General features: G+C 46.7%; 5 protein-coding genes and 2 long non-coding RNA genes across 17 annotated transcripts; 3 read left to right on the top strand and 4 right to left on the bottom strand.

Annotated features, from left to right (window-relative positions):
* Positions 1–18467: 18467 nt before the first annotated feature.
* Positions 18468–29966, bottom strand: c1qtnf1 (C1q and TNF related 1). 2 transcript variants are annotated; one of them, XM_049015451.1, is made up of 4 exons: positions 29637–29966; positions 22834–22974; positions 22576–22685; positions 18468–20559 (listed from the first exon to the last, which is right to left on the bottom strand). In XM_049015451.1, the coding sequence occupies exons 2-4, from the start codon at positions 22971–22973 to the stop codon at positions 20009–20011; spliced, it is 801 nt and encodes a 266-aa protein (XP_048871408.1). In that variant the 5' UTR covers position 22974; positions 29637–29966; the 3' UTR covers positions 18468–20008. The 2 variants fall into 2 exon arrangements, with proteins under 2 accessions (XP_048871408.1, XP_048871409.1); XM_049015452.1 differs by having other exon boundaries at positions 22576–22682; positions 29637–29959.
* A 5428-nt stretch (positions 29967–35394) lies between these two features.
* Positions 35395–38916, bottom strand: LOC125742958 (uncharacterized). Its single transcript, XR_007398240.1, has 4 exons — positions 38755–38916; positions 36931–37015; positions 36759–36825; positions 35395–36570 (listed from the first exon to the last, which is right to left on the bottom strand). It is a non-coding gene; the product is annotated as an uncharacterized LOC125742958 (long non-coding RNA).
* On the top strand, positions 37804–59028 carry LOC125742940 (casein kinase I). Of its 2 annotated transcripts, XM_049015429.1 has the most exons (10): positions 37804–38316; positions 48262–48372; positions 51214–51362; positions 52287–52515; positions 52748–52918; positions 53006–53154; positions 53440–53608; positions 54225–54337; positions 55316–55383; positions 56952–59028. In XM_049015429.1, exons 1-9 carry the CDS (start codon positions 38241–38243, stop codon positions 55346–55348), a joined length of 1200 nt encoding a protein of 399 aa, XP_048871386.1. In that variant the 5' UTR covers positions 37804–38240; the 3' UTR covers positions 55349–55383; positions 56952–59028. The 2 variants fall into 2 exon arrangements, with proteins under 2 accessions (XP_048871386.1, XP_048871385.1); XM_049015428.1 differs by lacking the exon at positions 55316–55383.
* Positions 59029–65025: 5997 nt separating this feature from the next.
* Positions 65026–75235, bottom strand: slc16a3b (solute carrier family 16 member 3b). The gene is made up of 5 exons (XM_049015422.1): positions 75026–75235; positions 70266–70508; positions 69353–69496; positions 68193–68972; positions 65026–68014 (listed from the first exon to the last, which is right to left on the bottom strand). Exons 2-5 carry the CDS (start codon positions 70486–70488, stop codon positions 67638–67640), a joined length of 1524 nt encoding a protein of 507 aa, XP_048871379.1. The 5' UTR covers positions 70489–70508; positions 75026–75235; the 3' UTR covers positions 65026–67637.
* Positions 72982–97925, top strand: ccdc57 (coiled-coil domain containing 57). Of its 4 annotated transcripts, none has more exons than XM_049015398.1 (20): positions 72982–73200; positions 79568–79964; positions 80126–80234; positions 81395–81496; positions 81576–81733; positions 82264–82338; positions 82638–82838; positions 83993–84151; positions 84224–84386; positions 84676–84810; positions 87100–87244; positions 90237–90449; positions 90834–90934; positions 91236–91436; positions 92090–92146; positions 92374–92608; positions 93154–93272; positions 93472–93585; positions 93667–93841; positions 97229–97925. In XM_049015398.1, exons 2-20 carry the CDS (start codon positions 79570–79572, stop codon positions 97408–97410), a joined length of 3039 nt encoding a protein of 1012 aa, XP_048871355.1. In that variant the 5' UTR covers positions 72982–73200; positions 79568–79569; the 3' UTR covers positions 97411–97925. The 4 variants fall into 4 exon arrangements, with proteins under 4 accessions (XP_048871355.1, XP_048871352.1, XP_048871354.1 ...); XM_049015395.1 differs by having other exon boundaries at positions 97184–97925; XM_049015397.1 differs by lacking the exon at positions 72982–73200 and adding an exon at positions 77983–78045 and having other exon boundaries at positions 97184–97925.
* Positions 96463–99161, bottom strand: LOC125742956 (uncharacterized). Of its 2 annotated transcripts, none has more exons than XR_007398238.1 (2): positions 98763–99161; positions 96463–97336 (listed from the first exon to the last, which is right to left on the bottom strand). It is a non-coding gene; the product is annotated as an uncharacterized LOC125742956 (long non-coding RNA). The 2 variants fall into 2 exon arrangements; XR_007398237.1 differs by having other exon boundaries at positions 96463–97303; positions 98763–99138.
* Positions 99162–99238: 77 nt separating this feature from the next.
* On the top strand, positions 99239–123539 carry fasn (fatty acid synthase). Of its 5 annotated transcripts, XM_049015371.1 has the most exons (43): positions 100108–100361; positions 103701–103840; positions 104242–104394; positions 104615–104788; positions 104995–105195; positions 105319–105441; positions 106332–106447; positions 106782–106916; positions 107007–107475; positions 107762–107949; positions 108379–108568; positions 109982–110076; positions 110232–110366; positions 110605–110808; positions 110907–111022; positions 111120–111295; positions 111449–111640; positions 111727–111807; positions 111909–112097; positions 112194–112373; positions 112706–112909; positions 113602–113909; positions 114670–115050; positions 115134–115298; positions 115389–115504; positions 115690–115844; positions 115964–116167; positions 116248–116398; positions 116486–116664; positions 117068–117187; positions 117295–117417; positions 117504–117727; positions 117807–118005; positions 118102–118253; positions 118355–118446; positions 118521–118918; positions 119562–119756; positions 119840–120067; positions 120384–120595; positions 121240–121338; positions 121429–121680; positions 121757–121873; positions 123314–123539. In XM_049015371.1, exons 1-43 carry the CDS (start codon positions 100333–100335, stop codon positions 123314–123316), a joined length of 7563 nt encoding a protein of 2520 aa, XP_048871328.1. In that variant the 5' UTR covers positions 100108–100332; the 3' UTR covers positions 123317–123539. The 5 variants fall into 5 exon arrangements, with proteins under 5 accessions (XP_048871330.1, XP_048871329.1, XP_048871328.1 ...); XM_049015373.1 differs by lacking the exons at positions 100108–100361; positions 123314–123539 and adding an exon at positions 99239–99359 and having other exon boundaries at positions 121757–123112; XM_049015372.1 differs by lacking the exons at positions 100108–100361; positions 123314–123539 and adding an exon at positions 99242–99453 and having other exon boundaries at positions 121757–123112.
* The last annotated feature ends 445 nt before the right edge of the window (positions 123540–123984 follow it).

Genomic DNA, 123984 nt, shown 5'->3' with positions numbered 1-123984 from the left:
ATATTCCAGTACAGTCTGAAGGTTTTCTAGAGGTAACAGTGGACTGCAGCTGTCTTGGGCTGAAACTGTGACTGGTGGGTGACACACTGGATGTAAGACAGTCTATAACAGAAGCCTGAGCCCTCTGGGGGGGGGGTGTGCTGTAAAGGCAGCAAGGAGCCCCTGCATGTGCTGTTAGCCTCGTGTTAATTACACACGGATATCACATGTTACTGGGGACTATCACTTCATCGGCGCTCCACGTAAAAAGAAAAATTGGCAAAAGCATTAATACTAATCACTGGTGCGGTAAATTAATTTTGGATTGCCTTTCTGGGTTAGTACAAAATTGTTTTGTTGAGGGGAAAAAGGAGATTAAGGTTTTAATTATACTTGGTAATTCACGCCACAAAATAAATCCCGTTTAAAAAGTGTCACTTTTGAGGCGGCGGTGTGCGGTTATTAAGAGAGAGCTCAGACAGACTCCACATATTTCATTTTAAAAGCCCCTCTGCCGCTTCCTCGCGGGCAGTTTCATGGCTAATTGTGGTTCCTTTGTATCAAAACGGCACATTCATCAGGGCACCATCGTATCGTCAGGCGAAAAGTTGGGCTCGTCGCCGTGCGTCCTCTTCTCTCTCCACCTGTCTAGCTTTTTTTATTATAGTCGATCTTTTCATCCGCGGCGCCCGTGGAGAATCCGAAGCAGGTCAAAGTACGTCGACATCGCGCCACGTCTCCAGGTTACCCTTCTTTTTTCCTTCGCTCATTTTTTTCTTTCTTTTTTTTTTTACTTTCCTTTGATGTGAGAGCAAATGCAAGTTTTTTCTAAGAAGCGAACGACTGGCTCAATGTCATGACCGCTGGAAAAAGGAGGGATCTCATCCAAGTTAAAACCACAAGTTATGTTCTTTGTTTGCCTGGGGGGGGTGAATGTCATCTGGCACAAAATCAAATTTGGGTCACACTTAAAGCTCAGTGTTTGTTCAATAATTAATTTCTGCTGATTAAGGGTTTAATGGTAATAACTGCAGGACGTGTCTCGAATCATTATGGAGGAATTACACACAATTATTACTGACACCTTCAAACGTTTTACGAGTTCTCTCCCCCCCCCCCCCCCCCAACAATCAAGTCGATATGAAAAAATGGCTCCAGAAAGTACCTCCCCTCTAGTCCCTCCCGTCTCCGCCCTCTTGCTGGGTTGTTTGAATAATTAAAATCAATGGGAAACTCATTTGGGAGCAGGGGGCTGGAGTAGGGAATGAACAATAAAAAGGAAAACAAGCAAGAAGGGGGGGCCGGAAGAGGTAGTGATTGCTTGGAGAGCCTGGCAGGATTACTTCCTCAAATGAGTGTAAATATTTGCTTTGGACTCTAAAGGCTTTGTGAGACCGACGGAGTGTATCTGCCTGCCAAGCAAGATGTGAGAGATGCCCTCTCCCAGCCCTCGCCGGCCTGTATCAGCGCTACAGGTCTCATGTACACATGATCTTGCTCTCTGTAGGTCAGCTGATATGGACACGTAGCTCGCTAATCCACCCCCGTCTCAGCCGGCCTACATCAGGAAGGGGGGGGGGTGGGGGCTGTTTGTGCACGCTGAACTGGACACCCATGCCAAACAGCCGGCAGTGTTCCACCGCCTAACATATGTCTGTCATAAGGGGCTTGGTCCTGTTCCCGTGATGCAGCACTGCATTCCTCTTGAAGAGCCGTTGGATCCAGGCTTGTGTCCCAAGGCTCCAGCGGAATGTCAGCCCGAGCCAGTGAAGGAGACTGCAGCTCATTCTGCGCCTCTCCTGTCTGACCGCGGTCTCCGCGTGTGTGTGTGTCGTCCGCCGGCTCGTGTGCCTGTGACATCACTTCCCCTGGTGTCCCCTCATCCTTTTTCACAAAGCTCCCCTTAAAGTTTCTCCTGGGAGGTGCAGATATACTCACACTTTTTTCATTGGTCTGCCTCTCCTGTGTGATCTCTGTTTGAAATTGAAATAAATCCTGTAACTTTTTACCTTGTGGGGACGTTTTTTCAGTCCTCCACAAGGGGAAATTCAATTTTATAAAAGTCTGTGACTGCAATCAAAAAACTAAAAATGCTGAGAGTCCTTTATTTTATTTGATTACTTATGGTTAAGGTTAGGGCTGGGTAGGGGTTAAGGTTGTTATTGTTGGGATTTGGGCTTTTCCCCTTAGAAATGAATGAAGAGTCCCCACATAGAATACAAACGTGTATGTGTGTGGATTATGGGGGGAGCCCTGGTGGGGGGGGGGGCATTGCTGGGGCCCACCGGCCCACCATTGACTCCCAGGGATGAGGAACACTTCTATTAAAAGCAGCCCATCTGTCTGCGTCGGGTTCGATGAGAGCGAGGCGTGCTTATGGGAGACGCTGCCCGGCCACAGGTAGTGAAGACGCAGGGTGGGGGCGCAGCGGGCCGGTCGATAGCGGCAGCCTCTCGCTACAGCTTTATGCCCCCCCCTTCCTCTGCGGCGCTCTATCTGTGTGAGCAAAGGGAAGCTGTAAGGAGGCTGCATTCAACCCGCGGAGCTCCACTCACAGCTAGGAAACCAAGTGCCTGTTTGCTTGGCTGGGCCTAACGCACAACCGATTAACTGCGACAAATTGCAGGAGGTTTCGGGTAGTGGGAGGGGGGGGTGTTGGGGACCTTTTACATCTGTCTGAGAAGGTGGAGACAAGCAGAGTTTTTGTTTTATCCCTCAACCCAGCACAAAAGGAACAGCTGATTTAGCTGCAGTAACCAGCTATAGTCAGGGACCCAAGGCGTTAATGGCAGTAATGCGAGTAATGCCACCTCCGTCCAGGGAGGGAAGGGTACCCTTGGCATGTGCCTGACGAGAAAGATATCTATAACGTGATAAAGTAGCAGGTTCATGGCCATAGTGACGCGGGGCGTTCCCTTGGATGGGGCCCCCACAGCCCCAATTTTACCCCCTACATGGTAAGTGCCGCTCTCCGGTTATAGATAAAGCCCTCCCACACATCCTGGAGGAGCCCTTTCCATGGCTATGAAACCAGACCCTGAGCTATTCATCCTCGGCAAAATGCGATGGGTAGATGAACATGCATCACGGTACGAGACATGGGAGCATTTACCGCTTTGGTGAGGCCTCTCCGAAACAGCGATAATAACGGCGAGATGCCCATCTAAGATGGCAGCACTGTGCCGCGTGGGGCTGGGAGGGGCCTCCCGGCACGGCCGAGGCACTGACAGAACCAACCGTCTGTGGGATCTGGGGGGCCTTGACGATTTTTCATTCTTCAGCATCGTGGAGTCATTTGTATCTGTGCGATTAGGGCCCCCAGAGGCAGCTGAGTTCAGGAGCAGATACATTCATTTTCGCAAAATGAGCCTTTATTGTTCGGCGCACTGGTGTCGCAGCGAAAGGGGGGGGGGGGGGGGGGGGCTGCCATGAGCTGGGAGATCAGGTCTGTGCTTTGCATGTCCCGCTGAACCTTTGCAAGAAGACCCCACCACATCCTCACACTCACCGTGTCCAGCTTCACAAAAGCACTCTGCTTGCCTGAGCTGCATCCTGAGACCTGTCAGCCAGGGGGTGCTGGGGGGGGGGGTGGGGGTATCTGTGTTCCCTCTACCTCCATCAGCAATCCGGCCGGTCCTCCAAAGGGATGTCTGATGCGCCCCCTGCACCATTCGTATCTCTCGCCGCTTTGGGTCGGACTTCTAACCGGTTCAGGCCTGTCCTGGCATCAGTGGCTGTCAGACGGAGCACGGCAGCAGCTGCCATAAATCATACCGGGAGCCCGAAGTCCCCGAGCCGCACCAAGCCCGGCCCACCGTCTTTAAAGGGGCCGGCAAACGGATGCTAACGGTTCAGGCGGCTAAAAGCCGAATGTGACCGCGCCTCGCTCGACTGCGAATCCCCCGCATCATTGTCCCGTTTCCTGCTGCCAAAACACAACACGCCCCACCCCGCGAACGGCGAGTCTGCCAGCTCTGCTCGGGCACGTTTATTCGCTTAATCATTTCACGTTAATTAAGTTGGAAGCCGTTGCCGTTAAAGTGATGGTCGGGTGTCCGTTTTGGCGGGGAGAAGAGGCACGGGACCGGGGGCTGGGGGAGCGGGGGGCCCGAGCTCGCTGATGGGGCAGCGTCCTGTACCGTGTAATTACCAAAGGAGAGGGGAGGGGGAGGAAAATAATACTAATAAATCCTGAACATCCCAATTAATGAAGTATATTAAAAAGCCCAGTGAAAGGACAAAGCCCCATTGACAGTGGCAGCTGCTGCAGCGGCACATTAAAAGCCCACTCCGCTGTTTTAACACCCATAAAAGGAGCGTCATAAAACGGACACGCTCACAGGGCGCCCCCCCCCATACGCCGGAGCGCCCCCCGGCTGCGCGTGTCACCGAGGCATGCCGGCCAATAAACGCTTTATGGTGCTGCAGCACCCCTCCCCCCCCAGACACACACACACACACCCTGCAGTCTTAATCGGCCACAATTAAAAACGAGAGCATGATGGGCGGTGGGCTGTAGGTGATGGGGGGGGGGGGGGGGGGGGGGGCAGTGCTAAATGCACTTCTGAGAGCCCTCAGCAGGAGGGGGTGAAGAAATGGCTTTATAATGTAAACATTTGTTACAAATAATGCGGCTGCATCAAATACACCTGTGGATTATTAAAAATGGAGGTGGGGGGGCGATCCCCATGACGCCCTTTTATGTAATTTAATCATCCTGGCACAAATAGAAACTTTTAATCGTCGTACTCCCCCCCCCCCCACCGTGCCTTTGAAGGCAGTGCCGGCCTCCCTGGAGATGGTGCAGGGAATTAAGAACGTGCGTTAATGCTTCATACCCCCAGCAGGGCGGCGCCTCGCTCACCGGGTCTTTTGCCTCACGGTTACTGGCTAAGTGTTCAGTGACTGTGGGGTCAGACTGGCCCCCAGGGGCCCCTGCCCTTTTCTTGCATGTTCTGGGTTTCTTACTGTGATGCATGTGAATGTTTCAGATGCTGGTTCTGATAAGTCCATCTGTGAGCCCCCCCTCCGATTCCCAGATCCTTCAGGATTCACAAAGGGCCACTGTCTTCCAGGGAATCCAACCCCGTCTGTGCATTAGCCCCCCCCCCCCCCCATATTTATGAGGCTTGACGCTATAAAACTTGCAGTCCTGCTGAGCCCCCCCAGACCCCCCCAGTCCCGTCATCCCGCTCGCACCCTGGCCAGGCTGCATCGATGCGGGCCCTGCTGCTGACGCAGCCCTCGCTCGCTCGTTCTCTCTCTCTCTCTCGCCGCACATTGATTGTTTGGAGGCAGCTCCACTGCTTTTTAATCTCGGGGGGGGGGGGGGGGGGGCATGGGTGGGGGGCCCTATCGATTCCACATTAATATGACTAAAAAGCCTGCACTGCACACTGATATTCAAATTATTTACGGCGTCACAGTGTGTCTGACCGCTGCTCCCCATAAGCCCCCCCCCCAATCTGGGAAGCGGGGGGGGGGGGGGGGGGGTGCCAATGGGAGAGCACCATTCCTGGCCCGGCCTGCTCTGGCGTGGTGAACGGCATCATCAGCACCGAGTGCATGTGTGTGACACAGCGGCACCTCCCTGCTTGAGGGCAGGCAGCTGGAGGTCAACTTTTGGTGCATAAAAGATCGCAATGAAAATGAAATCCATGGGAAGACATGTGAAAATGCAGAGAGACGTTTATGCCGCCGATGAAAGATTTATGCGGCAGTCCACTTCACACGTCGATTATTTATTATGTATTGGCATATGCTAATAAATATACTCTGATGTGTTTAAAGTACGATCTGAATTAAAAATGAATACAGCTTGTGCTCTTCAGATATACACTGTGTTTCCCCAGCGGTACGACTCTGCTTCTCCAGGAGCCGCCGCTGACTCCGCCCCTCCACTCGCGGTGTAAATTCTCCATCGCTTCATGGCGTGAAGCTGTACGTCGCCACGCAGGTCACATCTCACCTGCCTTCTGCTTTTTCTCAGTCCAGCACAAGGTTACCAAACTTTAGGTACTAAAAAAAATTGTACTTTCCTTTTTCCATTGATTGCCGGTGCAGTAGATGAAGAGATCCGAGCTTTAATTGTCGTCTGGTCAGAATAACAGATTCAACTAGATCTGGGTGACGCAACAAGAAATAAAAAAAGGATTCTAAAGGATTGTAGGATGCTATCGTAGGGCTACACAATGTTGGAAAATGTTCAGATATCACAATGTGAATATTTCTGATAAATACTGCTAAATTTGTAAGTTTTATTTATGAATGTTGTAAATGGTTATGACTGGCATGGAGAACTGATTTTTTTAAGATATAGTAGATAAACTTGAAAAGGAACAATCATTAAAATTGCAAAGCTTAAAATTGCTAATTTTTGTTTCCTAAGACGGAGTAAAAATGTTTTTAGCAAAACTTAAACTCCCTGTATTCAGTAAATTTTATCAGCATGATTTCAAAATACCGGAACTGTATTGCAAAATAACATTTTTTTAAAAAACCATGTATTATGATTTAATGTCTGGACGGTATGAAAGTATGACAAAGCCTGATCTCAATCCGTCTGACTACTGCGGTTCCTGTGATGTGAGACTTGCATGTGCACAGCATGTGATGTCAATATTAATATCGCACATCTCTGAGCCCCTAGAATTCAGTACAAAACACTTTGTTATGCGGCACCAGTCCCAGGTAATCACAGCAGTGGAAAGCGAACATGAGAAGAGCCGTTCACTTTGGTACTGATTTGACGTGCCAATAATTGGGTACTTGGTGCAGTGGAAAAGTGCCCTTAGTCCTGTTCTGGGCTGGACACTAAGAGCTTAATTAATTAGACTTCATCAGGCTGCTCGTTAAGACCATCGGACATATTTCACCGTTTTTGCCATATTTCTACCATGTTTCTTCAGTTGTGCTGGTGCAGGTAAGAACATTAACTGGACAAGTAGACATTCTTTTTGATTCTTATTAGTGCTGCTTCTAAAATTAATAACAGTGCAAAACAACGAATTATTGACAGTACAGATGGTGAAGATGAAGATGAAGATGAGGGCTGGGTGGATGTGCCCGGGGCCCTCCTAGCTGCTGTGCTTTCCCTTACGCCTGCCTATTTAAGGTCCCTGGGGGCCCCGGTCCCTGAGGTGGGCGGTTCCTCGCCCCGGTGATGCTCGCTCTTTAACTGCTCCGCATGTGCGCTCCTCACACTCGGGCCCGTATTTATGGCTTTCTTACAGTATATGGTTCCGGCTTCTGCATTTTTAATGTGCCTCGGTCACTCCGCAGGGGGCGGGGCTAAAGGGAGGCGCACAGCTTATGAACTGGGATGGTATTTGCTCTGAGGGTTTCTGCCCTGATGGCGAACAGGCGACAAAATGACCTGTCTTTGCTGAAGGTGGCGCCGTAACACACCGCCATTGGCCGACCCACTTTGCGTCCAGCCTAAGAGGCCCTACGATGCCCTGATATCCTTTGGGTTTTTTCGTTTTTGTGAGATTTGCGCCGTGTCAAGGCAGCCCAGTGACACACGGGCAGGAGTGCATAGCTTTACTGAGTGGAGGCTAAGCAGGGCAGCTCAGCTGGTAAACACCACGTGCAAGCCTGCCATCATGTGGACATTATGGGGTAGTGCAGCAGAGAGGAATAGACCCTGTGAGGTTTTGTCCGACGCTCTGATTCCTCCCGCAGTGGCAGAGCGGGATGTAATTTCTTGGTCCTTGTATAATAAGCTGCAAAGGTCTCTCACTTTTGCCATGTCATTGGTATGATCAAGATAACGCGTTTCTACCATTTCAGTTTGAAGCGTTTGCGCTGAAATCGGCGCTATACCTTTTTATGCCCCAAATGAGAGAGATGTAACAAGGCACATTTGTAAAGATTAAAAGTTGCTATTTTAAAAACTTGCTATTTAAGGCTCCTGACTCAGCTAAATGAGCAGGTAAAAATACCTGCTAAGTTAGCGTTTTAGTCCAAGGAGTCGTTGGGGATAAATTTACTGTCTGGCATTTGGAGAATTCAATACCTGCATGTCGGTCCAGGGGTTGGGATTTGACCAATCAGACTGCGGGTAATGAGTCTGAAAGGGATGTTGGATCGTATACATGCCAAGTGGGGGTGGGGGGGGGGGGGCTTGTCAGAGACGCCGCCTGGCCGGTGGAGCGCTCAAGCCTGGGCTGCCAGAAGCTGATCCACGCCTCACCAGCTGGAAGAAGCTCCCAGCTTAGGATCTTATGCCTTACAGACACCATCATCCAAAGTGACTCTTGTCCATTTCATTGTCATTTCTGCAGCATTACCAAAATACTTCAGGATGGTTCATATCTGCTCAGTGCTACTACAGCAAAGTCCTACTGGGATTTAAACTAGCAACATACAGGTTACCAATCCAAGTCTTTGGCTACCTGCCAGCCCACCGGCTTTAGGTGTGTGGACTTCTCAGATTTGCGGCATCGACCGGCTTTTCCCCTTTGGGATCTGGCCCCGTGCCCTACAGAAGATCCTGGTCTCAGCTTTATAGAGCACGGAGGCTGCATCACACTTTGTCTGTAGCAGAGAGGGGACGTGGGAGGGGCAAACACGTGGGTGAGCGGCATCCTTGGAATCTGCAGCACCAAAGGTGGCCCTCCCGCCTGCCATGCGGCTTGGCACATCACGGTGACCATGTCATATGAAGCCAAAGATGCACACCTAGGAATAAAACGTAGCCAAATCTCATTTACCCAATTCCATATGGCACCTTATTACGAACATTAGTTCTAACAGTGAGTTATATGCACCTGGAGACAGGTTAATTAAACTTTGTAAGGCACGGGGACGTATTTTCACACTCCCGCTGAGTTGAACTTCAGTTTCAAGAGGAATCACCTAAAGAGTACAGAGAACCCAATTAAGCGGGAGGTAAATTAGCAGGCGGTAAGCCGTCATTGGCCCCATCGCACGTCACGTGACTCGGCCAGGGCCCTGCAGCCAATAGAAAGCACTGACCCCCAAGGGGCCGTGTAACCGGCCCGTGATTTATACACTTTACCTGTGGAGGCTCCGGTGTCCCCCGCAGCGAGGGCTGGATTTATGATTGTGTGCAGCGCTCAGCCCAGCGGGGATTGATGACACTTGACACGCTCTCGAAACAGATGTGAACAAACAGTGAGGACTTCAAGGACTGCGTGCGGCTGGTAAGATACTTGACTGAGCACAAATTGTCTCCATTCCCCTGAAAAAGTGCCCGTCCGATGGAAAGCATCCAGACTCTTCTGGCGAGAGTGATGGAGTCAGATGGGATGCCCTTTCCTTGAAGAGTTTCCCATATCCTTTCATCAGCTTTTGTGATGCACATATTTTTCAGCTGTACAGCGCTGCGCTCCGAGAGAGCCTCACTGCCCAGTGCCCCACAGTGCTGTCACGACCGATTTGGACTCGTGCAGAAGGGACTCCGGGGTCACATCCCCAGGGTGGCCTGCAGTTGTACCCTTCGACAAGGTACTTAACCTGAGTCGCTTTGGCAAAACGTTCCGCTGTACAAACAGGGAAGGCGTGATATTCGAAGCCGCTTCTTTGGATGTCGCTTTGAGGAAACGCTTCAGTTGAGCAGATAAATAATTAAAAAGCGTGAAATATAGAGAGAGGCAAGGCTGAAGTCTCTTTGGACATTAGCTGGGACAGGTGGTAAAGCCAGATGTGCAGGGATGCGTGGTAGTGGGGGGGGGGGGGGGGGCAGGTTTGAAGTGCTGTAGGAGGCCCTTGCACAGGCAAAAGCAGAGGGTGTGTGTGTGTGAAGGTGTATACAGTGCCCTGTGCTTTCTGTGGGGGGGTGGGGGTGGGGGTGGGCGGGTCAGGTTTCCATGGCCACGGCACCCATCAGTGGGAGGAGACCTGGGGAAGTCCCAAGTAAGGAAAGACACAGGGAAAAGCAGGGAACAGGAAGCACTGGAGCGTCCCTCAGACACTGCTGTGCGGGGCAGAGTCACGCTTGGAACTCATGTTACGTTGTGTAGCCACTGCATTGTCCGCTTGTCCAGTGGAACATAGAAAACCTCAAACAATCACATGTGCTCATCTAGACCCATGAACCCGATGCAAGTGAAGCATCTGCGATGCAGTTCCTGGGCTGTAAGTACCAGCGCCAATAAATATAGAGTTATTAGTGTTGCTCTGCATACATTTCCTTATGTCTTTATCCTTCTTGAAAATATTCTGGACAACCCAGTGTAAACAACATTCTTTTTATTTTAAGGTAGAATTTATTTGATTATTATATACCTGTTTTTATTATTATTATTATTACCAATTGCAGTAGTAGTAATATTGTTGGAGATGCTCACAATGTAATTTGAGCTGGTTGACTGCGTCCTATTCTACCTGAAACAGCTTAGGAGATGAGAGTCTTAACTGGGATGTGTGGATGCAGAGGGCAGCTGGTACAGAAAATGGGCCTGCGAGGTAAATGGGCCGGTCTCAGGAGGAAGGTCTGCAGCTTCATCTGCTGTATAAATACCATACAATAATAGTCATGTGATACAGCAAATAGAACCACATGACACAGAGGCGGCCAGGCAATGGGATCTTTGTTTGGAGAACCAGTGTCCTTTACAGAGGAAGCAGGGTCGCTGGGCACAGGGCGAAGAGCACACATTAAATAAACACAAAAAGAGGGCTGCCCTTTTGGTGGGGAATGAAAATAAAACTAAATGGTTAGGAGCGGAACCGGGGAAGCTCAGGCGAGTACGAGAGGACAGGCTTGTGGGGAAGGGCGTTTTGTGGCTTACTTTCGTTTGCTGGGCCTGCAAAAACAGAACTCGCCACTCTATAGAGATCAGAGAGAACGAGAGACATATGGACGTAATCAGCACACCAGCTCTGGTCACCTGACTCTTCCTCCCAACACTGCCCCCCTCCTCACAGTCCCTTTGAGCACAAGCTTCTGCCATTATGGATAAATAAGCTAAGGCACTGCAGCCGCCAAACGTGGGGTTAATGTGAGCCAAGCACTGCTCCCGCTCTGATGAAGATCCGCGCAGACCTCCTATGATAGCGCGCATTCGAAACATATGGTGCGAATCAATAATTCAACAGTGCGGTAAAATAATCTCTGTGTTCCGGAACAAGGCAGGACAGCTGACTTTGGGCAAAACATCGAGTCGAGAGTTTTATAAAGAAAAATGTGATTTAATAGGAGTGCAAGTTAAGAACACTTAGTTTTTTTCACTATCTGTAAAATGTGTTTGTGCTGTGTCTTAAAGAATAGCCCCGAAGTCCTTAATATTGGCTCAAAATTTATTTCTGAGGAGCGTAGGGATGCACACTGCGCGGCATTAAAGCAGTAAAGTTTAAACGCTCGCGGAGATCTTCAAAATTTAATTCTCTTTGCCTTAAGCAGCTGTAGCCCTGTGGAATTTTTTTCCTTTTGGGTAAAAAAAAAGGAAATGTGGGGGTCTATATATAACCTTGTTCTTATTCAGATTGACTTAATTTGAGCTAATTATACTTGTTATGGATTTTTTAAAGTCACAGTATAGAGGGAAGGAGCCAGGATCTAATTGGATTCATTAACTGGACTGTTTACAACATAATTGCAGAATTTAAATCTCAGGAGGATGTTAAGTTTTGTAATTAAAATCAAAAATGTAATCGGCTTATGTAAGGGTCGGTGCCCATCTGGCCCTGTCCCACGTGCCTCTTCTCCGTTTGCCCAGCAGTTCCCGCTGGCCATCCCGTTTGATGTTCCCCTAGTGTGTTTCCTAGTTCCCTGGGCCACTGCGTAGCTCATTGGGTTGAGCATATGGCTCGGAGGATGCTGCCCCAACTGGTATGCGTTTGAAGCTGGCCTGAGCCTCACCTTTGTGTTACATTTCGGTTTTATTTTATCCCCTGGTGTCTGTATCGTACATTTGAACCTTGAATTCTCCTAGTGCTGATATCCCTCCGTGTTTGTTCCTGTTTCCTAGTCACTAGTGTTTGTTAGTTGTAAATTGCCCCATCTGTTCCTTGTTGCTCCATGCCCTTAATGATTGGTTGATATTGTTATGGTTCTCACCTGTCCTGTATCATGTCTTGTTAGCATTATATTTTAGTGTTGGTTATTGTTCTGTTCCTCGGTGGTTTACTGTGGCTAATTCCCTGTATTGCTCTGTGATTATTAGTTACTCTGTGTTAGTTCTTGCAGCTTCCGGTGTTCCTCCCTTCCTTTGGCATTGCTGTTCCTGGTGGTGCTCCTGCCTTAGTTTAGTTTGGGTCCCTCGTGGTCCCTGTGTGTTCTGTTTCTCCCTTTATGTTCTGTTTTGCTAATAAAGCCCCGTCTTGTCAGAGCCGCTGCCTCCGTCATGCCCACCACAGCAGGCTAACAGTCACAATTAACATGATCCTCCAGTTTCACTTTGGTTGTCTGTCTTATCTGCTTTTCGCGCTGTTCATGTTTCCCTGTGTTTGTGGTATGATATTATAGAAGCAACAGATCTGGATATATACAAAAATTAGTAAAATCAAAATTAGTAAAAACAACACAAACTTAGGTGACCAGGAAAACAAGTTTGGAAGAGTTACAGTGGGTCAGGGACTATGAAAGTGCTGGACTTTCAGTACAGGACTGAATTCATAACCATACAGAGCATTTACATGAGTAACAGAGTATTTATCTCATTAAATACCTAGAACACTTCAGATATGTAAAATGCAAGTCACAAAGTATACTTCAAAGGTAAGTAATATTTCCTGTTTTGCTATTCCTACATCACAAAATATAAAACACTTAAGATACTCCCAGTGTAGTTAATCACTGGTGGCAAAAAGTTATGATTTAATTATTGTTATTATCACAGAGGGGATCCATCGGTCCGAACCCTGAACTAATCCTGCATATAGAAGCAACCGGTACCTTTTCCAGTGATACAACTTAATCATTTTAAAACAGCACATTCAAAATATCTCCTCCAAATATATTGACCATTGGAGGGAACATTAAATTCTTAACAACCTTCCCATATAGTGTTGTGCCATTTGGCAAAATACCGTGCTTGCTGCGGGGCCTTGTCAGGACATAAGTCGCTCGGAGTCGTACAGCATCCCATCTCGAATTTATCACCCTGTTCAGCTTTGGTTAGCGGCTATATTAGTATTCGGTGTTTCAACACTAAATTTAACGATGCAGGGTTGTAGGGACTCACACACGGGCCTTATGAAAGGCGGATGGGATCAGTCCTCCATCAGTACTTGAAGGTAGTGCTCCCTCACCAAGACGCGAAAGTCAAAATTGCGGACAATGTCTCTGGATTCTTGGCGGGGTTCTCCCTGAACCGCACAACAGTCCCTCTACCCTTGGAGATATATGGACTGGAAACACATCACTGCAAAGCGCTCAGCTTCTTGGTACACCTACCAGATACAAGATGGAAGAGCATGAATGTATAATCGGGGACACAACGAAGGCAGAAGCTGACCTCTATGGGGATCTTGACCATCCACCCCAAGTTTACCTCCTCACTGGTGGGACCCCAATCAAGTTGCATATTTCTAAAAAGCCCCGGATTCCTGTTTGTAGCCCCCGTGGTTCTTGAATTGCACCTGTGTGTCCTTCTGTTGTTTGCCTGTTTGTTTTGTTGAGCTCTGTATTTTATTGGAGCCCCTGGCTGTGTGCCTATGTAACAACACCTCATCCGTAATTCCATTGCATAGGGACAGGAATATCGACTGTTTTTGGGTTGGGGCGGGGAGGTGTACAGGTTTCTCCAGGGCAGCTGTATTCTCCCAGGGTGCACCTCTCTGAAAATATGCTGATGACTTTGTAGTAGGGGTCAGTTTGATTTAATGCCAGACAGCGGCGATGTTACTCGAACTGAAATAAAACAATTTTCAAAAAAAGAAAAAGTACTTCAGGTAATAAAGGGGAGGGAGGTGAGGGGGGGGGGGGGGGGCATGTGAAACAATGATATCTGGCTGAGTGATTTAGTCAATAGGAACTCAATTCAGGGAGGCTGCTGATGCCGATTTCAGGCATTTTACAGAACTATTCTGCTTCGCTCTGGGGTTTCCCTGAAACCCGCGTTGATTACTTTGAGAGCCTAATCCATTTTCATGTCTTATTTATAACAATGTTCAAACTTTGCATGCTGGTAAAAGCTTTTTAAATCATATTACATATATTTGTCAACAACAAAAAGATGGGGGGTAAAAGCAGCCTGTGTCATTCAGCCATTTTTTATTTTATGTAATATTTGCAGCTCATTCGTCCTAGTGGCTAAGTGGCAGATATCCAGCGCCAGGACTGTGGAGTAAGATTTGAAACATTGAGGGGGGGGGGGGGGGCGCCACTGAGGCCGCCTGTACATAAATCTGCCCACAATACAGCTCACAGCAGCCTCCGTTCCTCCTGCCTCCGACCACCGAAACTCGCCCGCTGTAAATTCCAGCCCAGTTCTCGTCGATCTTGATATGCTATGCTAACATTGTCTCAACACACAAATCAATTTGATGCATAGAGCCATACACCAATAAGGCAGCGGGGGCTGGGGGAGCTGCGGAGAACGCTGCCGCCGTGGGCTGTGTCTCCTCCCGCGCTCCGGCACAAAGGGAACTGGCGGATGAGATTAAAGACGCAGAGCGTGGCCCCCCCTCAACATGGAGCCGCGCGGTGCACAGAAACAACCCGCCACACGCTGTGCCGAGAGCATGGCCCTCCTTAAGAAAGAACCTCCCGCACCCAGCTTAAATGGCAGCATGGGGGTGTGTGTGTGTGGGGGGGGGGGGGTGTATCAAGCCAGGCAGGGAGTTCTACAGTTCTACCTACGCCAAAGAACCAGCCAACAAGATGTTCCTGTCATGGACACACCAAAGGAGATGCATTTGCGATCTGTTACTGCTCCTGGGCATTTCTAAGGCGCTTCTGTTGGCCGGCACAGCGGCCACATGTGGAGGAAGGGTGGGGAGTGATGAGCATCGCTGACCTTTACTCATACGGTGGACCAGTGTATCATCTGGGGCAAACAGGAGAGGGTTGGGCAGGACAGAAGCTTGGTAGTGAGGCTTACTCGCTCCCTCATCCCCACAGAAACAGATGGGATTGGGGCAGATTGTTTCCAGTGCAAATGCCATATATATTATTACACAGCACTACAAATTATGGGGGTTAAAATAATGAGAATATATTGTCATTGGCGTTCGTATGTGGAGTTTGCATGTCATCCCCCGGTTCCGCGGGTTTCCTTTGTGCATCCAACTTTCCTCCCATAGTTCAAAGACAAGTAATTAGGCAAACAGGCATTGCTCAGTTGCTCATTCAGGGTGTTTCCCAGACTTGTGCCTGGTGCTGTTTGGGATAGGCTCCAGGCCACCCTGCAACCCTGACCAGGATAAGCAGTTGGAGGATGGATGGATGGATGGATGGATGGACAGACAATATATGGACAAAAGTATTTGGACACCTGGCCATTATACAGTACCTACAGGAACTTCTATGACATCCCATTCTAAATCCACAGGCATCAATATGGAGTTGGTCACCCCACTGCAGCTATAACAGCTGCCCCTCTTCTGGAAAGGCTTTCCACGAGATTTCATCCCAAAGGTGTTTGAGGTCAGGGCTCTGTGTGGGCCAGTCAAGTTCTTCCACACCAAATGCACCCAACCATGTCTTTATGGACCTTCATTTGTGCACTGGGGGACAGTCATGCTGGGACAGAAACAGGCCTTCCTTCCCCAAACTGGTCCCGCAAAGTTGGAAGCATAAAAATGTCTTGATATACTGAAGCAAGGGACCTGGCCCAACCCTGGAAAAACAACCCCATACCATTATTGTCATGCCCGGCTCGTCTGCTCCTCGTGTGTGCCACGCCCCCTGCTTACCCAGGTTGCTTCCTCGATTGTACCCAGCTGTGTCTGCTTATTTTGATTAATCACGTCCTATTTAAGTCCTGGTCTTACCTGTTCCCCTGGTCCACCATTGTGGTCTTTCTGCGTCTGATGTTCCCTGCTCCCAGTTCCCAAATTAAAACCCCTAGTTTGCCCTGATTCCGACCTGTTTGCCTGTTCCTTACCCGCCTACCCGCACAATTGCTGCTGTGCCTGCCCGCGATCGTGACAATTATCACTCCTCCACCACCACAGTTGGCACAGTGCAGTCAGGTAGGTAACGTTCTACTGGCATATGCCAAACCCAGACTTGTCCATCAAAATTCCAGACAGAGAAATGTGATTAAAGCCAAATGTGTACTTTACACCACTCCATCCAACACTGGGCACTGTGCTTGGTGATGTGAGGCTTGCATGCAGCTGCTCGGCCATGGAAGCCCATTCCATGAAGCTCCCGAGTTAATGCCAGACGAAGTTTGGAACTCTGCAGTTACTGAGTCATTAGACTTATTGTAAAGGTGCGATCCTATGACAGTACCACGCTTGAATTTACTGAGCTCTTCCGAATAACTCATTCTTTCATAAATGTTTGTAAACCTGACTGCATGGCTAGGTGCTTGATTTGACATACCTGTGTCAATGGGTCTGAATGAAAGACCTGAAATCCAGTGAATAAGCGGAGTGTCCCAATACTTTTTTCCTTACAATGTATTACATGTATTTATTGTTCATGTGTATATTGCAGTGGGAAATGCTTATAGTCAGTAGGTGGCACAACGTGCTGCTTTTTTCTCTTGAATGGGACTCTCAGTAAACAGCTGCTGGCAATCAAGGATGGTTAACGCAGGGCAAACAAAACAACAATGTTTTATTCCGTCCTTTTATTACCTTCATCACCTTGTTCACTTCTCAGGATAAACAAGAATTACAGCTCCACCTAAATTCTGTTAGTCCCCATTAAACTTCCACGGCCTTTCAAATGATGACAGAAACACCAAATCAAAGACTGAATTTTATAGTTTTCATATATGTTAGGGAACATATGTCTCATTATGGATTTATAATTGAGGATTCGAATGCGGACAGAAACAGCTGCTGTACTGTTAGGCAGCTGCACCACATCAGCCGGCCTGTTTTGGTTATAGGTGACTAAGCGAGTCTGGATCTGATCTTTCCGTGGGAGCTGCACGTTCATCAGGGCACCATCCATTAAAATTCTTATAAAAATTCTTGACTCAGTGTTTTCCAAGCCCCTTATCAGAATATGGGGATAGCTTCACTCTACCAATAAACGATTTAATGATTTAGAATGAGAACAAGCATAAGAGACCCATAATGAACTGGCCCGAAATGTCCCCACAATGTGGTAAAGTTACTTTTTAGCTTGTGGTGTGGAAATTGTTTAGGTCCCAACAATATAAACCTCAATGTTTTGCAATCAAAAAACTAAAAAAGTCTTGTATTTCGTTTGGGTACTTATGGTTGTCATTGTTGAGAATAGGCTTTTTCCAATAGAAATGAATGGAGAGTCCCCACAAAGATATAATTGTGTGCGTGCGTGCGTGCGTGCGTGTGTGTGTGTGTGTGTGTGCCCTTTGTTGCACTGGCATTCCCCCTGATATTTATTGCAATGGACTGGAACTGGAAGCCTGTTCGGGGGTAAGTGCTTTCTTACATATGCTGCTATGCTGGTAAACACTCCAACAGCCCCCCGTATGCCCACCACACTCCACCCCCAGAGACTATCCTAGATTAGCAGGTGGAAAGTGGATGGATGGATGGATGGATGGACTCAAGACCAGCATTTTCTCGAATGTAAAATATGGAAATGTATTTAGCTGATGATTCACTAAGTAACATTTCAGCTGACTCCAGATTTTTTCCCAGTAAATTTTATGAATGCTACTTTTAAGTGCTGTGTACACACTTGAAATGTTGTGACTACTACTTTCTGTTCATTTAACAGGACAAATTGTAGCATGGGCAGGTTCTAGCACTAAGTACCTTCATTACAGTACAGTGAAGCCAAGGGCCAAGATATCTGTAGTTACCATGTATTTGGGTCACATTGCGTTGTGGTGTCATAAATGTGTTCATTAAAAAATACAATCCAATATTCACATCTGTAGATACTGTTGGCTTATATACTATATTTGCCTTTAATTGTTTATCCTTTATTCCGTAATTCAGCTGCAAAACATTTAGCACCAGTTACATTCATATATTACCGATAATTACCTTCTAAAATATTTTAGAAGCTGCATTTAAAATCAGGCTATTAAGTGATAACTTCGAGAATGGGTTGGCAAACGTAGCAAAATTTTGCGGATGTGAAAAGCACCACCAAACCTGTGTTTTCTTCAGATATCTTATTTACTCCCAAGTGTCAAGCCTTTGCGATAAAACAAACAGCTAATGTTTGGTCCGTCTCTAACAGCGGTAATAGGCTCACCCACGAAACTGGTCTAAACATCTTTTCCTGAGAAAGCCTGCCTTTGTTTTCTGAACATTGCCTGTGTGTTAGGAGACATAATATTTGTCCTTTCAGTCCGACAGGGCTTGGGAGTAAGCATGAACTATCTCCCCAGAGCGTCTCCAGTTATTCTGGCAGATACAGCCACTCATAATGAGCCAAGAGCAACAGAGACACACCCAAATAACATCAAACGATTTATTATTTTGGGCTTACGCAAAATCAATATAATACGATCCTCTAACATATATGATGTCCTTTCAAAATATCTTTTTTATCTTTCGAAAATGACTGACCAGCAGAAAGGAATAGATGTTCTGTATAACAAACAGTAAAAAAAAATCATTTACAGCTGTGTTTCACGTTTTGGGGCTCAGGGGTCCCTGTGCGCCATTTCTGTAGTACTTCTGACACAATCAGCTGATAGTCTTGGATATTAGTCTTTGGTAAGTGCTTAAGAATGGAACCAAGAGAAACCCCATTCAGACATCATTTTACAATGGGATACATACTGAGAAACATATCAGTTTACAGTGCAATAGCAGAACCGAAACTATCTCTGCATTCCTTTGTTTACTTTTACTGGCACATTTGTATTTCTACTTTCCATCACATTCCTTATATTTTTACAATACATGATATTGTATTGATAATTGAAAGCTGGTTAATCACCAGTGTTACACTAATTGAGGAACCCGTTACAACAGAATGTTGGAATTTAATATGCAAAAACAACGTGACCTGATTTTGTGACCTAACAGATTATTTTTGCTTCTTTTAGCACCACAGCAGTTGTTGCCACGTTTAAAAAAGCATTGATTACTTTCAGACAATACAAGATCAGGATTTGAAGAGCTCGCAAACGAAACTGCACCTTGTCAGCAGTTCCATAAATCCTAGTGAATCCTGGAGCGATCAGACACACGGAGCTCAGTCGGCAGGTCAGCATGAGACACGCCCCCTTAAATACAAGGATATTTCTCATCTAAACAAGTATTGATCAGACAGGGATAAACGCGATGGAAGTACTTTGAATTATTCTTCTTCAGTAACACTCATTGTCTACATCGCATTTAATGCCACAATGCAGAAATTTGCGTCACTTCTAAGCATCATCTCTGAGTCACTCAAATACCATTAAGTGTGCAGTTTAAGGTAAGACTGACACACTGTATAAAGTACAAGCCTTAATTCTCAAATCCAGCTTCAAATACTCTCTAGTAGTTGTAAAAATAATCTTCCACACATTTTTCATAGTGACGGGAAAATGCTCTGGCAGTAATCTTGATATCTAAATGCATAAGTGAAACAAATCTTCGGTAGTAGAAAAGTACACAAACAGATGTTGTTTGTGATTCTGCCAGGGGCTGTTGAGTTTGAACACTGTCATATCCATTCAGAATCACTGTAGGCAGAAAATGAATGCAGTGAGCCAAATGCACTGCGTGTTCAGGAGAAACAATACCAGAGAAAAACAATTATTTTCAAACCCTATATCTGAGTTTTTGTTGCATTTTGCACTAATTTATACTTTCTATAAGGTATATAATCACATCTAGTTGTATCATCTTTTTATTACATCTGCCTTGGTATAGATTCTTGTGTAACTGTATGGAAAACACTTTGGAAGAATCTACAACAATGCATGTCACTGAAGAAGCTTATAAAATATTAAATTGTTATTTTAAAAACAGCCGTAACAAAGATTCGTGGTGCCAGAGCAGACTACCCCTCTGAGTTGGCCTTGATGAGGTGGCCGCTGAAGGTGATGTATGTGTCAAAGTCATCGCTGAAGATGGCGTTCTCCCTCTCGCCCTTGAAGAGCCGCACCCACACCTCGTCGTTCTGCACCAGGTCCAGCATGAAACTCTGGCTCTGCATGATGCTGCGGTCGCTGGGCTGGGTGTACAGGATCACCATCTCCTGCTCATTCTTCATGATGTGCAGGTAGGTCTCCTTCTGGTTCCATGTGTGCACGTTCAGGCTGAAGAAGTAGATGCCGGGCACGTAGCAGTAGAACTTGCCGGTGAACATGTTGAAGTGGTTGTAGAGGTTGACGAACTCTGTGTCGAAGATGAGGGTCTGGTAGTACTCGTTGCTGTGCAGGGCCTTCTTGCGGCCCACAGAAAAGGCTGCATAATTTGCCTTGCAGGCGTCCCCAGGAGCCCCAATACTGCCCTTGGTCCCCTTCATCCCATTGGGGCCTCTTGGACCTTGGTTCCCACTTTTTCCAGATTTTCCATAGGGACCTCGCTCACCAGCATCTCCCTTCTCACCTGCATGGACATTAGCAGAGGTGGACATTTCCGGTCCCGAAAGTAAAAATCCAGACCAGGATTTTCTTTCAACCTACCAGTTGAGTATTATGTGACTATGACTCGTTATGCTCAACTGGTTGGTTGAAAGAAAATCCTGGTCTGGATTTTTACTTTCGGGACCTCTGATGCCAGATCTGTAGTCTCAGTGAGACTTTCGCTATAACACCATACTGTAAGTATTAAGTAACGCATGTTTTTCTGATCTTTGATTTTTACCTGAATCAGTGGGGAGGTACTATCACTGTATTACTTTCTGGTTTGTTTTCTTTTACGACTTTCAATAGACGAGCAAACAGAAACACTAAGAAAGGGTTATGCGGTCTGTGCGCTGCACTGCTCATTTACATAATTAAATATGTTTGAATGAAAAATGGCTTTGAATGAAAAAAATTATGATGGTATCTGCATTCAAGTTAATAAACCAAACTTCCTACCACAAATCCATCCTTTGTTTGACTGCTTAACCAGTACATGGTCACAGGCTGCATCCAGAATCCCACACTACGCACTATGTACATAAATGAGGAAAAAGTACACACTACAGCAACAGCCACTTAGTACGATTTCTTAGTGCGCAAGTGCAAAACATTGTACACTTTCCAGACCCACTACATTACCTTTTAACTGCTGGACTTTAACCGTTAATGATGATTTGATGCACTATTTAATGCGGAAGTGTGTGATCTCGGAGGCAGTCATAGTGTTAGCCCCGAAGCTAACCCAGAAATCCACCAGGCACAAGGCAGGGATCACTCTGCTAGGGCACCAGTCCACGTTTAAGGGCGGAAAAACGCTGCCAGGTACATTTTTAAAGCTCAGCACACCCTTCATAATAAAAAATAAATCCCCTTAGCCATATGCTATTTACTGTCTTTATTCACTGTCATAATGATAACCAGATAACCAGCCCTCCCCCACTTTAAGTTTAGTTACCCTGTATTCCAAATTAGGCCTCATTGGTTTTTCATTTGAATATTGTTAAAAATGCATGATTTGTCTTCACTTCAGCCTTTAAGTGAAAGGGGCTGTTGACCTCCAGTGTACGTACCTAGCATGCTACGTTACAAATCACCTCATACACAGTCAGATACCAGTGAAGTTCATGTTGTTGTACCAATTAAAGTAGCATTTGATGTCATGCTAAAATAGGTTCTTAGGCTTGCCAGGAGTTGTGTGGCTTTAGGAGATCATTTAGCTACGCAAAGCATTCGCTGTGTGGTTCTGGAAGGGCGTGGATTCTGACCACTGTCCTTCGGAAGAGAGCTGTCCACCCACCTCACATCCCACTAATCGCTTCATTCCAATCAAGCCAATTTCCTCTCTGACTTTGCGTTGGTCATTGTTTATGTGCTTCGAAAGACTGAAAGAAGGTTGAATACAATAAAGACTTAAGGACCAGTGAATACACAGATTTCTTAGAATGCAGACAGGGCGCAGCGGGTAAAGACCCAAATTTATGACCAGTAGGATGCAGGGTCAAAACAGAAGAGGAGGAGCCAGTGTGTAGCTCACTGGGTTAGGAATCCTTGCCAGTGGCCCGGTGGTTATGATTTCAAATCCCATGGCTGACAAAATCGGCCTAATTGTATCGTAATTGGGCTCTTGAATACCTTCTTCCGGGATGCAGGCTGACCCTGCTCTCGGACCCCAAAGATTTCCCCACTCGCATATGTGCCCTTGAGAGGTAAAGTGGGCTATCCCACAAAAACAAAGTTTTGAGAAAATGAGCTCCAAAGTTTAATTTTTTTCCAAAAATCAGTGTGCCTATACCCTACAATTATCATAAATCATAGGTAGCACAGAGGTATGACTTAGATAGCCCACTTTACCTCTCAAGGGCACATATCTCTTTGGATATAAGATGCTACTCTTCACAGTGCCTTGAGCTTCCAGCTCGTCAGGTCGGTTTTCCGTACTCCTCCGGTCCCTTCACGGAAATTGGGACCATGAGCAAACCCTTTGTAAGACCCCTACCTTTCAGGATGGTGATGTTTATTTGTGGTACGATGTGGAATTGCGGGTGGGGCTCTGCATGCTGTGGATAGTCCTCGATTGGGTCACAGCAGCGGTGGCACTCGGTTCTGCTTGGTGACAGCAGGGACACGGTGGTGTACTGAGTCAGTCACGGGGTTTCACAATGTGCTGGTACAAGGAGCCGCTGAAACATCTCATGAGGGAACCCAACACAGGCGGCTGACGTTCACACTCTTCAGAGGTGTATTTTTGTCTTACCTAGCATCTCTGTCCTGGTCCCTCTGGTGGGACCCAGCCCTGGGGTCCGTGGTCCTGTACGGCCCTGACACAGCGCCCATGCAGAGGAGCATCGGCAAGCCCAGGCTGAAGATAAGGCGGAGCCACCCGAGGGTCTGCATCCTGTGGTGGGGATGGGGAGGGCGGAAACCAGGTCAAATCGTGAACGTCACTTGGCAATTGCATCCTGAACGATGGTGAACAGTCCCCTCTGGCTCTCAGAAGTGTACCGCAATGCTTTGATTGCACAAGATTTCTAAGAGTAACTTCATTATGGCAGTAAATAATGATTCATTGTCCGTAGTAACATTCAATCCCCTCGCCTTGATTTTTTCTGATGCTCAGATATACATGCAGCTGGGATGGATTCAGAAGTTTGTTGTTTTGTGTTTGTTTCTCTACTGTTACAGATGGTTTACTGCTCCATAATTGAACTGCAATATGGAGTGCCTTCAACAGCAGCAGTGCCAGCCAAACCCCAACGCATTCAGCGGCCCAAAAAGAAATTTAACCTCTAAGCTCTTTTTAGATGCTTTTGGAAAGGGATAGACCATTGGCAGTGGGAGCCTGTCATCAGTCTGTTTTCGATTTGCAAGCGATTCCAACCCGTGAAACATCAACATGAAGCCAAGGAATATCGAGCCGGATGGGCAGTTGTGAAATGAGCATAGACGACAAGATTGGATAGGCCATTGCTCAGATCAGCGTGCCTCTCGGGACGCCTGCTCCGATCCTGACGCATAGGGTCCAGTCAACGCATTGAGGTTTCTTGGCATCAGATAAGGCAGCCAGCTATCAGAGTCTGCTAAGAGCACCTAGCCTAGGAAGGCTTACATTGGCTAAAAGTACAGACGCTCCTCTGCTTACAAACCTTCAACTTACGAACTTTCAGACATACGAACGAAGAGGACTGCAAGTCTAAATAAGGTTCGTTAGGCTCCCGTTTCCAGTTCGCAACATCAAAGTTTGTTCTGCGCACCTACTGCAAATTCTGGCGTCTTAACATCGTTTTCATGTTCCTGAGTGTGTTTCCCCAAAATAAACCCTGTGTTCACCTGATTTCGCTGGCTTCTGTGCTGCTCCCCCACGTCGAATGCATGACAGAATGACTGAACTCGGGAAAAATACTCTCACACGGACTTAAATACACAAGACTAATTAACACTAGAAACAGCTGATGACACAGGGATTCCACACGAGGTAGCAAGGGGAGCGTGGCACACAGGAGGATCGGCACGAGCAGGGCATGTCCCATACTTACTTATGCATGTAGATTTGAGTACCCTTTAAATGATGTTGAATAACGAGTTACGAACATTTCGAGTTACGAATGGCCATTCGGAACGTATCTCGTTCATAAGTAGAGGAGCGTCTGTATTACTGTAGCCTGGAAAACATTAGCTACCTAGAAATATGTAAGTGTGGTTTATTTTATAATATTAAGGTACCATAACTTTCACAGGTGTCATGAAGTTCCTGGGCAAACAAAAAACACATAGCTAATTTAGCTCAGTTTCCATTCTCAAGTAGTTCACTCTGGTATCTTTGAAGGGGCAGAATCTACCCTAAACTTTTCCACACCCTGTTCCAGTAAGGCATAAGCATACTGGACACAGAGTAAACATTTCCGGAGACAGCACTGCCGATGATCCATAGTACAAAAGCACATATTCTATGACACCGTGGCAGCCATAAATCGTAGAAATGGTGCAAGTCATTAACAGAGGCCAAGGAATTGTTTGTACTGGCTGGGGTGATTGTTAGGCTGACACAGTCTAATATGGTAAACGGCTGGAAACAAGAATGCAGAATATGAACAAACAGTGTAGTCACTGTCTACAGGATACAGGATAGTGGACACCCTCTGGCAGAAACCTACCACTCAATGAAGGCTTAGAGGACAAGGTCACTTTTGAAAGCAAGAAGATCCACACCTCAGAAGACTGATTCGTTAGAAGCATCCAGCACTACATATCATCCATTTATCTATTTTCCAACCATATGCCCAGGTGAGACATGTGGTGCACAAGCATCATTTTCTTGCTCAGCTCTGGAAAGAAACTCGTATGCCTTAGTGCTGTGTTACTTAGCCCGCCAAGGCCTCCAGGGTCGCATCACTTCCTGTTTGATAGCCTGTTTCAGAGGTCGCTTCCTTGTTCATTCCCAGTTCATCGGATGCTTTCTCTAACATTCCAAAGCATCATTGTTCTAGTGTTAAGCTTAAAAACGACGATACAATGTCCAATCCTGGGTTTATTGCATGATGCTCCTTTTTTTAAATAGACTTTGCTGAAATGATCTTCCGAACATCAGCTTCGTGTAAGATCTTCTTCTGTCTTTTGACACTTAGAAGCATAAAAATGGCAAATAAAACACTGGCTAGAAGGACCGTAACATTCATATTCATGAGAGGTCCAGTATATGACCTGGAGGAAAATCATTTTTATATTTTGCGATGTGCCTAGATACCGTTTCCAAGCCATAAAAGCATAGAGGTCCCATCTAATGGTACCCAGAAGAGAAGTAAGCTATTAAAGTGATACCTGGAGAGTCAAAAGCAAAGTTCAAGCCAGCTCATGAAATGTCGTCAGGCACCCCGGCACCACAGAGGAGCATCAGGACAGGGGCATCGGGACGGGACACACACCAAGCTAAATTTAAAGAGCTCTCTGGGGGTCCCTATTACATGTGCTAAATTTGGCATCACCTCATCTGTGTGCCAGCTGTTTGCGCTCCCCTTTAATGCCCATTGTTCCGGTTACCTTGTGCCCACCTGAATGTGCTGACACACATCATGACATCCGTTTTCTCGTCATGCGGGTCCGTTGAAATTCCCAGCTGCTGTTTCAAAAGCACGACTCCTGTTCTGCTAGAGAAGCTGCTTGCAATTCTCGAATTTGGGATGAATTTCTGGTCAATGAATGCCACTGCCACAATATACCACAATATGAAGTCAATCTCAACGTTTTAGTACCTCACTGATTATAAAGTCAGCAAAAAAGTCCCAAGTTCTATTTGTGTTGTTGCAAATAAATCTTTGTGCCTGTATCCCAGATGCATTGTTTTTATTGTTTTTTTTTTGCATCCTTTTTATATATAAATGTTAATTTGGCTTTTGAAACAAGAAAACAACTGTGCCCAAAAGAATTCCTTTTCCACGACATTTGTTTGCATAGCCATATAAGATTTCTTACGCGGATAAAGTCCATAAACAGCAAATTGAGATTTTCCTCTTTGCACCGCATCAAGTTACAGTCCTGTATTAATTGCAGTTTTATCAGATTTCTGCAGCTGAACGCTGTGCATTTCGCTGTAATTCTAGGGAGCTCAGAGCAGTGGCACTTTTACTAGACCTTCCAGGCTGAAGGTAAACAAAATGTACTGGAAGCACTTTTTGTAGGTGTCAGGGCATAGAAATCAACTGAGTCTTAACTTGGCTTGACGATATATATTAAGTACGCATTTAAATATTTATGTATTTATTCATTGAGTTATTGTAATAAAGATGCGATGAATTTTATCCAATGCAGAATTCATCTCAATATTAGTTTACCATAACCATATCCCCGGCTGATTTTGCTTAAATCTGCAGTGTTCTTGTAGAATTCCAGTTACACTCACACTGTTTCTGCCATACCACTGAGAGTTAGAGTGTATCTTCTTAAATTAAGTACTGAGAGCATTCCCAGGACATGTGAAGTCTTGAAAAGGTCAAAAGTCCATGGCTAACCCTGGTTTGTTTTTAAGGGTCAGCTGACTTCCTCCATATTTTACACATAAAAGATCTATTTCTAAATAATAATGAAGAAAATGTGAAAATTGTTTTCCAGTGGTGAAGCATCAACATACAAGGCCCCTTACTGTTAATAAAAAAACATAATTTTATAAATATCAAAATAGTTTGATGCTTTTGTGTGTGTGTGTGTGTGTGTGTGTGTGTGTGTGTGTGTGTGTGGATTAGGTTTATATTACATTGTAAGGGACCAAATGTCCCCCACAATATAATAAAAACCTTTTTTTGACGTTGTAGGGACCATTTTTCAGGCCCCCACAAAGACCTGTCAATGCAATCAAAATACTAAAAAGGCCAGAAGTCTCGTATTTTGTTTGGTTACTTATGGTTAAGGTTAGGGCTGGGTGGGGGTTAAGGTCATCATGTTGGGATTAGAGTTTTACCCATAGAAATTAATGGAGAGTCCCCGCAAAGATATAATTACAAACCTGTTGTTTGTGTATTTGGTTGTTAAATTGTTAAGCTGACACTATTCGTGTTGTGGAATGATACTCCTCTGTCATTAATATACAGCCATCTCCTGCTGTCCAGCTGTGTAACATGTGTACAACAGCCACTCCTGTTTCCACTGCCTCTTCTCCCCCTAAGTTCATAATATTTACAGTGTTTTTACTCAGTCTTTCACGAGGGTTGTTCACAGAGCATTTGTGGCCCCAAAACGGCTTTTAATGAAAGTTGGCAGGACTCCATGAATGGCTCTAATCTTAGTAACGGCCTATGTGAGATCCGCGTGTTATTGCTCCACTGGCCACCAGGGGTCTCAGCTTACAAAATTATAAACATAAATCGCCGATCGGAGCGACGTTTAAGACATCACGTTGAGTCTTAACATTTGCTTGTGTTATGTTAATTCACACGTCAATGCCCAAATTCACTGTTTTCAAAACTTTTTTTATACAGTAAAAGAACGGTAGCGCTACAGTGCGGTGAAACCATATCCTCATTTAAGGATTTGTTTACGTGGCCAATTTCTGTATGGGAAGCCTGTCAGGAGATTCTTCTGTGTACATATACAGGCAGGTGTGTGGACGGTTTTAAGTCCTCCGAGTTAAAGTCGTAGCGAGCATTGATAGCCTTATTAAAGCAGTGGATCTTTTGCTGTGGATCTGTGTATATAAAAGTCAGAAGTATTTTCAGCGTGCTGCGGGAAAATCCTTAGTTAAGTCTCCCTATAGCCCAGCCAGGTGCAGCTAAGTCGTAAATCTCTCACGGCTTTCTGTTGATTTCACTTCTCCCGCTAGCTCTGGGTTCACTCTTTTGTTTGCACTGTTGTTTCATTTTGTTCTGCCTTTTACCAACGAAACAATGGCAATCGCAGCACAATATGATGTTGAGATCGCCTCTTAGTGTAATCCCTCTTTATGGTCTTTGCTTTGCCAGGCAGCTATCCATCCAGCACTGTCAAGGTCTCTCTCACACAAACAAAAAAGCTTCCCAGAGACACTAGCTCACGTATGTAAATGCCAATGATGTTTACAGCCATAATAAATAAAAACGTGAGCATTAATAAATGAATTCTTATTTTATCCATTATCGTATTAAGCCTAATTCTGTACTCCTGTGTCGCAAGTTTAAACCCTGGGTTAATGATACCACTGATACCATTTAGGTTAATTTATTGCATTGCATGCTGTTTCAGAGGAATCGTCTCGGTGGGGTGCTTGTTCTAGGGGAATCCCCAGGCACCGAGGATTAGAGCCGGTCGGTCATTCATCAGCCGTGCACTTGGGGCTCATCGCTGGCGTGACTTCCCGTGGAAACAGGAGCCGCTGCGGGCGCATTGTGCAGACGGAGCGGTTCGGTGCTCGGGGCGGCGGGTACAGGCCACATCAAAGGCTACGTGCGCAGCATAAGCTGCAGGGTGCGATCGCGAAGCTCCTTTAAGGAGTCACACGGGACGCCGCTTCTCCCCCTGTCCCCTTCTTTCTGGGAGCATTAAACCGAATTGCGGAAATGAAGTAATTTCAGCGGGGCCCTGTGATGGCATGTCTAAGGAATTTGTGCCCTAGAATTTCCCCTCTGCTCTAGATTTGCGCAGAGCACATCCGAAATGAAAGGGGGACTTTCTGAACACAAGAAAACAAGACACTTGTCAAAAATGTCATCTTTTGATGTGTTGCCCAACTAAAATGATGCATCGCTGACTGTTAGAGCTGAAATTGTAAACAGGCAAATGCCCAGAAGGAGAAATTTCAGGGTCTGCCCTCTCATGATCCTCATCCTCTGATAATGATGATAATAATACCGTAAACACGGGATGTGGAAAGCCGGCATAATGCTCCGTGCAGGGCTCATCAGCACATACTGTACATGCCAAATGTGTGCTTTTTGACTTTGACTTTGAAATTGGGGTCATTTGCTGGGTGAATTGTGCTCCAGGATCAGATATCAAAACAACAGTGTCGACAGTATGGAATACAACTTAGTACAGTGAAATAGCCCTGAGCTACAGTAATAAACAGTGTGCTGAGTTTGGGGAGGGAAAAAAAAAGTCAATTAACCTTCTGTCCTGCAACGAATGAATCAGCGGCTGTGATTGCTTTGTTTTGCATTTTTCATTAAGCAAATACAGAATAATTAATTTGGCCTTAAAGTAATCCAGCCCCTGACAGCTGGAGACAAACATCTGGCTGCGGCGCTCTACTGTTTGGTTACATAAAGCAAAGCAAGGTCGGAAGGCTGAAAACAGACTGCCCTGCCACCGGGACGTGCCGCACACTCTACGGTAAAACAGCAGTAAGACTCACAAAGGCTTGCAGTTCATCATAGCTATTCGCATTAACGAAAAAAAAATGTCCTCTGGTGGTATCTGCTAAAGGTAGCGTATGAATCAGCCTGTACCAGGGAAAGGGAGGGCAGTCATTCTGCTGTATTTCAATGTGTAATATAAACAGCTGAGTCTCACTCTGGAGCAGAATGCATACTTTTTTTTCTGCTGACAGTCTAAAATCAGGCAGAAGCAGCCGATACGGAGCCAGGGTTGGAGGCCTACCTGTGTCAGAGTGCCACTGCTCGGGTCTGATTTACGCTGTGAAGGATGCTGCTGGAGCCTCTCCCCTGGATCCGCTGCTGCCTGTCCTGAGTCAGCCACGCCGAGGCATGTCCCTCTGACTTGCAGGAGCGCTGCCGAGCAGCCGGGGCCTCGGGATAAACGGGGAGCGGCGGGAGCTGGGGGGGGGGAGGAGCATGGAGCGGGCAGAGTGGAAAATAAAAACAGAGTCGGGGTGGAAGGAAATGGGGCAAGAGAAAGTGCAGGGGAGAAGAAGGAGGGCAGAGGAGGAGCGAGGGAGCAAGGAGGAGACCCGTCGCGTGGGAGGCCTTGCTTTCAATAGGCACACAGCATCAGGTACTCTCTGATGAGTTAAACGAGGAGTATCGTACTGACCGGGCTCACGTGTGAGAAGGAGAGAACCAACCGCAATTCATTAGCTGTGGGATGGGGGGGGGGAGCATATGTACTGTCCATTAAAACCACCATCAGCATCACAGAGGCGTGGGAAGTCACTGCATATTAGGGAGAAAAAAGGGGGTTTTAAAGGGACAACAAGTTGAAGGAAGCAAGAGCTGGCAGGGACGTAGGGTCCAGCAGCAGCCGTGTATGAGCTACTCTGCAGGTTGTTGCTCCTTCACTGAACACTGAACACACTACAGTAACGGAGGGGACGTATTCTCATAAGGAGAGCCGCATCTAGATCTCTCGTCTATACTACAGGGGAATATAGTGTCTGGAAGTAAAATTTCATAGCTTTCTCTAGAGTTGACAAATGCCTTTCCGGTTCCTATGTCCGCTTGATGTATTTCGTTATTGCTGTTGTCTGTCACCATTTGCTGTCTTGAGAAAACAGGGTCTAATCTCTTTTTACGTTTGATTCATTTCCCTGACACTTTTAGCGAACGCAGCTCAGCGCATTCATCCGGTATTTCTCGTCGGGGCATTTATTGACCTGCTGGTATTGCTGCCCCTCGAATCGTTGCGATGGCGGTTATAAACCACTGTCTAAAGCCTCGTGAAATACGCCCTTAAACATCTTGTGAAAAAGTGTGATGTCGCTTTGAGAAGAATGGTCTCTGTGTCGTGAGGGAGGTCAATAACCTTTGGCTCGATGCTAGCAAAATAATTGGCGACAGATAAGAACAGTGTACATATTATGTGAGTCCCATCCTACAAAACATGTTTTTCACTGACACCAGAGGCTTGTAAAAAAGATTCCCAGCTTTGTTTGAAGGGGAATAAAGCAAAACTCTCTCAACCATCTGGCCTGTGTGCTAATTTACTGCGCAGTCTTTATTTAGTTTGTTTGGCTAATTTGGATCTGTGTTTTGTCCTGGCGTCTCATTTCTCTTGGGAATTACAGGTATTTTCTGCCTCATTTGTTTATGTTATGATGTGTTACAGCCTGAAATTTCCTCTAAACTTTGCAAGCCACGCAACCCTTTGAAGAGGCAAAACGGTTAATGAAAAATGACGCCCGTAATTATGTACCTTATCACTCCCTCCGTTTTCCTGACCGTGCTAAATTCATGTTCCGGTACTTTTTGGAAGTCACACTGTAAATGAAATGGTGACCATCTGTCTGCCTTAAAATGGGACCACATGCTCCTGCTTTGAGTACGCCCTGTAAAATCCCACATTTAGGTTCAAAGAATTCCAAGCAATGATGTAACCATAATGGGCAAGAAGCTCGCAAAACAACTCCCGGATGATGTTGTGGTAGGACACAGATTAGGGGAGGAGTACAAACACCCCCCACCCAAGCAAAGTCAGTCAAACTGTCAGGTACAAATGCCAAATATGGTGTATTAATCTAAAAGCGTAGTGTCCCTGAATGGCGATGGGTCAGCGTCTCCTATAGGGACGTTTTTCATTGGCAGGAAGCCTGTCAGGATACAAAGTATAATAGCAGAACACTGACAGATTCTCACAGAAAACCTGCTTCAGTCTGCAAAAGACCCCAGATAGGGACAGAGATTCACCTTTCAGCAGAATGACGACCTGAGGCACAGTCAGTCACTCAAATGGCTTAATAGCAGAGGAGTGAATCTGCTAAGCCTGAGCTCTAACCAGAGTGACAGTCTGCAGTGAGACTCCCATCAAACTGGACAAAGCTCACATACTCCATCATCACACTATCACAGGCTGTCCTGCAAGGGCTGAATGTGTTTGTGCAAACACATCTGATGAACATATTCCAGCCGAAATACTTCAGCTTTATTTTTCATTAACCATGGTTTTAAAAAACATTTTGATGCTTATTGTGAGAGTTGTGAAGTTTGTCTGCATTAAAAGAAAACAGCACAGGCTGTAAATTCTTGTCTAAAAGTGGTTGGAATTACTTATTGCCAGTGCGCAGTTGTTGTCCTGTTGTCCTTACCTCTTTATGAATTATTTTTTTTTTATCAAACCCACAGTATACTTTCATCATTTTAGCATTACCGTGTTTCCGATGTGTGTTTCTATGGTTGTACTGTGGCTTCACACTTCCAAAAGTGACATGTTCAGTCTCACCATAGCTTGCCTACATGTGGAGAGTGCATGTTCTCCTTCAAGCTTCAAGCAGTGTCTCCCCACAATCGAAAGACGTTCATCCATCTTGAGATGGGAGGTTTATAGTGGTGTTATTCCAAACAGATCACACCAGGCAGCTCATTCCAAGGCCTCCGACTCCAAATCTTTATGTGGGATTCTCAGATGTTCCCAAGCTATCCAGGGCTATATAATCCCTCAAGATTGTCCAGAGCTCCCCCATGGGACATGTTCAGAGAAGATCCCTTGGGAGCCAACCAGATGGCATCCTCGTGAGATGCCCAAACCAGCTTAGCTCACTCAGCAGTGTTATTCCAACTCTACCTTGGATAGTGAGCCCAGTGACCTTACTGCAAACTCTTATGTCAGCTACCTGTACTTGCAGACTTGTTTTTTCAGTCTGTACCCACATCTCATGCCTATGGGACACAGACTGGCCGGTGAACTGCAAGCCTCGTTAGACAATCCAGCTCCCAGTTCCCCAAAGACTAACAGTTTTGTAAAATCTGTGACTATAAGAAGCCTGTTCGTGAGCAAATGCATGACAGCTTCCCCATCCAGGATGCACCCTGCTTAGATTCCTGTGCTGCGAGGTCCACATGACCCTGCATCCGACAGGTGATTATGGAAAAGGGACAGATAGGTGTCTCAGTTCCAGATCATTGAAGTGTTTTAACCTGGTTTTCAATGTCTAATGTGCATCACATGTTAAACCATGTTATTATTATTATTAATGAACGGAGGTGTCACTTGTGAGATGAAAGGAATGTTTAAAATATATTTTGATTATACAAACTCAACTTGGTGGTGCAGTGGTTAGCACTGTTGCCTCACACCTCTGGGACCCGGGTTCGAGTCTCCGCCTGGGTCACATGTGTGTGGAGTTTGCATGTTCCCCCCATGTCGTCGTGGGTTTCCCCCCACAGTCCAAAAACATGCTGAGGCTAATTAGACTTGCTAAATTGCACATAGGTGTGCATTTGTGTGTGAATGGTGTGCGAGTGTGCCCTGCGATGGGCTGGCCCCCCATCCTGGGTTGTTCCCTGCCTCGTGCCCATTGCTTCCGGGATAGGCTCCATACCCCCCGCGACCCAGTAGGATAAGCGATTAAGAAGATGGATGGATGGATGGAACCTGTAACTAAAAATTCAGTTTAGCAGCTAATTCCTCAGAAACCCTAAATGCACCCAACCTAGGAAAAGCAGATACAAATGCATCTTTGGAATAAAGTTTGTGAATTACACAGGTCTGCATATTTTTTTTTTAGGTGCCAAGGTCTTTTGAATGGATTTAGAGTATTTTTGAGGGTGGTAAACTGAAAAATCACATTAATTTTGCTTAATTGGCTCTAGTTTTTGAGATAATCCATGAAAATAATGCATTCCCCCAGTCCAACTTGCTACTTATGACTAAAATAAAAATATTCTTGCAGTTCTGAATGCTTTTCAAATGTGTTGCGTTAATTAATTAATTAACTAACTATTAAATATCTCAGAAACTCGAGCCAATCTAGCAAAACCTAAGTCATATTCTTAACCTGCACCATAAACTTAATATAAAACCGTTCAGACATCACTGGCAACAAAGTCACTGTATACCAGTGTTATCTATATGAAAGAAAAATAAAACTTCTGATATTTAGTTTACATTATTTGGCCCTGATTTTTATGTGCATTTTTCTTTGTCCTTAATGATGTTTTGTTTCCACTCCACAAAGAAATTTCTTTGTCCGAGTTTGTGGCCAGTCGGGTCATGGGAGTTTAAAAGAGGGCGGTCCTAAGTGTGAGTTAGGGTCCAAAGGGAGATTCTTTCAGAAGAAAAAACTGGTAGAGATGGAGACCTGCATGGGTCACCACTTCCGTAGAAGGAATTTCCCAGCAGTGGTAACACAGTTGTGCTTATCTCATGTGAATAAAGGCCTTTTTCCAGAAGCAGCTCAAAGTGAAGCAAAGTTATTTCAGCAGAATAATACTAGTATACTGTCATATTTCTTCATAAGTTTAAAATTCACGTGGTGGCACTTTTATTATTTACAAATTAGTTTTCTCTGGAGTTAATTGTGATTATAAAGAGTTTTCTTGGCAGTAGGTGAGATAAACGTAATTATTTGGGTTATGAGACCCCTGGATATAAAAACTTGGTGGATTTGTTAGTGTGGATCAGTGATCTAAGGTTAAGCTTACAGTCATTTTAATGGCATGGGTTCAGTTCCCAACACAGTTTTTGTGTTGTTCCCCAGGTTAGGATTCATGATTGGAAGGCATTATTTTTTCATGATTCGCGGTTATTACTAATCTTGACCACTAGATGTCCTCCTGGGCTTAATGTTCAGAACACAACCAATTTAAGCAAATAACACAACAACAACGTAAACAAGGTTAGAATCCATGTCATTATAAGCTGCAATGAAAAGAGGATTTGACTCAGCTCCTTAGAGCGTAACAGTCATAACATAAAACATTACTTCTTATCTGAATATTACGCCAGAAAAAAACGATTAATACTTCTGTCTACCATGTCTTTACTGTTAATTCAAGATCTATTTATGAACAGCCAGAGCTTAATAAATACTATATGCAACTTATGCAACTGTTGGTGAATTAGAGAACATGGCTGCGTATAAAGGCTTCTGCATCCCGGCAGAGGGAGACAACACTGCCAGTCGCTGCTGTTCAGTCGTCAGTTGGTAAAATAAATCATAGGCATTTACCTATGCAAGATACCTTTTATATACTATATAATATTTCGTTTTATGTACTTCATATTTTTCCATTTAAAGTGTAATTGCAGTTAACCATTTTTTTCCATGTCTTGTAAATGTTTTTATGATTATTGGGTAGGCGCAGTCCCTGATGTTAGTAATTTTTTAAACAAATTATTATTTTTCTTTTTTCATACGTGAACTTTAAGCATACTTTTGAAATTTCAAATTATAACAAAAAACTACCAAAAGAAAAATATACGGTGGTTTCGTACAAACAGGGTCACGTACAATGAACAGACCACGGAGGACTGATCCTCATAACACAGGATGTAACTTTCCGACAAGTCAAGCAAAAGCTTTACAGCCCGACTGTACAGAAGCTTCCCGTTCGGCGCATTGACTTGCACGTGAGGCCATGTTGCGTAATCCGACAGCAGCCGTGCCATGTGACTGCTTCCAGGGTAGGCGCACTCATTGGCTATTTATTGACCAATGACAGTCCGGCTCCCACACGTCAACACTGCGCCGCAGCAAGTTTGTAGACGATGCGAAGGTTGCTAAAGGAAGTCCGTAAACGTATCGTACACAAATTTTAAAGGACATTGAAAAGGCAGAGCCGGTGGGGGTAAAATCGTAACTTACTACCTTACATTTTGCTATTTTTTTTGACTGTCGAGCCTATATTTCGTACATGCTTTATTGTTATCTTTATTAAAATAAATAGTATGGTTTAGTTTGCTTTATTAAATAGCACGTTTTTTTACACTGAATTTATTTGTGGTATGGAATCCACCATGTGGCGTGTTAAAAAAAAAAAAAAAAAAACTTTTTCCCGAAAGTCTCCTCTATCTATCTTCTACCCACTTATCCTGGTCCTGTAACCAGTAATATAAAACATTCAGCACAAGGCAAGATTTCACTCTAGATAGGTTGTCAAGCCACATACATGTATACACACAGTCATATTCGTTGGGAAATTCAGAGATGCCAGTCAGCCTGATGCCATACAACACAGAGGTGGGATTCAGACCCCATCCCTGGTGGTGTAAGGCAACAGCAATACCGAGAGAGCTGCCATGCCATTCCATGTACTTTTCTGTATATAAATAATCAAAATGAGTTTTGATGAAGACGTCAGCGATGTCCAATGTGATTTAACTGCATGTGGCAGGGGTTTCGCTGAATAAGACTGCCTCTGTTTGCATCACATGGTCACGATAAACTCCCTCAAAGGGGATTTCAGCTTAGGGGAAACAAGGGAGGAAAAACAGACTCTCAGTAAGCAGAAGCACATGCTGCTTTTCAGTCCTGATTGCAAAGTAAGACAGTAGAGTGGTGGCATGGGGCCGTGCTCAAAGTTCAGCGTTGGCCATGCATATTCTTTAGGAATGTTAAGGTGATTTTTTTTGGACTTCTGGACATTGTGTCTTTGTTTCTGTTATGACCCATAATCCCTCTGAAATGCCTGTACCTGAGGTGTCTTCTCCAAGGAGCATAGGCTGTTAAATTCTGAATAATGGAGGATTTTCATGCAATATCTGCTAGTCCCTCATTGGCTCCTGCAGACACTAGTTCACCATGTTGCATCCATGCAGCCCCTTGATCCATGAAGAGTCACAAAATGACCTTCTGGTCATTTTTTGTCTGTTAGCTGTCCTTTGCAAAACATATTGGTTTCTGGTGTAAAAGTATTTCACACTAAAAAAAAACAAACACATAAAAAATCTATTATTCCATATTGCCCTGGTCCTTCTCCCAAAACCCATGATATGGCTCTCTGTGCTTATAAATCAAGAAATACAAAATCTGAGAAGTGTAATTATAATGAATGTGGCATAGGTGGAATGACAGGAAATATCTGACACAGAGAATCATACATGGCATACCAGTGTTAGCCATTTCCTTTGAAAATGATTTCATTCAGGTTTTTTGTTCTGGTCCCAGCTACAGTCACTATTCATCACAAAAAAGAGAAAGTAACATTAGTGTTTTCCTTTCTTATCATAAAACCAGGATTTGATTCCTCTGAAGACAGAAACTCTCAGTGACGTGACTCACCTTTGCGTATCTATCAGATAGACATCAGCTCAGTTGCAGTATGTATCTGTGTGGAGCTGCGGCATGCCTTCGCGGTCATAGAGAGCTGCCAGAATGTGGAACAACAAGCTGTACTGGAAATCAACCGAGTCAACCTTGCACTAAGGGAACAGTTGTTTTTTTTTTTTAGGAAGATCAGTAATCTTTGCTTGCGAAATATAATTCTTAATTTTTATTCATACATGCAAAATGATGCCTAACCTTTCAGTGTGAAGGGAATCCTGACCTTGTCAAACCAGTACAGTTCGTCTGTGGTCAACATTTCATAGTTATATTATAGAGTACTTGTTTTAGATCTACAGGTACTAAAGAGGTATGGGAAGCATGTCAGATATTTTTGTCTGAGTACCTACTAGGTTATGTATAATTAAGTTATAAATTATTCATTTTTAAGTATAAAGTCATTGGTATCTTAGCATTAAGTATGTCACCTTGAGATCAAGAACACAGGATGTAATTTAAAAATAACAAAAAATAAAATCTGATCTGACTGCCATCGCTTCCAGGGTGTAACCGTCTTTGTGCCTTATGCTGCTCGGGATAGGGTCCAGGCCCCCCCATGACCCTGACAGGTTATGATATCACCATGGATGATAAAATCTGATCTGTGCCCATTCCGTTAAACAAATACATAGAGAAATTAATACCGAATTCGCGGGTTTCCTTACGAATTATTTAATGTCCACAACAGAAACAAAGTTATACTTGTTCTACTACCTGAATAAACGCATTGCTTGCGTTAGGTTTATAGTTTTTCCCGACACCCCCTCACCGACTGGATCTGCCCAAATGCCTCCTTTTCTATGTGACCTCTCGTTACTAGAGGAAGTGACGTAACTCGAGCGTGCTATAGTAACCTTGCATGGGTAAGGGAGGAAATTCTCCCGAGAGCTAGGCTACGGTAGAAGAAGGAGAGGATCGTCATTAAAATCCATCTCCATCCTCTTCTAGTTTGACGGCGATGCCATCCAAAAGCACCAGAACATAATATATACACTTCAGGCTTTCGGTTGAGTGCAGTATTGGCGTGTTACGAAAATCGGGGCGAGAGAAAAGCAATGGTGAAAACTGGACTGTGAAAGAAGGGCGAATTTATCCGGGAGTTGGGGGAGGAGTGTATCGGAAAGGAGATAGCTGTATAGTGTAGTCGCTGGGGCTTCGGTGTTTGTAGGAAGTTAAACCAAGGTTCCACAGAAAGACACGGTTAACGTTTTTTTTTCTTCGGCAAGATACTCTGCTGACTAAGAAATTCGGTAAATAGTGCGAAAACCATGGAACTGAGAGTAGGGAATCGGTACAGACTCGGGAGGAAGATTGGAAGCGGATCCTTCGGCGATATATATCTGGGTGAGTAGTCACATCGAACGACGTTTCAGTAAGTTAACCTTTATAATTAACCTTAAACGACGATTACTACCCTTCACGGAAAAGGGTGGTGAGTTAGTATTTGTTCCGTTTCGTACAGTTAGCTGCCTCGTAGTGGTAATAGCCTTGTTGTAGGAGCTGGATAGCTTCACAGTGTCTCCTTTTCCCCGGATGTATCGAACATTTTTGTGAGAAGGTCCCAGGTTCCACAGCCTGTTCTCCGTCGTTTTAACGCCGTAAGCAGGCGGATGGCCACCTTTGCTATTCGGCCGCCCTCTGCAACCTCGCTGCTAGTGCCGTTTCCTTTGTAACCCGGCCCGGGTGCCGCAAACCGGGTGACCGTCGGCGGTAGGATGGACGCCGGCAGGTCCCGTGCCGTTTTTCGGTGTCTCTCCCTCCCCCCATCCCGCAGACACTTACCCCCGCATCCAGAGCCCCGATTGTCCGACGTGGATATCCAGTCTCTGAGGCCGATGCCGGCCGTCATGTGTCTCCTCGCTTTCAGCAGAAAATAAACTGCGAATAAGCGACTAAAACTAAACGTGAGTGCTATAGTAGTCATGCTTATCAAATTGGGAATAACTAACCATCAAACTGGGAATATCTAATGAAACCATGGCAGTGGGCTTCTGAGGATACTATGGAAATCGTTTGTGGGCCATACTCTCTAAATATGATTAAAGTGGTGCGTAAACGCATTTATTTTAACAATTCCTCATAATCCGAGAAACAAGCTGTACATTGATGTCTAACGCGATAATTAATCTAAGATTTTGATCGTTAAGGATTGATACATGATAACATGGACTTGAAAATGGGGGTAAAACGGTACGTATGTTTGGAAGTGACAGCTAAAGGAACATGTTGGGGCTTGTTAGTGAAGCGCCTTACTGCTGGAAGGTTTTTTTTGGGTGAACTATTATTTCACCCTGGTTTTAGAAGATATTTCTGTGCTGTTCTGCGGTACTATTGCTTTAAATGCAGTGGGTAGAATTACTTGGCAGGCCAGGTTTGTAAAGGCCAAAACCTGTGCTTTAATGCAGCTCTGTAGGTAAGTGTGTCAGCAACTGCCCATGTCAGGGTAGCTTCTCTGCCCAAAATTATTTTTGGGACACTGCATTCAGTAATTTACTGGCATCACTGGCTTTCACTGGGTGCTTGTCTGGCAGACAGGCCGCACAGATAGTGCTGTGACAGGACCAGTTGAATGCTGCCTGTTCTGTGTGTGTCCTGTGTATGTGGGTATTAGAAAATTTAAGCACGTATTTTTTATTGTAAGATTCAACCGTTTGCACTTCTGCTCAGCTATTTATTTTTAATCTCTGCTTAGTCATTTTATGGTTGTGAAGCAAGATCCTTTTAGTTTTAGTTTCTTCCAGTTTGAACACTTGAGTTTTCATTCAAAAGCCAGAACTGTTGTGTTGAGTGTGAAAGGTACCTTGCTTCTCTTTGCCTTGTTACCCACAGTGGTTACTTTGAGAATTTGTAATATCTCTCTAATTCCTGTGGAATGAGTTTATTTTTTAATTATGAAGATCCCCATTACCATGTAGTCACAGTTTTGTGTGTGTGTGACACATTCAGATGGTCCTGGTCTGTCAGTAGTGGCATGTTGGTACTGTATACAGCTTTGGTGTAACCCCCCCCCCCCCCCGTATAAGGCTGCAGCTGGTGAGTGTTGCAGAAACCCTGCAAATATCGCAGTCAGTCCTGTAAAACACAAGCAGCTGGATGCCTGTGGTTCCTTCAGCTTGTCTTTTTTTTCAATCTGATGCTCAGATGGACTTCATTGGAAAATAATTTATTGATGAGTTAAGTTGTAATTAAAGTACATTGTTAGTGGATCTTGGCATTAACAGATTGCATCCTGCCTGGCTTTCCATTGTGGTGTTTAAATCTGACTTTTATTCTTTTAAAATTGGCAGCAGAATTGTTCCTAAATGTTTAAAAACATGTTCAGACTTGTGTGCGTGTTCTGGATATGTGCATAATATGCATAGATTACATCGTTCAGTGGTAGTGCGATGTTTCATTTTTAGTCGAAATAAAAATGTTCTTGTGGACAAATGTAGTATCTAAGCTATTCAAGGGATGGGGACCTTTGTGGCCTATTTTCATGGGTGTGAGTGATATTGTCAGTGTATTTAAGGCATGAGAACCTTCCATGCTTTCCGACGGTTACAGGAGCCATAGCCCTGTGTGGTGGAGTCTTGTTGCCAAAGCAGCTGAGCCAGAATGCAAACGTTTTTCTGGCAGAGTAGGAAATGTTAACTCTTTAATGCTTCCTGGCCAAACAACCATGCAGATGGATAGATGAGGGGAGGAAATGTTGTGACTTGGATCTTGCTGTACGGTGGTAAGCTGCTGTATTTTAGGCGTGCATGTTTTAGTGCATCCCATTTTGATAAACAGAAGTGGTACATTCAGATGCTTATTTGGAATCTTAAAGCAGAAGTCTGATTTTACAAGACGGGTATGATGTCATGTCAGCTTTGGACACTGGCTTTGTCTGGAGACCTCGAGGCAGAGTGTAATGTTACAAGCAGCTGGATATTCTATTTAAGAGTCTGCTGCAGGCGAAGTATCACTGTTAGACAGCCTAAAAACCATGTTGGGGAAAATGCATACTTTATGGGGAGAAAATGAGAAAGTTGGATTTTGTGTGGCAACTAATTCACTTCATACGCAGCTGATCTGAAGGACACAAGGCTAGGAAATGTTAAGTGAAACGGCCTCATTCTGAAAAGACAGGCTTCTTAGGTGTTGCCCTTCTTGGTGTATTCAGGGTTTTTTCCTGTTGCTTTTTGTCCCACTTAGGTAAATTGCATTCTGTGTAATTATGCTGGTGATAAAGGTCTGCTCTGTTTTGTGATCTGCTGGGATGGCCAGCATGTTTGCGTGGTTTGTGTGGTTGAGGGTCGCAGTGGATGTCAAAATGCACACTTAGAATCTCTAGAATATGGAGTGCAGTATTATGTAAGGTGTGATTCTGGAGATTACTCCTTTAATGACTGTTTTAATGGGTTCTGCATTCTGTGCATTACTATTTACTCGGCATCTGAGGCAAGTCTTGCGCTCATATATTTATAATCTTAGCTCCTGCCCCCGACATACATCCTTTTGCTGGCTGTTAGCAGCTTGAATGAAGGCATGGCCAATGGTACTAAGACCTATTAATAGGTCTTAGAGATCTGTTTTAAAGAGAAACGTCAGGGGCTATGTTTGAGGACAAATGTGTATCGCCTGAATACACTGCCTTTGGGTTCTCGGTGTGCGAGTCACTGTGGGATTTGACTAGATTATGCAAATGAGCTGTCAGTTGCTGGGATCCCCTCCCTTATTTATGATGGAACAATGTGCCTTTGTGGGGGAGGTTCTGCACTCCCTGGGGCAGGTAGACGGGGTGGAGTGCAGTGGAGCTTTGTTAAAGGCACACAATATGGCAACCGCTTGTGCTTGTAGGGGTCTGGCACTAGAACATAGTGCACTCATTTCATATAGTAGATGAGAGCCATGCTGATTGACAGGAGTGCTGGCTGGCAGTAACAGTGCATAAATTGTGTTTGTGTCCCATTATCTGATAATGAGTTTGCATCTTTGCAGGGTGAGGAATCGGCATTTCTGCATAATGCTAGTTAATTTGTTGAGTTTTTTGTCATGAATTTTACTGGTGGTTTTTGTGTTAAACAACGGTCCTAAGATCATGTAGGATGAAATTATTGGAATCTCAAATCTCAAAATAAAACAATTAAATGTCCAAACATCAATAAAATGAGGCAGTTTAGTTTTAAATTGGTAATATAACCACTCAAACACAGTCTGATTAGTCCAGATTCGGTGTCCTTGTGAAGCGGTATATTGTTCCGGCCTGGCTGTGTATCATGTCTGAAGCATCTGTGACAGCTTGCTGAATGACGTTTTTCAGGCTGTCCTCTTATTCAAGCAGTGCTATTTAATATTTGGGAAACCTTCCAAAAGGTGTTTTCCTGATAAAGCAGTAATCCTCAGTACTCTTTCCGCTTAACGCTTGGCTTCATGTACAGTTTCATTCTTGCCCTCCATGACGCAAAAGTAACCTGATTTTGTTTTGAGCGAGGACATTTGTGTTGGTCATGGGCTGCATGCCTTTATTGATAGGCCAGAGTAATAGATGTGGCAGTTTTTTGTTTGTGGGGGGGGTGGTGGTGGTGAAACTAGAATTTTCAGGTGTCTTCTGTTGAAAACAAGGTGTGAAATAGAATTTAACTTGGCTGTGTAACTTTTCAGGCATGTCACTATTGTTTACCACACACTTGTTCTCCTGCAAGCGTGCCCAATCTGCCACCATTATGACAACATTGTTCACACTGCCTGACTTCAGTGCTCGGCAAATGCTTTGGATGAATTGACAGGGCTTGGGGGTTTTAAGGGCCAGTGATGGAAGCGGTTGTTTCTAGTGAGACGTAGCTCAGTCTTCCTTGCCATCGTAATGGTTTCCCAGGTGCAGGACTGTTTTGCATAAGTAGCCGGACGTGGTGGTTTTTCCGTACGACGGCTAAATCGCCATAGTTGCATAACAGCATTTAATAAGTCTTAGGCGGCTGCTCGGCTCTTGCCAGGAAGTGTTGCAACAAGATTTTGTCCTGTAAGCAAGAACATGTGTTAGTGGGAAGTCAGGTCTGAATGTTAACTCTGTTGGTGCTGTGTGCTGTCTGTTTCCTGTTGTGCCTCTCTATTATCACACTCCTGGTATAACCCCGTCCCATAGCGGCACGTCCTTACAGCAGGTCAGTCATGACTGCCCTCCGGTGGTGATCGCAGGTGTGGTGTGACTCACCCTCCCCAAAATACTTAAATAGTGCTGCAAACCTTGGCAACCAATAAAAAAAAAAAGTCTGACGGTGCATCGCTCTCATAGAATTACTGTTTTTTCATGTCTGCTTTGTTTGGGTGACAGCCAGTAGGGGCTGTGGTGACCTATGTATCAGTATTATAACAGGTATATTTTAGGTAGGACTGGTTTAGAGTTTTTTATCCCTGTGTTTAAACTGTACTCAGACCTGGCCAGTCTCTCTCTTTGAACTGCGGATGTGTGTTGATGCTGGCTGCTTCTGTCTGCCGGTTGTTACATATCTCATCTAATCAGGCTGTCCTCAGTTTCCTAGCAGAATTGAATTCTTGGAGACCCCAGAACCTGTATTTGTTGGTTTAATTTAATGGCTGGTTGATTTGGAATCCGGCATATGATTTGTGCATCAGCTGGAAGGAAATCCAATGTAGGCACAGAATATTTTGGGATATTATAAATGTCCTGTTATCACATTAGACTAGAATTGTCCTACGGAGAGCAAGTTGTTTGCCTCTCTAGGCTGCAAGGGCACAGTCGTTCACATGAGCAGATATCCAGCTTTGGCCTGAGATGGTGGCCAGAATAACCACAACTGCTTTTGAGTCATCAATAGGCATTGAAGCTTTGTTCCCCACCTCATACAAATTGCAAGAAGCAGAAGTGTTCTTGGTTCTACAATGTGAAACTGACGTGTGATTGTATGTGAAATTAGCAACGTACTGTAATGCGTATGTCATGTCTCTGGAGTTCGGGGTTGAAGAGAAGTTCCAGGTGGAGTTTTAGAACTGCTTGTGTGGCCGTGTGTATGTGTTCGCTCAGCATTTTCTAAGGAATGGAATACATTAAATGTTCCCTGTATTACCCAGTAAGGGAAATGGCTTGTGCACATACATTTTTTTCCCCCCCGGTTTTGTTTTCGGTGGCCCCAGAGGACAGACAATGGTTGAGCATGATTAACTCCAGCTGCTGTGAAATGTGTTGGGGGAGGAGCTTTTAATTTGTGCCCTATTTAAATCTCCAAGGTCAAGCTGTAGCCCTGCTTCAATAGTTTGAACACGACACGCTTGAGTTCCACGATTTTCACTCCTGCAGGCACTGAGCGTCCTGCGTAAGATTATTCAGTGTGGCCACAGAGAGACCATTTGCAGTGTACTTACTGAAATCACAGTAGAAGCTAGTAATCCAGAACGATGCTTCGCTCATCCTTTCAGTCCTAGTTATTCTGGTTATGAAGTGCTGCTCTAATGTGGGTTCGGAGGTGTCTGCAGCAGTTTTTGTGAGTGTAGCTTACCTTGCTGCAATTTAAAAATTAACTTGACTAATTGCACTTTCCTATGGGGGAAATGCTAGTTTTTTCATTTAAATACTTTTCCAAATAATTATATGGTAATCTGAAGTTCTAATTCAAGACATTTTAATGTTAAACTGTTACATGTGGATATTCTGTATTATTGAGTATATTGGGCAAAGAATATGGTTGCTAAAAACAGTTTAAATGGTTATTTAAGTAAATGTATTGGCATGGCATTGAGTTGACAATGCTGCCTTGAGTGTAAGGAGACCTTAATATCCAGTAGACAATTCCAAATTTGAAAGTTTGAATCGTTCTACTTGAAATATAGTCTACCATTCTTGCTTGATTTCGTAATGAATGTTTTCACTTAATGTAGAATATTAGCTTTTCACCCCCATTTAAAATATAGCTTTGCTGTATTTCAACTGGATGATGTTTCTTATGGTTTTTACTAACCCTCTGGTAAAGATTAGGGATGCACTAATATTCGGATCATTATCTGTGCTGATCTAGGCCTATTTGATGGATCGGGTATCAGCCATACATGACCAATCCACGTCCGATGCTTGCTTACTTTAGTTTTCGGCAGTCTCTAAAAAGATGTCTCCTATTTTGTATTAAATGTATTTGTCCATTTCAATCAATAGCATAAGAGCTTTTTCATATTTTAGATATTTTTTGCAGATGCAAGCAATTCAGTGGTTGTGAGTGCAGTGTCTTCCACATGCTGTGACATCCGCATACCCTTCGTAGTGCAAGGAGCGTAACCACATCAGGTTGGGGGGGGGGGGCAGGTTACAATCTAAAAGTGTTTTACACTTTTGACAGCAGTGACTAGCACAGCGATTTGCAATTGTTGTAAAAACAATGTTTTGAGAGGTGGAAGTAACAGTGGAAAATCCCGCTACACTCGCACAAATTGTCAAAGTCATTGCAAGGAATATGAAAAAAATCAGTGGATGTTTAGGAGTCACTAGCTTGGGTTGTTTTGCACACTTGCTACAGCTCGTGATACACGAGGGGCTGCTATCGCTTTGAAGTGATGCTGCAGCTAGTGGGAGAAAAATTGCGGGGCCTTTTAAGCATTCGCCACTCGCGTATCCTCGCTTGGAAGACGCTCAGATTCAACGGCAAATGCCTCAAACGCTTAAAAGAAGATGGAGAAACGAGGTGGCGTGTTTCTGGTAGCCTAATTAACAATGTTTTGTCTTGCATTTTTCTTCAGTATTTTAAAATATTAAAGTGTAAAGAGCTCTGGTATCGGAATCTGTATTGGTGTCCGCGGTTGTGTATCAGAATCAGATCATAACTGAAAAAATGTGGATTGGCCCATGCCTAATAAAGACACATGATATACAGATTAGCATCTGATATGCATCTGATCCTTATCCAAAGATATCAGCTTTATTATAATGTGTCAATCTTAACCAATAATTAAACTTCAAATCAGCATTCAAGGTTAGCAGCACCAGAGCTGAAGACGCAACTGCTAAAGTAACGGCGATTATCGCGTTGGATGATCCAGCCATTTTCCGTGGTGGACAGGGGATTTTGTTGGCCCACTCAGAACTTAGCCACAGTCTCCCAAGTCAGTGCTACTTTATCTCACTGCTCGCATTTTATGATGCGCTTGCCCGACAGGTTTATGAGATCTTAAGAAGTAACATCGCCAGCATCACTTTCACTACATATCCATGCAGCTCAGAAGTTAGCCAGTTATCAGGGTCGTTCCCCCTCCCATGTTGGAGGTTTTTCCTTGTTGTTCCTGCTTTTTGTAAGGAGATGGTTATGAAACTTGAAGGCTGGGTCCCCGTTTGTGTCCCCATGCATGTCATGTGGCCCTCATTAAATCTGCATATTGCCGTCCCCTCTGTCCTCCATATTTTGTATGGTGTCTCTTGTACAGAACATGAAAACTAAGCTTGAAGTCTTCACAAAAGGTTTCATAGGATCTGTAATGATGATGGACTGCAGGCCTGCAAGCTCATCCATTGGCTGATTTTGCTAGCCATATTACCCAGTCAGAATCAGCCGGTATAGCACTTTAATAGTAATTATTTAAATGGAATAATTCAGAGGGTGTTCAGAGGGCCTGTAGTTTTATTTATTTATTTTTTCCCTTTTGAACATACCACCATTGACACGGCTGCATCGTGAAGCTAGCCATGATGGATGACACTCACTCACACTTAAACGTCTATGCGAATGGAATCCCCTGTATGTCACTCAGACAATATTCAGTGACCCCTGTAATTTTATCATCTTGCCTTGTGTAATGTGATGGACCAGGTTGCAGTGTTTGAGGGCATTACTGTGAGAGATTTATCTGGACAGGTCCCTCTCATTGAATTAGCATGCCCTAGCACCTCCCACCTTATTGATACTTCTCAGGTCATTGTCTTTGCAGCATAGCATTCCCATACACATTTGAGATGCAGGAGTGAAGTATGACAGGAGGAAGATGAAAATGAAGTTGCCTTAGGAGTCTGTCTTGCTCTTATGTCATAGATGTTAAAGGCTCTGGCCTCTTCAGCTGGAGATTCCCAAGTATGCCTACAGTCCTTTTTCACAGTGGCTAGGGCCTCTTGTTAAAAATCCAGCCTTTCTCGGTTTTTTGAGCTTAATGTTAATGCAGCCAAATATTTGGCTCTTCTACTATCCGGAAGGATGCAAACCGTAGCTCTGCGGTCCCAGAAGCACAGTGGATCTGTGGTTTGAGGCCACCTCTCAATAAAGTCCAGGTTTTCCTTCCAAAGAAATGTTTTGGTATTTATAGTCATTCCCTCTTTACATCAGTCTATTAATAACCAGAGTGTTAATGTTGGCAGTCACTATAGTTTCTTAGCTGGCCTGATATACTGGGATCCATTGGGCATTTGCTTTAGTCAATGAGGTGACTCAGAGCAGTCTCTGTTAATGTGTGAGAACCCTATGAAATCCTTCATTTAAGATGCACCGCAACCCCCTCTTTTGCTGTGACTTCCTGTCAGCAAGAGGCCCCATTCCCCCCCCCATTTCCCATCTGCCATAAAATCGTTCCCAGAATTCACTGCCAAGTGACGAGTCTCTATATGGCAGTACGCATTAAATGTCGCTTTACCTTGATTTAAAATTGATAGGCTAATTACTGCTCATAATTACAATATTTCAGTTCCAGAATTGCTGTCATTTACATTGCGTCTTCAAGGTGTTAAGACATTGCGGTTTCAAGAGTGAATTTTGAAGGCAGTCGCCACCTGGCAGCATTTGGGGCTCCAAGTGAAGGATGCTGGAAGGAGAGCAGCTTCCTGTTGGTTGAAATTGGGAGCAAATCATACATTGACTTTGTTTTGAATGGTGAAAGTTCTGGATGGCGAGTTGCTTGAAGAAGCCACTCTCACACATGCTCTCATCTATGTGGCAGCTTGCTTACTGGTCAGCTGATGATTTTGGTCCAGTTCCTCTGCCTCTACACCCTTCTGACCTCACGTGCCAGTCCTTTATAAGGTTGAGTTCCTTGTCGTCGCAGGACGCGCTGATGTTGGTGGGTGTCGATCGCGTTTTCCCACTTTTTGCTGCCAGCAAAAGCCACAAAATTAGACAGTTGCTCGTTTATATAATTGATAAAATTGGCAGGGTGTGCAGGCCGCTTTGTCATGGCCGAGCTATCTGGAGGGTACGAGTGACTCACAAGCCTTGGTATGGGGTATGTGTATATGAGAGTGTATCCTTTGCTTGCTTTAGAATTTGAATGTAAATGTTATCTTTTTAGAAGCTCCTCCCGTTTCCCAGCTGTGCACTAACAGCCGTGTTCCTGCCTCTTCAGGCACAGACATTTCAGTCGGGGAAGAGGTGGCCATCAAGCTGGAATGCGTGAAGACGAAACACCCTCAGCTCCACATCGAGAGCAAGATCTACAAGATGATGCAGGGCGGTGGTAAGCAAGGCCTGCACCTCTGTCCTGTTACCACCATACTTTCATCGCTGCAACCTTCTGACCTCACATGCCAGTCCCGCAAAGCGGTATGAGGGCTCGATCTGATACATCACGCCATAAACATTTTTCTCCTTGTGGATCCAGTGTCACTGAAAAACTGGTTACACTAAGTGATCCAGTTTCTCCCATGTGGAGAAGCTTGATGTGAGTCACCCTAAAACCCATTCTCGATGTCAAAAGGTGAACCGGAGCTAACAGCACCTTCGTGCTTGTCTGCATGGATGCTTGACCTGTCATGGGGAGACGCTCGCATTCAGCGATTGGTGCTCTTTTCATCAGGCATCTATTGATGTTATGTAATGTCAGATGCATGTATAATGATTGTAGCGGCTACCTCATGCAAGAAAAACAGGCATCGTCTGCGCATCACCAGGGCAAACTCAAGTATTAACTGTTTGAAGCACACCCTCCCGGACCCAGCGGAGTGTGTACCTTGGCTTTCTGCGTGAAGGCCGTGCCTTTATTCACTGCTCACTGCATTAAGCCAACACCCTTCATTTTCGCTGGAAATGAAACTGGCTACAGGGTAAATGGGCTCTCCAGCTGCACGCTGTGAGAACTGCGAGGGTCCTGAATAATCTCGATCCGCCAGCGCGCCGATCCAAGCGAGACCTTGAAAAGTGGAATCCCATTTATAACGGATACTTTGCTATAGCTGAACTGGCGAGTGACATTTACAGAGTCCAGGCGGGCGGCAGCACCGGCATTGATACCCGAACAGGTGGTTAGCTTTTAAGATCCCGGAGTTAGCATAATCTGCCACGACACAAAGGAGCGAACAAAGCAGAAGGGTTGGTCGTTTGTGTAGCGCTCCTCCATTAATTAATCGCCAGACAGCATCTCGTGGAAACATGTGATACCTTGAGCCATGCTGCCGAATTCTCAAGTGCAAGCAATAAGTGAGACTGAAATGTGTGGAGCATCGCTGTAGTGATATCAGTAGAGATCCCTCCCTACTGGGGGTGGTGCTTCGGCGGTGAAGCCCTGCAGCTGTGCTGGTTTGGCTGGGAAGCTCATGTCTTCGCGGAGCACATGGCGCATGGCTATGGCAGAGAAACGCTCTTTGAAATTCCGTTAGGGCTTGGGCGTGTGCAGAATTACGTTGTTTGAGTTTCGAGTGCGCCCAGGCCTGGGTTGCCCATTTTACTGGCGCAGTCATTGAAGGATTTCTCTTGAAGTTCATGCTAAAAGCTTACTCCATGCTTTCCTGAAACGGCAATCTTGGTAACTCTTTGTAAACATCACTCTGACAGACCCCAGTGTGCTTAATTATTGAGGTAACTTTGGTCGATGTGAATCCTCTTAACCTTCTTGCCTTAGTTCTGCTTAATGGTTTGGAGTAGTCAGGTTTGATGTCATTAATAGTTAACTGTGTTGAAGGGGTAAAAAATATCCCCCCCAAGTTAAATTTTGGTCCTGGTTTTTATAAAATATAAATGTTACAATGTGGGCTTATTCATACTGCTCTTACTGTTTTGCCCCTCATTGTTCCTGGAGCTGAGAGCAGCTGCCAGCTGTGAACCATGTGACCGCTGCTTTGCTGTGCACTGAGCGTGCTCCTACCCAGCACGTCCTCCCCTCCCCCTTTTGTCTGCGCCCCAGCCAGTCCTGGCATGTCGGTGGGGGCAGGGTCTAGGCATTCTGCCTGTGGCACTCTAAAGAGCAAGCTTGGGTCCTGATGAATATTCAGGGGCCGCCCATCCTGCCGCGTGTGTCCTGCTTAGTGTCCGTCTGACCGTTGGGCTTTAAGTTCGCCTGCTGTGTGACTGCTCTTGTCCCTCCCCCCTTCCCTTGGGCGCTCGTACTGTGGAGCCCTCAAGCTGTTACCACAGTTTCATAATTTTCCCTAAATGGCCGTTCGACTGCAGCAGTGCTTTCAGCAAATTAGGAATGGATTCTCCCCTTAGGTCTCCGTTAGCTGTGTTAACTATATCTGGCTGTGTGTCTGCGCATGGGAAAAGTACACCCCAGTTGACCTGAGGCTGGGGGGCTGTGACAGGGATAAATTTGACCCCTGGGCACAGCCAAGAATAGCTGACCTAGAGGCAGCCTGCCGCAAAACGCTGAGCTGTGTGAAGCGTGCCTGTGGCCGGCACTGCCCAGGCCCCTCGGCCCGAGGGCCGCCGGGTGCGGGAGTCTGATTAACCCGCCACCTGCGGCCCACGCTTTCCCCTTCCCCTCCTCTTTTAGCCGCAGTCTCCCCTGTGGTCCCAAAGCTCAGGACCCGGCCTGAAGTTAGCTAGCGTGAAGCTACATACTGCGTCGAAGGTATTGTTACCCCCCCCCCCCCTTACTCAACCGCGGAGCTCCGTATCTGCCCGGGTGTCGATGAGATCGGTCTCTTAATAGTTATAAAGCCCTTTGTGTCCCTGTACCTGCATCCCCTGTGGCATCTCCAGGGTTCGGTCCATGCTTTGTAGCTGCTCATAAGTCACTTCTGTGTGGGAGTGTTTGTGCACTGTGTTGTTTCTGTGAATGTGAAACACATTTTAACCATCAGTCCATTTTTTGGGTGTAAACAAACACCCCCCCCACCCTGTAGTCATTGCGGTCTTAACACCCACGTTGTTAATTTAAAGCGCACTTCTGAAGTAGCTTCCTGAAATAGGTGCTAAGCCGAGAGCCTGTTCCGGCTGCAGATCTGCACAATGTCCACACTCGCGATGCATGCATATGAAGAATGACAAACTGTACGCTATGGTGTCTGTGGCGCACGTGTGGCGATGGTCACGAGTTAGCTGGCCACGTGTCTGACTGTGCATCTGCTTGTCGTCCCTGCAGTCGGCATTCCCACAATCAAATGGTGTGGCGCTGAAGGCGACTACAATGTCATGGTCATGGAGCTGCTGGGGCCCAGCCTGGAGGACCTGTTCAACTTCTGTTCCCGCAAGTTCAGCCTGAAGACCGTGCTTCTGCTGGCCGACCAGATGGTACGGCGGCTGGTGGGGGGGCCTGTTTAACCCGGAGGAAGGCTGGGTTCTATCTGCGGAGGGCAGGCAGGGAGCTGTGAAGCCATCCACGTGACACTTAGTCAAATATGTACCCGCCGAGTTTCCGTCTCTGGTTAGATCTAAGTATATCAGGCGTACCACTGAAACGTCACAGAGCAAAGATGTCTTAGAATTTGTTTGGACATCCAGTTTCACAAGACATAACTTATTGTCTTGGTTTTAAGTTTAATGGCTACAGGTCCTAGATGGATATAATAAATTTGGTTCTCATTCACTGGGGTCAGAGCTACTTGCGTAAACAATGGCTTTGGTTTTACTCAAGCATGTGTCTGGCAGCCAGTGGGTAGTTCTGACAGTGACACAGAAGTACCGCTTCGTTACTTCCATTGTGTTAGCAGAATGCGTGATGGGGTTTATCCAGTATCATGTCCCCAGTTAAGTGAACATGAATTCCTCACGCCCTGGTTTTTGCATAGTGAACCAGTGCTTGCTTCAACTGCATAGTGAGCATTAGATACCTTTGCTGCCCCCTGCTGGATGAGGTGTTACAGGACTACCAGTCTTAGACGCCATTGCCAAAAATGGTGAAATCTGTAGCTTTATTTTAGGAACTCCGCAATGAGCTTTTGTGGTAGCTCATTTTTGCAGAATTCATTAAGCATGTAGCAGAGTGAACCTTAACAGGTTTATGTATAACGTGAATTTCCATTGTGTTTAATGCAACACTTTTAAGGGCTCCTTTAAGGAATGCAGTGTGCCAGATTTCATTTTCTTCCCCAAGGGGAAACATGGCATCATTGTGCTGTGTCATGACCCTCCAGTTTAACTCTGTGGCAGGCGAATTTAAAGCAATGTGAAGCAAAGGGCAGCGGCTATATTAACCCGCTCTGCTGCTCGTTGCAGATCAGCCGCATCGAGTACATCCACTCCAAGAACTTCATTCACCGGGACGTCAAGCCCGACAACTTCCTAATGGGCCTGGGGAAGAAGGGCAACCTGGTCTACATCATCGACTTCGGCCTGGCCAAGAAGTACCGCGACGCCCGCACCCACCAGCACATCCCCTACCGCGAGAACAAGAACCTGACGGGCACGGCGCGCTACGCCTCCATCAACACGCACCTGGGGATAGGTAGGCGGGGGCGGGGGGGCGCTTGCATCAGTATTGGGATCTTCTGAAACGGTGTTTATTGGCTCATGGAAACTAGAGAAGGGCAGTCATTTTGAAGGGCTGCTGAAAACAAATTGCTATGAAATGTAAATATAGAGGAAAAACCTGAGAAGATGAGATTCTGAAGAGCAGTTGTGGTTGAGACTCTGGTTCTTAAAGCTCACGTCTGGACTCCCCTTCCTCCGCTGTGCAGAGCAGTCCCGCCGTGACGACCTGGAGTCCCTGGGCTATGTGCTCATGTACTTCAACCTGGGCTCGCTGCCCTGGCAGGGGCTCAAGGCCGCCACCAAGAGGCAGAAGTACGAAAGGATCAGCGAGAAGAAGATGTCCACCCCCATCGAGGTGCTATGCAAGGGCTACCCCTGTGAGTGAGCGATCCGGACGTGACCGACAGCCCCGCCACTGCTGCACCAGAAGCGTTTCTAAGCCATGTTTGGTTTTCTCCGCACAGCCGAGTTTGCCACATACCTCAACTTCTGCCGCTCCCTGCGTTTCGATGACAAGCCGGACTATTCGTACCTGAGGCAGCTTTTCCGCAACCTGTTCCACAGACAAGGCTTCTCCTACGACTACGTGTTTGACTGGAACATGCTGAAGTTTGTGAGTGCGGCAGCCATTTGGGGGGAAAGTGGGAGCCCTTCTCTCAAACATTGCCAGATTTTTGGTACATTCCACTAAGGTCAGCATAGATCACTCAGTGTCTCAGTGACCTTAACTGAGAAGCGCTTTATCTGCTGTTGAGGACCTGGCAACCCTCCAGTGTCCACCATGGAGGTCCTGCACGTTCAGCTGGTCCCTTGACACTGACCATGTGTATGCCCCCTCACCATCGAGTGCTCGCGTGGGGGTGCCGCCTGAGCTCACGTCTCCTGTCTCTCTCCTCAGGGGGCCAACAGAGCGGCGGAGGACGCTGAGCGTGAGCGCAGGGACCGGGAGGAGAGGCTGAGACACAGCAGGAACCCCGGGGCCAGGGGCGTCCCCTCCGCCTCCGGCCGGCCCAGGCCGACTCAGGAAGGAGCGCCCGCGACCCCGCTGACCCCGACCTCTCACACCGGTCAGCACTGCTCCCGCGTGACACAGCCAGAGAGCCCAACCCTGACAGTCTGTCTGGCTCCCCGAGTGGCTTAGTCAAATTCAGGCAGCTGTCTGGTTGCACGATCGATAACTCGTATTGAGCTGCGCGTTCTCAAGCCTGAACCAAGTATCATACCAGTGGCAGCCTCAGGTATAAATATCAGCCGGCCTTGTTCTGCTGCAAAGGGCTGAGCATTTTGGGCTGTGCGCCTCACGTGCTCCCCCTGCTGGCCTGTGAGGGGTCTGCAGCTGAGCCACTTACTGGCCTAGTCCATTGATTCGGGCCGTAGCTGGTGCCATCGCAGGGCTGAAGGGAGCCAATTACGGGAGATTGCCTGTTTTGAAGTTTAGGGCCTCAGCGAATGCGGCATTTCGATATACGGCTTTGACGTCATACCCCTCCCCCAAGACCCAGCAATAAAATCTGCCGTGGCTCGTAAAAAGTGACATTCATAGCTCAGTTCCGGCCTTTTTTAATATGGGGCCTGTGAGATGCTCTTCAATCATATCTCTGTGCGGCTGCTCCGCTTCACAGGCGGTGTGCAGTCGAACTACTGTCAACATGTTCTCCTCCGCCCCCCCCCCTGCCCCCCCAGGCGTCGAGCGAGAGAGGAAGGTGAGCATGCGGCTGCACCGTGGCGCCCCAGTCAACATGTCGTCGTCTGACCTGACCGGCCGGCAGGACACCTCCCGCATGTCCACCTCACAGGTACGCGACGCCCCCGCCATTCTCACGCACACCTTTCGGCGTCGCCCGTAGTCACTGAGCCGCACGCCGTACCCACTGATGTCATCTCCCACTCTGCAGAGCTGCAGAACTTCCTGTGCTCCATCCTGTTCACATGGGGGTGGGAGGGGGGGGGGTGCAGGCAATGTCTGCTGGCCCCGATCTCGCTCGCTAGTCTGTGATCTGATGGCGTCTACAGGTTCATCAAGGTAGCGTAGCTGGGGATTATGGGATTGCGTCTAGGTTAAATGAATAGGTAGTGTTGCATTTTGCCTGGTCTCTTCTAAGTTAAATACAGTATTAATATTACCCCTTTTATTGGGAAGAGGAGGCTGTCTGTGTGGGCCAGTTCTGACAAGGCCTCCCATCAAGCAGTACGAGCCCCCGCCTGCCTGGCCCAAGATCAGCGTAGCGCCCTATAGCGTGTCTGAGCCTGGCAATAACAGCGCAGGACATGCATGCGTCAGCCATGAGCGCAAGCGCCTTCGTCGCGGCTGCGTTTCTGGGCTTGGAACCGTGTATTGCAGGAGCGGCTGGCGGCATGCGACTCTGAATGGGCTGCATTTGGGTGCGGGCACTTCCCAGGCCAGCATGGACGGCTGGCCGGCGTGGGGAAGGTGGCCGGGCCGAGGGAGCCGCACATTAGCTGGCATGATTTGGTAATCCAACCCGTGCTGTGAGAGCGCCCCCTGCTGATCGCTGTGGAGCCAATCGCCCCATTTTTATTCCCTCTCCTCTTGCTTCTGCTTGAGGGTTTTAACGTACACCCCCTACTCCCACAGCGGTACCTCTGGTGCCTGCCGTCCTCTGTTCCTCCCTTTACGGTTGGATTATGAAGTCATGGAGATCACAGTGCTCACACACACACTGAAGCTGGGTGCAGGCGTCCATCTGATTGTTTGCCACACTGTGATGTGTCCTGTCTTCACAAATGGCTTCTTCTCCCCCCCCACACCTCAGAATAGCATTCCCTTCGATCACCACGGCAAGTAGCTGCTCGCCACGTTCTCGTGTGAAGGCAGCACTGGGTGAGTGTTGGTTGGGACCCGAGCGTGGCACCCTCTCCCCCCCCCTCCCCACAGGACGCCCACGTGTACATCTCCTATAAACGTGCGGCGTCTGCGAGCATAAAGCACTTAAGGGTTTCGCTTCTCCCACGTCACAGTTCGTTCTCTTTGCGATGCCCCCTGTAGCCCCAGGCTCGCGAAACCCTACATTATTTTGGAAGACGTCATGACAAAAGACTGAGCAGCTCATCTCAAGAATGTGTACATTTGCACTTGTGATGGAAGCTTGACAGTTGAAGGGTACGTGGAGGTGGACGATCCCCAATCCTCCTGCTGCTGAAGGGGAGTTTCTCATTGACCGATCCGCCTCCATGAGGCCCAAGCCGGGCATCACTCCATCCGCACTCATCCACGTAGTGCTTGGCCTCTGTCGTCACTGCAGGCGTAGCAGAGCGGCGCTGAGCATCTTAGCCAGTGGCTTGATGAGCGCCGTTAGCCACTGCAGACGCACGTGCATGATATCCCTACTGCTGGTAGCGCCGCCGGTCCCGGTCCGCTGGCACGTTTCTGCACGAGCCGCTGGCATGGCCACATAGCTGTAGGTGTGGCGTTGAGTGGTCTCCCCCCGCTAAGCTGCTGTGTGTGTTGCCCCAGTAGTGCCTAAACTCACCGCTTTTCTTTCACACCGCTTGGGCGCTGCCTGATGCCCGAGGGCCCTCCTGCATGCTGCCCGCTCAGACTGTCCTCCTCCTCCTTACCGGTGCATAGGCAAGGCACCAGTCCAAAGGGCACCGACCTGCCAGAACGGAGCGCTCGTCTTTTTTTGTGTGTGATATGAGGAAGTATTTCGCTAAATGGCTTCCTCGCGGTGCCTGTCCGATGCGGTCGTTCTCGAGGTGCGTGATAACAGGAAGAGGCTGAATGACCCTTTCTGGACGAGCACTGCAACATCAGCAGGTTGGACACCCAGTGGATTTTGTGAGCATTACCTTTCATGATGACATCAGTGCAGTGTCTGCTCGGGGTGAAAGTGACCCAGCGGCCTTCACAGCCCATGCTAATATCCAGAGCAGTCAGCTCATGGGCCTTTACACCTTTATGGTCCTACGCAGGGGGTCCTGGGACACGTAACCACACTGACTATGCGGTAGCTGGTCACCATATCGGAGCATTTAACTGGTGCTGAATGCTTTCATCTCTCGCTGCCTCTGGCCTGCCTTTGACCCACAGCATGATCCTTCATCTCAGTCTGCAACAGCTCTGCCTCATTCATACTGCCCTTTATGTACCTCAGTCCGTGGGTGTGGTCTCAGTTTAAAGGGTGACTGTCCTTTATTACACCTGGACGAAAACCTACAGAAGGACTGAGATGACGAGGACTATTAGAAGCAACTGTTCCATGTTGTGTGAAAGGGTTCCTCCAAAATACAGGGTGGAGAACAACACTGTAATAGATTTAGAATGAATGTCATGACCAGCGTGTGGAGTTCAGCAGAAAGGTGACCTGATGTGTTGTAGATGCTGATGTTCAATTCGACATGACGAGAGGCTGACGCCCGTCTCTCCTCTCCTCCCATCGCTATGTGTAGATCCTGTCTCGCGTGAACCCCAGCGCTCTCCACTCTGCTGTACCTCGATGAGACATCTCCACGCACAACAAAGGACGGGCAACGCATGGCTGATGGTCACTACTACTCCCCCTACAGCCTCAACTCTGCAACGACCACGGAACATCAGTCCTGTACAGAGCCAGTCTGTCTTCAAAGCCCGACTAAATGGAACCACCTAAAGGCCTTTCGTTTGGAACACACACGCTCGCTCGCCCGCCCGCCATCGCTGAGTGGGCTCCGAAGAAGGCCACAGTCTCAGCTCCCTCCACCTCTTCCTCCTCTTCTCCGCACTGGTGTCCTGACTAACTGCCCCCCCCATAATCTTCAAAGGAGGTTCACCGTGTTTCCCGTCACTGATGATCGGCGCCATTTCTGTCCCCAGCCATGCTAACCCTGCTGTGTCCTGATACGTTAAATGAAATCTCCTTCGGTTTCTTTTGCCCCCCACCCCCATGTTAAGTATTAAATTATACAAGCCATGTTCTATTTAGATCGGTAGCGTGTTGGTGTGTGACTTTTGTCTGAATGAAGAGAACTGAAAAGGGTTCATTAAAATTGTTGCTTCTGATTCAGTTCTCCAAAGACCCAGAAAGATTGTGTTTCAGGTTAAGTATTTTAACACTATTTATTGTTTTAAAGGTTTGTTTTTAGCCCCCCGTAATTCCATTGCTGTTAAGGATAGGGTGCCTCTTCTAGGCACTGGTGGTTACTACTGTGCAGCAAAGCCTGCAAACCATGGACATGGACTGATGGATGCTCATCTTGGAGACCCTTCAGTGGTGTGAGGAACTCAAATGTGAAACAGGTTCCCACACTGCACCCCCACCCCGCTTTTCCAGCACCCATTTTGGGTCACCCTGAGGGTTTTGGCCGCCATCGTACTGATGGCGTAGCGGATACAGTTCTTTCGACTGTTGCTGTACAAATATTCTGCATTCCTTTTTTATTTCGAAGCTGTGAAATATCTGTAATATACAAATGTAAATGCTTTCCACTGGCTCTGTGGTGAGCTGGCGTGCCGCCTTGGGCCCGCCGTGTGGAGCTGGGGTGCCCAGCGTGAGCGTACTGGCCCAGCCCCACCAGCACCTCAGTGCCCTCAGTGCCACTCTGATGGAGGGCGTCTCTCTACACAGCTGGCAAATGAAGACTCCTCGGCATTTGGGGGCCACCCTAGCAGAAGCGTGGAGCACACGTTCCTGTAGCATTAAACGCATCTTTTTTCGCCCCCCTTTTTTTAAAATATATTTTAATTTCCTTTTTTGGGTCAGATACATTCTCGCATGTCAGAGGCTTTCAGTTCCTGCAGATTTTTTTTTTTTTTCCCCATTGAACCACTGCTGGTTGCACGTGGAGGCTGGTAAGTGCGTTTGGGGAGAACTGAAAGCCAAGCTGACTGCAGGTGAGTGGCTGTCAAATCTCTGGTCGTGGTCGGGGAATGTGGGTGGGTGCATATAGGGCCTGTGACGGCTTGGTGCCATTTAGCGAGGGCATCGCCTAGTAAGGGTAAGTGTTAGTGTATAGTCTGAAGATATTAATCGCCAGTGTGGAGTCGACACTTGGAGTGGGACAGGAGCGGTGCTTTTGTTGGGTTAGGGGGATGATTCACTCCATACTCGTCTTGTTTAGTAGTTGGCCGGCCGGTGTTCTCAGTGAATGTTCCTGCACTGATTAAGAGGCACATGCACTAAGTCTTTGCGTTCTTCTTTTTTCTGGATTTTGTTCAATGGTGGCAGATTTCAGAGCTTTGGGCTTGGACCTCTGCCGTCTCCTGGTAGTACGCGATGGGTATTGCGACGAGCAGCTTGTTCAGGCGATGCAGTCCGTCTGGCCCCAGGGGCCTCCGCTGTGTTTTTCCTCCTCCTTGCCCCTCCTCCTCTGTTTATTCCTTAGTTTAGGCCCCATGGGACAGTCAGGCCCCACCTCCCGCCATCACACTGCTGTACCTTCTGTAATTATGGTAATCTCCCAGCTTTGTAATTTTGTTTTCCTCATTTGTATTGCCACTGTATTTGTGTACTTTTAAAATTGTGTAAATAAATTAAGAACTTGTACTTTTTCCTGGATCTCTTGTTTTTGGTTTGGGTACAAGGGCCCTGGGTGTGTGTTTTTTTTTTTTTTGCTAATTGTAATTTTATTTGTAACCAGTAGATGGCAGTGCCAATTTGGGAATATGGACTGTGCCTGTGACCCCCCCCACCCAGTCCTATGTAAATGAAAGCAGCTTGTGCCAACACAACTGCCACTGAAAAGGACAGAGCACGGTAGTCTCTACATTGCACAATGGGAATGGGTGTGTCTTCCAGTATGCATTCCTCTGTGTGTCTTGTGTGTTTAGGTCAAACTTTTCCTAAGAAGGTAAGTTACTGGCAGTTTTGCAAGCCTTTCTTGTTCGTGACTACATTCAGTTATTTGGGTACTCTTCATTCTAATGCAGGGAGCCGGTTAAAACACCAGTTGGGCTGTTTCAGTAGCTTATCAGGTATGTGCTAACAATGTTTTAGTGCCACTGCTCTGCCAAGTCAAACAATTCTTTGGATTTCCTAAGATCACGTGCTGTATCTGCTCTGCAGGGGTGCCCTCTGGTGGTTTTAAAAAAAATACTTCACCTCTGGTGGATTACTTCATGCTAGTGTGTGTACACAATTCCCTTGTTTCACTCAAGTAAACATTTTAATTGTTCCAGATTTTACAGTATGAATACAACTCTGGGAAATATTCTCAATCTATGGGTATGCTTTGTCATATTTTTCTGTTTTTCATTGACAAAGGGCTTCTTCCTTGTTTTATGAGACTTAAGTCCTGCTTCTAGGAGCCTGTTATGAACTTGTCCTACCAGTGCACTTCACACCACTTAATGTTTCCCATTCTTTTTCAAGGTCATTTGATGTCATCCTCTGATTCTTGAGACACTTGGATGAGTTGTTGGTGGTGACCTGACATTAGAAGGTCGCTTCTGTCCTCTACCTGGCTAGTTTATGGTCAATCCAGGTGTCTCTTTGTGTACTGCGTTCTTGGAAACAGTCTGATAGCAGCCTGCCTTGTAGCGTACCCTTCTACCAGCAGAACCTGGACTAAACTAGGATTTAAATATGCAGGTTCTTTAAAAAAAATTAAAATAACCAGTTTTACCAGAGTTGTTTAAGGAGAGTCATTTGCATGGCCAAGTTTTTAAAAGCACTAATGAGTAGGTCAACTGAGAATGAGATTTAACTTTAAGTACGTTTAGTACTTTGATTTGATGTGAGACACGGTTTGTTTCACTGGTCTGAGCAGAAGCCAATCCAGGCCAGCAAGCTCTGTTTCATGTCTGAACATGAAAATGAAATCTGGTTTTTCCTCTTGTAGTACGATTGGAATGCGTGAATCAAACTCATTTCCTTAAGCAGCATTTCAGTCGACGTATGACCCGCGCAACCTCATGCGACACAACAACAAGGGTTCTCCTTTACTATCCAACAACGGAGAAACTTTCCCCATTAAAATGCATCACGGTTGCTCTGTTTTTCTTCAAGGTGATGGTGGCATGAAATTCCAGCGTTGGTAACTAGTAGATACCATGTTTCTAGTGGTTTTCAGGATCATCAGCTACCTTGTTTTAGGAAGTATTGAAGGCTTGGGAATAGAAATTAGTGTTTCATTCTGTTAAGAAATTTACAATGGTAGGAATTTTTCTATGTCCTTAGACAAATAGGAGGCCATTCAGCCCATCAAACTTGTTTTTTTGAGAACTTAACTAATAGCTCAGAGTTGTTATAATCTTATCCAGCTCTGATTTAAAGGAACCCAGGGTTTTAACTTGCACTACACTAGCAGGAAGACTATTCCTTACTCTAAGTACACGCTGTGTAAAGAAGTGCTTTCTCAGATCCATTTTAAAATATTCTCCCACTAATTTCCACCTACTGTATAGCCACAAGTTCTAGTATTTAAACCAATATTAAAGCATTCAGACCTGTTAGAATCTTATATTAAACTCCACACACCTAGAGATGTAACCCAACATCCTATTGGCCTTTTTAATTTCTTCCCCACACTGGCAAGAGTGGGATATGGAAGCATCAACATACACACTGAACGTGTATAAGGACCACGGTTTGTTATAGAGGTATATACTACTGATGGCTTTAGCAGAACAGTCAGAGGAGGAGAGATGTCCAGAAGGCTCTGTAACCATGGTGACCATTCAGGATCCTCAATCACTTAGCAGTCGCTGGCATTGTGCCAGCAATCAATAGGGGGGGGATGAGCAATAAGGTCAGCCTAAAATGGCAAGAGAGAATGCTTGGGGGGGGGGGGGGTCATGGAGTACAGCAGAGGCTGTGAAATGGGTGAGTAGGTGGGATGAAAGCTAATCTTTACCAAGCTGTAATTCTCACACTCTGACTGGTGATGACCTCTTTCTGCTGACTGTAGCGGCCTGGGTTCATTTTGCGGCCTCACCATGTAATCACTGGTGCATTGTCCACCTTATTAAGTTAGGCAGAGGCGCCTGCTGGTGCTGCTCAACGCATTCTAATCTCATTCTGAGAGGATTCGGATGCGCTCTACAGCCGTCCCTGCATAGGTCTTACTGTCCTCCCTTGAGGCACATCTGTGGCTTTCAGAATGGCTGGACGAAGACGACTGACAGCACGTCGAGCTGCAGCACAGATGACTCCCACCGTGAAAAGATTCCAAAAACAATCCATAGAAAAGCCGCTTAACAGAACTGAATTGCACTGAATATTGTGCGAATGCTACCATGTTTTGTGCTGGTTGTCTAATTCAAAGTCTTAAGTGTGCAACAAATTTAAGGTAACATTTTCTAAGCAGGTAGTGGTGGCATGTATAACGTGGTACAGAAAGTAAAATGAAAAGAAAATCCCTAGTTTTAAATCAATGAAAAATGGCTTTTGCTAAGTATATAGCACACCTCTTTTCTTTTCCAGAAGGTTCTGCGTTTGAGGGTTTGCTTGCTGTGAGTCTGGTCTTTCTCCTCAGATGACCAGTCATTTAGTTTTATCAGCTAATTGAATGATTTCCTTTAGATACTTCCTTAATTTCCAATCTTTGTTCTTTGGACGGAGAGATTGTTACAGTGGGGGAATTCACGTACACCTGGGTTCAGCGGTCGGTCATTTGGGTTTTGGCACAGACCAAGTAAAGAAAACTCAGTCATATATAGTGACTGAGATTAAGGAACAGAAGAACTATATGAACTGGCATCCTGCGCTGGGTTGTCCCCTGCCTTGTGCCTGGTGCTGCCTCAAGTTGGTTCCAGCCTCCTGCCACCCTGTACTGGATAAATGTTTGGAAGACGGACGCCTGCTTGTTACATGACTTCACCCCGACCTCCATTTAGTCATCCATATGCCCTCCCCTTCCTTGGATAAAACATGTGGCTGATTCCTTTCATGCACACGACCTCCATGATCATGAAATGCCACGGTCTCCAAATGCCTCAACCTCACCCATCTGTCACCCCTCACCCCTCAGAGTGCTTCAGAGAGTGGAAGGTGACTATCAGGTGTTCGGTTCACTAGTCTACAGAACTCCGTCTCCCAGGAGATATTTTACTTGACAATTTCTTGGATCGTGTCCGTGCTTTTGAAGTATTGTTACTTTTCAGCCACACTCTTCTGTCCCCTGAGTATAATGAAGTCACTGCTGTAACCCTCAAAAAGGAACTGAAATACGATGCACGGGACTCCTGTGCTTAAAACACCACTATGAGATTAAATTACATTATGTCGGTTTCTAACGATTTTAATAGATGAATGTTTTGACCGATAAAACCGTGGCTGATTTTACCTACAGCCCACACTACAATTTGACAAGTCTGCCCATAATGGGAGAGAAAGGAGAAGACATTCAGTGGCACAGACTAAGGGCTGGGCAATGTAGACGATATATCAGCTTATCGTCATAATATATGACTCATAAAATTTATATAAGAGAATGTGTAACTTTAACTGTCAACAGGGAAACTCCCTCTTAGTAAACTTCAAGTGTCGGCCAAGAAAGTGACAGTCCAGCAGCTACAATATATTTTTAAAAATGAGATATTGTGGATTAACGTTGGTGGTGTGGCAATACTAGTTTAAAGGTGCGACTCATGACAGGCTGGTACTGCATACTGCAAACTCTGAAAATACTGTTTCACCACCTGCAGTTACTGCAATCCAGTAGAACATACAGAATGCAATTGTGTGCAGTCACAGACAGCTGCAGTTTTGGATTCCAGTTTCAATCTAAAGAAATACGGAACAAATCGCATTACGTTTTGGATGAAAACACAGCATTTTATTTTTCATTACGGGATGGGTGACAACTCAACCAGCAATGTCAAACCTGTCCCCTGGAACAAGCAGTAAGCCAGAAAAAGAAATAACAGCTATGGTACACTTTCCGCGGCATGGTGGTGCAGTGATTAGCACTGTTGCCTCACACCTCTGGGACCCGGGTTCAAGTCTCCGCCTGGGTTACATGTGTGTGGAGTTTGCATGTTCCCCCCATGTCGTCGTGGGGTTTCCTCCAGGTACTCCGGTTTCCCCCCACAGTCCAAAAACATGCTGAGGCTAATTTGACTTGCTAAATTGCCCGTAGGTGTGAATGCGTGAGTGAATGGTGTGTGAGTGTGCCCTGCGATGGGCTGGCCCCCCATCCTGGGTTGTTCCCTGCCTCGTGCCCATTGCTTCCGGGATAGGCTCCGGACCCCCCGCGACCCAGTAGGATAAGCGGTTTGGAAAATGGATGGATGGATGGATGCTTGACGTTGCAAATTAGCACAGTTACAGTGTATTAGAATTCCATACACCATGCAGAATCCAAGAACTGTAAAGGATACCGCAGCCAGTTATGTATTAAAATTAGATTTCAGTTTGCGGCATTTGTTGTATCTTTTATGTTCTTAGTTTGTTTAAAATCTGTCTCCTAGAATATTGAGACAAAATATTTTGCCAAATTGCCCAACCCTACCCAGGTGCTAAGTGAAAAAGGATTTCGCCAACCTGGAGGGGTGGCCCAAACATGTCTTTGGGGAGGCCTGGCACTGTGGTAAGGTAACTACAGCCTACCCCGGGGCAGATGTTAATGCCCCAAGTTTGACGTAATATTTGAAATTTGTATGTTTAGTATGTGAATCTATTGCGATTCCTTTCAACCTGTCCTGGGATGTGAAAACAGGATTTTTTTTACAATGGAATCATTCCCAGGTGGATTGAATAATTTAATGGTTTTAACTTGGTCTGTGACGTGTCGTCAAGAAGCCGACATTCTGATCACGGTGCTGTTTCATGTTTCTCAAAGGCCGATTCTAGCACTCTCTCTAAAGCACGGGAAACATAAAACCCGATATTTGGATGGTGCTCAGCGTGCAGCGATTTTCCATGTCGTCTCGCACAAAATTTGGCTCCAGTAAGGTTTCCATGAAGCAGAGCTTCAAAGGTGTCAAAATAAGGAGAATATTTCAGTTGGGGATCCTCTCCTTGAGCCTGTACCGGGTAAATGATAGCAAGACGGCGTTCATATTCGCATACGGAGCTCCATAGCTGCATCAACAGCCGTCAAAATCATCCTCTGCTGTAACCATGTGCTGGAGAGTGATGCGTGCACTTAGACATTATACCTTTATATTTTTCACAAATATAGAGATGTAGCACAAGATTTACTACACTTACAGGTAATCGTAGTCTTTGCCTGGTGACCTTTACTCTTGTTTTTTCGATACTATGCAAAGAACCAGGTTTAATGAAACAGAAGGAATTTGTACAGTCAAATTTTCATTCTTTTGTTCTCGTTCTTTCGTTCAGTTCTGTAGTGAGCAAATATTTGACTGTAAAATATTTAACAGCAGGTAAGGTTTTTTTGAGATACACTAAATTAATTTTTAACCTTTTTAGTGTTGTACTGCTTTGAATCCCTCCAATTTGCAAAATGAAAACCGGTAACGTTCGGCCAATGTCAAAATCCCAGTTACATCTGCTGGATGGGAGTGTGGGTCACCTATGTTCATACGGCAGACCTGTGTCTGTGATCTGTCTCATTTAAAAAAAAAAAAACACTGAAACATCCATCCCACAGAATAAATATTTATTGACTAAGTCAGCAACAGGTAAAGGCACGTAAAAAAAAATATATCTCTTCTCCCAGTGAAATATAAAGTACCTTCATAGAACAAATAACCAGAGAGGAAGAGCCTGGTCATCTGAGAACACTTGATACATCATTTGCCTGGTTTAAATATAATAAAATACATGGAGACGCAAAGGTGCATTTCACAATACTCAGCTTGAAGTATGTGGAGATCTGGGGGGGGGGGGGAATCTAAATACTGAGGACAGTCTGCAGCAATACGGACAGAGAAAGTAACAGCAACACAGTTCCCACTGAAATAAATCTGGTTAGTTGCTCAACAATTTACTATTTACCACAAGCACCTACTTGTGTCCGCCTTGGTAGCATTTCTTGTAACCATGTGGCAATTATCCTTATCATTCTGCTCTAAGCCTGGGTGGAGGCAAAACAGCAGAGTCTGTTTGAACTTGTGAAATGCAAGTGTTGTTTAAGTTCTCTTTTAGTCCCTAAGATCGTTTGCTTCCTGCGGTTAGACTCCCCTCCCCTCTGAGCACAAAACTCCGAGAGCGGCACAGCTCTACATGTGATGGTGCAGCACAGTCCTACGGGTGAAACACTATAAACATCCATACAAAGGTGCGCAAACGGACACATGAATGCAGGGTCACTGCGGGATGGAGGCCGCACCCGTGCGAGGAGACGGGGTCCTGTGCAGATTGCGAATTGCTGTTGCGTTACATTCAACAGGAGACCGGGCCAAAACTTCACACGTATGCAATTTCCGTAAAATAATTTCAGCAATCCTGCGCATGAAAGGCCTGTGCACAGACATTTACATCCGAAAAGAAGGAAAGCTCAAAAATTCATTTAGACTCTTTAATGGTCTTCAGTTACCAATGGGACACAGTGGATAACTGGGCTTTTGTTGTTTTTACGAAAAAAATATTACAAGCCAGCCTCGCCCTCTAGGTTTTTCTTTAAGGCTTTCCCCAACAAAGACCCATCTTCCTCTCCCAGAGCGCCCTCCAAGCAGTGATGTCACACTCAGCAATAACCAGCAGGCAAGGCGTCCAAGAATTGGTCCAAGAAACAGGATGAGCTAATGTGCACTTTAAACAAGCCTGTTGGTCTTGTTGCCGGACTTCTGACCGGGTTCCTATAAGTGGTCCAGCTCAAGCCCACTAAACAGGAGGCTGAAGATCAACCAGTCTATTGTTTTAATAGCCTAGAATTAATCACTAGCTAGCTGTGGATCTCGAAATAAAACTGTCAAACTGAGGCAGTAGTTTGTCTGTGAACTCAATACCAACATTTTCAAGCCCTCTTTTGCATAAAGGATATGAGGGGAAATGTATGTAGATGTAGGAACAAAATAAAAACAAAAAACTCAGTACTGTTTCTCAGTTCCTACAGACAGTGAAAACCAAACAGTGTGTCCCATGTACTAATGCCCATGTTAACCATTTTTTCGGCAAACCAGAAACATACTTAAAATCCTAAATGACATGCATCATGGAAATAACTTAAAGGTTCATTTAAAAATACATTTTTTTTAAAAAAAAAAAGCAAACAATGCAGGCGAGTAACAAGCATCTCATGTCTGCCTCTGACTGCACTTAAACCTTTTACTGTACTGCCTTATCGAGGTTCAGCAAAAGCTTTGTCTTTGTCAACCTTTGGATTTTTAAATAGTCAATAATCTAAGAGCCTGCGAATCTTCTTTTCTTGCATTTATGTCAGGAAAAAATGCATCCTTATGCTCACATTTATGAACTATGCTCACAATATCACGACAGAATGTAGGTATCAGGTGATTCTGTGCACTGCGTATAACCTTTACACTAGATGTTCTTATTCGCTACAGCCATAAAGCACAAAGTTGCTTGCGTGTGCAATATTCAGCATTTTGGTTTTCATATATAGTACCTTAAACTTTCTAGCTCCATTAAGTGTAAATATTGACATACTTTATTATTACTGAAAACAGTGATTCTGTACCGTGGATGACCAGTGTTGTGTTGTTGGTACGATAAATGACAAAAATCAATTCATCAAGGGGCTTCAGGATTTAAAACAGGTGTCTTGATCTTGCATTCTTGGCCACGGTCACACCAGTGGGGGTCCTGACGAACATACTGACAAGGTCCATGCAGCATAGAGTTTGCGTTCACTCCAGATGAAGGGTTAAAGGAAGCTGAAACAGTCAGATTCAGACTCAGCGTACAAGGTGAATTCAAGATTTTCAGGATCCCATTGAAGGAAAAGTGGAAATCTCTGGAACTTCTAACAATGCTTTGGAAGCATCTTAGCAGTGAGGGAAGAGGCTGGAGTGCCCCGACAGAGAGAAATCTCGCCTCCTTTTATGTGAGAGGCAGTAATAGTTTGTTCCATTTTGGGATGCTTCTTTAATTCATCATCAGCCCGTGTCTCTGCTAGGCATTCTGTCAGAACCCTCTATTACAACACACAAAGCACTATGTAACAATAATTATTAGCAAAGGAGACGGTAGAGTCCCCTTTGATGTAACACGTATATGGTTTTCTCATCGTTCCGTCAGCAGGTTGTGAAATTTCAGCTCGCTTTCACCTCCTTTTCGCTGTTCTTGCTTCTCACAGATAGGTTTCTGCGTTGGCGACGAGACGTCCGTTCCGCTCCTCGCTGTCCTTAGAGGTTTCCTCCGCTTCAGACTGCGCCTGGGGGCTGCTGGGGTGCTTGTCTTCCAGCTCCTTCTCCTTTTCTCTGTCATTCTCCTCCTGTTTGTCTTTCTCTGCCTCTTTGCTTCGCTGCTGCTCATCCTCCGCCGGTTTGTTGAGCTGCTCCATCTCCGTCTCGGCCGCGGCCATCTCCAGCTTTGCTTCTGAAATCTGTGGGCTCTTCTTGATGCAAAAGAAGTTGCACGTGGCGAGCACTATGGCAGACAGGACCACCTCAGTGCCAGCCAGCAAGAACACGAACATATAGTTATGGGTGTGATCAAGCAACCGGCCTGCAAGGAAAGAGAGAGCAATTATTCAAAACAAACCTCAGACAACCAAATGGAACCTGAAAATCCCAAATCATGATCGGCTGGTAGGTTTTGTGCTACGTTCTGTCAAATTTTCATTGGGTAAAGTCGTGGGTACAAAATAACCTAAGAAAAGAGAGTGTCTGAAATAAAAATTCACCTGCAGAGGGCGGTCCCACCAACACAGCAATGGCTTCCATCAGCAAGACCAAGCCGATGGCGCTGGAGAACTTCTCAGTGCCCACAATGGCCATCAGCACCTCAAACTGGAGTGCACCCACCATGCCGTAGGAGATGCCAAAGAAGATACAGAAGACGACCAACGCGGCATAGTCCATGGACATGGAGCCAATCAGGTCTGTGGTACCATTGAAGATCAAAGCAAAGCTAAACAGGTAGACACACCGTGGCCGTACCCATTTGAGGCCAGCGATGACGCCACAGGTGGGCCGAGCAAAGATATCAATGAAACCCAAAATGGTCAAGAGCAAGGCTGACTTGGTGTCCTCATTACCCAGCTCCTTCGCGTAGCTCACCACAAAGACTGGTGGCACGAACAGGCCCAGCACCATGATGGAGGCAGCCACCGTGTAAATGAGAAAGCCTCTGTCTCTGAACACAGTGAAATCCAGCAGCTTCGCCTTGGGCTTCTTCTCCGCCGCCGCGGCTTCCTGACTCTCGCCGCCTTTTGGCTTCTTCGGGCCCTCCAGGGGCCTCATGAGGGCTCCGCATACGCAGCAGTTCAGCAGAATGCCACCTAAGATGAGGAAACCTCCACGCCAGCCATAACTGTACTGTAATATCTGGCCCAGCGGAGACAGACAACAGAGGGCAACCGGGCTTCCTGCGGCCGCTAGCCCGTTAGCAAGAGGGCGCTTCTCACTGAAGTACCGGTTCAGCATGATGAGGGACGGCTGAAAGTTCAGAGCCAGGCCCAAACCTGAGGATAAACGACAGCCACAACAACTCTGAACATCCATTAAGGCGCAAGCATACAAGATCACAGCGGTCAGGAGCTGTGTTTGTAAACGAAAGTTTCCAGAAAAAGATTCCACACTAAAGCATGGTTTTGCTCCAGTAATGGAAAACACAAATAACTAATGATCTAGGATGTGTTGCTCTGAATAAATACTGCTGCTTAGCAAACATTAATCCAAAGGGTACATCAAAAGCTACAGGTACATTCATAAAGATTTCAGTGCTTCACAAAGGTTTCAACGCTCCATATCCAGACCGAGTGCAACCAGAAAAACAAGGCCCTTCAAGAGGACCTACAAGCCTGGTGTGTACTTTTCAGAAGATAGAGGGGGCAGCACTCACCTGTGATGACCCCCGTGCACAGGTAAATATGCATGATGCTTGTAGCAAGAGATGCCAGGACCATTCCTAAGGATGCGAACAGACCCCCCACCAACATCACTGGGCGACAGCCAAAGCGGTTCACCAGAATACTGCATAGGGGACCTGTCAGGAAACACACAGACAGGACACACACACGTCAGCAATTCCCCAGGACCAGACTAAGAGCATTAAGTGCCCCTGGGCAATAGCACACAAGAGGTGGCTCACGAAATTCAGATATGCATCTAACATAGAGGAAACAGGCTACGCCGCTTTGCTCTTAGACCATCATTACTACCTGTTTTTGCTAACAGAAGCGAGCCGTTATAGAGGCAGTGCCTGTCCGGAGCAGCGAGAGCGGCACCACCCAACTCCTACCCTGGGAATTACACTCTGCATCAAGCCACCATAACTTTCAACTGCGTCTGAGTATCAGTGCTTTATCTCAAAACTGATTTCTTTTGGCTAGAAAAACGATACTATACGCACATTAATTCTACTTGTATTTCTAAGGTCATTCCTGTTTTTACTAAATGTTGGGATTATTTTAGGTTTTGTGTGTTATTTGGAATGATTTAGTAGGTCATTTTTTGGTCTAGGAACACTCAATTTTTCCCATATAAATCAATTCATCATTTCAGCTAACAAACTTTTGGACAGTGGGGGAAAACCTGTATTAGATATTAAATTGCATTAACTTGTTTAAAAGACGTTTATGAATGTGCCTCGGAGGGCTTTTGGGGGGGTTGCCCTGCTTGGTGCCCCCCGAGGATATGTTGCCCCTGATCACGTGCCCAAATGTCCATATAAGTCAGTCAAGTAGTTGATGTACTACCTACATAAAGAATAGTGTAGAACTATTCATTAGTCACAGGATGGTTTGAGGACATACCGGTTCCATATAGCATGGCCAGCAAGATGGAGGAGATCCACGCTGTGTCACTGTAGCCAATGCCAAACTCACGGATCAGCTCCTTGAAGAACACACTCACAGCTTTGGGAAAGGCGTAGGAGAATCCGGTGATGACGAAGCAGCCAAATAGGACCGCCCAACCCCAACCCCCATCCGGAGCCTTCACCCCACTGGGGCCGTCGTCCACGACCACTCCCCCCATGATCCTCTTTGCTGTTTACCCTGCAGTGTTAGAAACAAGGTTAAAATGCTTGAGGAAATGAGTAACAAACATGTTCCAAAATTGCAGAATATCCATCCATCTTACAACCGCTTATCCCGTCCAAGGTCACAGGGTTTATCATAATATATTTCATTTAGTCTCTGAGTTAGTAAGAGGGCACCTCACAGTTTTTTTCCATGCCTGGTACAACTCTGCCAACACACAGTCGTTTGTATGATTAATGTCGCAATTGCTGCAGCGGTAGAATAGTTCCCTGTCACCAATGGTTTGCTGCTGACAAACCCCACCTAACAACCACCACATGAAAACAGATCACCCCCAATTATTACTGAAGGACTGTGAACAGCCATCCTTTCCTTTTGAAAATAAACAGGTTGTTGATTAATCTTCTTTGTGTCTTCATCAGCATTAGGTGTTGACTTCTGTTTGGTTTAAGCTGATTAAATCACACACTGGGAACTGCTATCCGCAAGCCTGACATTACCCCATGACCCTAAGATGAATGGATAAAATGTCTGACATGAAATTAAGAACTGGAGACACTACTGGCTGCACGATCCACGTTTTATTCACTCACTCAGGAACACAAAGGAAGCAACTTCATTCAGCACGTGTGACCTTAAAAAGAGCCACAGCATCTTGCTGCGAACTTTGCATTGATTCACAGCTTAGGCACCTGATAAAGTCGGTTATCCATAAAAATGAGATGCTCGGATGCTAAGTTATCCTGGGCCACATCCCTAAGACACCTTGACCTCTCATACCTCCTTTTTTCTACATTTGAGCAGCTTTCAGAGGCCCCGGTGTCACTGGAAGGAGACCCCAGGGAAATCACCCCACTGCGCTCCATAGGAAACGGCAGGCTATGAAATGGCTCACCAGTACCACACTGGAAGATAATACACTGCTGGCATACAGAGCAACAGTGACGCAGTGCAGGGCCGGCCAGCAGCTGCCTTTCCACTGCACAATATTCGCATGGATGTCAAAGTAAGGTTAGCATGGGCTGTCATCTCTTTAACTGCTTACACTACTGTACATAATTCTGCCCCAATCTGGCCCCTCATGCCTTGTGAGTCCTGCTCTGTACCTTATAACCAGCAGAATTCCCCTGTGAGTCAGAACAGTCCAGCCCCAAAAAAATGCAATGCTATTCAATGACCACAACGTGTTCATTGCTGACTTTTTTTTTTATTAGTAGTCTCTACCACTGAGTAAGTTTCCGGAAGAAACAGAAAACCAATTTCTAGGATTTTTTTTTTCCTCCATCTTCACCAAATGTTTAGGTGTGGGGACAGTTCAGCTCCATTTTATGGTTGTAAATTGCACATTTCCCAGATTAGTGTTTAACTCGAACACTGATCACAAGTTCAATCCATATACCAGTACATGCTGCTTATTCATGAGGAAGGAGAATGCTGAATAACATGGCTGATTCAGAAGGACAACCCGTCCTTGACTCAGCTTCGCCATGAATCTCTCTCACTCACTCCCACCCCCCCTCCCCCCCCCCACAGGCATGTCCCTGCTTCTCTCCGACCATCATGCATATTCCCCCGACTAATGACCCAACCCCAGCCCTCTTTGATCCCCAAGCCTCTTCCAGCATACATGTGCCCCTCCAAAAATACAACTGACATTTTCATATCCAAACCAGTGCAAGCCAGCTGTGTAAACGCAAATATGACCGTTTGTCAGCAATGAAATGTCACGCCTGACATGGAACACGGAGCAGCCTTGTGTCCTCATGAGGGAATTCCAGTCTAAATTTATAGGCATGTACCAGCACGTCTGTAACCAATACTATAACTTATATATGCTTCATATATATCACTATGTACAGCTCTGGAAAAATTTAGAGACCACTCCATATTTAAAAATTTGCATTCTTAAATCCTGGTTTAATCCTGGTTCTGCTGGCTGCGCTGAGCAGCAGGTTGCTTCCAGGTTCACACTTTTTGAGACAGAAGTACATAGGAATGAGGTGAAGCAGGAGACACTGGGAATGATCAGAAACCAGCCAGGTAAAGGGCAGAAGCGACTTTCTAATGCCAGAGATGACTGTCAACTCATCCGACAGTTTCTCGTGAATCGGAGGATGAACTCAAGTGACCTTCAAAAGGAATGGGAAACATCAAGGGCAGGTGTGAAGTGCACTGCTAGGACAGTTTGTATCAGGTTCCTCAAAGCAGGACTGAAGTCCCACAAAGCAAGGACCCTCATCAATGAGAAACCAGGCTGCAGTGTGCAATATATATATATATAAAATTCACAAACACACACCTATATACTGAGAAATCAGGGAAACACAAAATTGTGCTGTGTTCTCTTAATTTTTCCAGAGCTGTATATAAACACACATACATTTCACAAAAAAACTACATGGAACAGAACAAAGCATAATATTTTTTATTAATTACCTAAATATTACATGCGTATGTTAGCTCCATACCCTGTACACTGTCCCCAGCTTTTGCCATTCCCCCTGCGATTCCTCCTTTGGTAACTGCCTGCCATTAAGTCTCAAGCAGGGCACCTGTTAATCCGGATCTTTTTCAGCACGGTTACTAAAACTTGCTAACCCGGCTGGCAGACGTGCTTCTTATGAACAATGGACTTCCTCTGACAGACTCTCATAACCATCATGGAGAACACGGACTGGACACATCTTCAACCTCACGCTACTATGGAGTAAGATATATGCGAAGACAAAACGAGTTTCATAAGATCGCTAGCACAATCAAAAACAAATTTGTGATACACTTAAAATTACATTCACCTGTAGTGCTAAAACAAACACCTGCCACAACAGATGGCGTAAACCCTTCCACCTTGTTACGATTGTAAAATTAATTAATGTGCAGTCAAATCACATTAATAAATGTTCAGTCAAACCACATTAGCATGACAGGACAAACTATGAATAACTGTGTACTATACATACAGGAAGCTAACCATGAAGCCAAGAATGCACGAATGATAATTAAGCCAATTATGCCCTTTTAAGACCGTTTAATTGTATATGTAATCTATAAAATTGCTATACTTGCGAGTAAACGAATACGTATTGTGCTGTAATTTTCTTTTTTCATATCTAATGGTTAAATAATGTTTGGCGTACTGAGCTTCATAGTACACTATACAATTCAAAGCGGCACACCGGCACCCGCACGTTTCGGAAACGTGAGTGCGCACCGTGATGCTGCCTGAAATGTCATAAATTACCACGTATTAAAATTACCAGTTAAATTTTAGGAAAGCTGGGGATGTAGCCAAACAAATTTGTTAATACTACTAATAATACGTAAAGCACTTAAGCTTCCATATAAGCACGTTTTTAAAAATAGTAAAAATAACCACGGGGGGGAAAAATCAAGTCACCATGTGCGGATGCAGCCCAAGGCACGTAACATGAAATGCGCGCAATGCACGTTGGCGCTTGTAGTTTGGTTTACACGAGGATGGATTGAGGTACAGGAGTAGGCATGTATGAGATAAAATGTAGATATATATATTACGATATTATACAAAAAAAAACTATTCACAATAAACGACTATACTATGTACAAATTATATTAGCCTAGATATTTTTGAGATTACTTTTATTTGTGGAATTCAAATATACCAACTATGTCTACAACATAAGTGGATTATTTTTACGTGGAAAATGAGGCTGTACGTACCTACTAATTCTTATTTTAGCAGGTCTGTCTTGAGTGATATACAAACAGACAGCACTAAAAAAACAGCACGTGTATGAAGGTGCATCACCTAAGAAGCTACGTGACAAACGTGACGCGCTGTCGCTGACTGAATGCAAATCTACAATATTGTAATTAACATTTCTGTAGATGGCGATGCTTTAGGTGCGTTGGCAGACTATAGTGGTCTCTTCTCTTATTAAATGGACTATCCCGTGCTGCTGTGTGCATAGCATCATCTCCCGCTGGTGATCGCGATATGTAGCTGCCAGTTTTACTAGTGGCGTCGCATTGCTTATTGATTTACACTAAAGTCATATGCACAATATAACACCGCTCTTAATTGAATATACGAAATATACGAAAATAATGGCAGAAAAAAGGAAAATCGTGCTTTAGGGGTTTAGGAAATAATTCATCACGACACGAGATTCACTCTCCGACTAAATAACCTGTTGTAGGGCATTTCTGTTAAAGGAAAAATCACGTTATTGCGTTCATTTTAATTGCCTTAAATTGTAAGATCTAAACATACTTTGTTATTTTTTCCACAGTCGAGTGATTGCTTTCAGTCCTTAGTGCTAGATGTGTTCGTAAATATAATAACATATTGCCACGTTCTATTATCGCCATTCTACAAACGACCAACGACTGGCCTATAATAGAAAAAGGTAAAAACAAGTTTATTAAATCCCGTATATAACAACTACGCATAAATTCAGAAGCCAGGAAGTGTTCGTATCAATTATACAGAGTGATGTAGCGCACATTATTCCCCATCATAAGTTTCATTTCGGGAAATAAGAATCACCTACCTTGAGGATGCTTGTACACCGCGGGTCTTGCCCGGTCTCTCTGCCGAACTAACGGTTTAATACCATTGAATCACGTTTCTTCTCGCACGTCTGGAGGGTAAAGCACATTGTGTGTAGGAACTCCGCCCCTTGCGAAATAAAACAGGATCACTGGTGAGCAACCTGTGGCTGAGCTTGATGAGCTCATTTACGTAACGTTTCTAGTACAGCGCGGCTTTTTTTCAGTGACTGATATAGACACGTTTGTTCGATGTCTGTCAACGCTTATGACGTCGAACGATCAGGCGCAATAATAAATTAAATATAAAATACTGAATTAAAAATATAAAGGCTTATAATCTCATATTCTGCCAATTTCAATAGCATAGAACCATTTAATCATTCTTTCTCTTACTCAGGTAACCGGCATTATGTCGAATGATTTTGACACAAAAGAAATGCAAAATACTCTTGTGTTCTCTTGACTTCATCACGGTAACATCTATTTGCCAAGTGAAATGCTAATTGTTTTCTAAGATGTAGTTCATATATCCCCTCGAGACACCTCTTACTGAGCTATTTGAATAATAATGAAAGTTTCTATGCATTTTATGGAGCTTACATACGCTTTGGTGAAAAGAATAAGGTCGCACGCTTCTTTCAAAGGCACAGCACGACCTATCGACTCCCTACTGCGAAACACGCCCACTCTGTGATCACAGTGACACCGGAGCGGTATCTTACTTCCTCTCACCATTTCAAAGTTTTATTTAGGTCTAGTGGAGCATCCAGATCCTAGACCATTGTGAAAATGTAGCTTATTTATTTCTTCAAGCGCGTATGAAAATATGCGAGTTGTTCATTTATTTTCTCTCCCTGCCCCTGTGTATCACTTTATCTTACATTAAGTTGCTTGTGTTGTCTTTCTTTTGTTCTGTTTGGGTGAGGTTTTATTACGGTTTGAACAGGAAACAGGTAATCGCATTGTTAAATTCAACAATCAATATATCAAATGTCATGCACATCAAAATATTACTGAGTCACATTAGATTTTGAAATGAACTAAGTAACTAATTTACTAATTGCTGCCATATCAAGCAGTCATCTCATCCGCTCTGCCCTCGTAGCCAACTATAGAGTCCAGTGAAAATGGAAAAAGGGAAGCCATGGGTAGAAAATGTTACACTTCATAATCTGCTTATACTTAAGTTTATTAGAAATGACTAATTAAAGAGCTTCAGTTTTGATCAGAACCAAGGGTCAACACCGTGGCGAAATCTGACGGATATTGTGATCAAAATGATTTTTTATTTTTTTTTTTACCAAACGTAACCTACATAGTGTTTTTATTATTTTCTGAAAATGCTGGTTAAAACGTTGAAGAGCAGGATGTGCTAATAGCGATAGTGACAGTGCATAGCGATGGTTAGAAAGCTGTTGTGTGAACTTTTTTTTCTTTCCATTTGTGGTCTGGCATCAGAGCACTAAGGGTCATCTGGTAGCTTAGTTTGACTGAGCGTCACTGCTAAGCAGCCAAGGCTTGTTTGGTTCCAGTTTGTCTGAACGTAACCTGGTAACCTGGATTTATGCTCCTGGCACAGGAAATAACAACAATCTGTGGAATGTTGTTATACACATTTATCGTTTTTCAGATGTTAACACTGATGAATAATTTTAGAAGCTAAATGCAAAAGTGAAGATTTCAGGTCCAGAGAGTACAAATCCAGACCAGGATTTTGTTTCAACCAACCAGTTGAGCATAAAGAGTCACAGAGTACTCAACTGGTTGGTTGAAACAAAATCCTGGTCTGGATTAGTACTCTCTGGATCTGAAATCTCTACCTCTGGCTAAATATCTAAAAGGGATTCGATTAATTGGTAGCATAAGGACACGCAATTGATTTGGGGGCTTATTCCCTATTACAATTGTGTCTTTATTTTTAGTGTGGGACATTGCTGTCCTGAGCACAGAACTAACTTCGTCGCATAATATAATCATTCCATTAGCAACCCGACTAAAACAGAAAAGTCAGCATTTTCAAATGGGACATGTCAGTGTTCCTTTAATTCAGGGACATGCCCAGAATGTATAGCTATATGGCATGCCAACGTGGCACCAGATAAAGATAATTAAGCACTTTTTTGCCAACATCAACAGATTACTTCTAATGCCGAATATAATACGGATGCCATGCAGGACCGTCCTCTGTTTAATTAAGGGTGAGGTCACAGACCATCGGACTCCCCTGCCAGGACTCTTTGAATCTTCTGAGCTTAATATTATGCATTTCTGTCATTCCTGCCAGAAAGATGATCAGCTTGAAGTGTGAAGGCTTCTGTTAATCAATGGTGACAGGATCCAGTTGATTATATATAAGCAGATTATGCAAAATCATTCATTTTGACCGCAGTGGTGCAGAGAGTTTTTGAGGGGCCCTTGCTCAAATGTACTGAGCGGGGATGGGGGTGGTGGCTCTCAGGAACCTTCAAGGGGAGGCACTTTTAACAGTTCAGGTAAAAGGGTTACCCCAGCTCCCCCTCCTTCCTCATGTGCCTGTTTTTTACAAAGTTCATGGTTACCTGGAAAACTCCTGCAACTCATCATATAATCATACTATTTATACACATGCATGTATATTTGTGTGTGTGTGTGGGATGATATAATGCATATATTTAGGTGGACATGGGGACATGGGGGGGGGGGGGGAGAGAGACATTAGGATACATGGGAACCAGTGTTGGAGTTAGACTCCACCGAGTCCAGTCATGATGGAAGAGGAAAGTGGTTATTGTTGGATTGACAGTTGCTGTAATTAGTTTTCATGCTATGGCAGGTAGAAATGCAGGGTTCCTCATGCCCCTCATAAAGCGGGGGAGGGGCAGACAGAAGCGACATAGCCGCGGTTTCCCACCCTCGGTCCTGGCAAGTCCCAGCATGTACAGATTTCCAGCCTTCTCTTATGAGAATTGGGCACACAGCATTAATTAACGGAGCTAAGCTTTTGAGATTTTTTTTTATGGCATATAAAGTCAAAATCTAGGTTTGCTTTCTACATTCTATATCTTTTAATACCTAGTGACATGCTGTTTTTTTTTTAACTCTTGACTTCTCTATTTGACAGCACTGGAGTAGAGCCAAGATGAAGTTGCCTAATTTACAATGTAACTTGCGTTGTATTTTGTAACTATGCTGAGACAATGAACTAAAATTTGAATTAGATAATGTATTGGATATTTCAAATACTGTACAAAGAATTGACCTCCAACATTGTCAATGTGCCTATCGGAAACTTGATAAACCATTACCTCATATCTACGTAAAGAAGAACGAGATAATTACATTTCACTCATTTTATGAAGACCAAAAAAGATCAAGAGAAGAGAAAAATAAAATTTGTTTGCTTAGAATTAATAATAGGTTATTGTGTTTTTAAGGATCTATACATTAACCAGTACCGTATTTTGGTCCGCTTTAGGAAATTTTCTGCCCGGACAACTTTCAGTGTTACTCTTCTCAAGCCGCGGGTTGAGATTGTTGTTTCCATGTAAACCGTGTTTTGTATGTGCAGCGCGAGCTTATCAAGCACGGTCGTCGGATCAGCTAGAGACGGAAAAATATATATAATAAAGTAAACCTTTTCTTAGCTAGTAAGTTCTTTTTGCATAAGCTTTAATTTTTGCAACATCTGTTCCAAACGATAATTCCAAAGTAAACTGTTTAGTTTTAGTAGATCAGGTGTAATCTAGTAAATTAGGTCGCTAAACTTTATGTAGTGTATTGAGAAGTAGTTTGTGGAAAAAAAGTGCTTTTTGAATATATTGCGATTGTTTAGTTCAGTTAATTATAGTTAGATATATCAGTTACCTTGCAGTAAACAGCTCTTAAATGGTACTGCTGTTGTTTACCACCTGCTTTTATCACCCCGTTACAGTTGGTATACTTTGCAAAATGTAAACTATCTAGCCGTATACAACAGACACATGATTTGTAGCTGGATAAGGTAGCATTACTCCTCTAAACTAGCGTCCACTGCAGTATTAAGCATTCCCATAATAATGACAGAGAAACTAGTAAAAAGTGAAATTCTTCATGTGTGAGCAGGTGACATGGTTCCCCGAAGTGGACGCTTAGGATGGATCTGTGTTATCCAACTGATATGATTACACTGGCATACGTGTCCCTTTATACTGTACCTCAGCTTCCCCTGCCCAATTCTCATTTTGTAAATTTGCTGAATATTAATGTAGCTGGGATTTTTGATTATTAGAAATTTAGGAGGCTTGTCATTTTCTTGCTGTAGGGTAAATGGAGATTAATAAGAATTTACTTTTGTTTGTCAGTTTCTTGCGTTTTCTTGGCGCAGTTCAGGTTTTGCACTCTTCTCCTGGGGTGGATCACAGTGCGTTGTGCTGTCGCCCCTATAAATGTAAATGGCCCCCGATGGCCACCCCAATCAAAATTTTTTCCAGGCACCACTGTTGTGCTTAGTTGTACTAAAGCCAATCTCCTTCTGGTACCTGGTTATGCCACTTTCATAACTCGTATGTCATACATCTTCACAGCTATGCAGGATGAGGACCTCGAGGTTCAGCTGGCCCACAAGGAGAAGGAGTGCAAGGAGCTGCAGGGTCGGTGGATCCAGCAGCTGGAGGGGGCATTGCGGGACACCAGGGCGCAGCTCGCCGCTGAGAGGGCACGCTTCCTGCAGCTCAGGGAGGACTTCCTGTACAACCTACAGGTGTTGGAAGAGCGCGACCGCCAACTGGACCATTACGACGCCATGGCAGCCCGTATCGGTAGCTCTGAGAACGCCCGGAGGGCCGAAATCAGCGAGCTACGCATCCAGATCGACAAGCTGCAGGAGGCTGTGGCCACCGAGGCCCGGGTTCGAGAGGAGCTGCAGCTGCAGCACAAGCAGAAGCTGGCCGAGCACCAGCTCCGGCTGGAGAGAGTGCAGAGGTACGTAAGGCCCCTGCAGCTGGACATGGGGACCCAGCCTGTCAGTCAGGATAGGCCGGCTGTGTATGCCATCCTGACACTGTAGTACTGCTGGGATTCCGCATTACGGGTATGTGACCGATACATACAATATATACGTGTCCACCTGTCTCACATTTCAGCATGAAGGATCGTGAAATCGAGAGGCACAGGGAAGAGTACGAGGTACTGAAGCGTGAACTGGAACGAAGAATCCAGGAGGTCCAGGGGGAGCTAGCCCTGCAGAAACAGGTACTGCTGGCCAGAACGGCGCCCCCTACAGGAGGGCATGATGCATTCAAAACTCGGCATGACACCTTTCGTGACCAACATAGTGACTCTACAAGTTGGTCTGTATTAAGGTTTGTATTCGGTGTAACCCTGCTGTGATGTGCGCTGTAGAGTGGGCTGTCACCCCACTCATGAGACGTGGCCTTTAAAGACGCACTCTGCCCTCTGCCTGACAGGGGTTTGGCGGACAAGCGTGATGTGGTGGCTTTCAAAGGGTGTGACATGGTGTGATATTTAAAGGCTGCAGGAAAGGCCACCCTGCTGGCAGAGATCTGCAGGCAGCAGGGTCAGTGCACCAGTGCCAGGGGAGCATTTCAACACAGGTCCTTTTGTCAGTGGGGAATGTGCTGCTAACTGACTGAGCGAGGGCAGCTGTCGCTAATTATGGTTATCGGCAGAATGGCTCCGTCACTCCAGGAAAGGAATGTGGATTATTATTAGACCTTTTATTGAAGTACAATCAGTACATCTGATTATAGTTATTATATATATATATATATATACACACACACACACTCAGGTATATATACATATACATACACACATTTTATTGGTAGCAATGTAAAAATCCAGGGAAGACAGGTTGTAATTTTCTCACTAAGGTGTCGAGTTTTGTGTTGTAAGGGTCAGTTACCGAAGGTGCATGCTTATGTAACACAGCAATGCCTGTTCATGTTAGTCTTTTCTGATTTTGGTATTCACTGCTGTTTGACACATTGTGTAATTTGTTATATTGACAGTGAAATTCACTGAGGCGCAATTTACGTGATCTCCGTTTGTTGGAAAAGTAATGAAATGAAATTGTAGGCCAGTGGTCTCCAACCTTTTTTTTTTTTTTTTACTTTGAGAGAAAAAAAATCTGAATTGAGACAGTATATTTTCATGAAAATGTTTTGGAGGTCAACTGGTTGGGAACCACTGATATTGGCTGTACAAGTCATGCAAGTCATGTGGCTAAATGTAGTAATGGCATGTGTCTGAATGTGTATTGTTTTTATGGGGTGGGTGTGTAATGTACATCTACGTGCTTTTAGTCGATGGCTTAGGGTGTTGTACTGGAGCACACAGCTCCACATTCCTGTGGCAGAAATTATAGTTTGCTTGCTAACCCTCATTGACAGGAATTTATAATGGAATTTGACAACGAGCTGAAGCGCAGGGAGCGTGAGTTCAGCCTGAGGAGGGATGAGATGAGCAGTGCGGTATACTCCCACGAGCTCAAGGTGAGCAAGGGCATCCATCCCCGGAGGTCTGGCCCACCTCCCCATCCTGCTCATTGAGCCTTGCGCTCCTGTTGCCCAGGCTGGTCTGCTGAGCCGAGAGGTGGATGCGCATGCCCAGGCCCTAAAACAGACAGAAGAGGCCCTGAAGGAGTGTCAGGGGTCTCTCCAGGACGCCCGCCGGGACCTCCAGCGCAAGGAGCAAGAGATGGAGGATGTCTGTGTTGTCAAGGATGCACGGTAATAAATGTGCAGGTTCGTCAGTATGCAGGTTTCGGATTCGTTTTGTGGCAAGAGACATGAGCCCAGAGGCACCGCTGAAGATGATGGGCCCCAAGAAAACACACCTTATTGGGCCCCCAACCCAGACCAATCCAACTATGTTCCAAATTTTTTAGGGCCCCTGTCATTCAGGGGCCTTTGGAATCATTCTAATTTCTCCCCTCTTTACAGCACCCCTGACCTGAACCCAGATTGACCCTGACTTCTGACTAGAAATAACACTATAGAGAAACTGCAGGGCCACATTTGGCCCTGAAAACCAGTAGAATCCTTTAAAAAATCCTTTGAATTTGATTATTATGTGTGTTCCAAGTTTTGAGCGATTGACTCCGTTGGTGAACAGAATACCAGTTGAGCGCTTGCTGAATTTGAAGGAAAAGAAAACATGGGACAGACTCGGGGCTTTTGGAAGCAGGATTACTGGGGTTTGGTTCAGTGCACTTCGAATGTAGAGTGCAGGGGCGTGAAGGGACAACCTGTTTCTGCAGGATGAAGGATCTGGAGGACAGGCTGAGTGCCGTGGAGGTATGTCGCAAGAAGGAGGAGGAAGTATACAACAGGAAGTGAGTGTCACACAGTGCCGTCACAGTCAGGGGGTCCTTCAGTACGCTGTGTGTACTGAGCTTCCTCTGGTCATGCTTCTAAGCACACAATGGGTTTCTCAGAAGTGTTTGTGTTGTCATAGGTTACTGTAAGTCTGAATTGATTTTTTTTTTAAGTTTGCATCTAAAATTATTTATATACAGGGCCATTGCCAACATGGCGGCGGCTTCATAGGTATTAGAAAATAATCCCGGCAGATAAAACTGTCTGTGACAATGTCATCGCCTGGGGATGTGTGCGTGTGTGGCTCCGCCCACAGGCACGAGGAGCTGGACCGGCGCGTGCGGCAGCGCGAGGCCGCCGTGGCATCCCTGAGGGACGTGCACTGCGAGCAGCTCCACTGGGCAGAGGCACGGGCACGGGAGTCGCAGGCGGGGCTGGACGCAGCGCTGGAGGACAAGCGGCGGGCAGAGAGCGACCATGCCGAGCTCCTCAGGGACAGGGACGCGCAGCTGGCAGAGTGAGGCTTCGCAGGCAACCCCACGCGCCTTGCGGCCTGGGAGGGGCGCTCTACAGCTGGCCGTTCCTGGCTTGGGCGGTGTGAGGGTGCTGGGTACCTACTGTGCTGAATTTCATTATGAAGGATTAATAATGAATAATGGACATAGATACAGCACCGTGCAGAAGCATTAGGTAGTCAAAGAAAAGGATGTTTAAATGACCTTCATCTTGGTATAATCCTATGATATTATGCCTGTCAAAGTGCCAGTTTAACCATTTCAAAACCGCTTCTAAAGTCACGCCAGTATTTGCAGCAACCGTCCAATACACTCTAGCACACCTCATTTGGCTAAACCAATCCCCATTGAAGAGAGGTTTGGAAACTGAAATGATGATGTTCTAGGAATCCAAGAAGACTTTTTGGAGAACAGAAGAAATTCCTGTTAGTTTTCTTTGTGTTGCTATTAATTTGCATATGTTCTAATGCTTAATTACTTTTTTTCTTTGAGCAAATATGCACTTACCGCCCAGATGAAACACTTAAAAGGTTTTCTTTGACTGTCTAAGACTTCTGCTGTATTTGTTTAAATACACAATATTGAAAGTGAATAGTTATATAAATGTAATAGGAGGTTGGTCCTCAGTGTGGAATATGCAAGCCATAGCTGGTCTCCAGCAGATGTTTATTGCCCAGTCATGCTAGCTGGCATTCACGGCGTCTTCCTGCAGTCCCGCCTACCCAGAACCAGCCCCACCCGGCGAAATGACAACAGCCTTTCCCCCGGTCATATCCACGACTTTTTTTATCGCGATCCGCTCCATTACACAGTGGTGTCACGCAACTTTAATCGCGTCCCTGGTTTCTTACAGCCCCGTAATCTTAGGGACAGCGTTGCATCATCGGCGTTCCTGCGTGCTCAGCAGCGATCCGGCGATTACACTGTTCTCCGGCAAACAGACGTGCGGATTTAACTAGATGAAGGCTTTAAGCGGGGAAGGGATAACTCTAAATACACATAAAACCCCCTTTTCCGACGCTCGCGATTATCTCTCTGAGCATGTTGCGTGTGTATGTTGCGTGATCAGTGTGTAGTTAGTTAGAGGGCCGTGTCGGTATGATTAGCGAGATCCCGTTTATGTTCACGGTGTGACCTGTGCCGCCATTTTGATCAGTCTCCGGAAAGAGCTGGATGCCGGCCGAGCGGCCTGGGAAGCTCACGTCAAGCAGACGGCCAAGGAGAAGGTGTCCAGGGATCTGGAGCTGCAGTCGCTGGGCGAGCGGGAAGCCAAGCTGAGGGCTGAGCTGCAGAGGCGCACGGAGGATGTGGAAAGGTGCGGGCCGTGCGTGGACACCCTGGCTCCCCCAGTGCCCTGCCGGGCTCTCATCCGCTCACTGGGGTCTAGGTACCGGCTGCAGCTGTCCGAGGGGGTCCAGCGAGAGCAGGACCTGGAGCGCGCACGTCTGCAAGCCGAGCTGGACTGGCAGCAGCGCATGGAGGATGCTAAGACGCAGCAGTACCAACTGAATGAGGAGCTTGTGAAGGGCCTGATGCAGGCCCGTGACCAGGTGACGGACTGGGAGGGTGTGGCCAGCCGGGAGGGTGTGGGTGGCTGCGTCTCCTGTCTACAGGGTTGCCATCATTCAGGTAGAGAGTAACATCACCTCCCGCATGCCGAACTGAAAATTGGCACGTTGAACATGTTAGTCATATACTTAAAGGTCACATGTGTTTAGAAAAATGGGGAGTCCAATCAGAATCGGCAAATGTTCTGCTGTACTTTGCGGTATTGGACGCCCACTCCCTGGTCCCAAAGAGGCGACGCAGGCCTGGAGGAACTGACAGGCATCTCTCCAGGTCACGGCGGAGCTGCGCGAGAAGGAGCGGGAGTTACAGGAGATGGCGGCCCTCTTGCGCAGCGTCACCGCGGAGAAGGAGCAGGTCCTGCGTGGGGCGCCAGGGACGCAGGCCACTGCTGGCGTGGACGCTCACGTAAGGCTGCCACCCGGCTGCGCTTCCTCGTGCCAGACGGAGAACCGCAGTGTGAGGGGCATGTTTCGGATTCCACCTAGCCCCCGTCCGCCATACTGCGTGTGGGCTGTCCACTGACACAGGATCCCCTTGTCTGGCTGGTTGAACGGTCACTTATCCGGAGCCTTCCATTCCCCAGCTGCCTGGCACGCAGCCTGACCTTCTTCGGTTGCCTCCGCTTGATGAGTGACAAGGGAAGTGGCGTGTTGGATAAAAAGCTGTAACTCCAAACTCCAGACAGGCTCTACCCCCCCACCCCCCCAGCCCTTGCTCATGCTCTAACCGGTCACACAGCTCTTGAGGACCACCCCCCCTTTCTGCTCCCTGCTGTTTTTTCATCACTTTCTCGCACTGCTCTCCCTGGCACCAGGACACTGTAGTTTTTGCAACCAGTTTTTTTTTTTCTTCAAGTTTTGTACCTTTTCCCCCAGAAACTCTCGTCATGGTCCATTTCCTAGTTACATTTTACAAACTGGTAACTGAGACCATAATCATGCCACTTCCTTTAGTTCGAAATAAACTCCCCGCAGTGACAATCAGTTGACTCACAGAGTCAGCACGCCCCATGCATGCAGTGTCATTTCCTGCCTACTGTCTGCTGACGGCCATTGTATTCGGCACGTAGGCCTGATTTTTCCAGAAGTGACTAATAACTCTGTCACAGTCCCGTATCATTGACGGTAGCATTTTGCCATGGGGGACAAACAGCCCCCATTTGGATGTAGATGTTCAAATTTGGAGGGTGCCTTTTCTGCGGATGGGCGTCCTTTCGGGCCGACCCGTCAGCTATGTAATCGGACCCTGCTCGCACGCTCCGTCCCCCCTGGGGGCCCTTGGATGTGTGAGCAGATATGACACGACACGGGGTTTTCTGAGAAGAGCACACTTTGCCGAGATGCGTTCCAGCGGGAGCAGACCTGTGCCGAGGCTTATCTGAGGGATTCTCTCGGCCCAGACGGGCCAGCTGTCTATTCTTAGAGAGTGCTGGAAACAAAATGGCTGTCTGGACACCAGTGTGCTTTCTGAGACGTGACGAGGCTTCCTGGAGCTCGGTTATCTCACGCTGGCGCACAAACACCCACATGCAGGCAGGCGGCCAAAAGCACTCAGGCTCACGGCCTGTGTGAGGGCTTTCCAGATGGAGATTGTGCCCCTCCCTCACGTGTTGGCGTGATCTTTGTTTTGCTGTGCGGTTAAATCTGGCCACATTAATACCTGGAAAAACCGTAACATTATTACGAAATTAATATACAGAAACAGCTTATATTTATATTCAATTAACACAGTGTAGCGGAAAAGGGTAAAAGTATGTGCTCTTAAAAATAGTCTTTATTGCAGCTGATGAGACACACAAAGGGAAGTGAGAACCTGAGCCAGGTTCTGCCGTCTTGCACTGGTAGTTTCCATAACTGAAACATGCTGTGGAGGTATCTGCTACAGGCATTGTACAAATCAGGACCTGAATGTAGTTTCCATATAGTCTGAGTCATGGCAGATCTAATTTGTAATATTTTAAGTGATTAATTGTCATTGTTGAAACACCACAGTGCACAACAACGAAATGTGTCCTCTGCATTTAACCCACGTGTGACAGAGCAGGGGGCAGCTAATTCAGCACCCAGGGAGCAGCACCTTGCTCGGAGTAACTCAGTGGTAACTTGCTCGTCGGAGATGTGAACCAGCAACATTACACTCACACGCACGTTTCCCTAACCATTAGGCTACGTGATAGGGTTAGGGTTAGGATAAAACAATTTTATATGTTCTGACCCTGCTTGCTAACCTTTAACCGTGACCTGTCTCCATCTGGTGGTTTCGCATGAGTCCTGCATTTATATGCTGGGGTGGAGCTTGTAATCAGGAGGCCTGATGATCATGCAGCATGGAGCGATCGCTTAGGTCAGGACTATTCAAATCACGCTCCTCAAGGGCCAAGCACTGCTTATTTTCCAGCCTTCCTTTGCCAGTCAGCCAGGTGTGAAGCCTCTGGCCAATCAGCATCAGTAATTAATTAACTAACTACCTGGGAGAACTGAAAACAAAGCCTGGATTTGGAATCGAGGGCCAGATTTGAATAGGGGGAGGGGCTTAGGTCATTACAACAGCAAGGGCTTTTTCTTTCTCCAGAATGCCTGAAGTAAAGTCTTGGTCAAATTAGGCAAATCCGCTGGAAGGAAAGAGGCACATACGCTGCCCTTTGTGGAGCCCTGTCTCAGAGAACACGCCCCTCTGACCCCCCTGCTCACTCAGGGTCCTGCGGACGGTGCCGGCAGCTTCCCCTCCGAGGAGATCCAGCGTCTGCAGCAGCAGAATAGCAGTCTGCGTGGTGCCATCGCCCAGATGAGGAAGGACATGGAGAGCCTGAGCGAGAAGCTCCCCACAGTGCCCCCCACAGGTAGGTGCTGTCCCTGCCGACTTCTGCTTTTTGAGTGTGATGCAGGACACGCTGACAGGTTTAACTGCTGCCTGAGTGCCGTCTAGCTGGCCTGCCTGGCTGGTGCGTCTCGACTTCAGATGATGCAGTGAAGCTAGGATCTTCTAACAGGCCGCCTGCATTCATTTGGGTGGGAATAGAATCAGTGTAATATGACACTTCCTGGGGTTGTTGGTAGAGGCAATAAATTAAGCTTGATGAGAGCTTATGGAAACATGATGAAAATATAGCGATTGGCTCATGAGAAGTAAGCAATTTGCTTAAAAGCCTTTATATTTTCCTGGTGGAAAGCAAGGTCTCCCGCCATTTATAACTGATACTCAGCCGTAGAACAACATTGTACATGCATTCATCTTGCTTATCATCCAGTGCAGGATTACAGGGCAGTCTGAAGCCCATTCCTGATAGCAGGCCACTGGGGGGCAATGTGGAGGCTCTGTTTGAGCTAACTGGCAGTCTATGGACTGTGGGAGGAAACCTGTGGGACACGTGGAGAACATGCACACCAACACACTCACATGTCTGTATGCACGCACGCATGTATGCATCTTTGTGGGGACCATCCATTTATTTCTATGGGAAAAATTTATGACATAAGTAACCAAAAAAAAAAATAGAAGACTTTTGCCATTTAAATTTTTTTTTATGATAGTCACAAATCTTTATAAAATTGAGTTTCCCCTTATGGGAACTGAAAAAAATGATCTCCGCAATGTCAAAATAACAGGTTTTTATCACATTGTGAGGATAAAAGTATTGGGACACACCTCTTAATCATTGAATGCAGGTGTTACATTCAAACCCATTGCCACAGGTGGCATAGGCCATGCAGTCAGGTTTGCACAATCTGTGAGCATTTAGAATCTCACTGAGTGGCAGACCACGTAAAGTAACAGGGGTCACGGAGTGGCAGATCACGTAAAGGAACAGGGGTCACGGAGTGGCAGACCACGTAAAGGAACAGGGGTCACGGAGTGGCAGATCACGTAAAGGAACAGGGGTCACGGAGTGGCAGACCACGTAAAGGAACAGGGGTCACGGAGTGGCAGACCACGTGAAGGAACAGGGGTCACGGAGTGGCAGACCACGTAAAGGAACAGGGGTCACGGAGTGACAGACCACATAAAGGAACAGGGGTCACGGAGTGGCAGACCACGTAAAGGAACAGGGGTCACGGAGTGGCAGACCACGTACAGGAACAGGGGTCACGGAGTGGCAGACCACGTACAGGAACAGGGGTCACGGAGTGGCAGACCACGTAAAGGAACAGGGGTCACGGAGTGGCAGACCACGTACAGGAACAGGGGTCACGGAGTGGCAGACCACGTAAAGGAACAGGGGTCACGGAGTGGCAGACCACGTACAGGAACAGGGGTCACGGAGTGGCAGACCACGTAAAGGAACAGGGGTCACGGAGTGACAGACCACGTACAGGAACAGGGGTCACGGAGTGGCAGACCACGTAAAGGAACAGGGGTCACGGAGTGACAGACCACGTAAAGGAACAGGGGTCACGGAGTGGCAGACCACGTAAAGGAACAGGGGTCACGGAGTGGCAGACCACGTAAAGGAACAGGGGTCACGGAGTGGCAGACCACGTAAAGGAACAGGGGTCACGGAGTGGCAGACCACGTAAAGGAACAGGGGTCACGGAGTGGCAGACCACGTACAGGAACAGGGGTCACGGAGTGGCAGACCACGTACAGGAACAGGGGTCACGGAGTGGCAGACCACGTAAAGGAACAGGGGTCACGGAGTGGCAGACCAGGTACAGGAACAGGGGTCACGGAGTGGCAGACCACGTAAAGGAACAGGGGTCACGGAGTGGCAGACCACGTAAAGGAACAGGGGTCACGGAGTGGCAGACCACGTACAGGAACAGGGGTCACGGAGTGCTGAGACACATACTGTGTCATACTAAGTCACCAAAGCTCAATAACTGCAGAGTTCCAAACTTCCTCTGGCATTAACTCCAGCACAAAAACTGTGCACTGGGAGCTTCATGGAATGGGCTTCCTTGGCCGAGCAGCTAAGCGTCGTATGGAGTGATGTAAAGCATGCCGCCACTGGATTCCGGGCAGTGGAAACCTGTTCTGTGGAGTGATGAGTCACTCATCCCTTTGTGGGAAGAGTTCCAGCATGACTGTGCCACAGTGCACAAAGCAAGATCCATAAAGACATGGTTGGGTTGACTTTGGTGTGGAAGAACTTGACTGGCCTGCACAGAGCCCTGACCTCAACCCCATTGAACACCTATGGGATGAATTAGAACGGAGATTGCGAGCCAGACCTTCATGTCCAACACCAGTGCCTGACCTCTCACATCATCTTCTGGATGAATGGGCAAAAATAACCATAGACACACTCCGAAATCTTGTGGAAAACCTTCCCAGAAGAATGACCACTGTTATAGTTGCAAAGGTGGGATCAGCTCCATATTGATGCCTATGGACACACAGTAAACCTGGGAATCGACATCTGCATCAAGTATTTCTATAGTATGAAAGGTCACAGTCTGCATTTCAATGTGTTGTTAATATATAGTTATTAATAGTTACCATGTTCATTAGTTGCTATTTGTAGTAGCCTGTAGAGAATAATCTCATTACCATAGTTTTCTGCAGATATTCCTGACTTTTTGATATTTTACTGGCTCAAATTTGTAAATGTTGAATTTTCAGGTGACCTATAGCAGTATCTGAGACTCATTTGTAGATAATGTCTGGGGGTGGGCAGGGCATTGTGGATGACAGGGTGAAGCAGAACAGGCAATTATTTAAAAAACAGTTTGACACGAAAGCCAAAATGGATTGGTGCAGACCAGACCAGTCATGGGAAGAATATGTGAACACAGATCGCCCCTCTCATTTCATTACAGTGTAGGGGAGGGGTGGCTCACAGTGTATGGGGACAGACATCTTGGGTGTATTCACTTCTGCCCGTTCATGCACAGGCACTGACGAGGGCAGCCCAGAGTACAGTCAGGCTCTGGAGGAGGAGGTGCGGGAGCTGAAGGCCCGCTGCCGACACCTGGAGGAGCAGCTGGAGGAGGCCCTCAAAAGCTCCGGTCCCTCTGCCGCCAGCCATGCACCCATTCCAGCTCTCCCTGTCTCCGCTGACAATGCTTACCTCCAGAATCACATCTGCTGCCTCAACGAAACCATTGGTGAGGAGATTAGAGCTGACATCCTGCATGTAAACACATGTAACCTTGAATGCAGTAGACATGGCGGTCCTAAAATGCCAAAAAAACAGGTGTCTGTCTGGTCCGCTCTGAAAGAAATCTCAGTGCTGTGCTCTGAATGAAGAGTGTGCAGCAGCAGTTATGCCTTTGGTCCACAAGATGGCGCCATACCAGCCAGCGATTTTATTTAAAGCACTTTTTTTAGTGCTTTGAAAAAGCAGCATCCCACAACACACAAGCCTGACTTTCATTTAAAAAAAAAAAAGGACATTTAATTTCAGACAGCAGTTATTATGTTGGTAAATGTAGTACGACTTGACTTCTGAGCCCTGTCTGGCTGAGCACAATAAAAACGCATGATGGCAGGTGGGCTGCGAGTAGAAAAAGTATCCAGTGCTGCTGCCTTGAGAAAACTGGAAGTGAGGGTGGCGCACCTGGAGCCTTCCCTGTCCCGGGTCACACAGCAGGTACGGACGCTGTCTCCTCAGTCAGCCTCCTGCACTTAGCCGTCAGCAGCTAAGCTAATTAGCCGTAATATTTTTCCATAAAAGGGGGAATTCTGAAGAAATTAGCTGTTTCTCATATTTACTAGATTAGAAATGTATGATTTCATGGTTTTTTTTTTTTGTTTTGTCATGCAATAATTAGAATATTTGTGGTAAGATTAAACGGTCTTGTCTTTGAACATGTCTGACTCTTGCTAAAATGCTCGCATGGGTTTCGTGCAGATAGCAGTCAGAATGATGGATTGTGCCACTTTCTCCACAGCTCCATTCAAAGCAGGTGGAGTGTGATGAGTTGCGCTTCGATTTAGCCAATCAAAAGAAGCGAGTAGCTGCGGAAGAGGCGGGGCTGCGGCAGAGATTGGCTGCTGTGGAAATGGAGCTGGAAGAGGTTAAACGGGAGGCCGAGGAGTACCAGAGGGGCAGCCTGTTGCAGAACCTGGAGGCTGTAGCCCTGGGCAACCAGGTGAGCCAGCATCTGAACCGTGAACAAACCCTAGAGGTGATTCAGTGCAGTGGAGCCTTACCTGTGAACAAACCCTGCAAGCTTTAATTAGAGGTGATCCAGTCCAGTAATCCAGTGACCTGTAGCAAACCCATTTGCTCAATTCCATTTCCTTAAAAATATGTCGTAAGTGGCTTCTGATTTACAGCTGAAATGAAGCGCCAGCTAATTTTCTGAATGATGACGACAGTAACTTCATTAAAAGGTGTATTAGAAAAGTCTAGCCTGGCCCTCTGGCTCCTGAGCTCTGCTACCCACCGGCCTCTGATGTCATCAGATATCATGACTGGTTGTGAAGTAGAAGAGGCAAAGCTTGCTGTCTAGGGTCCCTGTTAACATAGCCGCCTTAGTATGGTGGATTACACTTACATTTGTCGAGTCTGAGATCTCAGGAGTAACAGCCTTATAACACTTACTAGCTCGTTTAGTACAGTTTATGCATTGACATCCATCCATCCATCCATCTTCCGACCCCTTCTCCAAGATAGGGCTGCTCTGAAACATGCTTGCATGGGGTGTATGTTGCACAAACAGCATGGTTGACATACGTAAAAGCTGTTTAACACTCTGCCATTACATCACCGGAAATCATCAACTCTGGATTTGATATTTAGGTTTCCGCCCTCAAGTTGGACATCGCAAGCCGACGAGAGCCCATTGTTGTTGAACAGGTAAAGGCAGAAGGAAGGTTTAATTTGGAAAAATGTGAATGTTCTGTAAGGGGACCTTGACTGTATTTTGTTACTCAGTTTTTACTAATTTTACTAATTTATACAGTTGATTATTTTATGAGTTCTGTTCAGGTTCAGCCCTGCCTCCCTCTGGGACAGCAAAGGACACAGGGGCTTTATTAAACCCCCTCTGTTCAGCAGGACGCCGCTCTCTGCTTTGTCCCTAGAGCACAGTGCTGCAGGAGCTCCAGAAGGAGAACCTGCACCTGAGGCAGCAGCTGTTGGGGCGGGGCCACGAGGCCATGGTTGCCATGGAGACCTGGGCTGGCGCCGGCCCCGCCCAGCTGCAGGCCAAGTTGAAGAAGGCCGTGCGGTGCATCTCCCAGCTGAGCCAGGACAAGCAGAGGCTCATTGAGATGGGGAACCGGCTGAGAGGGCAGCTCATCGCAGCCGGCCTCGACGGTTAGACTCGCAAGTTTAATGACAAGCGTAAACATGTGTACAGTCTAAAACACAGACATACAGACCTGTACTCATATCTTTGTGGGGACTTTCCATTCATTTCTATGGGCATAACCCTAATCTCAACTATGGCACCCTTAACCCCCACCCAGCCCCAACCTTACCCAACTTAATAAATAGCCAAACACAAAGACTTTCAGCACTTTTTTTGATTACATTCACAGATGTTTATAAAATTGATGTTCTTACAGATTACTAAATGTTGATTGTTGCTCCTGGTCATCCAGTCAGACAGGAGCCTCACCTGTTTAAGAGAGACTAGACATATAGGCATAGGAGAGCACTGACGGTGTTTTTGGGTCCCAAGAATGTTGCCCGAGGCTGTGTAGTTTTTTACTGTAAAATGCAAGCGACTGTCTGCTCTCCCAGAATTCTGTTCACCACTTGCAGTTAAAAATGGACAGGCACCAATACAGGTACGGCTCGTTCTGATTACTGAGGCAGTCCGCCTGAATAATGCTGCCACTCTTTATACTCCCTGACAGTCGCTCAGCCCCCTGGTCCCGCTAACAGACCCGACCGGGGTCCTAAGGTCCACACGCCGGAGCGGCAGCAGAATCCCCTGTCTGCCCTGGAGCAGCTACAGTATCAGCTCACCAAGCAGGTGAGCTGGCAGCTCTCTCGCTGTGTCGCTATGGCGGCCATGAGCCTGAAGGCTCCTTTCATCCACTAGAGGGAGCCCAAGGAGTAGGGAACTGTAGATCTGCCAGCAACCTGTGGATACTGAGTATGCTGCCCAAAAGAGGGTAGTCTAGGGTTCATGTCGTCCTTGTTAAGGGGATGCTCGTCTCCTTTCTTTTCAGGAACTGCAGTACGCACAGCGAGAGTATGGCATGAAGACCCCTGTAAGAGCAATGGTGCGCCCTTCTCAGTGCGAAAGCAGGGGCCAGGATGAGGGAGTCCGTGTCGGCCAGCAGGTATGGTGGCACTAATCTAATGACATTATAGCCAGGTTGCCTGCGGAAGGGTCTGACAGCTCCGCTTGCCTGACCAAACAGCGTTCCAGGGCAGAGAAGGAGAATGCACTCCCTGGGAGACCCATGCCCTCCCCCGGGGCGCCCTCAGCCCTCATGTCCTCCCTGGGCACAGACAGCTCCCTGCAGGACGTCTGGCACATGCTAGAGGTGGCCTCCAGCCTTTCGGGTCTCTCCCCCGGGGATGGGGCAGACGGAGGTGGGTGCACACGCTTACACCGTCACGGCCATCCCCTTTGCTCTGCCGTTTTTCCTCCAGATAAAATGATGACCCTCCACTGATTAAGTCACTTAAATGTAAATAAGAAAAAAGTCTATAGGAGTAAAGCATTAATCATTAGCTGGAATAATCTATATGTACCTAACATTGTCTGGTTTAATTACTTTAAGAATACTTTCCCCCTGTTCAGAAATGCACATGGCATTTCATATACGTTATACTCAGTAAATAAAATGACAAAACATTATATTTATTGGGGGCGGCATGGTGGTGCAGTGGTTAGCACTGTCGCCTCACACCTCTGGGACCCGGGTTTGAGTCTCCGCCTGGGTCACATGTGTGTGGAGTTTGCATGTTCTCCCCGTGTCGTCGTGGGGTTTCCTCCGGGTACTCCGGTTTCCCCCCACAGTCCAAAAACATGCTGAGGCTAATTGGAGTTGCTGAATTGCCCATAGGTGTGCATGTGTGAGTGAATGGTGTGTGAGTGTGCCCTGCGATGGGCTGGCCCCCCATCCTGGGTTGTTCCCTGCCTCGTGCCCATTGATTCCGGGATAGGCTCCGGACCCCCCGCGACCCAATAGGATAAGTGGTTTGGAAAATGGATGGATTATATTTATTTTATCCTTTTCCCCTGGATTCCTGAGTCCGTGTTGTCGTAGTGATTTAAATTTTTCTTAGTTTTTTTTTTGTGAACTCTGCAGTGAATTTGTTTTAGCTTTGCTTTAGCTTCCAAGTAATATTCTAAAGTCACTTCCCGACCTGAACTTACGGACAAAGAACTTCTCACAAATGAAATGAAGCAGCAGGAAATCCGAACAGCAACAAACAGTGTAGTATGTCGGTCATGTAATTCAGCATATGGGGATAAAAAGGCCACTGTGAAAGATGTACTAATCACAGCTTGGTTTAGAATTCTTAGCCTGCAAGGCATTATGGGAGAGAATGGTGGACGCAACATGACTCTGGAAAGGTCCTTTGGGGGAAGGACATCAGCAGGAGTGACTGTCTCCGAGGGACAGGAGTACACACGAAGTTATGAAAATGGGGTGAGATGTGTGTCCTGATCCCAGGCCAGGTTTCAGGGACAGAGGTCGCCTAGGGACCGGCCTGGTTTCACGCCTGTATCAGATAGCCAGGGTCCACTGTCTGCTGAAACGACATGGCGAAGGGTTTCTCAACCACCGTCCAGGCTGCCAGATTTGGAAGCACGCAGTGCATGTGGAGTCCATGAGATCAACCTCCCACGTGTTTGTGCTGCAGTTTTACTGTAAATTCCCAGACTTATTTAGGAAGATTTATACTTGTGCTGTGGTTTAAAGTCGCAGTGCTACAGGACAGGCTGTTTGAATGCTACAAATCCTGTGAAATCCCCTTTTTTACACAGTTTTTCACTCTACAGTCACGCGTCCCGTAACGACAGGAATATGTACTGAGAAATGCATCGTGGAGCAATTTCGTCGTTGTGTGAACATCATAAAGTGTACTTACACAGACCTAGGTGGCATAGCCTACTACAGTAAACTTTAATTTTTTATAAGTAGAAAGAGTGCACTGTAAAATAACTAAAAAGTACAGTATAGTAAATGCATAAACCAGTAATATGGTGGTTTATTATCATTATCAAATATTATATACTGTACATGCTATACTTTTACATGACTGGCAGTGCAGTAGGCTTGTTTGCATCAGCACGCATTAGTAATGCAGGACATTTTTCAGATCTATTATAATCTTTCGGGACCACCGTCATATATGCGGCCCTTCACTGACCGAAACTTCGTTACATGGCGCGTGACTGTAATGCATCTCATTCCATGCATGCTCAACAATTAGTTTTAACTGACATTTGCTGGTGAGTAACAGGTCTTCATCGTTAAAGGAGGCCACATTCATTTCCAGTGACACATTTAGTAGACTGGTTGTGCATTTTTCAAACAATCTTCTGCTTTAAGGTAACCGGTTTTGCTGGTTCCTCCAGTCCATCGCTAATTATCCCATTATTCCTCTTAATTGGCAGTCGCCCGTGATGATGTAATGTTTAAATGCGTAATTGACATACTCCATAGCTAAGTATGAATCCTCGGTAGGGAGCAGAAGCTGAGAACGGCAGTGACCTGATGCTCTCCGGTCAGGGCCGGTTTCCCTGGTGGCCAGTTGTGTCCCCCGTCAGTCAGCTTATTGACAGAAGGCTGGAATGGACATTTACTGGCGCTGCCTCTGTGTATCTGGGCCCAGCCCCAAGAAGTATGGCATCTGGTTCTGGGCACAGTGTTACTCAAGCAGAAGGCTCACCTCTAGGTTCAGGGGCTGTCTCCTGTTGCTGTTCCCATGGATATGTCCTCACGGTGAGCCCCCCCCCCCCTCCCTGTATTTCACTGGTGATGGGAGATAAAAGGCTTAGAACCGCACTCTGGGTGGGGCTGCAGGTGTCTTACATCACATCAATAATAATCATATCTGAAATCTGATAATTGATTTACAATATATTACATTGTAAATATAGGAAGCACGATTACTCCTTTCCGAGAAGCATGAAGTGCACCCCTTACAAGGCTAAAGTAAATAGTTGAAAATCTTCATTAAATGAAAAAAATCAAGACTTAATCACATCTACCCAACTTTTTAATTTCCAAAAATATAATATGCATTCAAGTTCCAGCATTCATCTCCCCTCTTAATTGGCTCCATCCTGCTTTGATTTTTTTGGCATCGTAAAAAGAATTTACAGACTGCACTCCCTAGACTTGGAAGCATTTTGGCTAACACGAGATGATGATTTGTGACTTGCATATTACTTTTGTGTGAAGGATATATAACTGAAAGAGTATAGAATTTGTATTGAGCTCAGGTTAATTGAATTTCAAATCTGCCCATGTTCCACCGTCCCTGTGTACTGGTGCTCTAGATGAGCTTACAGATAGCAGCACTGTGTTGTAGAGCGTTACAGGTCAGAGGTTATCCTGGATGGGTCCAACAATGTTTGCTTTGTGCTTAAATGCTCCGTTTCTCCCAGCCACAGACTTGCATCACTGGTTGCAAAAGAGCAAACGTGCTCTGGACAGCCCAACGTCGTCTCTCGCTGGTTTTGCCCATTGGCAGGTCATCCTCAGCAGAAAAACCTTGAACAGGAATCATTTCCATTTTACAATACTCTCCCGAATCCTGGGCAAAGCAGCGATTTCTTCACATAAGGGACACTTGTGATCCATAGTCCTTTTTCCTCCTTACTTTCTACTGTTCAGGGATTAACCGAAAAATGTTAACGGTTTTGGCAGCTTCTATCTGGCAAATAACCCTGGTGGGTAAATTATGTCTTAACAGGGAAGCCTGTTGTTTTCTGTCCTTTTTGGGTGTCATCTGGAGCAGGGGCAGACTCCAAGCGAGCAGGAGGCAGCGGACCAGGCCCAGCACACAGGGTGTCTCTCCAGGGTACGAAGATACCTGTTCAGGAGAGGAAGAAAATGACAAGGGCAGCTGGCAAGACCAGCATGAAGACCAAAAGTCATGGGAAGGGTTCTGGTATAAGAAACTACAATATCAAAGACTGAAAAGCATTTGTGTTTTTATATGCTGGGATATACTGTCTGGAGAAGTTAATTTTATGTAATATAACTCATGTTTTATGGTAAATTGGAAACCCGTACACACACACACATATATACACTAATTAAGCCAAAACATGTGCAGTTTAACTTTAAATAAAAGGAACCTTAGCTGACATGAACACAAAATGCGTGCTCATTCTGATTGTAAAACTGTAAAAAGCAAAAAATATATTTTCAAATTGTACTTGTTCTTTGCCGGACAATATTACCTCATTATGCACACCAAAAGAGAGAGAGTCAGTGATGAGGCCTGCAGCATGCATTACTGGCTTATTACGTGTTAACATGCATTACTGGCTGACATGCTTATTCTGACAGGACAGACAGCTTGTTTTGTCTGATTTCTCATTCACATAAATCCCGGGTGTTGGTGAAACGTTTACTGGACACGACGCTGTATGTTGGAAACTGATGCTCAGCATAATAAATAAATAATAAAATAGTTCAAACAAAAACTATGATGGATGTACCTCAAGTGATATAGTTTGGGAATATATTTTAAATGTGGTCATATTCATTTGCCCTAATTTTGCTCAAGCAGGCAATCTCCTGTGTTATGTATGTGTTTTATTTAACTTTTTTCATGAAGATTCAGTTGAACTACAGTAACCCTAGTGTCAGCTTTCTCAAATTACATCGGTGACATTGCTGTCCTGGTAACAAGCTCCTCCTATACTGTGATGTCATAACATCACCCTATCTCCTAGCAACTCCCTTGCATTCACTGCGATTGGATAAGCCTACACACCCCCAAGCTCTGATTGGTCAATCTGCGCACCTGATAGGAATATTGCAGCTTCTAGAGGGCGGCACAATGTGCTCCATGAAGAGTTTTCCAAGCTTTATTTCCCGAGTAAATTCACAATGAAACCTTTCCAAACCCAAAGTATCTTTGGAATACCTTCTCAAGTAGGACATAGCTTAAATATTGATCACAACAAAGAAAAACAAATGCTACGCTTGACACTAGTTATAATGTGTCGCTACTTAAAAGTTTAATATTCTGCCTAAAATGCGCAAACGAAATGGGTACACGCCACCAGGAATCATTTATAAAAGGTTTGATTTACCAAGCAGTACAATATTCTTAATTTTACTACATATTCCTCATACTCTATTTCGTAAAGTTACATTGCACCCTAATGTGTATGCTAAGATTTAGCAAAGTAAAGGCCTTCTGGGGTATGACAACTTACAGCTAAAAGCACTAATGTGCATGAGAATCTGCTAACCTTGTACACCACACTAGAGTTCCCTAAATATTCAATTTAAATAAATGAATTTCAAACCAGTACCTTTACTGTAGTCACGTTGAATGAATGTACCGGCGTCTCCTCCAGGTACGTACGCCTTTGCAATTAAAACGAAAAACACTGAATTAAAACTAAAAGTATTGTGACTGATACGCGTGTATTATTAACTCGCTGTTTGAGTGTCGACTGTTATACGTTAAATTTAATACAGAAACTCCTATTCAGTGTTTTCATAACCCCTATAACAATGTAATCGCAGTTTCGAAATACTGTCTGAATGATCTTTTTTGACCTCGCAACCGCGATCTGGAATGAATTTGGCGTCAACTGTTGAAATACTTGCGTGGCAGGGCAGAACCGCGTTTACTCAGCGTCGAACTTAAGTAACCTGTGTCAAATGGGGTTTTCTGAGTTTTTTAATGAATCTGCAGAGGCGGTTGCATATCACCCCATCACTGACTGTCTAGGAGCCCAGCCCTCTTTCTCATTGGACTGTTCCGCAGAGCCAAGCTGTCAGCCCATGTGGCGTGGCCATAGAGCATGTCAGACATTTAAATTAAACAGAGAAAGAGAATCAAGCCGGCGAGAGGAATCCAAGAGGAGGCAGCCAATTGTAACCCGTTTGTAGCAGGGATCCAGGTTAGTCTCAAGAAACAAGATTAAGGCTCCGATATTATCTCCTTTCACGGTTTTTGAAGAGTGTTTTTTGTGCTGGTTAAGGATATTACCGCAGGTAAGTGTATTCGCATCCTCATTCGTTTCTAAAAAAGTGGTAACATGTCGCGACCAAAATACCGGTTTCCTGACGCTTCGGCTAGATGGTGAGCGACATGGAAAGATCGATGCTCGATTTAACGAAAATGTGCATTTTGGTGATTGGTAACGTGAGATATATTTTCGCGAGGAAACCAGAGCTGAGACGACGCGTAAAGCTAAATAAGCGATGGATGTATTCGGTCGCTGTTAAATAAATAAGCACCTGCTAACACCGAGGTGGCCAGCTAGCCGGATAGCTTGCGGTTTGGCGCAGTTACGAATATGATATTCAGCTTTGGGTACCTCAAATGAATGAATGAATGAATTATGTAGGCCTAACTAGTGGTGAAAATTAACAACAATAATGGAGGGGGGGTAATTCGAGTATGTACAAGCAGGCTTCTGGCTACTCTGGTGCGACGAAATCCCTCAAATTTGCACATTCTGGAGATAAGGCCAGCTCTCATTTCTGGTCGATGAATCAGGTTGTACTGTTATAGTCACCTTATAATAAACATAAAAAATGCCGTGGCATAAGAAAAATAAGAAAAAATCCTCCCAGGTTAACAGATGTATGCAGTATTGTTATATATATATATATACACACACACACACACACATATATTGGGGGAAAAAGTGGCGCATCCCCACCAAATGGAACCGCAAGTCACACCTGAGCTGAGAATAGGTGCCAACTCCTAGTTTGCTAACTGCTTTTATAACGCAGCTGCTTCTCCGCAGCCCATCGCTCTTTATGCGCATCTGATGCCGAATGTTAAATTTCAACTATGTCGGAGTGAGCCGCTAAATAACAGTACCTGTCTCATGTTTGTAACACTGCAGTTTTAACTACAAAATGGCTGATTATTTGTTAGTGCATCGCTGGTAAGTTTTTAAATACTTTATTCTTGTTGTATGTATTTTAGCAATCGTTTAATACCGGATAGTAGAGAAACCAAAGTAAACTGTTCCAGCGCAAAGAGGAAGCGAGAACCGGCCGAATCCCTGACTAGGGATCAAACAAAATGGATTCCGTCTCATCGCAGTTTGCTTGCACCCGATTTTCCCTGTGGCGCAGTTTTTAGGGGGGATTTTGCTTATGGATCTCGTTGGTTGGTTGCAGTTGGTGTCTTTTTTTAAAAATTTTTTTGTAAAATTGTGAATCTTCTAATGTTGAGCATTTTCTTCACTGATACGGGGATTTTCAGATTTTTGTGACGTCGGGTCGGTCCTTAAATTAAAAAATATTTAACTATTAACTAGCAATAGTTTATCCCATCATTCTTATCTGCACTATTCTATAATCTAAGCCATTAAGTATCTAGACTTGCAGCACGTTTATCGAGGCATCGTGCCAGTTATCAATATTAATAATTAAGTGTCATCAACTGCTTTACAATGACGGATTTTTTTTCTCTTTAACCTGCAACACTTGGTGAAGTGACGTGTTGACGATCCTTTTGACACCACATGGAGTGGCGGTATAAGTAAACCGGACCAGAGGGTTGTCGGCATAGGAAAGATCATGCAAGGTGTCCCATATTTCTTTTCTTTTTTAAAATACACCCAACGCCTACGCAGGTTTAATATAGTGTTTATGATTATCTTATACCATGAGCTGTCTGCGCTTTACGTTTAATGTGCGTATCCCAGCTATTTCTGCAGAGCTGTGGTGCATGGCCCATTTTAAAAGTTGCGTGCCGATTTTCTCACGCCGTCCGTCTTCAATGTGCCCATTGAATCTACCTTAACGTGTTAGCGCACTTAAATATCCAGCCTTCATACATTTTATGGAATTGTAATTATTTTGACAATTTCTGCTTAATGGCATCTGGTCCGACAATTATCCTCATACACATTTAATCCATTCCACATTTTATATTGGAATTGCTTATTACACTGGTAATGTAACACACACATCTCTACTGACTGGTGTAGAGATTACCTACAAGGAGCAGCAGTAAGGCTCAGCCTTTTGAGATATGGCCTTTTCAAGGGCTCTAGGCACAGCTTTACTTGGGAGGCCCCCCTGTAAAGATAATTGATCATTTCACTTCCTCTGCAATGCAGGTAAATTGGGGGCCCAAGGCAGCTACCTATTCTGCCTGTAGCTAGAAGCAGCCCTGCCCAGGCTGACTGCATGCTGCACCCTAACATCCATTCATGTGCCAAATCTACAGATGTATCTGTCAAAACTTCTGTTAAAATTTACCCGTGCGGCGATCCTGTGACCATGAACATGTCAGTGAGCTTGTTACTACTCACCTGTTATAAAATATGACTAGTAAATTTGTACACACAGATGAGCAGTGTTGTTTACCTTGAGTATGTCACATAGAATTCATTGGGGGGGACAACTTTGTGTTAAAGTGCCGAGTTCGGCATCTCAGACGCGAACTACAGTGATGCTCAGTAATGGCACAAAATTCTCAAGATGTTACGTTTTTTAAAGTCCCTTCACATTTTTTTTTTTGTTTTATGCCCTTAATATTTAACGTCTTATTAAAATGAGCAGTTTGTCAAACTTTTAAGACCTCAGTTTTATGAAATTAATTTGATTTGCCTTGTCTTCATTGTAACTGGCCACACCAGTTATGGATTTTAAGAATATGGTGCCAGACTGGCCTTGAACTTAATTAAACCTGAATTGGTTGACTGTTTGCTACTTTTTGTGATTTGCCACCATCTTTTTAAATGTCTGGTTAAGACAAATGTTCCCTTTTTTTCTTTGGACACGCTATAGACGTATTCGATTAATAATTAACACTTAAGCCAAACGCTGCCATACTGCGTAATTGGGATGCTGGATCATTGCTCCCTCAGCATTGTGCTTCGTTAGAAATTGGGAGGCATTTATCCATCAGATTTTTACTGTCTGTATGTTTGAGTGCACAGTACATTTTTTTTCACCATTAAAGCAGATCCCAGGAAGGCCAGTTAAACTGGTTCGCTGAATGCATGCTGAAGGCGTGCGTCGTGCGTAATTACTATGTGATCACATGCTGGCAACTTAACTAATAGCCGCTGTCCCCGCTGGGTATCTGGGTTGTGTGGCTTCATGCATGTATGTACCTGTTTGGATCTCCTCCATTTCCCTGCCATTCTCTGGAGCCAACCAAAGGCAAGACAAGGAAGGGTGACTCATCCACATTGGGAGTCCTGTACTGGCACCCAGTACTGTATGAATACTGATTTGCAATTTTATTACCTTTAGTCTTATTGAACACATGACTGGTATTTCCCATGTGGGTCTCATGAGGGTGTGAGTATTGGGTATGGAAAATAGATTTTACTGGTTAGAGGTTGCTTAAGAGAATTTCCCTGCAGATCAGTCTGTATCTGGGCCATGTGAACTGGGGCCCATGTAAAAGGTGCATGCATGTCACAACTGGATCATTATGGAGCCGTAATCTGCTGTGGCAATATGTAGGGTTGCATTAAACTGGGCTATGAAGTAATCAAGATGTGCTGTGTGTTTCCTGCCATTTACTCTATATTCGTCCCCTTGACATTTGGTGTGATTTTTCTGGTTTTATGTTTGATTTCCTGTAATTTTTTTATTTTATTTTTACTTCATTAAAATCTTCCAAATAAATGCAAAAATACTTGTTTTATATTTTTAACTGACAGCGTTGATTTGGCTGAATGGCCAATTGGGTTCATGCTATCCTTCACTAGATAAGCACAATGGTAGTCATCCATGTTGTATGGCATCTCAGCGTTTTGAAGAGAAATAACCTAAAAACAGTCCTAAAAACCTTCTGCCGTTTGCATCTCCATATTTACCTGTACAATGAGTCGTGTTTTTAGACTTGGAAGTCCCAACGGCTCTGCTTTTGTCTGGGTTGCCGGATAACAAGAGTGAAGGGGGTTCGCCACTGTGTGGCAATGGCCTCTATCCCCGTGAGAGAGGGAATGCCATTTCTGTGCCCCCTTTGTCAGCTGAGGCTCTCTGGCGAGCCGCAGCTCACATTGTTTAGCGCTGAGAGGGGAACAAAGGTCAGTGAGACTCCCATGCCACTTCCACTGGCTGCTTGAACAGCTACTACAGACCCACAGTCTGGTCTCCCGGAGAAAGGGACGCTTTTTTAGTTCCCTCGTTTAGTTCCCTCCTCCCTGGCTTGACATGAGCGCGTTCTCGGTCGGCTCACGCGCAAACGGCATTTCTCACACCGCTCCGTCCTCCGGTGAACCGCTGCGATTCCCCTCTCCTGTCACCCGCAGGGAACTCGGCACCATGGAGGAAATTGTAATCGCTGGCATTTCGGGCAGACTCCCCGAGTCTGACAACCTGCAGGAGTTCTGGGAGAACCTCTTCAATGGGGTGGACATGGTGACTGAGGACGACAGGAGGTGGAAGCCAGGTGAGAGCCAGTGGTGGTTGTCATGCTTGATATCGTTCCCTTTAGTTAGCACTTGGTAATGTTATACACATGGACAATCTGTCATTCTTTGTGCAAGATCATTTTAAATGTGTTTGGAAGCATTTCAGTGGTAGAGGATATTGTTATGGGTTTTTATTCCTTCCTTTCCCCCTCCCCTGCTCTGCCCTTAGTGTTGGCAGTAGTTTCCTCTCTGAATAGAGCCTCACTTTGTTCGCTTTTCACTTCACTTTATTGAAGGGAGCCATTCTGCTCCTTTGAGACAAACCCTAAAAGGAAAGATGATCTGCATATTCTCAGTGTCCCTAGATGCCCCGAAAAGCTGAGGGACCTCTGAATGAAGCTCCTTAGCTGGGCTGTAACGTTCTTCCTGCCCCCTGTAGGTTTGTATGGCCTGCCCAGGAGAAACGGAAAACTGAAGGATATCAGTAAATTCGACGCCTCATTTTTCGGTGTGCATCCAAAGCAAGCTCACACAATGGACCCCCAGCTCAGACTCTTGCTAGAGATCTCGTATGAAGCCATTGTAGATGGAGGTGAGTGCTTTTGGCAGACTGAACAGTAGAGGTGTCGGATAGTTTCCTCTGAACCAGGGCCTGAAGCACCTGTTGCTGTTCCTGTCTCAGTGGTCTTAGGGTGAATTGCACGACATCTAACATCTGTAGCTGCTAGGATGGTTTCTTGCCTGCTTGAACATAATTATTCGGTATCATTTGCAAATTAGATTAAAAAGAATCTCACACCCCCCCCCCCCAGGCATAAATCCAGTAGCCCTCCGTGGGTCCAAGACGGGAGTATACATCGGCGTGAGTGGCTCGGAAGCTGGGGAAGCTTTCAGCCGGGATCCAGAGGAGCTCCTAGGATACAGCATGACTGGTTGTCAGCGGGCTATGTTTGCGAACCGGCTCTCCTACTTTTTTGACTTTAACGGTAAGCAGGGAGCAAATTGTTAAGACTCAGGGGTGTAAAACTTCCTGTATTGATGTTGTATTGGGAAATAAACATGAATCACCTCCCAAGAACGTGTTTAGAGTTTGCTAAGCTTACTAGAAAGTTACCAACAGACTTTCTCTTCTGAGGCTAAGAGGTTGTTGGTCAGCGGTCCAAAGTATGTTTTCACTCTGCTCGTTCTGCAGGTCCCAGCACCGCCATCGACACGGCATGTTCCTCGAGCTTGCTCGCCATGGAGAACGCCTTCCACGCCATTCGACACGGACACTGTGACTCCGCCCTAGTGGGTGGGGTCAATCTGCTGCTCAAACCAAACACCTCCGTGCAGTTCATGAAATTGGGGATGCTGAGTCCTGGGGGCAGCTGCAAGTCTTTTGACTCCTCAGGTAGTGGGTTGAGTCGCTCTGGGATGTGGGGTGGAGGAGGGGCAGCGGTATTGACTTGGGGGAAGCGGAAAATTTAACTGAAATTGCGCATCACCTGGAGTATGACGCCTTGCCACTTCTCAGGTGACGGATACTGCCGGTCCGAGGCCGCTGTGGCTGTGTTGCTGACCAGGAGGTCCATGGCAAAGAGGGTTTACGCCACAATCATCAACGCGGGAAACAACACAGATGGTTACAAAGAGCAAGGTAACCAGTGACTGGGAGCCTCTGCGCTAACTTGAGCCAACGTGCATGTGGGTGAAACCTCTTATAGCAAATGTCTGATGTCCCAAATGCATCTCCAACCTCCGACAGACGGGGACCTTTTCCCCACTCACTCTTGACACGGATGCCACCGCAGGCCGTGTTTATAAACAAATCCAACCATGGATCATGCGTCCGTCCGGAATGCAGTGGCCTTTGTCCCAGGACACCAGCAGCTCGCATTACCTCTGCGATGTCTGCAGGCAGCCCTGTCTCTCTCTTCCCCCCCCCTCCACCTTTTGTGCTAATGTGATATCTTGTGCGTCATGGTTTGAAGTATACCAGATATGTGCACGTGCTGCTGCGTGTTCATTCTGGCTGCTGGTATATATAGGTCACGTGATAGATCAACATGAATGCGCACGCTGTGTGCTGTTTGCAGACAATCAGCTCGCATCGATAGCTTATCACACCATTTATGGCTGTCGTTTTGTTAAATTACCGCTGTTGAGTGGTAGCTAGATGCCAAAGTTTGTTCTTTTTTCTTATTAAGGATCCTTAAAATGACCTTAAGTGTCCTAAAATGGCTATTGCTTAAAATGTTCTGTTTAACCAAAAAAATAGCCTGTTCTTGTGATTAGCTTAGACCACTAGAAGTCATCTAATTTTTTTTAAGACTAATCCAGCTCCCACTCATCCATCCATCAGTCCACCTATCATAACTGGTTAACCAGTATCCATTCATGATAATGCCGGAGCCTGTCTTAGGAAGGATGGGGTGACCTGAGTGGAACAGCAGTTTTTTGCAGAGCACACAGTCACATGGAGAATTTACCCAACCATATTTTTGAACCATGGGCGGAAATCTGCTTCACTGTGTCCATCCTCTTTAGGCGTCACCTTCCCTTCGGGTGACATGCAACAGCGCCTGGTGCGCTCCCTCTACCAAGAGGCCAACATCCCCCCAGAGCAGGTGGAGTACATCGAGGCCCATGGCACGGGCACCAAGGTGAGCCTGGCGCGGCACCAACTCCGTAGGCCCAACCCTGTGGTCCCCTACCGCTTATCTCCAATACAGTCTTCACCCTCTGCAGCTCATTGGGTTAGGAATTTATGCTCATGTTCAAAAGGTTGTGGGTTCAGATCTTGTGCCCACGCAGAGCAATCATATCACCATTGTGGTCTGGAGCAAGACCCTTAAGTCCAATCACTCCGGGAATGCCGGCTACCCCTGCTCTCAGATCGTGACGTTTACAGGCAAAAGCATCACCTGTTTAACTTCAGCAGTTACCATGTAGAAGTGAATGTGCCATGAGATGTTAACCTGTGTTGTTTCCCTTCAGGTTGGGGACCCCCAAGAAGTTAATGGCATCGTCAGCGTCTTCTGTCAGTCCGAGCGAGAGCCTTTGCTAATTGGCTCCACCAAGTCCAACATGGGCCACCCCGAGCCAGCGTCTGGCCTGGCCGCCCTCGCCAAGGTGAGGGACTGGACCTTACGCCCGCTGTAGGCAGGTCGGGGTCTTTCTGCTTCACTAATGGATGGGGGGGGGCGGTTCTTTGCTGTTTAGGTGGTCCTGTCTCTGGAGCACGGCATGTGGGCTCCCAACATCCATTTCAAGGAGCCCAACCCCGATATTCCGGCACTGCTGGACGGCAGGGTGCGAGTCGTCACCGAACCTTTGCCCGTCAAGGGTGGCATCGTGGGCGTCAATTCCTTCGGCTTCGGAGGTTCGAACGTCCACGTGATCCTGCGTCCGGCAGGCCCTGTGACCGCGCCCCGAGACGCAAAGCCGCAGCTCGCGGTTCCCCGGCTCCTGCAGGTGTGCGGCCGCACGGAAGAGGCTGTCGACGAGCTCGTCCGGAAGGCCCGGGACAACGCCAGCAATGCCGGCTTCCTAAGCATCCTCAACGACATCTCTACCGTGCCCGCCGCCAGCATGCCCTACAGGGGCTACGCCCTGATTGGTAGCGAGGCGGATGCCATGGAGGTGCAGCAAGCTCAGGCCGCATCCAGACCTCTCTGGTACATCTGCTCAGGTGAGGACTGCCAGACGTGATCCTGAAATTCCCATAATGACACTGGGGCGGCTGGTGGTGTAGGGGAGCACTCTGAGGAGGGGCGCTGCTGTTGTACCCTTAAGCTCCTTGTGCTTCACCTCAATCGACCCGGTTTGGCTGGAAAAAAATAGTCAAGTAAAAATGTACCATAGAGTAAAGTACTCCACCCGTACGCCCTGTGCTGTGTGTTGCAAGTTAAGCGAAGGAGTGTCAGTGTCTGGTGTGCGGAGAGTGACGGCCCCCTGAAACTGCCCGGTGTCCGCAGGGATGGGCACACAGTGGGCGGGAATGGGCCGCAGCCTCATGCAGCTGGCCGAATTCCGCGAGTCCATCCTGCGCTCGGACGAGGCGCTGCGCCACACGGGGCTCTGCGTCTCCCGTCTGCTCATGGAGGCCGACGAGAGCACCTTCGAGGACACAGTGCACGCGTTCGTGGGGCTCGCTGCCATACAGGTGAGGGGGGGGAGCAGACCGCCGCGCATTCTCTGGGAGGGGGGCTTTAATGAGCCGTCGTTAATTTAGTTAATTTTTAACTATTGCTGAGCGTTACCAGAATTGTCCACATTTAAACTCTGTCCCATTCTCTTATACAGTCACGCTTATCTAGTATCTTTATCAGAGAAGAATTTACTGTGTAATCAGGTAGTCTGACAAATAAAATTTGGTTTAATCATGTTGCATCTGCCTAGTATGGGTTTTTAAGTTAATGTACACTTGGCACAGTTCTGCACACTTACCCTTTAGCCAAAAGGCTCAGATGCCTTCATTTCAGACAAACGGATGACTGGATGGATGAATTTGGTGCCCTTTGCCCGGTGCCTTTGGGCTCTGACGTCTTGTGCGATGTGGGACTGTCCCTCACGCGCCTCCTGCACTTCACAGATCGGCCAAATTGACCTGCTCCAGAAGATGGGCCTGGTGCCAGATGGCATTGTGGGACACTCGGTAGGGGAGCTGGCCTGCGGCTATGCCGACGGGTCCCTCTGCCACGCGGAGGTCATCCTGGCAGCCTACTGGAGAGGGCGATGCATCAAGGAAGCCAACCTGCCCGCAGGGGGAATGGCTGCCGTAGGTAGGGGTCCAGGCCTCGACGCCCACCGCCTCTCACGCTCTGATGGATTGTTTGTTTGCTTTTGTTTGCGTTCAGCTGGCAGCAGCAGCCTATTAGTTTTATCTGGACTGTTAACCAACAGCCAAAGGGCCTCGTGTCCCTAATTCCCCTAAAATTATATTAGTACTTAGTAGGGGTATAACAATGCATCGATTTTTGTTTCGATTTAACGGCAAACGATCCGATATATCAACGTGACCACATAAATGTCGATGCAAACGTTTTTTTTTTTGATGATCCACTCCGACGTACGCATGGTCTACACCAGGAGTGTCCAATACATCGATCGGGATCTACTGGTCGAGAGCAAAAGTAGTGTGGGTGGGGCGTATGGCATGAAAATAGAGGATGGATGACGCGTTCAGTCTGGACAGCTGCTGCAGGCTACCGAGTCGCCTGGTCAGCATCCAGTTTATTTCCACTAAACTTAAGAAAAGGTATAAAAATGAATGGGGGAGCTGGACTAAGAAGCCAAAAACCTACCGCTTCCATACGGAATGGAAGGAGGAGTTTGTTTTCCCCACAATGTCACATTCGAAGTGCGTTTGTCTCAGCTGTCAGTCTACCTTTGCTATTCCGAAGACGGGAAACGTGGGGCAGCGTTGGGCAGCGTTTTCAGACTGTTCGTAAACAACTACGACATTAACTTCCCTCCAAAAAGTAGACTGAGAAATAGAAAGGTGAAGGAACTAAAATCCCAGTTCAACTCAAAAATACTTTATCCCAAAGGGAAATTAATATTAATTAATACTCGATATTTTTTATACGTAAAGATGTTTTGCATTTTTATAGTAGGTAGACTTGGTCATTTATAAGTAGCTGGCAAGCTAGCGTACCTTCAGAGCGTGTTTAGTACGGCAGGTGACTTAGGACACTACGCTCCTGAACACGCTGACCATTTAATTTTTCTTAAAAAAAAAACCTCTCAAAGAAGATTACTGACGTACTTGTTTCACCGCAGAAGTCAGTCATGTTAATCTTTCTTGTTCTGTCCATGTAATGTTTTTTTTTATTTTTACCATATTGCACTTTACTTTGCTTGTTTTATGGGACATGCTTGACTACACTAGATTTTGTTTACAGTTCCCAATAAAATATGATAAAATGCTAATTATATTTGCCTTTTTTAATTCACTGAAATGTAAAGAATTGTGTGAAATTTCATAATCGTATCGTGGGTATAAAACAATCAAACCATTGGCTTTAGGAATCCATATTGTATCGTATCGTGAGGAAAGCTGTGATTTACACCCCTAGTACTTGTGACAGGCACATACTGCTGATGCCCATCTCCTTCACTCTTACCACAAGCCGAGGAATCGCAGGGTATGAGAAAAACGGGTCATGACTGTAATGAACCCCCCCCCCCCACAGGCCTGACGTGGGAGGAGTGTAAGGCCCAGTGCCCACAGGGGGTGGTGCCCGCCTGCCACAATGCCGAAGACACTGTCACGATCTCGGGTCCTCAGGTAACCATCACTGTCTCGTTTTGGGCCGACCTGCTCTCTGCCTTTTCTATAGAGGTTATAAATGTGAACACTTGTCTCTAGAGAACAGTTCATTTTCACTGTTATTTTGAAATGGTCTGTGAAGCAATTGGTTGTGTGCGTGTCGGCATTTGCAGGAAGCGGTCAGCCAGTTTGTGGCTCAGCTAAAGCAGAGTGGGGTGTTTGCCAAGGAAGTGCGCAGTGCTGGTGTGGCCTTCCACTCCTACTACATGGCCTCCATCGCTCCTGCCCTGCTGGCCGCACTCAAAAAGGTAAGAGCTTCTCCGGCCCTCATAGAGCTCTGGATTTTACAACAGTGACATCTGCTGGCCGGATGCCGCAAGGTCATGCATCCACTCGCTCAGCACAGTCAGGACTGGTACATTGCATCCTCCAGAGTTTGTGGGCTTCCCTTCAGAGAACTTTGTTATTGAGGTGTGAACTGCTTGGGAGGAAGGTGCACCTGTACCATCACTATCTGTTGGCTAACCAAAGTCTCCATCTCCGCAGGTAATTAAGAATCCGAAGCCAAGGTCCGCTCGCTGGATCAGCACCTCCATCCCGCAGGCTGACTGGGACAGCCCCCTGGCACAATACTCCTCAGCAGAGTACCACGTTAACAACCTGGTGAGCGCTGTGCTCTTCCAGGAGGGCCTGAACCTGGTGCCCGACAACGCCGTGGTGGTGGAGATTGCACCCCATGCCCTACTGCAGGTAACGACGCTCATCACTCCTTCTGGGATCGGCTACTGCTGCCTCCTCCTCCTCCTCATTGACCTTCTGTGTCCACCCTCCCCACCACCCTGCTGCAGGCTATCCTGAAACGCAGCCTCAAATCCACCTGCTCTATCCTGCCCCTGATGAAGAGGGGCCACCCCAGTAACCTGGAGTTCTTCCTCTCGCACGTCGGAAAGATCTACATGAACGGGTCCGCATTCCTCGCTGACCTCCCCGCCCGTCCCTTCCGACTGCTTGTCATTGGCCGCCCTGCTGGATACTGATTGGTTTTCCCATCTCTCTGGTAGAATCAACTTGGACAGCAACAAGCTGTACCCGGCAGTAGAGTACCCCGTTGAGGTCGGGACCCCCTTCATCTCTCCCCACATCCTCTGGGACCACTCACAGACTTGGGACGTCCCGGTCGCTGATAACTTCCCCTCTGGGTCTGGCGGCTCCAGCTCGGCCACGGTCTACAACATCGGTGAGTGACAGCAGCACTCTGAGGGACCATGTCATGGATCCAGTCCTAAATCTCTGGCGGAGCCTGATTTGTCTTCATGGCTTTAGAATTTCTTGAGCGGTTTGCTGTCCGGTGTGTGGTATTTTGCATGACGTGCACCATGATATCCTGCAGACATGAACCCCGAGTCCCCTGACTACTACCTGACGGGCCACTGCATCGACGGGCGCGTCCTGTATCCGGCCACGGGCTACCTGGTCCTGGCCTGGAGGACGCTGCTGAGGAGCCAAGGGGCGGTGATGGAGCACACGCCTGTCACTTTCGAGGACATCACCATCCACCGGGCCACCATCCTGCCAAAGACCGGTGAGGGTGCACCACGATCACTTACCAGGTTAGAGTCGGGTCCTGTTACTGTCCCATCGGAATCTTAACTCCGGAACCCCTCCCAGGCGCCGTCCAGCTGGAGGTCCGGCTCATGCCTGCCACCAGCAGGTTCGAGGTCTCTGAGAATGGCAATCTCACAGTCAGTGGTAAGCTGTGCGATTCCTACCATAGTGACCACAACCACAGCTCTTCGTGGGCTGTCTGTACCAGCTCCCCCTGCTGGTAACACTGGCACCGTTGTCTGCAGGCAAAGTGAGCATCCTTGAGGATAAAGCTTTGGAAGCGTTCCAGTCTCAGGTGGCCCAGACTCCCAAAGCGACATCAGAGGACGACCCCAGGCTGGGGCTGACGGCTGGCGACGTCTACAAAGAGCTGCGCCTGCGGGGTTATGACTATGCCAAGGCGTTCCAGGGCATCCTGGAGTCCAGCGGCACCGGTGAGGGACCCCTGGGAATCTGTCAAGACCACCCGCCATTGCAGCCCTTCGCTGCCTGACCGGCAACCGAGCGAGTCCCTCCTCTCTGTCCCGCAGGAGACCACGGCAAGCTGAGATGGACGGGTAACTGGGTGACCTTCCTGGACACCATGCTGCAGATGCTGGTGTTGGGCTTTTCGGGCCGGAGCCTGCGGCTGCCCACTCGGATCCGGTCCGTTTGCGTTGATCCCCGTCTGCACGAGGAGAGGGTTCGAGACTATGGGGAGGACAAGAAGGGTATGTTTCAATATAATTTTTTATTTTGGTTTCGGTAAAACTAATAACTTTAAGTTGTGGAGTTGGTTTTTAGTTCTCATTTTAGACTCCAGAATACACAGTGCAAATCATGTACTATTGTCCTCAAAATAATGGTCATTGGGGGGGGGGGGGGGGTCACAAATATATGTTGTGATGTTTTGTTTATTTTCAATTAGAGAATTGAAATTTTAGATGCAGTTTCGCATTTTATTTCTGTTGACTAAACCTGTAAGAGAACATTTCCGTATTCTTCGCTGCACTTACTGCCCAGTGATAAGCTTTCCATCCCTCAACCATATCTCCTCTCGCAGCTATCGATGTGCAGGTGAACCGCTACCTGGACAGCATTATCGCGGGCGGAGTGCAGATCTCCGGCCTCCATGCCACAGTGGCGCCCAGGCGGCAGCAGCAGCAGAGCCCCCCCACCCTGGAGGAGTTTGTCTTCGTGCCATACATGGACACGCAGTGCCTGAGGACCAGCGAGAAGCTCGGCGAGCAGCTGAGGCACTGCAAAGGCATGTGATCCTTAGGAGGTTCTCCATGAGAAACCCAGTCACTAGTTCTGCTGCTGAGTGATGCGTCGGCTTTGGAGAGCAGAGAGGTGGTATATAATAACGATTTTGGGGGGGGGGGTGACCTCGGTAGACCTGAAGGTCACATGTCTGCCGGAAGCTCTTCTCGGATTGTCATATAGTTCTTCCAGCAAATCTTCCATACAGCACAGTGGTGGGTCACATCACGGGAACAGCTGAAATGATCTGTACCAGATTGATGAAATGGCTGCCCGCTCTTTAGTCCTCAGTCATTATGCTGGAAACGGTTTGCATTAATGTACCTTCATAATGCCTTTATAATGCATTCATAGAATGTTCATAAGCGGCATGTAAGTATACCTTAACATCCTTAAACAATGATAGCTTGTTGTGTTTCTTGTCCTAACATGCCTTCACTGCTCTAAAATGCATGAACATTAAGGTATACTTGCATGCCGCTTATGAATGTTCTATGAATGCATTACGAAGGTGCACTGAATGTTCTATGAATACTTTAACTACACCTTCATAATGTATTTATAATGTAAAGTGGTACCCTAATGCTATCAAGCCTTTTAGGTAGGGGGTCCCCTAGTCCTGCTCCATTTTCCATTGGAAGCCCCTAATTAGCAAATAAATACACACACTGACACTGTTCCTGTGTTGGTATACAGGTCTCATCCATCGCCTGCAGCACAAGCTCGCACAGCAGGGAGCCAAGCTGTCCATACCCGGCCTGGAGGAGGCGACGGAGGCCCAGCTGACCGGGGCCGAGTCGGGGCTCCCGCGCTTGCTGTCGGCCCTGTGTGCTCTGGAGCTCAATGGGAACCTGCAGTCAGAACTGGAGCAGACGGTGCGGGCGGAGAAGGACTGCCTGCTGCAAGACCCGCTGCTGGGCGGCCTGCTGGACTCTGTGGCCCTGCGGCACTGCCTGGACACGGTGCTGGAGAACGGCACGCCCGACAAGATACGGGTGCTGGAGGTAGGGAGGACCTGCATGGGCACCAGGCCACCAGGCTGGGCTTTGGGTTAACCTCACGCTGGAGAACTGAGCTCCTGCTGGGCTACTAAGTGTTCAGCCAACTGTACCTGAGAGCATTTTACATCTGCATTTAACATTTTTAGCAGATGCCTTTAGTCCAAAGTGAGGCAAATAGCGCATTACAAATATATGTGAAGTCAAATATTCAACTAAGCTTAAGTGCAGTTCGGTCACTCGCTCAGTTGCCCTTCCAATGAATGGCCAGGTATGAGTGTATTGGAGCTGTATTGGAGCGGATTCTACCCAACGGCTACACAGTTACACATACAACTATTAACAAAATAAGAAGAGTCAGAGGAGTTTCGACCCTGTTTGCTACAAGCAGTTATAACCTAATTTGTGCATAAACTGTTAAGCTTCACAGTTCAAGTCCTCAGACTCTTAGCAAGTGGAAAACTTGATCACTTTGGTTCACAGGAACCCAGTAATGTCATTATTGAGGATTAATTGCTCCTCATAAGTAATTAAGGGTAATTTAAAGAAAAAAAACGGCACCTTTGGGTCTCCTGTGGTCACTGCTGCCCTAGTGGACCTTAATGCTGCAGTTTGATTCAAACAGTTGTGGTACCATTTAGAATGGAGCAGAGAACCTGATGTGTTCTGTGTACTGATCCAGTGTGTGCTCTCGGGCGGGGGTGACTTCATGGGAGTGTGTGAGTGCCTTCCGTGTAACGTGCCGCTTTAACGCGTCCGTCCCCAGGCCCTCGCCGCAGAAGGCCGCGTTTTCTCCCGTGCGGTCAGCCTCCTAAACATTCAGCCCATGCTGCGGGTGGAGTACACGGCCACCGACGCCACCCAAGACCTGCTGACCCCCCACCAGTCGTCCTTGGAGGACCTGGGTGTCGCCACCGGCCAGTGGGACCCCCACGCGGGCCTTGCCCCCGGCAACCTGGGTGGCGCCGACCTGGTGGTTTGTAACTGTGTGACGAGCCCCCTGTCCAGCCCAGAGGAGGTGGTGGGCAACCTGGCGTCGGCCGCCAAGGAGGGCGGCTTCCTGCTGCTGCACACGATGCTGAAGGGGGACACGCTGGGGGAGACGGTGGCCTACCTCTTGGCCCGCCAACAGGCCCTGCTGTCCCAGGTAGGCCTCTCCTCTCTCTCTCTCTCTGGCCCCTCCCAGTGGCTCACGGTAAGGTGCTAATGCTCATGCTCCATGCGAACCAGGCTGAGTGGGAGAAAGTGTTCAGCAAGGCCTCCCTCCAAGTGGCCGCTATGAAGAAATCGTTCTACGGCTCCGCGCTGTTCCTGTGCCGCCGTCAGAGCCCCAGCGCGCAGCCCCTCTTCCTGCCCGTGGACTCGACCGACTATCAATGGGTGGAAAAACTGAAGGTAAGAAGTGAGATGTAGCACGAGTGTGTTTTCTCTCTTGCCTCGTTAGCCACCTTGTTAATGTTTGTTGTCCTCATCCCCGACCCCCAGACTATCTTGGCTGAGCCCTCAGAGAGCCGCGTGTGGCTCACTGCCACCCAGGCGCACTCTGGTGTGGTAGGGATGGTCAACTGCCTCCGACAAGAACCAGGCGGTAACCGCATAAGGTGTGAATGCTACATTATGCTAATGCTAGGCTAATGCAAGAATACTGCTCTGCTAATTGTATGCAGCTTTAGACTGAGCTTTACACTTGGATAATGCTACACTTAGAATGCTAATGCTACTGGACATATCTGAGGGGCACCGCATGCGTGTTGCGTGTTGACCTGCTGCTTCTCCGTTTCCGAAGGTGCGCATTCGTGTCCAACTTGATGCGGTCTTCTGCGGCACCCTCCCTACTTCCATCACACAAAGACATGCAGTCCCTCCTGGAGAGGGACCTGAGCGTCAATGTGTACCGCGATGGGCAGTGGGGCGTCTTCAGGCACCAGCTCATCCCCCAGGGTGAGGGTCTGTCCGCTTACTGGAATGTTCTGTGCTGATACGAAGCTCACTAAGCAGTTAGGACCAGTGCTATGTAGCTGTGATATTGTGCTTTACACTGTTTGTGTGTGTGCCCACAGAGCTGAGCCAGGAGCCGACAGAACAGGCCTACGTCAATGTGCTGACTCGTGGGGACCTGTCATCCTTGCGCTGGATCGTATCCCCCCTGCGCCACTTCACCCCCGACAGCCCCCATGTGCAGCTCTGCCCTGTCTACTACTCTTCCCTGAATTTCCGCGACATCATGCTGGCCACCGGCAAGCTGCCTCCAGACGCCATCCCAGGTTCGCTCAACCTTTTTCACGCGCCCCTAATTAAGCGCTTGGCATTGCCTGTCTTCTCATACGAGTTCCGTCATCTGCAGGAGACTTGGCCCTGCAGCAGTGCATGCTGGGAATGGAATTCTCAGGCCGTGACCCCAGTGGTCGCCGCGTGATGGGCCTCCTTCCCGCCAAGGGCCTGGCCACTTGTGTGGATGCGGACAAGCGTTTCCTGTGGGACGTGCCCTCCAGCTGGTGAGGGCAGGCCGGCGTTGGCATGCCATCTAACCGTGGCGCTGAAGGGTGTGCCACATGTTAATGGAGGTATGCTTTCCCTGGCAGGACTCTGGAGCAGGCAGCCTCGGTGCCTGTGGTCTATGCCACTGCTTACTACGCCCTGGTGGTGCGTGGGCGACTGCGTCCCGGGGAGAGTGTGCTCATCCACTCGGGGTCAGGTGGAGTGGGCCAGGCCGCCATCAGCATCGCGCTGAGCCAGGGCTGCCGTGTCTTCACCACAGTCGGTGGGTACCTCCAGTCATCCTGCGATTTTAGTCAAACGTGATCAATGTACAACAGTGCTGACACTGTTCGAGCTCGGCAACTGATGACGGGATTACGTCCCGATGAATTAATAGTGGAAAATATCGAGTTCGATATGAGAAATGGGTAAACGAACGTCGTACATTACGTTAAACATCGTGTGAAATGTTTACGCTGAAGTGTGAACTTGAAGTGTGGCTGGATGGATGTGGAAATTACCCAGCATCAGTAGAAAGTATTGTACAACATAAATAGTTGATCTCGGGGAACAGATCAAAATTGGCTACTGATTCTTGAGTTGACCAATCGTAGAGAGAGGTGGTATCTATGTTGTGCAAGTTCTGGTCGGAGCCGACCTCCTGACCTTCGACCTTTTTGTAACAGGGTCGACTGAGAAGCGGGCCTACCTGCAGGAGCGCTTCCCGCAGCTGACGGCCGAGTCCTTCGCCAACTCCAGAGATGCCTCCTTCGAGCAGCACGTTCTGCTCCACACGAAAGGGAAGGGTGAGTAAAGATCCCTCTGGCGGAGTCGGTGCCCGGCTAGGAAAGCTGGCAATGAAGTCGAATCCCGGCACTGCAGAGTGGTTGCCGACTGAGTGTGTGTCCTTCAGGCGTGGACCTGGTGCTCAACTCTCTGGCTGAGGAGAAGCTGCTGGCCAGCCTACGGTGCCTGGCCAGACACGGCCGCTTCCTGGAGATCGGAAAGTACGACCTGTCCAACAACTCCCCACTAGGTGAGCCAAAGCCTCCCTTCCAGGCCCCACCTCCGCCTCGCCCCCGATGATGCACCTGTAACCAGTGTTATGGCCTCCCGCCACAGGGATGGCGCTCTTCCTAAAGAATGTGGCTTTCCACGGCATCCTGCTGGACGCCCTCTTCGAGGAGGGCAACCGCGAGTGGGAGGAAGTGTCACAGCTCCTGCGGGAGGGCATCACGGCGGGCGTGGTGCAGCCACTGCGCACCACTGTCTTTGCGAGGGACCAGGTGGAAGAGGCATTCCGCTACATGGCTCAGGGCAGACATATTGGCAAGGTGCTGCTGCAGGTAAGGCTGCTGTTCGGCTCCGCCTTTCCCCGCTGGCTCTGCAGGGACAACGCGGCTTTTCACGCTGGTGTTTTTACAGGTACGCACAGAGGAACCTTCCGCGGGTGTGGAGGCTGCCCGGCTCTCGCTGCCCGCCATCTGCCGCACCTACTGCCCCGCCTCCCTCTCCTACATCATCACTGGAGGCCTGGGTGGCTTCGGCCTGGAACTGGCCCACTGGCTGACCGAGAGGGGAGCTCGCAAACTGGTGCTGACGTCTCGCTCAGGAATCCGCAACGGTAAAGGTGGATCGGCAAGGGTGTTGGCTGTAGAGCCTTTTGTCATAAACATAAAAAAAAAGGCCATCCCAGTAAAATGATTGTCGTTCCCCCTAGGGTACCAAGCTAAGAGAGTGCAGGAGTGGCAGGCCATGGGTATCCAAGTGCTGGTGTCCACCAAGGACGTTGGCTCCCTGGAGGGCGCCCAGAAGCTCATCACTGAGGCGGCCCAGCTTGGTCCTGTCGGAGGCATCTTTCATCTCGCCATGGTACAGAGCGCCATCTCCTGCCGCAGCCCAGGAGTGCGTGGGCACCTTTTGACTTTGAGGGATGCTCAGTATTTCGCATGTGATCCTGTTTCCTCTCCCAGGTGCTGAAGGACGGCATGCTGGAGAACCTGACGCCGGAGCACTTCCAGCAGGTCTGCCAACCGAAGTACGACGGGACCATCCACCTGGACAGGTAGGGTGCCGCTCCCTCCCTGCCGGCGCTCGGTGTTGCTGAGCGGGACCTGACCGCGTCCCTCTGTCTGACAGGGTGACCCGGGACCGGTGTCCCGAGCTCCGGCACTTCGTCACCTTCTCCTCTGTGAGCTGCGGTCGTGGCAACGCCGGTCAGAGCAACTACGGCTTCGCCAACTCCACCATGGAGCGCGTGTGCGAGCAGCGGAGGCACGACGGGCTGCCCGGCCTGGCGGTGCAGTGGGGCGCAATCGGCGACGTGGGCGTGGTCTTGGAGACCATGGGCAGCAACGACACGGTCATAGGTGGCACCCTGCCGCAGCGCATCTCCTCCTGCCTGGAGGTGCTGGACCGCTTCCTGAACCAGCCGAGGCCGGTCATGTCCAGCTTCGTGCTGGCCGAGCGGGTGGCGGCCGCCAAGGGCGAGAGTGGAGGCCAGAGGGACTTGGTGGAGGCTGTGGCTCACATCTTGGGTACGTGAGCATCTCACCTGGAGTCCCCTGAACATGGGTGCCGATGTGGGACATACCACTGATGCGTGTGGGGGGAGAGGCACTTTGTAATATACCTGCAAATTAAAAGCACATGTTGGGGATGGTTCTCTGTGACCTTGTATGAACTTCTGCAGGGACGTCGGTCCCGGAACACTGATACATCTCGTGCTATACTGAAGCCAGCGGTGTAGGCGAGCGTCTGGCACTCCCTGCTCGCAGTGGAATGTCCCCAGTTTACGTCAATTACCAGCCCTTCAGAAATTATTCGAACGTCTCCCTGCCTGTGCTGACTCTCCTCCGCTGGCTTTGAAGTCCAGTCATGATTCCTCCTGTTTTAAATATCAGGTGTTTTCACATACAAATCCGTGGGGAGAACGTGCATCAAGCTGCGTCGGAGAATTGTGCCCATTCTTGCAGTTGCTGTGAAATCTGACCCGTGGAACAATATGCTATTTGAGTTGCATTGTACGTTTAATGTGTCATTCTGAGTATGTAATGCGTAAATATTTCAAAGCCCTGCTTTGGTCAAAAACAGTGAATTAAGTTACATGATTGCACTCTGTCACGCAGGTACAAGCGCATGCACTTTTGACCTCAGTCTGTCCTCCTCGTTCGGCCACAGGTGTGCGTGACGTGAGCAGCCTGAATGCTGATGCCTCTCTAGCCGACCTGGGTCTGGACTCCCTCATGGGCGTGGAGGTTCGGCAGACTCTGGAGCGGGACTACGAAATCGTCATGGCGATGCGGGAGATCCGCCAGCTGACCATTAACAAGCTGCGCGAGCTATCCAGCCAGCAGGGAGGTGCCGAGGGTGAGGGTCAGTGCCCATTCGAGTTTAGCCACAAGTCTCAGACCTGGTATGGAGATACCAGAGATCTTCTCTCTGCCCCCCCCTTGTAGATTCTCGGGCTTCCCCGCTGAGGAAGGGCGGTACCGGTGCCTTGCTGGACGCCGACCTGAGTCAGCTCCTGGTGAATCCCGACGGGCCCACGGTCACGCGACTGAATGAGGTTCAGAGCGCTGAGAGGCCTCTCTTCCTGGTGCACCCCATCGAGGGCTCCATCACCGCTTTCCGCACGCTGACCGCCAAGCTGAGCGTGCCCTGCTACGGCCTGCAGTGCACCAAAGGTACGCAGAGCCGTGACCCCCGCTTAGGTCGTCTGGTCGTCCTCTCAATCAGTTGATTTATGCCAAAAACAGGAAGTAGGAAATGGACTCGTATCTCGAAGGCAGCTAGTTCGGTGCCAGCAAGGTCCCTGGTGTTACTCAGTGTTTCACCAGAATTGTCAGAAAAATGTATAAATGGGTAAAAAGCCACTTCAGTTAAATTTTGTCAGCTGAACTGTCAGTTGGAAACTTCACAGTAACCTTGAATGCTTGGCTTGCGCTGTATGGTAGTAACCCCATACTGAATGATTGCTCCTTACCTCTCACCCCCCCCAAGCGGCCCCGCTGGACAGCATCCAGAGTCTGGCCTCCTATTACGTGGAGTGCATGCGGCAGGTGCAGCCGGACGGCCCGTACCGCGTCGCTGGCTACTCCTTCGGAGCCTGTGTGGCCTTTGAGATGTGCTCACAGCTGCAGGCTGCTGGCCGCCCCGTGGAGCACCTCTTCCTGTTTGATGGCTCGCACTCCTACGTGGCGGCGTACACCCAGGTGGGGGGGGTGGGGGGGGGGCCGGCTGGCTTACTTTACCTTTTACTTAGGTTGTTTGGCGGCATAGGTAATTCTTGGGGCATTTGTCTCCCCCCTGAAAAAGTAGCAATTTGTCCTGTATTTCCCTACACATTTAGTACAAATGATGTGGACCCCCCCCCTCCCTAGCAGAATCAGCCTTAGTTAATAGTAATTAGGGCTGTCAATAGCTTAAACTCATTAATCACACATTTTATGAATTCACAATTATTCACAATTAAAAACTTTGTTTTTCTCAAGATTAAAGCTTGTTATGCATATTTGAATGTAAAATCAATCACCAATTTAATTATTCCTTAATTTATTAGTCATCACAAAGGATGTACATTTCAGATATAACAATGTAGTAGGTCATGAACGACAATCATTTATATGGCTTATATGGTTGCCCCATAATGCACTGCATGATGTCGTTAATCGCATTATTTTAACTTGGTTACTTTAATCGCAAAAATTAATAACTCCTTAATTTTGATAGGCCTAATAGTAATATTCCTTTTCTTCTTTACTGCTCATTGCCCTTCCAGATATTGTTCTTTGTGTTCGGGTTAAAAGCACCTGAATTGGCTCTTATGGAGTATTGATTGTCCCTGTTCTGTGCACAGAGCTACAGAGCAAAGCTGACCCCGGGCAAAGAGTCTGAAGCTGAAACGGAGGCCCTCTGTGCTTTTATCCAGCAGTTCACTGGAATGGAGTATAACAAGGTAAGCCCCCAGACAAATGCAGGCAGTGTGTTTCCCTCATTCTCCCACTAGGGGGCGCCATGCACTGACAGCCCACTCGCCTCGCTACAGCTCCTGGAGACCCTGCTGCCTCTGTTGGACCTGGAGGCCAGGGTGAATGTGGCCGTGGACCTGATCACATCCAGCCACAAGCACGTGAGCCGCGCCTCGCTGCATTTCGCCGCCTCCGCCTTCTACTACAAGCTGAAGGCCGCCGACCGCTACGTGCCGGCAGCCAAGTACCACGGCAGCGTCGCCCTCCTGAGGGCCAAGACCAGCACCGAGTACGGCGACGGCCTGGGCGCCGACTACCGACTGCACGAGGTGAGGTCCTCTACCTGCGGGGGGGGAGGGGGTGTTTTTTTTTCCTTTCCTCACCTATCGCACGTTTGGCCTCCAGGTCTGTGACGGGAAGGTGTCGGTCCATGTCATCGAGGGGGACCACCGCACCTTCCTGGAGGGCGAGGGTGTGGATTCTATCACTGGAATCATTCACAGCTCACTGGCAGAGCCCCGCGTAAGTGCCAGAGAGGGTTAGTTCTGCTCTATCCTGTCCTGGCCAGGGGGGGGACAGGCACTGGGACGGCAGCGAGCGGGTCTGCTACGTCATCAGCCTTCCCTTCCTTCTCTTGCTGTTTTTGTTTTATTTTTTGTGGTTTCCCGGAAGGATCTGGACACGCGTTTCGGCCTTAACCTGTCCGCCTTCTCCACGTCTGCTCTCGTTCCATGTTCTCCTTTATCTCTCTTTTTTTGTTTTTTGTATTGTCTGTTTTGGTTTTGTAAAGGTACGGCTTAGAAGTTCACCTTACACCTTCTGAAAGCGTACTCTTAATGCATGGTCACGTGACCACTTATTAACCACTCGCGTGCTCGGATTACGACGATGACCGTCTGCTAAAGGGCAACACTGCTTCAATCGATTTTAGAACTTTTTGTAAGGAAACGTTCTGCCTGCCCTGATGATGCGGACGTCATTCTCGGGTTTAACCCCAACCTTAAAGTGTGTGTATTGTTGAGCCACCCACACACACAGAAGTTCACTTAGATTCACCAAATGCATAGATTAGACCAGTCAAAGGTAGCAGTATTACATTTGCATGAAGATGTTTTACTAAGAGAGCATCTTTGTCTTTCTGAATGTCACTAAACACATACACACCACTTTGTGTTGGTTGTATTGCCTTACCAAGGTGCTGCATTGTCTTGGAGTCTGTACAGAATTTCATGTGGGCTGTTGATCAGAGTCTTTCCATATGGGAAGGTGTACAGTGCGCTGGAAGCATCTTGGGAGTAACAAAAATGGTTGGAATGGTTTTGTCTCTAATGAACGTGTGCAAGCAGTTGAGTTCGTCTGTGAAGTGACAAACTGACCACACTGGCTTGCATGGTGCAGATAGCGAGGAATTGCCAAATCGCTCTGGTTTGCAGTGTTACCCCCCAGTGCTTCCGAACAGCACGGTCTTTTGTTTCATATGGTTTAAACTTTAGGAGGACCAGTTGACCATCTGTACCTGTTCTACTCTACCTTGTGTGTTGACAGTCTGGAAAATATGGTACATGCTCTAAAAAGAAAACTGCTGTAGTTCACACTGCTGTTTTAATGTAACTGATATTTCTGGTTATTTAATGCATAAAATGTATTTCTTTTAGTATATATTTTTTTCCTTTTGTTTGCAAAATTCTGTGGATGTATTTCCATTCTGAAATTTAAAAAAAAAAAAAAAAAAAAAAACAACTAATGATATTTGAAGAATAAGCTGGACCAAGGTTACTAAACTGAAGCTGTTTGAAAACATGCCTGAAGTCTCTCTGAGCTGCACCGATGCAGAGTGGTGCATTGTGGGAGCTGGATAGCAGATGGCTGGTGCATCACACAGCACTAGCCTGGTGAGCCCAGGAGTATTCTCTCCTTTTGTAGAGAATAAAGCGTTACCTGAAAACATTCTTTTCCTGACAGTGACCCACACACTGGAGAATATAAGGGGAGAAGGATCCCAAAACAACTGATCTGATTTCTGAGACTTTTAATCAAGTCGGTGAAGAATTAGATGACTTCCAATTCAAAGTGTAAAGGAGAAACAATGGACTGCCTCTCTAAGGTTTTTTTTTTTATTTTTTTAAATTCTATTATGTAATTTCTGAAGTATTTATTGTACTAGTTGAAATAAAATAGCATCGCAAAATGATGTTCATTCCTTGTCTTTATTTCTGAGCTTTAAACGTACATATATAATTTCAGCTTCAAAGTAATCCTAGACAGTTCAGCAGTATGTTAGCGTGTGTATAGTGTCTGTCAGGTTGGTGTGACTCGCCTGCTATGTTTACAAATGCAAATTTACATTCCCTAGTTTGTCTTGATGGAAACTCAATACAATTGCTTTTATAATCTTAATATTGTCAGAAAGGTGATTGACCTATAGTACTCATGGAAAAATTTATTTGTACTATTTTCTGCATTTCAACATAATTACAAAGACATCAACACTAACATTTGTGGAATCATGCAGTGACCAAAACGGTATTAATAAAAATAATTATTTGGTTTTTTTGGGGGAGGGGACAGCTCTGTCAGTTGGGACTCGGAAGGTTGCTGGTTCATATCTCATAGTCAGCAGTGATCCCACCATT

The sequence above is a fragment of the Brienomyrus brachyistius genome, chromosome 5, assembly GCF_023856365.1.
Source record: "Brienomyrus brachyistius isolate T26 chromosome 5, BBRACH_0.4, whole genome shotgun sequence".
Classification (NCBI taxonomy): domain Eukaryota; kingdom Metazoa; phylum Chordata; class Actinopteri; order Osteoglossiformes; family Mormyridae; genus Brienomyrus; species Brienomyrus brachyistius.
Note: the sequence above shows the minus strand (reverse complement) of the source record. Positions and strands in the feature narration are given on the sequence as shown.

Bases quoted from the DNA above. Each gene is read 5' to 3' on its own strand.
- c1qtnf1 (XM_049015451.1), bottom strand. From the start codon at position 22,973: ATGCAGACCCTCGGGTGGCTCCGCCTTATCTTCAGCCTGGGCTTGCCG. The intron at 22,686-22,833 runs GTAAGACAAAAA...GCTGTCACCAAG, and splicing joins GACCAGGACAGAGATGCTAG to CAGAACCGAGTGCCACCGCT. The intron at 20,560-22,575 runs GTAGGGGTCTTA...ATGTCCATGCAG, and splicing joins AAACATCACCATCCTGAAAG to GTGAGAAGGGAGATGCTGGT.
- fasn (XM_049015368.1), top strand. From the start codon at position 100,333: ATGGCTGATTATTTGTTAGTGCATCGCTG. The intron at 107,476-107,761 runs GTGAGGACTGCC...CGGTGTCCGCAG, and splicing joins TCTCTGGTACATCTGCTCAG to GGATGGGCACACAGTGGGCG. The intron at 117,418-117,503 runs GTGAGCCAAAGC...CTCCCGCCACAG, and splicing joins GTCCAACAACTCCCCACTAG to GGATGGCGCTCTTCCTAAAG.
- LOC125742940 (XM_049015428.1), top strand. From the start codon at position 38,241: ATGGAACTGAGAGTAGGGAATCGGTACAGACTCGGGAGGAAGATTGGA. The intron at 48,373-51,213 runs GTAAGCAAGGCC...TCGTCCCTGCAG, and splicing joins CAAGATGATGCAGGGCGGTG to TCGGCATTCCCACAATCAAA. The intron at 52,516-52,747 runs GTAGGCGGGGGC...TCCGCTGTGCAG, and splicing joins CAACACGCACCTGGGGATAG to AGCAGTCCCGCCGTGACGAC.
- ccdc57 (XM_049015395.1), top strand. From the start codon at position 79,570: ATGCAGGATGAGGACCTCGAGGTTCAGCTGGCCCACAAGGAGAAGGAG. The intron at 82,339-82,637 runs GTGAGTGTCACA...CTCCGCCCACAG, and splicing joins GAGGAAGTATACAACAGGAA to GCACGAGGAGCTGGACCGGC. The intron at 91,437-92,089 runs GTGAGCCAGCAT...TTTGATATTTAG, and splicing joins CTGTAGCCCTGGGCAACCAG to GTTTCCGCCCTCAAGTTGGA.
- slc16a3b (XM_049015422.1), bottom strand. From the start codon at position 70,488: ATGGGGGGAGTGGTCGTGGACGACGGCCCCAGTGGGGTGAAGGCTCCG. The intron at 69,497-70,265 runs GTATGTCCTCAA...GTTTCCTGACAG, and splicing joins GGCCATGCTATATGGAACCG to GTCCCCTATGCAGTATTCTG. The intron at 68,015-68,192 runs GTGAATTTTTAT...CTTTCCTTGCAG, and splicing joins GGTGGGACCGCCCTCTGCAG to GCCGGTTGCTTGATCACACC.